The sequence below is a fragment of the Pteronotus mesoamericanus genome, unplaced genomic scaffold, assembly GCF_021234165.1.
Source record: "Pteronotus mesoamericanus isolate MK-2021 breed Mesoamerican mustached bat unplaced genomic scaffold, CSHL_Meso_final contig_44, whole genome shotgun sequence".
NCBI classification, from domain to species: domain Eukaryota; kingdom Metazoa; phylum Chordata; class Mammalia; order Chiroptera; family Mormoopidae; genus Pteronotus; species Pteronotus mesoamericanus.
The window spans coordinates 5,787,062-5,908,957 of NW_026555166.1; the positions used below are offsets into that span (position 1 = coordinate 5,787,062).

Consider the following 121,896-nt stretch of genomic DNA (forward strand, 5'->3'; position numbering starts at 1 on the left):
TGAAACCATATCAATGAACTTTATGCTCAGTTATATTAAAATCATTGGTATATCTTGCACTTTGAATGGACATTTTACTTATGCATGATATTGTAAAGTCATACGTGAGTAAAACACTGGAAAACAAAGTCATTTACTGTTTCATTGAGTTATACAGCTCTTCCAAAGGCAGAGGCTCTTAAATATTGGAAAGCTGCCAAACTCACAGTGGCCAATACCAGTTCTAATTTTCACCTGAAAGTTTAAATTTTATCATTGGCAACAATTACTGCTTATTGTTTTCCTTGAAGGAACAGTCTCCCTTCATTTTTAGGAAAATATCAAGACAAATATGCTACTTTGAATAACTATTGTTTGTCTGGTATCCCTTCAAGTAAAATAGTGCTTAGTAGGAGAAGAAGGAGGAGAAGGAGAAGAAAGGAAAAAACAGATGCTCAACATCTCATTTTATTAGGGAATTGAAAATTAAACAATAATGAGATACCTGTTAGAATGGTTGAAATCCAAAGCACTGATAACAACAAATGCTTGTGAGAATATGGAGCAACAGAACTCTCCATTGCTGGTGGGAATACAAAATGATACTGCCACTTTGGAAGATAGTTTGGCAGTTTCTTACAAAGCTAAACAGGCTCTTACCATATGATCCAGCAATTGTGCTCCTTGGCATACCCAAATTAGGTGAAAATTTATGCTTATACAAAACCTGCACAGAAATGTACAGCAGCATTAGTCATAATTGCCTGAATTTAGAAGCAAGCAAGATGTCCTTCAATAAGTGAATAGATAAACAAACTGTGACACAGCCATACAGTGGAATATTGAGTGATAAAATGAAATCAACTTGTAAGAAACATAAGTGATTCCATCTTAAAACTAACTCTCCATCTTAAAGCTAATCTGCCATCTTCACTCCCTCTTCCTTCCCCCAGGTGAGCTCTGAAATACAGAGCTCTCAGCTGATCACAGGACTCCCATTACTTCCCTCTCCAGGGTAAGGAGCCCTCAATGCTTCTGTTACCTCACCTCGGTGCCCAAACCTCTTAGCACCTGATCCCTTTGATTACCATGCAGCATTCTCACTGCTTTTAGAATCGGGGTGGAAGGTACAGGGATCCATTTGTCTTGTTGCTGCCCAAAACTGCTTTTTATATGTAAGTTCCCTATTAAACTCTCTAAACCAACAAACTGGACTTGTCTGCCTCATTTTTTGGCTTATCAGCCCCTTTTGCTTTGGGGGGCTGCTTTGCATACATGGCCCTTTCACAAAACAGTGCTATCAAGCCACTAAAAGACATGGAGGAAACTTAAATGCATATTGCTAAGTGAAAGAAATAAATCTGAAAAGACTACATACTATATGATCCAAAATATGTGCAATGCTGGAAAAGGCAAAACTATGGAGATAATAAAAAGATCAGTGGTTTCCAGGGATTGAGGAGAAGGAGGGAGGTCTGAATAGGTGGAGCACAGGGGATTTTTAGAAAAATGAAACTATTCTGTATGATAATGTAATGGTGTCATGGCACATCCATGTCCTTGTACTTTTGCCAAAACCCATAGACTGGCCCTGACCAGTGTGGCACAGTTGGTTGGAGCTTGTCCAGTAACCAAAGGGTTGCAGATTTGATTCCTGGTCAGAGCACATTCCTAGGTTGCAGGTTTGATCCCTACGCATATAATCCTCAGGTCAAGGCACATACAGGAGGCAATGAGTCAATGCTGCTCTCTCTCCTTTCTTCTCTTCCTCCCTCTCTCTATCTAAAAGCAGTGAAAAAAATGTCCTCAGGTAGGGATTAAAAAAAAAGACACACATAGAATGTGCAACACAAAAAGTGAACCTGAATGTAAACTATGGACTTTGTTAATATACCAATATTAGCTCATCAATTGTAAAAAATGTAAGATGTTAATAGAAACTGGGAAAGTATGAAGGGGTGTCTGGGAACTGTCTGCAATACTAAAAAAAACCGAAATAGTTAAAACAAAGGTTAGCTCAGCTTGTAGTTTAATTGCATAAATGTTTTTTCTTAGAACTGTTAGGCAACCACCATACTTGGATATGCAGAAGCACTGTGTGCATAGTTCCCATTTCTTCACAAAATAGTAAAAGGATGTATACTCTAGTGTTAGGAGTTAACAAAATTAATAATTTATACTGCTTCATTAAGGGTGTTCTTAATTGAAAATAGTGTTTTTAAAAATTATTTATTTTTAGAGAGAGGGAAAAGGAGGGAGAAAAACATCAATGTGGAAGAGAAACATCAATTGGTTGCCTCTTGCACACTCCCAACTGGGGATATGGCCCACAACCCAGGTTTGTTGCCCTGACCAGGAATCCAACCGGTGACCTTTTGGTTTGCAGAATGACGCCCAACCCACTGAATCACACAGGGTGAAAAAGTGGCGTTTTAAAAAATTGCAAATGCACAGCAGGGAGGAATACTATGACTGCTACTACAACTTGGTGCCACTGTCTCATTTTGCTAAATTGTTAAGTTTTACCCCCTATTCCTTTTGTATCATCAGTGCAACTGTCTGTACTGTTAAAAAGGCAAATAACGTCTCAGTATTGTTGTAGTTTTGTTTTTGAAGACTTTAGGGGTTCATGGGCCATGAGTTAAGGGCCACTATCCTAAAGGAAAATAATGGCAGGGGTAGGTGTAAAAGAAAGGATTATTGAGGACAAATGTGTTTGGCAGGTGGATTCCCTGGGCCAACATGTTCCTGCTGTTGAGGGTCTAGCCCACTTCTAGGTCATCCTAACAGACAAGTTGAGCGAAGTCTCTTTGGAAGGCATAGATCCATTTAGGTGATGATCTCTTAATCCACTGTCAAACCTCAGTCCAAATGAATTCAGAGTGGGTTGGGTAGTTTGGGCTAGCTCTTCTAGGACCACTCAAAATTAGATGGTTCCATTAAGTTCAGCATGTATGATCTGTGTGCCAAGAACTGGACAAATTACGTTGTGGCCTCTGTCCTAAAGGAGTTTCTCGGTGAGAAAACAATAATAAAAGAATATAGAAATAAAAGCATAATAATAGACTATAGAAAATCATAAGTATTCAATAAGTTCAAAGTGCCATGGGAACACTGAGAAAGAAATGAAAGAGCATGGAGAAATCAGTAGTTTTTTCAAAAAACTGAGCTTGGCTTTGAATGATGAGTACAATTTTGAGAGGAGAGAGGGAAATCAAAAGTTTCTAACAGTCTTTTGAAAAGTTCTTAATAGCCCTGGCCAATGTGGCTCAGTCGGTTGGAGTGCTGTCCCACAAACCAAGGGGTCACCTGTTTGGTTCCACGTCAAGGCAAACGCCTGGGTTGCAGGTTCAGGTTCTGTCTCCAGTCAAGCACATGTGAGAGGTGGCCAACTGATATTCTTTCTCACATCAGTGTTTCTCTCCTCCCTCCCTTTCTCTCTCTCTCAAATTAAAAATTAAGAAAAATGTTCACTTAAATAAATAAATAATCCTTAGTTTTGAGTGAACTGAGAGCATTCTAGGTAAGAAAAATACAGCTAATAAATGAATGCCTCGTATTCCATGATCTTAATTTTTTTGGTTCAAGGGGTTGATCTTCAGTTTATCCTTTCAGGACCAATATACAAACACCCATGACATTTAACATTAATTTATTCACAAAGTAGCCCAAAATTTAGGAAATTTCTTCATAGGTCTCTTCTAATAAAAAGTATCTTTGTCTTGGTGCAACCACTATGGAAAATAGTGTGGAGGTTCCTCAAAAAATTGAAAATGGAATTGCTTTATGACCCAGCGATTCCACTTCTGAGAATATATCCAAAGAAACCTGAAACACTAATTCGAAAGAATATATACATTCTTATTTTCATTGCAGCATGATTTACTATAGCCAAGATATGGAAGCAATCCAACCGCCCATCAATAGATGAGTCGAGCTTGGCCATGAAGCCAGAGCTGCCAGGCTGCCGGTGGAGGAGTGGCCCTGGACTCCCTGACTACAATTACCAGGACTGTGGACGGCTGCTCACCATGCCTGGCAAGGACCAACATTTCCAGGAACCAGCACTTCCAGGAACCCGAGGTTGGCTACTGTGGGAAATACTTCCTGCCTGGCTCCAACATTGTTTTCTGGGTGCTGGGAGCCCTATTCCTGGCCATTGGCCTCAGGGCATGGGGTGAGAAGGCATTCTCTCCAACATCTCAGTGCTGGCAGATCTGGGAGGCCTTGATCCTGATGAGGCATTCTGTAGTGGTTGGAGGCATCATGTCGGTGCTGGGTTTTGCTGGCTGCATCGAGCCCTCCAGGAGAACACCTTCCTGCTCAAGTGTTTCTCAGTGTTCCTTAGCCTCATCTTCTTCCTGGAAGTGGGGCAGGGATCCTGACCATCATCTTCAAGGGCTAGATACAAGAACAACTCAATCTTTTCATCAACAACAATATCAAGGCCTAGCAGGATGACATGGACCTCCAGAACTTCATTGACTTTGCTCAGGAATACTGGTCTTGCTGAGGAGCCCAAGGGCCCAATGACTAGAACCTCAATATCTATTTCAATTGCACTGAGTGAACCCCAGCCAAGAGTACTGCAGGGGGTGCCCTTTTCCTGCTGCATGAGGGACCCTGCGGAAGATGTTTTCAATATCCAGGGTGGTTATAATATCCAGCTCAAACTGGAGCTGGAGCAGCAGGGCTCTATTCACACTAAAGGTTAAATGGGCCAGTTTAAGTGACGGCAGGACAACCTGATCACCGTGGCCAGTGTCTGTGGGCATAGCCCTCCAGATCTTTGGCATCTGCCTGACCCAGGACCTTATGAGCATTGAAGGCCAACTGGTGAGGCCGCCACACTGGCCATGGCTACCTGCCTGGCCTACCTAGGGCTCCTCCACTGTGATTTGATGGACAAGGCTGCAAGGGGTGTTTCTCCTTGGACCTGAGCCCCATGTGGGGCTTCTGTATGGGTGTGCTGTGTTCCCACTGAGAAAGCCACATGGCTCTGCCTGGGCTGCCTGTCCTGGACCTGTGTGCATGGAGAGTGCATGTGTCCGTGTGCACGTGCACAGGGAGCCACTGTTCTGCTGTTGTTGCATGGTTGGCTCTCCAGGGGACTAGGAGTGGTGCAGGCTCAGACATGCCTTTCTGCATTGTGGTGTAGGGCAAGGGTTTGGGCCTGCTGTTGCCTGAGATATGGCCCCATACAGATTCAGAGCTCTCTTCTTTATTAGCTGTGACCTTGACCTTCCAGGAGCCCTCTTCAGCCTCAAAGTCTGAGACTCTAAAATGAACCTAATAATTTTCTCTCCCTTGTTTGCCTCTCAGAATCAACCATGATGATGGTTACAAACTACTCAAATAAACAAAACCTTCAGAACCCCCCCGCCCCCCCCAAAAAGATTTAAAAGCTGTGATACAAAGCTTTTTAATAGTGACAGCCTCATAGGAGGAGAGCAGGATGACAGCTAAGGGCCGGCGGTGGGGGGGGGGGGGCGTGCGGTAGGCGGTGGAGGGATTGAACAAAAAAGAAAAAGGACTCAGACATGGACAACAGTGTGGTGATTGGGGAGGATGGGGGTTTAAGGGGGCTAAACTGTAATGGAAAAATATATATAGTGTCCAGCAGAAGTAAGGCTTCCTTGAGTGTGGTTGGTAGGGTGTGAATGTCTTGCATGAGACGGACAGCAATTTGAACATTTCCCCTAAAACGTCATATGGAGTGCTTGAGTGTGATATTGATATGTTACAGAATTACATGCTTATGATTTTGTAATAAAAGATTTTCTAATAAAAAAGGGGCATTATTTGTGCTGGACTGTGTACACTAAAAAAAAATGCTGTTTCTGAAAAAAGAAAACAAAACTGTGGTACATATAAACAATGAAATACTACCCGGCCATAAAAGAGAATGAAATCTTACATTTTGTGACAACATGGATGAACCTAAGGAATATTACATTAAGTGAAACAAGTCAGACAGAGAAAGACAAATACCATTTGATTTCACTTACATGTGGAATCTAAAGAACAAAACAAACAACATAAAAACAGACTCATAAATACAGAAAACAGATTGAGGAAAGAGGGGTTGGGGAGCTAGGTGAAAAAGGTAAAGGGATTAAGAAGTACAATTGGTAGTTACAGAATAGTCACAGAGATATAAGTTACAGCATAGAAAATATAGTCAACAATATTGTAATAACTATGTGTGGGGCCAGGTGGGTACTTGAGACATCAGGGGATCACTCTGTTAAGTACATGACTTTCTAATGACTATGCTATACATATGAAACTAATACGGAATGATATTGAATGTACACTGTAATTTAAAAAATAAAAAAATATATTAAAAATGTTCTTTCTGTCTGCACTATGGATAAAGGAGCCCTCATTCAGATATCTCAATTCAATACCTCAAACACTTAATGAGTGCCTATTGTCAACATAAGAAATGTCCAAACCTGTAAGAATTTTTATGAATTTATTTGAGTCAAAATGACAACAATTGCCAGGAAGCAAAACCTCAACAGACTAAGAAAATGCTCTGGAAAATGGTAGTTTCACACCTTATTTTACAAATTACAATCAAAAGATTACGTGGGGTTACATGAAATCCATTGGTGATAGATTAGAGAAGCAGGAAAAAGCAAAGTGGAGGGGAACATTTGCTATTGGATAAAAAGTAAAATGATAGACTCATACTTCTTTCACATAGGTGAGTACAGAAGAGTTAACAGTCAACAATTAGGGTAGATGCAAAAAGACAATACATAGGCTCAATGAAGGTAAAGATTGCCTTTTGTGATGGAAGATTTTAGCCTAGGACAGGACTGCTTGCCATGACCTGCTTTTAGTTAATAAGTTTTCATTTCAGACTGTCCTTTGTGGTTACTTCAGGTCTCTGAGTTTGTAAGGCTGTCTCGCAAGCCTCCCTTGAGCTTATCAGGTTTCCTTTGAGGTCCCTTTTTGTCCACACTTCTATGTGCAGGGCGTATGTTATTTTCTACCCAAGTAAAGATTCAGCCCCTGCCTTCACAGAATTTAGAGTCTCGAAGGAGTCAAATGTGTATGCAGTTAATAGCAAAGCATAGCATATATTGTACAAAAGGTAAAATATAATGGAGATCAAAAGGAAGTTAACTTCAGTAGGGAAATCTGCAAGGTTTCAAGGAAACAATGTCTTAAATGTGGATAGATTTTCCATGGACAATGAGGAGTGAGTTAGGATATTTACTCATCACGAGAAAGGCTCACTTGAGCAAAGATATGAAAGGGAACGGTGTACTCAGGGAAGAGTGTGTGATTTGGTATGACTTGGGGGTGGGGAGGTAGTTTTAGGGGGATAAGCTTGGAAAAGCATATTGATAACAATCTTAGAATGCCAAGCTAGGGAATTTGGACTTTACCCTGGGGGCAGAGTGGAGTATTTTCAAATTTGTGTTTTGAGAAAATAACATGTGGAATGGATGGGAAAAGAAAGATCAGTTTGGCCCTGGCTGGGTGGCTCAGGTGGTTGGAATATCGGCCTGTGTACCAAAAGCCTGCAGTTTCAAGCCCTGGTCAGGTTGTGTGCAGGAGGCAACCGATTGACGTTTCTCTCTCACATCGATGTTTCTCTCTCTCTCTTGCTCACTCTCCCTTACTCTCTTTCTGAAATCAATAAACGTATCCTCAGCTGAGGATTTTTTTTTTTTAAAGAGTCACTTTGCAGTCGGATGGATTGTCCAAAGAGATAACACTGGCAGTACCCAGGAAGCAGAAGCTGGTGTGGAAAGAAGAGTGCAGATATGAGAGACATGACCAAGAAGGCATCTAGACTTAATGATATCCCATTGTGTGTGTAGGATAGCTTAGGGATTCCTAGCTTGGGAAACTGGTAGAATGGGAGTACTTACTACCCAAGAGGAGAAACATGGGGAAAAAACAAAGGAGTCAGTTCGGCTCCTACAGGTGTCTATGGACTGTCCATACACAGGGCATTGAAGAGGCAACAAAGGCAGTTGAGAGAGGTCAGGGCTGGGGATACAGATTGCGGATTGCCCATAAATGGCTGTTGAAACCATACAGGTATTGTTATGGGAGAAACTTGATCTATTAGTGCGAAAGCAGGGTTTATTGGTGATATGTTCTGATAGAAGAGAATGGGCCTTGTAGAGGTGGGGGAGACAGGCAAGAGTAAGGGTGGCAAGGGAAGGGGTGGCAAGGGCCCCAGGTCCTTTTTTCTGAGGATTTATACAGTTGGTGGGATGGGGGTGAAGAAGTTGCATATTGATTGACAGGTAAAGGTGGTGCCAGCTTACCTGGGGTGGGGACGGAACATGGCTACCCAAATTTAGGTATGTGTGGGGGCCTGTTAGCCCAAGTCCTTATCTTGCTCCAGACTCCATTTGTTCCTAGTGTTGTAAAGCAGATACGTGACAGGAGGCAGTTAATTAAGGTTGAGGCAGTTACCCAGAGTTATTTACAGGCTCTTTTTGTAAGCATTAGGGACTCCCTCTAAAAAAGATAGTGACCAGAGGTAGGCAATTAACCAAAGTTGTTTTATGGGCTTCTTTCTTTGTGGTTTGAAAGAATGCAGAAGGATCCCCCTCAGCCCACCGTGAGCATGTGGTTTTGGACTAAGAGCAGGAGCCTAGCTAGCACTGGAGGAAGCTGGGTAACAGATGGGAATCTGCCCAACTGAGCTACAGACTTCTATTTCCTTTCCTGAGAGATGGTACTTCTGACTGGCCTGGTTTGACAAGGGAGGGCAGGACTGTGTGTTTGTGGGTGTTTTCTTGTTTCTTTCTTTTGTTGTTGTTGTTGTTGTTGTTGTTCAGTTACAGTTGTCCCCATGTTTTTTTTTGTTCCTAAAAGAAGTAAGATTTAACAGCAGAATTCCACCATTATTTTAAACCTGTATAACTTTTGAATGAATGGTTCCTTTCCTTGTCACAAAACCCTGCCATTGGGAGTCACAGTTCTTACCAGCAGCGGGCAACACAACCCAGAGCAATGGAACCCAGTGGTTCTGTTTCATTGGCACTATTGACATTTTGGTCTGAATAATTCTTTGCTGTGTGTTGGAAAGGGGGTGTCCTTTCCCTTGCTGGAAGTTTAGCATTCTTGGCCCCTACCCACTAGAAGCCAGTAGCACACCTGCCCCCCACACCAATCCCAGTTGTGACAACTGAAAGTGTCTTTAGACGGTGTCAAGTGTGCCCTGGAGGGCAAAATCAACCCGAGAGAGAACTATTTCTCTAGGAGAGTGTGGACTCAGAAGAGAGGATGGCCAAGGGCTGCACTTTCAGGTTCTAAGAGCGATGTTAGAAAGGAAGAGAGCACATTGCGAGAGATGGGGACAACTATGGCACAGATGGGGTGGCCAGTAGTGTGACAGTTTACAAAGAGGGGTTTGGAGACAAAAGAGGCCTCGTCAGCGGTGAGAGCTCTTTCCCCCTTCAGGGAGCAATTCCAGTTGAGCCTCCTGAATGTGCCTTTCTTTGTTTTCTATCTTTTTCCCTGAGAGGAACAGGAGTAAACTGCCACTTGGAACCTAAATTAGAAGGCTGGGATATATGCCACCAGACCCCCAAAGTTTGCCTGGTTGTTTTGCAGGCTGTTCTATTCATTCATCTTCCCTTATTTTCTCATCCCATTTTCTCTATTAGTCTCCTTTTTCATTTGTCAAGTGCTTTCACAGAAATATAGAAATTACACGCATATCATTTAATCCCAATAATAACCCTGCAAAGCAGCTTTCATTTTTATTTCCATTTTGTAGATGAGGAAACTGAAGCTCCCAGAGGGAAGAGGCCTGCTGAAGACTACACAGCCAGGCAGTGGTAGAGCGGACACCCAAACCTTCTGATCACACCGAGACTGAGAACACTATCACGCCACCGTTGCTTCTTTGGCCACAACTCCTATCACGTAGCACCTTTTCCTGAAAGTTACTGACAGTCCATTTCTCCTGGGAGAGAGCTTTCCTTGACTGTAAGAGAGTCAATGACTTTTGTTTCTCTTCTTGTACCCTGCCCAGATTACCATTTCTGCTCATAGGGTATTATTGGGTGTCTTACTAAATGTCTCACCTCGTAAGGATATTAGCAAAGTGGTCTTTGTCATGACAAAGGGTAACATTGTAATATTAGCACAGGTAAGGCCAAGCCTATAGGCATTCTGCATGGTGGAGGTGACGGTGAACAGGTCACGGGCCCAACTGTGGCCACTTTGGAATCTTCCTGATGGTTGCTGGGTCTAGGCCAAGTGTCAGCTCTCTCAGGACACCAATGTATGTCCTAGGCTGGCAGTGGCATATCAGACCTCAGTGACTCCTCAACTAGTGCAACCCTGATTCCCATCCTGAGGATCCTCCTCTATTGCTTCCTGCTCCCCTCAGAAACCTACTCTGACCTTTTGTTTCTTGGTACTCCTTTTGTTCCCCTATCCACCACCTCACTTAGCATCTGGAACTCTTAATAGTAATCACTACAGTCACCATTTCCTGAGGGTTTTCTAAGTGCTAGGCACAGAAAATGAGGTCACTGAGGCCTAGAGACATTGTAAAAGTGTATCCAAGGTCGCATGAACATTAAAGTATAGATCAGCATATCAAAATAAATATAACTTGAGCCCTGGCTGGTGTGGCTCAGTGGATTGAGTGCTGGCCTGCAAACCAAAGTGTCGCTGGTTCAATTCTCAGTCAGGGCACGTGCCTGGGTTGAGGGCCAGGTTCCCAGTAGGGGGCACATGAGAGGCAACCACACATTGGTATTTCTCTCCCTCTCTTTCTCCTTCCCATCTCCTCTGTCTAAAAATAAAATAAGTAAAGTCTTTTAAAAATATATATATAATTTGAGCCACATTTGTAATTTAAAATTTTCATTAGCCAAATTAGAAGAGAATAAAAACAGATGACATTAATTTTATCAATATTTTTTATTTAAGTCAATATATCCAAAACATCAATTAACACGTCATCATTATACAAAATTACTAGTGGGATATTTATATTCTTTTTTCTTAAGTCTTTGAAATCCAGTGTGTATTTTTCTCTTAGATCACATCTCAGTTCTGACTAGCCACATTTCAAATGCTGCACGACCACATGTGGCCAGCGGCTACCTACCTTATTGGACAGTGCAAGTGCATGTCGATCAAGATTTTGGACCTACCTCCACTCGGGCACATTGTAGCTTTTCTACAAATGGCAATGAGGGGGACTGTCATATTCTCTGTGAAAGCAGGCTAGTATTGCTCATCAAAACTCAGGTCTGCAAAATGTAATAATCTTCTCTAACTGGGGATAAGATTTCATTATAAATTAGAATAAAGTGTCTCAAGATGCTACAGAGGCCCAAAAATTATTAGACTCCTTAAAAAGTATTTGTTAGAGTAGCTGACATTTCCCCTTGGAACTGTCACTTCTTCTGGGTTGGGACAGGAATGTTTCCCTCCTTCAGCCTGTCCCTGTTATTTGTTCTTCTGTCCTAATAAACACCATCCAGGAAGAGTGGATTTTCTGTGACCTGGAGTCAGGTTGGTGGAGAAATCCTTCTCCCTGGGCCCCCTCTCTCATCCATAGAGCAGTTCTCTCACCCTTTCTAACCTGGGCCTCCAACCCCAGCGATGGTGGCCCCTGAAGGATATGCAGGACTGTGGAACTCTGGAAGGAAAGGAGGGGTTGGTTCAGCACCATCTCCTGATTCGCACAGTGCACAGACCTTCCCTACAGGCACTGTCCCAGGCACATTGCAGGTGCTCTATTGTGCCCCTCACTCCACCCTCTGAGGTCAGCCTTAGCACCTGCAAAACCCAGAGAGGTGAAGAGGTTCATTCAGCGTCGTGCACTGAGTAACCCACAGCTTTCTGATACCTTAGCCCAGGAACACAGCATTCCAGACTTTGGGGAACGAGTGCTTTCTGCTCACCCACAGACATGGAAGCAAGGGTTGTCTAGGAGAAATGTTCATATCTGCTTTCTGCTTGCATGTAAACTGGGTCTGGCAGGGTGATTACAGTTGATTTAAGTCTCTAAAAATTGGGGTCAGACATTCAAACGTAAAAAAAAAGGAGCTGGCTGCGCTTTCTGTATCAGGGGACTAGCCTCAAGGCACCTGGGAGGGCTGCTTCCTCTTTCTTTTCTGATTCCTGACAACTGAGAAGACTGGGTGCTGGGGAGCCCTGTTGCTTTAAGCTTAAGCCTTGTTTTGGGAGGAGACTGTGAGGGCAGTGGAGGGTGCCGCCTACCTGGGGGAACCTGCGTGAGGTGTGGCTGGAACTGCTCGGAATGCGAAGTGGGAGGGGGCGGGCTGAAAGCTGGAGAAAGCAGGAAGTGAACCCAGGGCAGCTGGGAGGAAACAAACTAGGCGAGTTCTGCCGCTGACAGGCCTGAGCTGCTGAGACATGGTGAGCAAGCCGGGAATTAGGAAGGGGCTGATTTTAAGACAAGCCAGAAGGGGCCGGGGATCAGGAAAGGGGAGTAGGTGGCAAGTTAGAGGACCAGGCCAGCGCTGACTGTGACCTCTCTCTGACAACTGGCTGCACACAGCTCTGAGCTGTCCAAGCTGGTGTTCCTGCCCCTTCTTTACTCCCTTCCTCCCCTGACCTCTGTGCGGGCCTGGAACAGGGCCTCGGTGGGGGTGGGGAGTCCAAATTCCAGGCAAGGAGTTGCCTGAGGGGCCTTTGTCTCCTCCTCCACTCTGTGCCCCCCCCTCCCCTTCCACCCCAACCTGGTGTTGTGACATTCCTGGGCAGCGCCTCTGCTGTTCCCAGGGCAAATTCCAGCCCAGTGGTACGAGCTCTCCTCTCTGCCTCTCACTTTATCCCTATAGAGAAACTCAAGGAATTTGTCTCTCAGAGTGCAAGGAATTGGTCTCCTCTATAAACATGAGCAAGAGCTAAGGGTTTGTAAAAGAACCAGAAGTTGGTTATCTGTAATAATCTACTTTGGACCCACTCCCTGCCCTGTGTCTGGAGATTCAGAGGAGGGAGGAGTTTAATAAAGTTTTCCCTCCTTTTCAAAAACCTTATCATGAAGTCTGGGGACGAAGTATTAAGCAAGGAGTACTTGCCCTCCATTTCCCCCAATGCCCAGGCTGCTGTTTCTATTTAATATCTGCTTAACTGGTGATGGCTTGGTTCCTGCACATGGTGGTGTGTGGGAGGGTGGGGGAGAAGCAGAAGTTTGTGGCCCAACGGCTCTATCATGGGACTTGGGACTTGTGAGGGACTTGGAGATGGAGCGTGGCTGCCGGTGCTCAGGGTCACAGCAATTAGGCTGTCCAGGAGACTCGGCCCGGAGCGGCTCTCCGGCTGCCTTCTTGCAGAGAGGGAGGATTGGGCCAGGTGAGGATGTTCTCCTGGCTAACCAGACGGTTTTGATGAAGACCGTGTGGGATCTGGGAATTGGTAAATAGCGGTGGGGTTCTGCATTGTGAGATGTCAGCTTCGCATGTCTTCTCAAACCCTCTTTGAGGAGTGAGGAAGAAGTGGAGAGGAGTTCAGTGCTGTGCTTCTCTTTATTGTTAGAGGCCCTGAGAACCTAAAAAGAAGTTTGATTTAGTCTAGTATCAGAGGCTTAAAAACACGCTGTTTTTTTTTTTTTTTTTTTAATTACATTCTCTTTGTAAACAGTTCAAGCATTACAAAATGCTAAAGTCCATCTTAGGCCTTCCCCTACTCTGGCTTCTGAAGCTGAGTCTCAGTTCCTCTACAACTTGGCTTAATTAGCCCCTGTGTTGCTGCCCAGGAGGATGCCAGTGGAGGTGGAGAAAATGATCGAGTGCGGAACTTGCAGAGTGAGGTGGAGGGAGTCAAGAATATTATGACCCAGAATGTGGAGCGGATCCTGGCCCGAGGAGAAAACTTAGACCATCTTCGCAACAAGACAGAGGATCTGGAAGCCACAGTGAGATGGGGAGCCCACTGGGGACAAGGAGAAAGAGAGGAAGGGAGGGTCTTAGAGAATCTGGGGGTAGACGGTGTTGGGAGCAAAAGGGACGGGAGGGAAGTCTGCTTCTTCCCGTTGTGGGAATTGATGTAAGGTGAGTCCCCACTTCTGATGCTGTTCTACTCCACCGATTGGTACTCATCCAGGGAATGGGTCCAGCGACTGGGGTTGGTGGGTAGGGGCTGATACGTGGAGGCATTTTCTAGTCAGAGTAGTGAATCCAGGTCTTCTTAGTCTTTTCTCCTATGAAATTGATTTTCCCTTTGAAGGCTACCTCTGACAATCATTTGAACCTGGCCTCCCCAGAGCAAAATACTGGCTTTGGGAACTCTGCCTAGGGCCTTTGACCTTCTCCAGGAGTTAGAAGGCAGGGGATGACAAACTGGTAAAGTCTCTCTGAGTCATCTTTAAATAGAAGCTGGAAAGAGCAGTGTAATTCTTTGATGGAGTCCTCTGCTGGCTGAGGGCTAGGATAGCATCTCCCAAACATCTTGCTAGACCTCGTTCTTCTCTCTGTCTCCAGCCAGGTGCCAACGCCAGGTGCTCAGGAAGGGAGTAACTCTAACGTTCAGCAAAGGCTGGAGCCTAAAATTCCTTGTCCATGGGGAGACATTGGCTACAGCTTTTTGAGTCCTTTGTGTAATCTTGGGCATAGCTCCTTTGTCTCCCTGGGACTTAGTGCTTCTTTCCACAGCCTAACCTGGGGAGCGTGACCCAGTGAAACTTAGCTTCTGCAACTCCGGTTTGGAGAGAAAGCACTTTCCCTCACTTCCAACCACCATATTCCCCTGGCCCCTTCTCCAACTTCAGCAGGCCCCATGGGGCAAGGAATCACAGAAGCTGGGGATGTAGTATCCTGGACCCTGTCTCTCCAAAGGGTGGATTGTGCTGCCAGTGTCACACCCCTGGGTGTGAGCATGTGTAAAGATTCCTACAATGTGCATGACAGTACAGGGGTAAGAAGAGACGGGAGTGGGGAGGGGGGCCGGCAGGGGGCCAGGAGGAGCCCAGGATTTCTAAATTTGGCCCACCAGCTGGTTATGAAAGTATTATATTTGTCAAGGTAGGAGGATAGGACATTTTCTATTTAACAGTCTGTTACCTCAACTTATCACTTAAATATTTAGATGTATGGCACGTGGGTCAGTGTTTGTATTCTTGTTCCAGTGGGCGGAGGCACTGAGTCACTCTACCTTATTCCCTACAGTCTGAGCACTTCAAGACAACATCGCAGAAGGTGGCTCGGAAGTTCTGGTGGAAGAATGTGAAGATGATTGTCCTCATCTGTGTGGTTGTTATTATCATCATCCTCTTAATTGTGCTCTTTTCCTCTGGTGTCATCCCTAAGTAACTTAGGGAGCCCCTCCTACCCTGCCCTCCTCTTCTCGGCAACACTCCGTGGTAGGCATCACGAGGAGCCCTCTTTCCCATCAAACTCCACAGGGAATGCTCTCAGCCCACTGGCCCCTCATTCTGAGGCCCCTCTGCCACACTGTCTACCCCGGGAAGGACCTTGGTCCCCTACAAGGAGAGAGATAAGTGTGGCTGCATTTCATATGTCCTCAGAGTTGGTTGGAGAGACCCGGAGAGCCCAGCATATGGCTGGGACACTGATGGTGGCTGGTAGGCAATAAAGACCCTTCAGTATCCCTACATTTGCGAATATTTGTGAACATTTGTGAGGTGCTTTCTCCCTTTGCGTTTAGTCTTTGGCCCTTTTCTCCCTGAGGTCACCCTCTGGCTGAGGTTCTCCCATTTGTGTCTACCCCAAGTTGTTGGGGTAGAGAATGTATGTTTGAAAAAGAAAGATGGAACCTCCCTTTTTTTTCTCTATTCCTCCTTGTTCCACTCATTATCACAGGTCTCAAGAACAAAAATGTTCTGGGAGCCTTGGCACATGGAAAATTCAAAACCTTCACAGCATTTTAGGATGGTGTGCAAGACTCCTGAGTGTCGCCCTCGGGTCTTGCCATTTCACTGCACCACTTTTCTGCTGGAGGGCTAGCCGAGACGTGAGGCCTACCTGGGCTGAACATTCCGGAGTTTGGTTAAGGGCCTCCTGCCCCTTCCGTCGTTGCCATCTCTCTTCTGTGGCCCTGTTGTAGTCTAGGGTCGGGGTTAGAGGAAACTGAACTGCTTTTCCTTCCCTTGTGCTTCTACAAATTCTACTTGTCTTTTGTCTGCTCCTGCCCTTCTGGGACTTAGGTCTCAGTTGTTCTAAAGGGGTGAGCATCTCTCCCCTATGTCCTGTGGCTGAGCACAGTCAGTATCACAGGACAGGGCCTATGGCTTTCCTTCCCCTCCCTGGACAAAGGGACTCTGTCTTTGTGCCTTCTTCCTCCCTACCAGATTCCACCGTCATTGTCATTCTTTCCAGTGCCCAATCTGCCTTTGTTTGGGGAAAGGGTTCTTGCTATCTGTCCCTATTTCTCCCATTGTTTTCCAAAATCGAAAGAAAACTATTTTGGGGTGGGTGACATGGGCAGGGTTGAGAGAGAGGATTTGGGACTAGTACTGGCAATCAGGTTCTGGAATCCTGCACCAAAAACTGGGGAGCGGGGAGGAAAGCACAGAACAGACTCTCAGGTAGTCTTTGCCACAATGATGTCCACCCTCTGTCTCCTTGGTCCATACTGCTGGACTCCAGGGCGAAGGAACTGGGGCTAAACCTCTTCCTAGGAGCCCAGACTGTCCAGGATGGGGGTTGGGTTTGTGCTCATAGGGGATCAACCCCAGAGAGGGAAAACGTCAGCTCCCTCAAGAGGGGCCACATATTTTTCTCAAATTATAAGGGAAAGTTTATTTTAAAAGTTACACAGGTAGTAGAAGTGAGCCAGCTGGGCTGTAGGCTTAGGAAACAAGTTACAGAGGGGGAGAAAAAAAAGGGGGGCCCTTGGGAAAGTCAAAGGTAATGCGCCTGAGGGGAAGAAGAGCTGGAAGGGAAAGCCAAGAGGGGCCACATTTGAGATGTTGGGAATGGCACAGGGTGGGGGTGAACAGGTAGATAGGTGACTGTTGACTTCCCTGCAGCAATGAGGAGAGGATGAGGATGGGAAGATTCACTCAGGAGGGATGGAGGGGCAGTAAGCACAACAGCCTCACACATCCTCTGACTGAGGAGCAGGATCAGATAAGGGCAGGGCTGCACTTGCCCTCCTGGGAAATTCAGGAAAGCTAGAGCTGGCACCTTCTCCATGATTGGTCTGTTTTCTGTTTTAATTGAGGTGAAATTCACATAACATACCATTGACCATTTTAAAATGTACAATTCAGTGGCAGGTAGTGCATTCATAATGTTTATTGTGAATAAACTTTTATTAGTTTCAAAACTCTTGGGAGGTCTGTTTTTGGTTAAGGGTGAGATGCACTCACCAGGGTGGTGAAGACCCCGCCCCCCCCGCCCCCGCAATGTTTAAGGTGTCCCCAGGGCATAGCAGTGCCTGACAATGGTGCTCATACAGTTGCTTGATGAGTGAATGAATCATGCCTCCCCAAGTAAGCCCAATCTACTTGATTTTGGCTGTAGCCCCAGACCCCCCTGAGCCCTGCTCCCCCCCCCCCCCCCCCCCCGTGCCCATTTCATAGATTGGGCGCCCAAGGTGCAGCCAGCGTGTAGACCTGGTGCCAGGCTGCTCAGGCTTAGCCCGAGTGCAAGACGTTGGGGAGTCGTCGGAAACTGGGTGACAGCGCCTGGGAGGAGGCACCCTAGGGACCCTGGTCGTCTTAGCAGACTGCTTTCGATTTTGGACTTAGTATGGGCTGCTGGCGAAGGCGGGGCGCCCCCCTGTTCCCCCGCCCTTCCCCGCCCCTCTGCTTCCTCTCCAGCCCGGGTGTGGAGACCTCTCTGCCGGCCGGGCCGAGGTGCTGGAGCGGCCCGGCAGCAACTGCGGCGATGGTGAGGGCCCGGCGGGGTGAGGCGGCCTGAGGCGGCTGGGAGAGGGGCAGAGGGTGAGCAAAGTGGGTGCGAGACAGGATTCCGAGGGCAGGGGCTCTCCCCGAGACCGCAGGTCCACAGGCGAGGCACTGCTGCAAGAGCAGGGCTGGGACCAGAGCTTCCACTGCCCTCCAAGCTGGGGAAGGAAAGTGGTGTGAGCCCCATAGGCTGCCCCTGTCCCTTGCTGAGTGATCGGTACTTGGCTTGCACTTCCTTGAGCCTGGTGGTTTCACCATCGACCTCAGAGTCAGACTGATGGCCGCTTACCTGCTCTGTGATCCTGGGCAAGTCATGTAACCTCCCTGAGCCTCTTCCTCATCCGTGAAGTGGGGTCAGTAACACCTGCCTTGGCTGGGTGCATGCAAGGTTAAAGGAAATAGAACGGCAGAGACCTACCTGCCTGGCACACAGAACCTGCTCCGGAGAAGTGGTAGGTAACTTGATGACCTCCAGCCTTTCCTGGGGCTGTGAGGAGTCAGGCCTGGCCCCGCGGGTTGGAAACCTGAGCAGAGGAGGTGGCTGAAGATTGAGCCAGCCCACAGCAGGCGATTGGAAGGGAAAGGGAAAGACGTTTACTATCAAAGTTCCACTTAAGTTATTAAAGTGTGACACAGGCCTGACTCCCTCCTCACCCTTGTTTAGGGACACATTCCAGATGAGTCATCAGCCAGTCTGGCTGCAGATTGTGGCCTCTGCCCTCTTTTGCCCTCTCCAAGGCAAAGGTATCAGGAACAGGTGGTGCCAGTTGCTGTCCTCCCTCCCGTTGGGAAGATGGGCTGAGCAGGGAGCAGGCTTGGTGCTTTGAGATTCCACTGTGGAGAAGCTGGCAGAGGTGTGATGGAAGGGCCTGGCTATGGGTCACCATGCCCGGATGGCCTCATCTCCAGGGAACTGGAGGCAGGAAGAGGAAGCTGGACAGGAAGGTAGTGCTGAGCTCTAAGGTCATGCTAGGAAACAGCGTTGCTCTGAGAATGGGACAGAGTCCAGAACCCACTTCCCATTATGCAGGCCAAGGGATCAGGCAGGGGTAGGGGTGGACTTCCAGCTGGCACTTAGCATTTGGGGAGAAGAAACTCCTGAAATGAGGGCTGAGAGTAGGATAATTTATTGGGGGGAACTGGGAAACTCTGGGACTCTTACAGGTTGAGGCAAGTAGTAGGTCAGATCTTGGGAAGGGTACCTTGATCTCTCTCCCTGTCCCATCTCCTGTCTCCATTCCTCTGTTCTTTTACTCCGGCCCCTTTCTTTGCCCCCAGCTCTTTCCCTACCTTCTTCCCATCCCCCTTCCCTACTTGGTCCTTCTTCCTTTCCCTTCTCTTTTCCTCTTCTCTGATTTACTCAATCAAATATTTCTTGTGTTTCCTTTGTGCCAGACATGGTGATGGATATCAGCGATAGAGTAGGAACAGTGATGGGTAAGATGGAAATTGAATGGGTAATGACTTGAATGGGTAATGACTTGAATTCATTCATCCTGGTCCTCTCATGTACAGTCCAAAGAATTTGGGTTTTGGCCTCCTTCATATGCACACAAGTTGGGTTGGCAGCATCAAAAGGCCTGGTGACTTCAGCCAGCCAGCTAAAAGCATTTGGCCTCTCTTTGCCTGCATTCAGTTTAGCACAGGTATTAAGAATGTGATCCTTGCCATGGCCAGGTGGCCCAGTTGGTTGGAGTGTCATCCAATACACCAAAAGTTTGCAGGTTTGATCCCTGGTCAGGGTATGTGCCTAGGTTGTGAGTTTGATCCCTAGTAGGGGCTCATGCTGGGGGCAGCCAATCCATGTTTCTCTCTCACATCAATGTTTCTCTGTCTCTTGCCCTTCCTCTCTCTCTAAAATCAATAAACATATCCTTGGGTAGGGATTAAAAGAAAAAAAGAATATGCTTCTTAAAAAAGAAAAAAGAATGTGATCCTTGGAGTCTATGTTGGCTCAACTCCCAGGTCTTCTACTCTCTCGCTTTGTGAATTTGAGAGGGGTCTGAGCCTCAGTTTCTTATAAAACTGGGATAATAGTGATGTCCTCAATGGATTGTTATGAGGATTAAGTGAGATAAAGCTAACAGAAAGCTAGCAACGCTACTTACCTCAGAGTAGTGTCCACTGAGTGGTGACTGTTATTACCATCAAGATGTAAAGCCTTCTCAACAGCCTGTAGTGCCTGAGGGAAATAAACTAGATGCAGGTTCTCAAGGCCCATGTCAAGTTCTGTATTTAGATTAGAAACAATTAAGGGCACAAGTTTACCATAAGGAGGAGCTTGCTTGGCTATGTATTTTGTAAAAATATCTAAAAGGTTTTTCTGAGCACAAGTATTGTGCAGTTCTTGGGATCTGACTGTTAAAAAAAAAAAAGGCTGGCCCTGGCATGGCTCAGTGGAATGAGCGCAGGCCCACAAACTAAAAGGTCACCTGTTTGATTCCCATTCAGGGCACATGCCTGGGTTATAGGCCAGGTCCCCAGCTGGGGTTGTGTGAGAGGCAACTGATCAGTGTTTCTCTCCCTCTCTTTCTCCCTCCCATCCTTTCTCTCTAAAAGTAACTAAATAAAATTGTTTTTTAAAAAGCTAGGGAAAATTGGACTATTATTTATTGAGCATCTAGTATGTGTCAGGTATTGTGCTAAGCATTTTATTTATAATATGTTGCACGTCTTAGTTAACATGGTAGACATTATTGTCACCACTTTATAGATAAGGAAGTGGCAGGTCAGAAAGGTCATTCTCTCAGTCTTCAGTCACTCTGCTGGTGAGTGGCAGAGGCAGGATTTGAAGGAACTGAGGGCTGCAATGCAGAGAGCCCTGATCCTAGTCTCTGAGCTCAGCTAAGCACTGCCCTAGGAAGGAGCTGATATACCTGGTCGCTGTCCAGGTCTCTCTGACCACTATGACAGTTAGAATAAGGTTTCTTAGGCACTAACTTAGAGAGAGGGGAGACAGGAGAGATAGGACGGAGATTTTGAAAGCTTTTTTTTAGAGGAACCAAGGGCATTTGGCCTGGAAAAACCCGAGTGGACATTTGAGCATCGAAGGAGGGAAATTCTGTATAGAGGGTAACGTTCATTGTTTGTTTGTTTTTTTCCCCAGGGAAGTTATTGTATATTTAATATTTGTATATTTCATTGAAAAATATGCATATACAGAAAGGTATACAAAGCATTGATACAGAGGTTAATTATTTAAGATGCGCAGCTGTTAAAACAAATGCAAGGCGAGAACAGAACCTTGCCAGACACCCCCTGCCTGCCCCTTGCGATTCCAAACTACCTGCCCTCCCTCTGGGGGGAACTGCTATATTGATTTTTATGGTAATAATTTTTTTGCCTTTATTATTTCCCCACCTAAGTATAAATTGCTAAGCACTACAGCTCAGCTTTCTAGGTTTTTAAACTTTACATAAAGGGAGTTGTTCTTTGTATCAGTTTGTGCCTGGCCTCTTTTTGCCAAGTATTATTGATGCAATTTCAATATAGCTTTGGAAGTATATTTCTTTTTTTTTTCCACGTTGTCACATGTAGGTGCAGTTTGTTCATTTTTATCGTCCTATGGTGTCCATTGCATGTCTATCCCTACATTTCATGTAAATCTACCACCGTCTGCCTGCCAACTATACTGGTGCCCTCTCCCCCTGGCTCACAACCTCAAGCCCTTCAGGCCCCTGGCAGGGCTTGGAAGCGCCCCCTCCCCCACCCATCCTGTCTATATACTCTATGCTCCCCCCAGCCTGGTGGACATTTCACACCCTTGCTGATGGCATTTCTCGCCCTTTCTGGCTGGCTTCTGTGCTCTAAGTGTTCTCACTTCCCTCCATGACAGTCTACCACCAACAGAGAAAGTATCTGAAGCAACTCCACAGTGTCACCCTCGGCTCGGAAACCTACACTAGCTCTTGTTCTATCCCTCCCTCCAAGTGAGCTTCCTCTTCTTGACTTTTACTGCTTTCTCCGGCCCATCCTGCCCCTCCACCCTTACCTTCTGCCTCACTGTCCTAAGGGTGTCTCTGTCTCTACATACGCAGAATGCCCCAGCTCCACCCAGTCCTTCAAGGGCTCCCCCCACCCTGTCTGTGGAGGTTCTCAGGAAATGCCCCTCTGCAGGCAGCTCCAACACTCACTCATATATTTCTCAGTGTAACTCCTTACCCTTCTCTAATTGTGCCATATATGCCTCTTTCCTCAGCCTTTAGCTATCTTCTTAAGAACAGGTACAATTCATTCAGAAAATATTTTCCATGTGGCTTCTGTGTGCCAGGCACTAGGCCAAATTCAAGGTGGCAGCGGGCAGCTTGGCCTTGACTCTGATCGCTACCTCCTTCCCTATCCTGTATTCCTTTAGCAGAGTGGGGCCAAGGAGGGCCAGAAACTTGAGCCTGAGGTCTCTATGTTTCTTGGAGTGAGTGTGTTCTTTCGGGTCTGGACCCACCTTGAGTCCAGACAGGCCTGGCGTCCGGTGGGGGAAGGAGGCTGCAGATTGCAGTGGGAGGCATAGCCAGCTCTCCTAGAAAATGTGACCCAATGTCACCCCATGTTGGAGAGTAAGATAACAACAGCTGTAGCCTTCAGAGTAGAAAAAATAATATACACATCCATCCATAAGTATCTCTAATATTTAATGATTCTCACTTTTAAATCCTTGTCCATTCCCAAGTTTTTGCCTTGGATGATTTGAATGTTGGGAACGTTTGGGACTGTTTGAAAGTGAGAGGCTTTCCCCTGGCTGGTGTGGCTCAGTGGACTGAGTGCACCCCTGCAAACCAAAAGGTCGCTGGTTCGATTCTCAGTCAGGGCACATGCCTGGGTTACAGGCCAGGTCCCCAGTTGGGGCATGTGAGAGGCAACCAATTGATGCTTCTCTCACACATCAATGTTTCTCTCCCTGTCTTCCCTCTCTCTAAAAATAAATAAAACATTTTAAGAAAAAAGTGAGAGGCTCCAAATACTGGGAACTTGTTGAAAAATCTAGTTGTCATAATAGTGTGGATGATTGTTGACTCAGGAACAGGTAGAGACTGAGTACAACTTCCCCACTCTGTGATCCCTCCTTGTTCCTCATTCGCTACTTTTCCTGGCTTGTGCGCACACCTATCTGCCAGGGTTTGCTGTCTCCTCTTGAAGTAAATATTGCTTTTCTAGCTCGTGAACAAATATTGACCTGCTTGGGTTTCAGATGCTACCACTTAGAACTCCTGCTGGGATAGATAAATACACTTGGGTAACATCTCTTGAGAATCAGTTGCTTTTGGATAGCCTATAATGCAACTGACATACTGAGTTCTTTCAATGGTCAGCACTTGTGGTGGCCTCCCGGGGCCCTGATTCCAGACAGACAGAGGAAGGGCACTGGACCCTGCCCTCCCTCTGGGAGCTTGTGGCCCAGTGGGGAAGTAGGAATCATGAACTGGGAATGCCTGTAGCTTGCGTGCAAGGCACCTTCAAGGATCCTGAATGAAGATTCTTGCCTGAGTACGAGGTGGCCCTCTGTGACCACCAGATCCCTTCCTTTTCTGTGGTTTTAAGTGGAATTCAGTCAAGTGCCAAAGTGTCCCCTGCAGACAATGGGCAATGTGTTATGGCAGGAAAGGGAGCTTGGCCAATGATCTGTGGGGAGAAGATGAGAAGAGGGATGGACTGCAGGAGGTCTAGCCTGGGAGGAGGGAATTGCTGTGGTTTGTTAATCCTCTTGTATCCATCTCCCTGACCTGTCCCTGGACCTGCAGCTCTCCCCAGGACCTCCTGCCCTAGGTCTCTCTCAGTTGCATGTGTCCAAAGCCCAGTTCCTTTCTTGTGACCCATGCTTTTTTTTCCTCTCCCTGCCCTCTCAGCCTCCCCCAGCTTGCCCCCTGCACCTCCCTTCCCAGTCCTCTGAATGGAGCTGGGTACTTTTGTCAGATAGGGCCGCTGCCCAGGCTGGGAGATCCAAGGCTTGATCTCATCTCTGTGAGCTGGACACCAGTGAAGATCCTGGCTAGCTGGAAGGCTGGCGGTCAGAGGCCAGGGAGGCTGAGATTCCAGGCAGAAAGGGAGTCAGCTTCAAGCATTGATGTGGGAGCAGTTTAGGCCAGAAAACAGAACTGGCTTGACCAGTCAGAGGCCTGAGGAGGGTGATCTGATCTCAGTTTGTGTCTGTGGATTAGGTGGAAACTATGATGTGTGAAGGTCCTTTCTAGCTCAGTTGGGTAGATTCTTCTTTCTGGCCCATAGCCAAGAAGCTTGGTTCCCTCCTCTTTGCTAGGGGAAGCCACAGGGCAGGTGTGCATTTGTTAGAGGCCATCCTAGAGCAGGCGAGCAAAGTGTTTCCTTTGTGGGAGGGTGGGGTCCTGGGAAGGTCCCATCCTGGGGCACCTTAGAGGAAGCTGAGATGCTGGAAGCCAAGGCTGACCTAGAACCTGCCTTGATGGGCAAGAGGAGGGGCCTGTGAGACCAAGGTGAGCCATATACACTCAGGAGACTGGCCCCTTACTCCACACATATTGTATCCTTACATGAAAGACATTGTTTCCTCTATCATACATTACACACATGTGTGCATGAACACACACAGTGGGAGCAAGGAGACTTCTAGGTCTCAGGACCAGATGAGGGCCAGGTGGGGGCTTCATTCAGCCCTAACCTTGGGCTTGGTATCCAGGCAGGGAAAGAGTTGGAGCGGTGCCAGAAGCAGGCGGACGAGGTGACGGAAATCATGCTCAAGAACTTTGACAAGGTCCTGGAGCGCGATGGGAAACTGGCAGAACTGGAGCAGCGTTCAGACCAACTCCTGGACATGGTGTGAGGCCTGAGGGAGCAGGGAGGTGGGGAGGCTAGGAGGAGCCATCAGAAGGAGCTGTCAGAGGGAGCAGGGAGGTGGGGAGGCTAGGAGGAGCCATCAGACGGAGCTGTCAGAGGGAGCTCTTAGGCTGTGCTCAGGGTCTCCAGGCCTCGGGGGGACCTCAGGGCCAGTGTGGGGCCTGTGGGTTTCTTGAGGCACCCCCAGCCTACACATGCAATGGGTGGGCCTTGGTTTGAAGCTGTGTAGCTTCCTAAAGATTGAGGACTGACATTAACTGGGGGTGAACGCATAGGGCTGCAAGTCAAGGGCTACACCAGTGTCTGAGACCAGGCGTCAGGCTGGGAGGATCGCAGGGCAGGCTATGTGGGGAAAGGGAGCATACAGATGGAAAGGGTGCAGGAGGAGACTAGGTCTTGCTGGGGCAGGTTGGGAAGAGCTGGCTCTGGGGCTCTGTGGAACCACTAACTCCTATTCTGTGTCTGCGGGCATTCACAGAGCTCAGCTTTCAGCAAGACAACCAAGACCCTGGCCCAGAAGAAGCGCTGCGAGAACATCCGTTGGCGTATCTACCTGGGGCTAGTGGTGGGTGGTGGCCTGCTCATCATCCTGATTGTGTTGCTGGCCATCTTTCTCCCACAGAGAAGTCAGGGCAGCAGTGCCCCACAGGCCCAGGATGCAGGTGCTGCCTCGGGGCCTGGGGACTGACCCAGTTGGGCTTGAAGGAGAGACCAGACGGCTGCAGTGGCTGATTCTGGTCTCCAAAGAACCTCGGCATTTGCTCCTATCTGAGCCACCGCAATGAGCGCCTAAGGGCAGCTCCAAAGTGTGCACCTTCGCATCTCCTATCACGCCACACACTGGCCCTTGAGGGCAGCCTGCTGTACTGGCCATGCTAGGCTAGCCCCACTTGGAGCTCAGTAAACGCTGCTGCTTGGTTAAAAGCTGCTCTTTGGTTAACAGCTGGTTGCGTGTATGTGTATGTGTATTTTTGAAGGTCTCCAGGTTGGTTCATTTTGCTCCGCCTTTACCCCATGGGCTGCTTAGAAAGGCTACCAACCAAGGGACTTCATCCTTGGAAAGTGGCCCCTTCCTCTCACTTCCGTATTTGATCCAACCCTACACAGACAGGTGTAAAGACACAACTGCCCCCAAATGAGACCCTTCAATTATTGCCCTCTAGGCTTGTTTCCCTGAGAATGAAATCTCTTATTATCCTCATGTCCTGGGAGGCTCAGAGGACCAATGGGACTCCAGATGGGATGACAGAGGAAAGCACTTCAGAGATTTTTATATCATGAGGCTTTCACCTTTAGAAAGATTTTTTTTTTTTTGTCCTCTGAACATTCCCTCCTCCCTGATTTCTCTGCTTACGTTTTTCCTTAAACTTTACATCAAGATCAGATGAGGCAGGTGGCAGTGAAAACAAAAAGGGTCACTGTGGTGCTGTGATGCAATCACAAAGGATGACCTGGGGTTTACCCTGTAGGAGAGGATTTGGAAGCCCTGGCTGGGTAGCTCAGTTGGTTAGAGTGTCGTCCCGATACACCAAGGTTGGGGGTTTGATCTCTGGTCAGGGCACATACAAGAAGCAACCAATGAACACATCAACAAGTGGAACAACAAATTGATGTTTCTCTCTCTTTCCCCCTGCCTGTCTCTCTAAAATCAATAAATAAAAAAAGATAGCCCTGGCTGGTGTGGCTCAGTGGATTGAGCTCCGGCCTGCAAACTGGGAAGTCACCAGTTCGATTCCTGGGTTGCAGGTCAGGTCCCTGGTTGGGGGCATGTGAGAGGCAACTGATTGATGTATCTCTTGCATATCGATGTTTCTTTCCCTCTTTTTTCTCCCTCTCTCCCCCTCTCTCTGAAACGGAATAAATAAAATCTTTTTTAAAAAGATAAAAATAAAAAATACTTTAAAAGAAAATAGAGAATTCGAGCTTTCTAAAGTTCCAGGGCCACACAGGGCCAAGCAGGCAGTGCCTGCAAGGCCAAAGGAAAAAATCATTGGGTAAAGGCCACGAAAGAAAAAGCCCTACCAAAACCCCCAAACCGCGGAAACACAGTAGCACATGCCTTGAGCTACTCAACTGCATTTTCAACTCAAGTGTGGGTGGGAAGTTGAATTCAGGGTGAAGAATGGAAAAGAAGTTCCTTGTTGGGTAGAGAGAGGGCTGTTGATGGACAAACAAGAAAAACCCCAGGAGTTGTGTGGACCCCTTATGATTTCATGATTTCAGATTGATTTCATGAACTCATGACTTCAGAGGCAGAACAGTAAGAAGCTGGGAAAATTCTTTGCAAGTGGAATGGGGAAACTGAGACAGATAGCTGAACAAACTGAGCAATTTACAGCCAGAAAGTCACCAGGCTGGAAAGCCTCAGGTGCCTAGCAACGGGCAAAACTGGTGCCAGACCGCATCCCCGGGGTGGCCTTTCTTCCCTTGGCATATCACTGGCCATTCAATTTATACCTTCCTGACGTTTCCTTCCTAGAGAAAACATCTAGGCCTCAAGAGCATTTCAGCTCCAGGCACGGAAAAGCAGCAAAACCAGGCAGCAGGTCCGGATAAGTTTCGATGACTAATGATTCCTAGCCCAAATATTAGAGACTGTGGCCTTGAAAGGGCAAACCTGGAAAAGCTGATGAATATTCTGTTGAGGTCCTTCCCTAAGATCTCCCCTAAACTCCCAGCCTTGAAAACCCTCAAGGCAAAGGACCCAGCATACACTCTCCCTCCTGTTCCGTGCTTTTCCCTTCTCCCTCTTTCCCCTCACAGGTGTGCATCTCCTGAACTCGAAGGGACCCCACGAGACTTGCCACCAGGTGAGCAATGGGCAGCAGCAGCTCATCCCAAGCTAACCCCCTGATCCTGTTCCCAGGGCCCCCTTTTCCCTGACTCTCCAGTGAGCTAAAAGCAGCCCCGCCTTGGCTCGCTTCTTTCCCATAATGTCCTTAGGGAGCCAAAGCAGCCCTTTCTAGGCTCTCCTGTTGCATCTTCCATCCTGAGTCTTTCCTTGTTTCACTGTCCCCTTCTATAATAAATATACTCTCAAAAATCACCTGGACTTGTGAAATCTTTCCCGCACGAAGTCAAGAACCCATACATTAACGGGCTGGTCCCTGTCCTGTAACACTTCCACTGGGCTCACTATCGTCTTCCTTTCCCTGGGAAAGATGGAGAGCACCTGGCCCTCACTCAGATATCATGTGAATTTGGGCAAGCCACTTCTCTGACTTGGGTTTTACCTGTGTGAAAAGAGTAACGATACTTAGCGCCCAGCACAATCATGAGGATTATTTATACTGTGTAAAACATCCATCAGTGTAAAGGTTCTAGATGCCAAATAAGTAGTAACTATCATCCAAATCATTTAGTGCTGTAGTTCTCAACTCTGCCTCATGTTAGAGTCACATGTGAAACTTATAAAAATACCACACCCAGGAGTAGATCAGTTTAATCAGACTCTTTGAGGGTTAAGTATCAGACTTTTTTACCCTCCTGAAGCTGCAACCTCTCCTCTTCTCCAGGAGATTCATGGGTAGCCAGGGATGCAAACTACTTATCTAATTCAAGCCACTAGTTCTACAGGAGCTTGAGGAGAAGTTAAGCAATGGGCTTAAGATCACAGTGATAGTCATATGAGCTGGTAAGACCCCAGATTCCCCATCAGGGATCCCTCTATTAGTTGGGAGGTTTGCCACCCACCCTTTTACTTTCGAGCCTAAAATAAAAATGACCAGAAAGTTTTGGCTTTTTTTTGGGACGGGGGGGTGGTGCGGGGAGGAATCACGCACCAACTCCTGAACCGATTAGAACTCAGGGGGTGCATTAACGCTCTGTGGGTCTTGGACAGAGCAGCGGGAAGCGCCCTGAGTCCAGGCTCTCCCGCTGGGCTGTTAGACTCCTGAGCCCCTGCCCAACGCCTTCTGAGAGACCTTTAGCATCTGCATTGCCAAGGCACTCTGAACCACAGAGTTGACTGGGGACCCCTACAGCCCACTTAGCTTTTCAGGACACTGCGGGCGCGGTCCACACGTCGCTCCTACGTACCTATCTACCCTAGCCTCCGACTCAAAAGTGTTGTGATGAGTCCCAGTACCTGCCATTGGCGTTTACCTTTGGTCACCTGACTTATTCGAGCCAATGAGATATGGGAAAATAAATACTTCCGCTTTCTGTTCGTCTAATGAACCACTGTGTCCGCCTTTCTGGTGCTATGATTGGCTAGCTTCTCTCAGCTCGCCAGTTTATTGGCCAGTGCTGCGAAAACCTAGTCCGCGGGGTCCGAGGGCTGCTGTGTCAGACAGCCCGGCTGTTATGGCGTCCTACTTCGATGAACACGACTGCGAGCCCACAGACCCCGAACAGGAGGCCAGAACAAACATGCTGCTGGAGCTCGCGAGGTGAGTGGGCGAGGCTGGGAGAGGGGGGCCACGCAGCAGGTTTCTGGGTTCAGGCTGGCTGGAGAAAACAGATTATCTTTGGTAGCAGGTTCTGGGGAGGGCGGATGAATGATCTGGAGAGTGACTCTGGAGGCTAGATTTGAGGGACGTCGATAATTTCAGTCGTCCTTGGGCCTTCCGGGTAAAGGTATCCTGGGAAAGACTGGATGGAGTAGGGAAAGTCGGTGATGGGAGGACACCGGGCTCTAGGAGGAGAGCCATGGGGGCGGGGTAGGGGCCGTGTAGGTGTGAGTAGGTACATTGGTTAGGAATACCAAGCATGCCGACACTGCTACAAGGAATCTGGCTTTACCGGGTCATTCCTGGGTAGCCTGAGTAACTTCCCTGAGCCTGTTGACTCAAATGTAAAATGGGAATAAACAGCCTATGTGCTTGAGGTTGTCTGATAGCAGCTGTAAACCATTTCTCACCCTGCTTTTAACCTAGCGAGCACTACCGATTGGGGTAGCTATTATTACTACTAGCTGGACAGGGTATTTACCTATTGATGATGAGTGCATTGTAGAAGCAAAGGGGAAGTATAGTTTTCTTTGATTCTGACCTTGTGTCTTTCTTCCCAGGTCACTTTTCAATAGTATGGACTTTGAAGGCTTGGGATTGGTAGTAGATTGGGATCATCACCTGCCTCCACCTGCTGCCAAGTCTGTGGTTGAGAACCTCCCCAGGACAGTCATCAGGGGCTCTCAGTCTGGTGAGAACGCTATTCCTGCTTTTTGGGGGCAGGTTTGCCAGACCCCTCCCCCAACAATCCCTCCCAAGCCAGACTGTGGACTGGCCCTTCAGTTTTCCAGGCCCTGTTGGGGCAAGTATCCTTTAGGAGTGGGAGCTGGGAGGTGGGGCCTGTAGCAGCTGTCCTGATCAGCACTCCCTCCTAAAGAGCTCAAGTGCCCCGTGTGTCTTTTGGAATTTGAGGAGGAGGAGACTGCCATTGAGATGCCCTGCCATCACTTCTTCCATTCCAACTGCATTCTGCCCTGGCTAAAAAAGGTACTGCTTCCTTTCTCACAGCCCTCACCCTGCCCAGTTTTCAGGCCCCTTTCTGTTTATGGGGAATCAGGAGGAAGAAGGGTCACGGTGAGAAGTGGGAACAGGGGGTGAATATTAGCTTATAAAGACCAGGCCTGGGCTGGAACACTGCCCTGTTTTATCCAGACAAATTCCTGCCCCCTCTGCCGCCATGAGCTGCCCACTGATGATGACACTTATGAGGAGCACAGACGAGATAAGGTAGGAGCTGGTGGTGAGTGGAGGGGGTGGTAACGGGGCTCCCTCAGGCTGTTCTTGATGCTCTCATCTCCCACCTTAGCGAGCCTGGGTAGGTCTCGGGTCCCTGGCTCTGGCTGTGTCCCCTGTGACTTTGGTGAGGGGCATCACAAATGTCAAGGGCCTGAAAACAGAGCTAGTTCCATGATAGATGCCCCATGCCGTCACCTACAGGCCCTCAGATACGGCCCCGGCCTCTTTCCTTCAGGCTCGCAAGCAACAGCAGAAGCACCGACTGGAGAACCTGCACGGAGCCATGTACACATGAGGCAGCTGGGGCTGAGCAGCAGTCTTTCACATCTTCCTCTTGCACCTTGAATCCTCATTAAAGGTTGCTTTACCCATCCTGCGACTACATTGCTCACAGGCCTGGGAACGGATTCTATACCCTCCACTAGGGCCCTACTGTTATTGGGGAAATGGGGCCTGGACTGCAGAAGACACTAGGATACACATCCTTCCCTGCCAAGCCTGCTGGCCTGAACCTGGAGGCTAGGTCAAGAACCTGGTCACTGGACCAGCTAGGGCTTGGGCCTATGTGTTTGTGGCTGGAAAGCAAAAAATATGTTATGGTTTGGCATCCAGTAAACATGCATCCCTTTCCCCCTGTAATTTTTAGTCAACCTTGGAACCCCACTTTAAAGCTTCTCTTTACACAACCCTTCCCACCCCTCATTCTCTTATACTAAGGACTCAAACTTCAAGGCAAACTTTGAGTGGGGAAAGGAAGTGTGAAATGATCAGATCAGTCAGTTCTTTAGTCTGCTTAAAAGCCCATAAAGGGCTTCAAGCCCTTGAGGGGTATTTGGCTAGCACCTGTCATCCTTTGTTCCTGGCTGCCTCACTCTCAAAGAGTACTGGGCACTCTTCCTAGGGGCACAGGCTTCCTCCCATTTTTTCCTAGGGAAAGCTGACCTGAATTAGGCCCTCTGACTCCAGAACAGACTACAAACATGCAAATTAGAATTCTTTTAATAGATAGAGATATATATATAAAAAATACTAAAATACCCACATGGTTCTGCTGTGTTATTTGCCCTAAGAAAAGTAAGGGGCAGAGTAAAGAATCCCAGGGCCCAAAAGTGGGCCTTCCCATAGACTAAGGCGTGCCCTCCCCTCCCCCAGCACTTCTATCCTTCTTGCTGTTCCCAGCCCCCAATTCCTGCAGCAGGAAACCCCAGTGGTCTGGCCTCGGCACTGGGGAATAGAAGGCACCTGAAGGGTTGGCTGGGTGACTGAGGATATGTGTACCTTTAAACATAAAAACAGTGGGGAGCGGGTCACACACAGCTCAAGCAGCTGCCAGGGCCCGCTCCTTTATGGCACAGGTGGGTGTGGGATGGCCCCTCGTCCAGGAGCAGGGAAGCCTGTATCCCAACTGAATACTTTCTCAAAGTTGTTTTTGGTACAAAATAAACGCAAATAAGACATGGGTGGGGAGCAGTGGAGGCTGGGCCAGCCACCCTCCCCCGACCTCAGATCATGGCTATGCTCTCAGGGACGCAGTTGAGGTGAGTGGAGGTGCTAGTGCTCCCGGAGGACTTGCAGGCCCGGCCAGCAGGCTGCAGTGCAGCCACCAGTGTCTCTGTGGAGACTGTCCCAAACTCGTAGCAGAAGGTGCCGTAGAAAATGAGGATGTCGATGACAAACACCCACTCACACAGGGCCGCCCCGTGCTGCAGCTGAGAACTCTCGTGGATGAAGAAGACACCACCTGGAATGGGGCTAAGGAAAGGTCTGGTAGCATGTGTCGGGGACTGGCGACACACCTTCTGCCTTCCTGGATATGTAACTAGGTTGGGGCAAAGGACTAGGTCTGACATCTCAGGAGAGGGAGTGGAAGACCACACTGGGCCGTGCTGCCTGGAAGGTGTGCCATTCTCCCCCACTCTTCTTGGGTGAGGGAAGGGCTGGGCTAGAGGATGAGTTCCTGGCTGCCCTGTCTTGGAAGGATACTGAGGATCAGGACGACAAAGGCGATGGCTGCCAGCGCAATCCTCAGGTAGGCCATAGCCAGGTCCTGGGGGGCGGTGGCCCCATGGTAGGAGAGGACACAGTGCAGGCAGACAAACAGCAACCCGGCTGGGAGGGCCACACCAGCTCCGATGTAATGCAGAGACTTAGCATGATCCACCTAGGCCCAGAGAGAAGGGCCCATCAGTGAAGTTCGTGCTCCTCTGCCTCCTTCATACCTCTTTTCTCTCCCTCCTTTCTTTCCCAGGCTCTCCCTCCCTCACCCCCAACCCTGAGGGCCTGTCCCTGCATCTTTGGTGAACCCTCAGGAGACAGGGTCCCTGCAGACAGCCATGCCCTTTTAGGGGAAGTTCAAGAGGTGGGGAGGGGGGTCTACCTGAAAGTTTCCGACCACCACAAGGCCTGCAGCGTTGGTGCAGCCTGTGATGAGTGTTGTGGTGTTAATCCAGGAATGCCGACTCTGCTCCAGGAGCTGCCCGTACAGCAGGAGGCAGAGCAGGGCCACTGGGGAAGAAGAGCATGGGTGGAGCCAGCACTAGGGCCTCTGGCTGGCCCAACCCTGCCCAGAAGCCTGCTAGCTCTCACCCCTTCAGACAATTCTGAGAGCCACAAGGGAATAGACGGGTGGGTAGTGAACTGGGTTTCCTCAGGCTCCAGCCCACAGGACGGCTGTGTGGGAGTCAGCCTCTGGCCTTCAAGGAACAGGGAGAGAAGTGGCCCCTCTTGCTTTAGCCCTTGGTTGGGTGGGCTGTGTTGAGCAAGGGCTTCCTGGGGGAAGGGTGTGGAGGAATGGGCTGGACTGGGCTGGCTAGGGGGGCTAAGGGCACAACTCACCCATGAAAGCACCCACGTTGCCAATGAGGCTGAAGAGGCAACTCTCTGGGGGATATGTGCCGCACTTGCTGAGGGGAGGGGGGCAAGGACAGAGTGAGAGAGGGGCAGGAGCACCAGAGGGCCCCCTTTCTGGCCCATTTGCTTTCTTTGTGCTTGATTTAAGCCGCTGATTTGTGAGAAGGACCAGTGTCTCTCACAAACTGGTCCCAGGCTGGCATCCCTCCCCTCCAAATAAAGCAGTGCTCCTGTGACAGGTTAGGAAGCGCCCAGGATTGCGGGGCAGACCCCGAGACTCCTTGGACTCCCTCAGGCTGCTGAGGCCTGTAGCTGGTCTGGCTTCCCTTGAGCTAGAACTTGGGCTGGGCAATCAGAGGGCTTGAGCTTAAATCTAAGTATCTCTACTTACTAGCAGCGTGTGACCTAAATGGATTCAATAATTCAGTTTCAGTTTCCTTGCCTATAAAATGGTGAAAACAACAGCTGCCTCAGTGCTGAGAGAATTAAAGGACCTTATTCATGTAAAGCATTCAGCACAGTGCCTGGCACATAGTAACTGTCAAGTAGTACTGTTATTAAGTGCTCTTAATATAATTATTATTCCTGTGAGACCCTTTGGGACAGGCCTTTGCTTGATGAGGGGCTTGGCTGGGAGTCTATTGGTGTTTTGGGTCTCTGATCTGCCCAGTTTCCAGGCTTTACCTGATGAGGGGGACATCGTCCAGGGTGCAGCAGGTCTTGGGACCCCCTTGCTCAGTGGGGTCAGGAGAGCAGGACTCGTTGTAGGACCTGGAAGGCAGGACACAGTAGATTGAGGGAAACAGGTTCCCCTAACCACTCAGCCTTTACTTCAGAGACCACCCTCCCAGGCCTCCTCCCTTATGAGGGAGCAGGAGAGCCCACTTTCCAGGGCCTGCCTGAGACAGAAACCAAAGGGGAGAAGGGATAGTGGGGAGCAGGTAAGTGGGCATGAAGCCATGCCTGGGGAGAGGCAGGCGTGCCAATGTCAAAGAAGAGCAGTGAGGCCCAGAGTCTCTGTCTGGCTCGCAGTAGCCCTGACCCAAGAGGGAACAGAGATGAAGGGAGCTTCAGAGTGAAGCTGTCTGCAGAGTTCGCCATACCAGTTCTCCACAGGGCACACGTGGCGGTTCATCACGGCCATGGCATACCTGCGGGAGCAGAACTGTCACCCAGCGACCCTCCCGGCCAAGCCCAGCTTTCCCCCACTGACCACTGTCTTTTCCCTTCATTCTGGCCCCATTCAGCCTCATTGTCCTTGCCAGGGGTTCAAGTTGGGGTAGCCCCGAGGCCTGATGCCACACCAAAACCCACAGCAATGGCCACAGACGAGAGGATCTCTGGAAGTTACTCTGGCTAGAAGTAGGTCTTTTGGGACCACCTTGCTGGACAGAAGTGGTGCCAGCTTGTCCTAAGTGACTGACTGTGCCCAGGCACCAGGCCTGGCTTTGGAGACAGAGTGACCCTGGATATCACCCTGGAGCCTGCAACAGGACAAGGGACTTCGTGTGTGCCATCAAGCTCCTGCTGGGTCCTGTCTTTCCTCAGCCTGGGCCCATTTTGTTCCTTTGTTGTTTTCCCCCTCTCCCTCTTTACTTACACAGTCCATAGGCCAGTGATGGAGAATGCTGATAAGCTGACAGGAAGGAGGATCCAGGCGGTCATGAGGGAGGGGAGCCAGGGTGGTAGTGGTGTGGGAGGGATGGCGAGAGGTAGGTGGGGAGAAGGGGGCAGGACCAGCTACCTTAAGATACTTCGCCAAAACCATCAACTGCCCCTGCCTGGTGGGGAGAGAGAGGTCAAAGTCCAGTGTCCAGTGAGTGGCCAAAGCCCTTGAGGGGTTGGGGGTTAGGGCATCACCTGATTCGGGGCACCCACTGGGGCTCGGAGTGCCCACACTTTGGGCTCAGCACACACCAGAGTGTGGTCACCCTATGGCACCCACCAGGGCCGCCGCATCCCACCCAAAAGCCACCGGCTTGCTGAGGGACTCAGGCGGCGCCATAACATCTGGACAGGTAGTCGCTCTCCCTCGTCTGAGGTAGCCGGGCTGGGAGCCATGCTACAGTTAGGACGGTCTAGGAGCCAAGCCAAAGAAAGTCTAGAGCGGAGTCCAGGCCCGGTAGAGGGGCGTCCACACGCAGGCAACCACACTACAGCGCCCCGGGGAAGGGCAGGCTCAGGCGGGAAGCCCAGCCCAGCCCAACCCCGGCCCGCGTGGGCGCCTGGAGCCCGTGGTCGGCGAGTCTCCGGACCCGGGGAACGAGCCTTCTCCGGTGATCCCTCGGGGTCCTGGGAAGTAGGGGACCCTGAGAAGTAGGGGGCCCAGTACGCACCTCCCCAGAAAGCCCTGCGGCTGCCGCGCACTACTCAGCCCCTGCGTGGCGCCATCCCGGGCTGCGGCCCTCAGACAGGCCTTGCAGGTTTAAAGGGCCGGCGGCCACGCCCCGACCCTAGGCCGCGCTGCGCCGCGCCGCCCGCCGGGACCTGGAGTCCGCGCCCCGCGGGCCCCGCTCGGGACTACAAATCCCGAGCCCCCACGCAGAGTCTCGGTGCAACGACCGTGCTGCCCCGCCTCCGGGACCCGGGCACGAAAACCGTGGCGTGGGACTCCAGCGGCGGCTCTGACTCCGAGGGTCCGAAAGGATAGTCCTTGTTTCCTGTTCCTGCGTTGGAAGCTTCGGGAGGCGGGAAGCTGGGGGGAGTGCAACACCTTCCAGCTCCACCTGTGGTCGTCATCGTGCACGTGGCTGGAAGTAGCCTCCCTCCGCCGCTGGGCACATTCCGCTGCGGGGAAGGGCCGACCAGTGAGATTTCGGGTCATCTCCCTCACCGAGGCGTCCCGTGCCTGCCTCTATCCCAGACGAGGTGGTCCGCAGGGTAGCCTTAGCTCGCTCTTAAGTTCAAGAGTCCATGATTTGACTTATTCTTCCAAGAATGCAGCAAACTCTGGAGGATGCTATTTTCACTGGATACATTTTGAAGCGTACAAGTACACAGAGTACTACTCTCCACAAGTCAGTGTCCAAAATATGTTGTCCGACTGCTCAACATTTAACTTAAACATGGCAGCAGAGTCCAGTGCATATCCATTCTAAGTAGACACACATGGCCAGGTGTTGGCACTCAACAGAGGAAAGGTGGGGACCCGGAGCAATTTGGGAAAAGCAAGCAGGATATTGCGGAAATAAATTACCTACCAGCTTCACCTAAACCTACAGGGCAAAAGTGCCCTCCTGGTTCTTTTCCCAGTTAAAAGGGCAGAATACTTCCTTGGACATACCAGAAGGGTGCCTGGCACTCTAAAGGGAAGTTCAGCATCTGTTGGGAGCTTTTGTGAGACAACACTGGGACCAACAAATCATTATCCTAAGAGCATGGGCCCGGGCTGCCAGGAGGCAAGGAGCTGAAGTTCTACAGCATTGGTGAGGCAAAGGTAAAACTGCCCAGTACTGAGGGAAATGAAGCAGATAAGCTGGACAATGGTTTGAAAAAGGAGAAACCTTTTTGCAGATCCACTAGCAGTTAAAAATAGAGAGAGGAAATCTGTTGGGGAGACCTTTTCCAAATTGCATCAGGACAAGTAGTTAAAGCATGGCTGTACAGAGTGATTACAAGATGGCCAGGCTGAACGGACCAGCAGGGAGTAGAATTCAGTCCACCTGCTCCTGGTCGTACTTGGTGTCCCAGGACAAAGGGACCCTTTTTCCAGTTCACTGAGAGGCCCTATGTTCCTGTTCAGGTGTGTTTCCATTGGCACAGACCCTTTTCTCATCTGCCCAATGGTGCTATGAACCCTCACCATTTCCTATTTCATTAGTAGCTTTGCCATTATTAATCAACACTTACTGTTCCTTACTGATCTGGGTTTGCGTTCCTGTCCAACCTTTATCGTGGGGTTGGCCTGCGAGGACTATTCAGGTTCTAAACTGGCTGTTCTAACATAAAGTGGGTACACAAGCACTGTAGAGCTGTGACAAGGAGGGAGATTTGGGCTAATATGACAGTATGAGTAGTCCTTAAAATAGAATTATCCCCCAGGATAGAGCTCCCTGTGACGGAAAGGCTCTTCATGGGTAGTTGGTGAGGGGGGGGGAGTCATGCATCAGACAAGAAGTAGGACCAGATGTCTTTAAAATTCCCTTCCAGCTCTAAAGCCATGTGAGTCTAGATGTTACGCTCCCACCCAGCAGTTCTTAAAATAGGCTAAATAAAGCAAGAGATAAAATTTCAAATGCTGATTCTGTGGTGCTGAATGACGTTAGGGGCAGGCATTTAATCTTCACTTTCCTTACATACACAAGTGATTTCACAACTCTTGGCAAAAACAGTGCTGCAAAAATAATGTTTATTGGTTAAAAAGAATACTGTCTTTAAAAAATACCTTCCTTCCAGTATTTTCAAATAATTTGCATACTTTTTATTCATCCGCAAAGCAGAAACATTGAAATGAGAAAACAGACTATATGGCTTTTTATACACTTAAGATCACAACAACCAGTGCAACGTCTGCCATTCTGGAGGTTCTGAGAAGGCAGAGGAGCTATTCACTCAGGTTTTCACTTCTAGCATCACTCCAGTTAATGAGGAAATTTGGGGTGGGTGCCTATGGCTTCTTTTTTAAAAAAGATTTTACTTTTCAATTTTTAGAGTGGGGGACAGGAGAGAGAGGGAGCGAAACATCACTTGGTTGCCTCTTGTATGCACCCCAACCAGGGACTAAACCTATAACCCAGGCATGTGCCGGCCAGGAATCAAACCGGTGTCCTTTTGCTTTGTGGCATGATGCCCAACCAACTGAACCACACCAGTCAAGGCATTATGGCTTCTTGGCCATCTAATTCCACAGGGACAGGAATTCAAAGAGGGAGCTTAAAATGTTTAAAATGATTTTCAATATTCCACTGTGATTCTCCCAAAAGACTCAGAGGTAGGCTTCATTTATATTTGTGAACCAGTTGGGATCCACTACCCAACCATCTACAGGTCCCACCAAATGAACAGCAGGTTGAATACCCACTGCCCTAGGCTAAGCTCTAGTTGGCAGTGCCCCTCAGGATAGACCATGGAGGTGGAATGTCTCTTTCAGAGGCTCTTCCATGGAGAGGATTTGTTATTGCCCATGCTGGTCCTACTATCTGGCTAGGCTCCACCAGCTCCTACTCTCTGTCACTCAATACAAAAAGCTTTACATTCTTTTTTTTTTTGCTCTTCATTGGTCAGATTTCCATGCTTGCTAACTGGCTGGAATTCAAGCTTTAGGGTTTATTTTTACACAGCCCAAACCCCTGCAAACCCCAGCTTCCTTCCATATCACCCAGTGTGGCCCAGGAAACACAAAACCTTAAATCCAAGGATTATCCTCATTAAGAGAAGGAACACTTACATAAGATACCTATCAGGCTACCAGGCTTTTTTTTTTAATAGCCAAGAATGCATGTAATCAAGTGAGTGTTGAATCTGAAGCAGCCTGCTGGAAAGCTCCAGCTAGTCTAATGCTGTTGCCACTGCCCCACACAGCACTGGACAATCCCCTCTGGGACACATCTAGAGCCTGTGGGAAATGCTCTGAACATTTCCCTTGATGGCAAAGCACAGATTTTTGAAACAGCTGGAAGACGTCTGGAGGCAAGCCTGGTGAATAAACCGGACCCCAGACAATGGGTGGCAATAACCAATGAGCCTGTGCTAGAAAGCTGTCTAATGGCTGAAGGCCATCACCAGAGAAGCATTTCAGGCATGCCTGGAGTAGCCTTATCACCAATAATTCTTCTCTGAAAGACAACCTCAGTAAGTACCAGGCTTAGTGATTTATAGTCATACTGCATAAATTAGCTGAGAATTAGAATGCTTTCTTGAGTGGAAAATATTTTATATGCACTTGATAGGCAAAGTGCTTCAAGAAAAATTTTACATGCAAGCAGTTCCTATCAGTTTCTAACCTGAGTGTGTAAAGATTACACGACAAACACATAAAAACAATAGGTACACGCTTCCTTTCTCACAAAACAGGCATAGAGGCTAAAATTTTGGGTGCTATGCCCAACCTCTTCTTCTGGTTTTGTTTCTAAATTTCTATAATAAATCCAGGAAGTAGGCCATTCAGCTGTGAGAAGATGGACCCCAAAGGTATTTCCAGATTGGGAAGCTCAATAATTCCAATGAAATTCTATGTCCAAGTCAGAAGATCAGTTGAAGAGCTGGAAGACTAAAATAACTGGTTCTTTGAGCTGCAGGGAGATTGAGATGATGGCACAGCCTCCTTGACCCAGGAAGCTCTGGAGGGTAGTTAACATTGTAAGTCAGAAGGCACTTGGACTCCAGCTACATAAATAGAGGGCAGACTTTCTCCTTTAAAAGAACTGTGCTCAGGACTGACAAAGTTAAGGCCTTTAATCTTGGGCCAGCTTTTTGGGTCAGGAGCGCTATGGTCCCTTCACAATCAGGTCCGTCTAACTTAACCACCTCACTCACCTTCCCGGCATTCCTTTCACTGCAAGCTGTGGCTAGCTGTATTTGAATCATGTATTTTAAGAGTGCCCTCAGGTGTCCTTTAAGAGAAAAGCTGCTGAGATGGACCAGCTAGACTGATCTTGAGACCCTGATGTGGAGAAACCCCTGAGGCAGGGGGACTTTGGTTTCAGGAAGTCTCAGTGCTCATGGGCTCACGTAACCCTGAAATTTCAAGTCACTGAGGTTAGGCTAATGTGCTGGGAAACTGAAGTGGCTTCAACAGAATGGAAGCCTTGTGGATTTCTCAGACTTTAGCTTAACCCTGCATTAGGAAAAATGTTCACTTAGGGCAAAGCACTGATATTCCTGGGATCTTTATTCTAAGGATTTGTTGGGAAATTATATACTTTTGGGAGACAGGAAAAGAAAGAGAATGCAGCAGGGATGAGAGATGTTCATTTTACTTCCTTTGGGGCATTGTGCCTTTTTTGTATCTTTACAACTATGGTTCCAAACAGGCAATTATTGCTGCTGAATTTCTCTTTAACAGTTCAAGACTGTTAAATCACATATGGAGAGGCAGTTTCAAGAATGTTTTAATAATTCCCCTTTAGGGATGAGGTTGAAAGTTAGAATTCTATAGTCCTAACCAAGGCAAGTTTTGCTGTAAGAAAGTCTTCAAATTTAGTTTTGGCATCATCTTCTGAAGTCTCCTTATCTACACAGTGCAAAGCAATGCAGGCCTCACAGAAACTCGAAAAAGCCATGGAAGGAGAGGGAGACATGCTTGCAAGTCAGCCTCAAAAATGAACACCTCTCTCTGTATTAATATCAGGATTACTGGAAGAGCTTGTCAGAAAGATATACCCCCGCGGACCCCACACCTCCTAAGTCCTGAGCAGCTGGAGGCGCACAGTCACATTGCGAGGCAGGGTGGAACTGATGGACTCTGAGACAAAAGAATGAAGGAAAGAACAAAGAAACAGAGGTGAAGAACAAAAAGATCTAGAAAAGCATGAATGAAAGTGAGCAGAAGCACAGTAGAAAGGAATCATAAAATAACAAACATGGCTCATGGAGCTGGGTGGAGCAGCAGTAGTCAGGTGTCCCAGGGCGTATGAACTCAGCGAGAAAGTAGCACGTTGGCGTAAGGCTTCATAAACCTTGGCTCTCCTGAGAGTCTCTGCTCTTAGAACACCAAGCTAGCCAAACAAAATTCTCAAAAATCCCAAAGCAGGCTGGTCAAATGGGCTGAGATAGAAGAAAGACTGGCTACAAGGGAGCTGGTCAGGCACAGTTCCTGCAACATCCTTTTCTAGCAGCTCTGGGAGGTGTGTGTGTGTGTGTGCATGTCTCAAGATCAGCCCAGACTGGTCCTCGTATCCCCAAACTAGGGGTGAACTCCCTGGGCAGTGACTCCAGCCTGGAGGGAATGCCTTCAGCCTGGTCAGTGTCGGCTCTGGCGCTTTGCAATCTCCTCCTTGATGCGCAACTTGAGGGCCTCTCGCATGGGTGGATCCAGAGGCGTGTGTGCTGACACCTCCTCACTCACCCTTCCTGGATCATCGTCCTACGTGGGGGAAGAGTCAGGATGCTCAGGGCCTGGCCTCTTCTGGAAAGGCGACCTGCCCTGTCCCTAGACAATACTCTTAAAGAACTCCATTTGACTCATAACTTCTTGCCAGTGCCTGTCATTTCCCAGGTATCCCCTGCAACAGTGATTCTCAACTGATGGTCATGAGCCCTCCCTGTTGACCGCTGAGGATCACTGTGTGACGAAGTTGTGCTCAAAAGCATTGCCCAGCAGTTTATGCTCCCATATGGAGCAGACACTTCCCTCTGACCCCGATGAAAGCAGTGGCTTGGGGGCTGTCAGTGATTTCTACCAGTTCCTAGGACCTTCAGGCTGTAGCTGTTTCCACCAGGCGTACCTGATACACGATAACTGATGTGACCTCTCCGCTGTCCGCCTCATATTCTAAGCAGAAGAGCTGGTGGCCAGAAGGCTCTGGCTCCGAGCCTCCACTACTGCTGCTTTCACCGGACTCTTCACAGTCTGGGTTCCTTGGGTGGGTAGAGCCATCTGGAAGGATGAACCGGAGTGAGAGGGAAGAGGGGAAGGCTGCTGGAGGCCCTGACCACAGAGGTAAAAGCCCTAATCTTTTTATGAGTGTGTTTGTATGTGAAATGCGATGCCAGTCAGGAGTTTTATTTACCTTTGTATCCCCGCTCCAGGGCCAGCACAGTCCTGTCATACAGTAGGCACACAGTACATTTGTCTAGTGAATAGGGTTGGAAGGTGGTGGAAAGGCGGACAGAGCTCAGCCTGGGTTCAAATCTAGACTGTCATTTATTGGCTCTGAGATTTTGGACAAGCTACTTAACCTCTCTGTGCCTGCTTTCCTGGTTGTGAAACAGAAATGATAGTTCCTACCTTAGATGGCCCTATGATAACTATGACAATGTACAGAAGACCTAATAACACTTTAAGTAATGCTCCACAAATCTGACCTCATATATTAGGAACTGTGATCTTGAGGTCTCAGGGAAGCTGGGGAAAGAAGTCTTTTGCTGGTTTTAGGTTTCATTCCACAATTATGTCCTGGTTGCCTACATCTGCGCCCAGCTTTTTCTCTGTTAGGTAGTGGGAATACTAATATACAGTATGATGGGGCAAAGCGGCAGACAACTTCTTGCTGGCTCCCAAGTATGTCTTATAATAGCGATGTTTAACTGTGGGCCACGAGCCCTTCCTGTTCTCCAGGAAGAATCAGTGGTCGGAGTTTGGGGACCGTCTAGATGGAGGTCCTGGGAAGGGACTAGATGAACTGAGCCTTAGGAAATAAGTTTCTCCCACCCTTTTTTCTATCGAGAAGGGGAGTGTCCCGGGCCCGGAAGAGAGCGCGAGCTCGAAAGCTGGCAGGACAAGCGGCCTCACCTCGGTGTCGCGGCAGGTACACTTGCAGGTCTGGCTTGCGGGGCCTCGTGGGAGCGGGCGTGTGCCGCCTCCTCACCTTCTCCTTGGCCGCCTGCTTCACCTTCTTGTCGTAGTCGTCCCTGAGGGGAGCCGAGGGGGGGTCAGGGACAGCCAGCCTGGCCGAGCCGGGCCAGGCTGGGGCGGGAGCAGGGCGACGGGGTGGGACTGTACCGGGCGAGCTGATTCCGCCGGATGTGGTGCACGAAGCCGTGGCTCATGTCCAGCCGCCCGCCAGGCTTGCAGCAGAGACCTGGCCCTGGATTCGGTGCCGCTTCCATCTGGAGCGCTGCGCGCAAACCAGCCACAACCCCAACGGCCGCCCTCCCTCTGGAGAGCTCGGCACTGCTCCTCGCTCGCCTTCCGGCCTAGCGCCGCGATCTTCCGCCCGGAAGGGCCGCGGGGCCGAGCGGCACCACGCGCGGAGTTTCTAGCGTGGGTGGGTGGTGAACGCGCGTATATCTTCTGCGTGACATTACCTTTAGAAAGGAGGATTTAGGCTTACTGCTGATACGTCAGACGATTCAGCACCACTGAATCGACCTGACACCACTCAGCGTTCCCTGTGGAGCCTTCCCGTCCTTTCTCTAGGGTTAGGGTGCTGTGAAGCTTCGTCACCAGTTGCGTGACCGCGGCTGACTACTGAACCCCACTGTGCCTCAGTTTCCTCATTTGTAAGTGGGGACTGGAGAGCACCTCAAGAGAGCTTGTAAGGAAACGAGTGCTCTGGCAAGACCTGCAGAGCCCCCCCGGGCGTTGCGCCGGAGCTCTGCCGTCGTCCCGTTGTGGCCCCGGCCCCGGCCCCTGCCCCGCCCTGCCCTGCCCTGAGAGGACCCACGGCTTTTCAGGGGTCTGAGCATGTGCCATTTTCAGCTCTCCTTAAAAAAAAAAGAAAGAAAGAAAGGAAAAAAAAAAGACAAGATTAGGAATTCGTGATTAGAACAGGGACAAACCATGGTGCGCGCTCATACACAGCCGAACACAGCCGATCAATCTAATAGAATACGCGGCTGAGACGACAGGGATGAATCTCAAAAGAAATACGTCGGAGAGAAAAAGGCTGTGTCCAAAAGAACGCGCCATGTGCTTACGTGTATATGAAACAAGAAAATGCCAACTAACCTGTAGTGACAAAGCAGACAGTTTTGGGGCTGGTGGGTAGATTATCTTGATCGCGGTGTTGGTTTCAGTGTATACATCCATCCGGCAGTTTTGAGACAATTGCACACTTCAAACGTGTGGTTTATTGTCTGTAAAAACACCTCAGTAGAGCTGTATAAAAAAACTTCCGCGTCGTGAAAGTCACTGGCCCTAAAGCCTCAGCTTTATTAGCGTCACTCTAAGTCTCCTCTGTCTCACGTTTGCACTATCGTGTGATAACAAGACTAACCCTCTAAATGTGGAATTAGAGACTCAGGGTTGCTGCAGGCAGGGGATGATTTAGGGATGTCGCCTAGTTCTCCCGTGCAGGGGCGTCGGTCTTCGAAGCGCGGAGACGCCCCTAATTTTGGTTTGGAGGCACACTGTATCTTGAAGAAATCTGGGGCCCAACAGCAGCTTCTTTCATCCAGAAATTCGCAGCCAGTAAAAAGTTCCATCCACTTTAAACTAGAAATTTCGGGTAAGATGGCAGTAGGCCTCCAGATGATTCCCAGCTGCGCGCGCAGCCACAAAGAGGCCGCAAAAAGCGCAGTACTTCCCAGTTTCCTGTGGTGTGATTTGTCCCCATTGGCGACTCGTAGAGAACCTTGGACTGGATAACAGCGCTGCTTCTGATTGGCTGTTTGCACGCGCTTTAGCGTGCCTTGCCCCTGCGCAGGGCGACGCTGCCGGTAGTGGCGATGTCCGGCCGGTCCAAGCGGGAGTCTCGTGGTTCCAACCGCGGGAAGCGCGAATCCGAGTCACGGGTTAGCTCGGGTCGCGTCAAGCGTGAGCGAGATCGGGAGCGGGAGACCGATGCGCCGAACTCCCGGGGCAGCCCGGTGCGCGTGAAGCGGGAGATCGAGCCGGCGAGCGCGCGCGAGGCCCCGGCGCCAGTCGTGCCGGCGGTGCGGGTGAAGCGGGAGCGCGAGGCGGACGAAGATTCCGAACCTGAGCGGGAGGTGCGAGGTGCGCGGGGCTGGGCAGGGCTCGGGTCTACTCTTGAGTTCTTTTTTTCCTTCCAACTTCTCCTCCCCGGGGGTACTCCACACTTCACCGGTGTCGCTCCTCGACTCTTGACTGCATCTTAATGAGGATACTACAACTGAATAATAACCATTGTTACATTGTTTCTAACAACAAAAACAGCAGCCGCTTTCCTTTATCGAATGCCAAACGCAGGCCGGGAGTTGTGCTAGTTATTTTACAGCTGTCACCTTCAGTTTTTACAAAATATCTGAGAATTGAGTCTTGCTGTAATTTCTGGAATTAGACTATTCAGAGTTGAGAGCCCGAACCCTGGGCACCTGCATCTGTTACCCGGGGCCGTCGCAGCCAGATCTGGATTCTAATCTTGACTGTGACTGAATCATTGTAGTTTGGGAAAGCGGGTTTCATGTGTTTGCTCCTCTGTAAGTTGGTGGAACTGGTCCTGGAACTCATGACCTTTGAGAGTCTTTCTAACAACAGCCAGTGTCACCAGTCCTCCCCGCCCCACCCCCCTCCACTCCCGCCATGACTGCACTCATTCTGCTTCTGTAGTAATTTCCTACTTGACAGTATCTTACCAGTCATGAAATAGGTTTCTACCACTTCGGAAAACTTTACCTGTTTACCTCAATTACACCTTCTGCTTCTGTGAACTTGTAACTATTGATTTGATCATGTTCCTATATACTTGTTTTCTGATGAGTTATTAGGACCCTACTGAAGTAGCCGGTGGAGGATATTACTAGACTACATGCTAAGGGTAGGGTCTGGGGCGGGGGGAAGTATTTCTTATTCTTCAAGACTTGATAATTCCGCATCTGGTCCTGGTTATCTGTATATGATTATACTCTTGAAAAATTATTGCTATTAGAGAGAAAGAAACATAGGTTTTCAAAACTATTTATTTATTTATAGAGATGGGGAGGGAGAGAGAAAGAGAGGAAGAGGAACATCAACCTAAGAGAGAAACACCAATTAGTTGCCTGTTGTACATGCCCCAACCAGAGACTGAACCTGTAACCTAAGCATGTGCCCTGACTAGGGATCCGGCAACCATTTGCTTTGCAGGACGATGCCCAACCAACTGAACCACACGGGTCAGGGCAAGAAACATCGATTTTGTTGGTCTACTTATTTATACATTCATTGGTTGACTCTTGCATGTGCCCTGACCAGGACTGAACCTGCAGTCTTGGTGTATGGGATGCTCTAGCCAACTGAGTTACCTGACCAGGGCCTTATATGATTGATTATACTTTTATATTAATTCTTGAATTTCTTGTTTAGGGTCCTGTGTTTGACATATTTTTTTGCATTACATATTTCGTCCAGAATAGCACCTTGCTCATAGAAAGTGCTTAATGTTCTTTGAATAATCTAGTTAATAATTTCAGGGTATTCTTTAATTTTTTTAATTTAAATACTCTGTCAGCCTCAGGTTTTCCTTTCTTTGGAACAGAAATTGTTTCTTAGACATTTTGCATGGTTGTGGTAAATAGATTGTTTTCTCTGGGACACACTAAGATCCCGGTTGCCGTCACTATCTTCTCTTTTTTCTTTTCCTTTTATTATGAAATAGATGACAAATACTAAGATGGGCTGAATGTAATGCAGAAGTACGTTGTAAAGAAGAATGTGGATGTACACTGTTAAATCTACCACTTGTCAAGAATTTTGAAGGGTCTGAGATTTTATTTGGAAGCTACCAAGTTAGCCTGTTGCAGTTTCAGGGATGCTGGAGGAAGACATGGGACTGTTGGGCCTCAGACAGTTTATCACAGTAATGACAGTAGTCAGAATGGAGTCTTGGTGTCATTTCCCCAGTCAATTCCCACAGTGCAACATGAAAGAAACCCAGTGGGCCCAGTGGGTGGCCCTGCAGGAGGGAAACTATGAGTTTAGAGAGCCTGAATCTTTTACAATGGACTGTGAGATTGCCTCCCCTTTGTTGTGTAGGAAGATATTATCTTTGTCATCTGAAGTTGTTCACTATACAAACATCGTTGACAAGATAGTTTAGAGGCAGTTAGTGCCACTGGTCACAAAATGCGCAGAAATGTGAGAAGACCCTTGGAAAATTGTTTCCTAACACTATTCAGCTTAAGAAGTGGGATATAACTAGAACTGTAGAAGTTCCCCTAGGCCTCTTCCCAGTTGTATCTGCCTCCTTTGCTTAGGTAATCACTTCTGGATTTTTTCCTAATCATGTCTCCTTTTATTAGTTACAGTTTTACCTCATATATGCATCTGTAAGTAGTACTGTGTTTTATTTTGTATTTGATATAAGTGGAATCACACTGTATGTAGTCTTCCGATTTACCCTTTTTTTTGGCTAGCCATATTTTTGAGGTTCATCCAGATAGATGTTCATGGCTACACAGTGTTCCTTCCATTAATGATATATGAAAATATATTTCTCCATTTTATTTTTGGTAGATATTTGAGTTTCCCATCTGGGCTCTTTCAAACGTTGCTGCTATAAATGTTTTTTAGTCAAGCTCTCTTGGTATATGTGTGCAAAAATTTCTCTACAGTATATTAATAGAAGAGAGATTGCTGGGTCAAAAGGTCTGCATATTTTCAGCTGTACTACTCGCCAAGAAGTTGTAACAGTTTTCACTGCTACCAACAGTACATGAACATCCTCTTTGCTCCACTTATTAGCCAACACTTGGAATTTTCTGATTTTATTTTTTTCCTCTGGTAGGTGTGAAGTGGTATGTTACTATTCAAGGAGACTTGTATTTTCTTGATTATTGATGAGGTTGAGCATCTTTTTATATGTTTGTGGGCTGTATTCTTCATTTTCTATTGGGTTGTCTGTTTTTTTAATTCTTCACCAGATTTCTTTATGTAATCTGCAAATAAATCATTTGTTGGTTATATGTGTTTCAAATATATTGTCTCAGTTTGAGTCTTGTTCCATTGTTTCCAATGTTTACTGCCTATGGTGATTTTTCTTTTCAGCAAAGAATGGCCGCGTGGATTCTGAGGACCGGAGAAGCCGCCACTGCCCATACCTGGATACCATTAACAGGTCAGTAGAACACGGATACCTATATAGGAAGTTCTTTGGAATGCACATTAAACAACACATTAAAAAACTTGATCTCTGCCCTGGCTGGTGTGGCTTAGTGGATTGAGTGCTGGCCCATGAACCAAAGGGTTGCCAGTTTGATTCCCAGTCAGGGCATGTGCCTGGGTTGCAGGCCAGGCCCCCGGTAGGGGGCAGACAAGAGGCAACCACGCAATGATGTTGCTCCCTCTCTTTCTCCCTCCCTTCCCCTCTCTCTAAAAATAAATAAAACCTTTGAAAAAGTGTTATCCTTTTTAAAGTTTTCTGCCCAGAAAATTGTGCATCTTGCCCTGTTCATTAATCTTTGTTCTTCAGTTTAAAGAATCAGAGGGCATGTTGTTTTAGGGTGGGCATATCCATAAAGAGCTTTTAGCTCACTTTGACTTGTGTGATGAAATAATGGGATATATAGTGTAAATGACAATAGAAAATTTATTGAGTGCCACTATGTGCTAGGTACTACTCTAGGTGCCTGGGGTTTGGCAGAGAAAAAAAAAGACAAAAAATATGTCCTAATGCCGAGGTAGCTACCTCATCCTTGTACTCTTTTTTTTTTTTTTTCAGATTTCTGATGATGTCTTAGGATGTTTTTCAGTTTATACTCTAGAGACTGTCCATTGTTGTAGGTGACTATTCTCCATTTATGGCTGTTGAACATTTGAAATGTGGCTTAAGGAACTGCATTTTAAATTTAATTTTAATTATTTTAAATTTAAATGCCAATAGCTATGTGTGGCTAGTGTTTCCTTTAAGGGACTGTGCAGCTTTACCAAGACCATTACCAATTAATTAGAGTTAATGTTTGAGAGGAAATTCCTTTGCCAGCTATGGATTCTCAGTAGAAAGTTTTTTTATCCATTTCCTTCCCAGGGCTCATATACCATTACTTTGCCCTTGAACAGATAGATCTATTTTGTAGGTATTTCCCTAATACTCTTTAGGCTTCGCATTTATTTTTATAGGCAAAAATAAGTTTTTCTTTTATAAAAGCATTTCTTCACCCTTTTATGTCTTTCTACCACTTGTCTTTTAATTTGGAATTCTGCTGGGGTCCTGTTACTTTAGTCCTAGTATGGCTTTCCCTCCAGAGAAAGTGACTGCAATGGAATATTCTCAACTGGTTGTAAATAGTAAAAAGAAAGGGTCATTGGCATTGTGTGTCTGGTTGGGATACCTTGACACTGCTCTGGGGCTTGGTGGGTGGAGGTGCTACATTAAATGTCTAGGTAAGGAATAGTTAATGTTCCCCATGATTTCTATGTGGTTATTGAAGCATTCTCTGCAGGATGCTGTGTGACATTGTGGAACACAGCGCCAATGCTGCTTCACTTGGGTGCTGTCCTAGACAACCATCTCTATTAATGGCTTTTGTTTTGTTTTGGCTCTCCCAGGAGTGTGCTGGACTTTGACTTTGAGAAACTGTGTTCCATCTCCCTTTCGCATATCAACGCATATGCCTGTCTGGTGTGTGGCAAGTACTTTCAGGGTAAATAAATGTTTTTGCATGATAAGCTTACTAAGTTTTCAGCAATAGCCACAGGTCTGCTCCAGAGAGTACCCCCCGCCCCCCGCGCCCCCCCTCCCGCTCTGCCCCCAGGAAACTGAGCTGCTATTAGGAGTACTAATAATCCTTGTTTTTGATTCCAGGAAATTGGAATACTCTTAGAAAGTCAATAGGAGGTTCTCTGATTGCTCAGAACCTGAGTGCATATGAAAGGGGGAAAGAACTAGTTAGTGAAAGACTATGTAGGAGATCTCAAAGACTCTGGATTTTGAATCTCTGGTGTTTTCTATACTCATGTCTTTTTCTGAGAATTCTTTGGCTCTAAGGACTTTTTCATTCTGTTCTTTTCTGGCAATTTATTATGAGGGAGATCCCCCCCCAAAACCAGAATTTATTTATAAAAAATTATGTATTCTAACACATTTAAATTTCTGTCACCTTTATTTTCCATTTGATACAACACACCTATTGAGACATTTTTTCCCCTGCTCAAAACAGTTTTTGAACTATTTGATGCCTTTTAGTGCTTCTGCTGTTTTTTCTTTCACCTCGTCCACACTGGCAAAATGTTTCCCTTTGAGGACTTTTTTTAATCTGGGGAAACAAAAAAAAAAGTCTCTTGGAGTGAGATCAGGTGAATAGGGAGGGTGGGGCATGGGGGGGTCATGCTGTTTTTGGTCAAAAACTGCTGAACACTCAGCGTGTGGGCAGGTGCACTCATAAATCACCCATCATGAAATGGGCAAACATGTGGAAAGAGTTTTCAGAAAATTTCACTGTAGATGAATGTAACTCCTCACAACATCTGCTGGTGCACTGATACGGATGGGTCTCTAGAACTCTCACCTGGAAGGGGAAGACTGTATTACAAGGGGTCCGCCCTCCAGAAAATAATTCAGGTTTTTTTGGGTCCCCTGTCGTATTTCAATTCATTTAGAACAAACAAATGCTATGTACATAGTATGGTGGAGCATTTAAAAGAAATATAAACTATATTCCTTACTCTTACAAGGATCTTATAGTCAAGGTTAACACATAAACAATCAGCAAACTCAGTAAGACCATAAAGATTACTGCTAGAGTGTGTGGCATTGAATATAAATAAGGACAATAGGAGTAGAAATATACAGGGACAAAGATCATTGTTACCTGGAGTGTTTGTGTTGAATTCATGGAGGAAGTGGAGGTAGGACTTGAATTGGCAGAACCTGTAGGTTTTGAATGAGTTAAGGGACAGATATTTTAGAAAGGAGTGGCAACAATGAACAAAGATACTTAGGTGCAGGATTGTCCTGAATGTGGGCAGCTGGAAAATCAGGACTGAGTGATGATGGACTAGTACAGCATATGTGTATGTGCATATCTATTTATGTATGTGCATGTGTTGTGTGTAATATACACACAGATATTCCTAATTTCTGGTAATATATGAAATCAATTCATGTATATACATATACATGCACACACATTTTATATTTCATGTTCATACATAGGAAATTAGTTTCCTCATCCAATGTCTTATGCCATCTAGGGAATAAAGTGACAGTTGTGCTATCCTCTTGCTAACTCTTACGATGAGAGAAGTTCATGTGGGAGATTCATTTCATGGACGGCATAGTATTTTGTTTTTGCTGATGTTAACATGTTCCAGTACAAAATCACAAAAGGAAAAATCGAACTTGATCTGTGCCTTTCTGGAATATGCCCTTTTCTCTATAGCCTTTCATTCTTCCTTATAGGCCGGGGTTTGAAGTCTCATGCCTACATTCACAGTGTTCAGTTTAGCCACCATGTCTTCCTCAACCTCCACACCCTCAAGTTTTACTGCCTTCCAGACAACTATGAGATCATCGATTCCTCGCTGGAGGATATCACGGTGCGTGTCCCAGAGGGCTGGTTTGGACTCAGTTCTCCCAAGAACTATTCCAGGGATCCTGGGATCTACCTCACCCAGGGGGGAATCTCAGCCCCTTGGTCTTGAAGAGGCTTCTTTCCCTTTGGAAGGAACCGTGGAAACTGAGAAAGGAGGTCAGGATTCATTACTATGGCCTTTGGTCTGCAACCTAGCCATCATTTCTGCTTTTAATGCTGAGGGTTAGGACTGAAAAAATATGGCTAATTATGAATTGAAGTGAAGGCATTTTTACAAAATAAATTATCTTCCCACACTTAGAGTAAGGATGTGAATTGGGCCTGGCATAGGACAGTGGATCCTAAGCTACGTTCCTGCTCCTAGCTGCTTTTGACACGATGTGGCCAGAATGGCCATCCTTTCCCATTCTTGGTTCCTGTTTGTGACCTCTGCCAAGAGTCACTGTACTTATATGGAAAGCATGGAAAGTTCTGTTGGGCATTGACTAATGTTGGAACTTTTTAGTGTTATTTTCCTTTTCAGCAAATGGCTGCATATTCATTGTGCTGAAATCTCGGTGTTTAGAATGTTTGAAATACTATATTACTTATGCTACTTTTGTAACTTTTATGAGCACATTAATAGATGAAGTTAAACTGTATATGGACAGTATTTACAGGGGGAGAAACAAATAAATTGAGAGTTTCAAAGGGAGTTAGTAGCAGCCTCTGTCCAGCTTGTGACATGACACATGTAGCCCTGCGACTGGGAAGGGTCTGATCCTGCCCCTCCGACCCTAGGGAGTTACGAGGCCTCAGTCCTCCACACTGGAGTGCAGGCGCCCCTGCTCTGCCTTGGAGCCCTGTGCTGGCTCTGTGCGAAGTCTCACTTAAAACCCAGACTTCTGCTGCCTGTGGAGACTTGAGTGTCCTGCAGCTTCTCACAATGATGTATCATGAGGTTGGCTGGACTTGAGGTTAGAGGACAAACCTGAGATTCAGTGATTTTGGGTTAAACGCAGTGACCCTCTTCTAGATTACCTTAGACTTTATACCTGTTGTGGGGAGCTCTTCAAGTGTGTGGCGAGATGTTCATGACTAGAGGGTTTTTCATTTTTGGCAGAAATTGCTATTGCAAACATGTATTGTCAACTAGACAGCCCTAAAACAACTTAGAATTTTCTTTTGCGTTTCAGTATGTGTTGAAGCCCACGTTCACAAAGCAGCAGATTGCAAACTTGGACAAGCAAGCCAAATTGTCCCGGGCGTATGATGGTACCACTTACCTGCCAGGAATTGTGGGCCTGAATAACATAAAGGCCAACGACTATGCCAACGCTGTCCTTCAGGTAGGATCAAATAGGGAACAGTGGGGGAGAGGCATAGTGAGGGAACTCTATTGAGGTCACCCAAGAAATGACTGCCTCTGCTAGAGTGTAGTCAGATGGTCCCCAGACCCCAAGTCTTACTGAGGACTCTACTTGGGTGTTTGTTGTGCACCACGCGGAGCATTCCTATGTCTGCTCAAGGTGCTGCTGCCAAACGGTGAGTCCTTTTTCAGTCTGTGGGCTCAAGGTCTCTGGAGCAGCCAGGGAATGAGAGACAGAACCCATGTGTGGCCTGGCAATACCTGACAGGAAATACGCATGCGAGGTGGTGCAGACTCGTTGTGTCAGCTGTCAGATGTCCTGGTCCTGCCTGCATGCTTAAGCCTTGAAGAGGGAAGGGCAAAAAGCAAAAGTTGTCCTATTTATAATTAAGTTTTGTTATTTAAAATAGTACATGAAGGAGAAAAATAAAAATTAACATGAGTAAAATGTGCACATTTTAGGAAAATTAGAACATGGTGGTAAGCATAAGTAAGAAAATTAACAATAATCCTGCTTTACCAAAAAAATTGTAAACATGAACCCTGGCCGGGTTCAGCAGGTTGGGGCATTGTCCTATACACCACAAGGTTGCGGGTTTGATTCCTGGTCATGGTACATACCTAGGTTGTGGATTCAATCCTCCCCCGTCCGGTCATGTCACATACCTAGGTTGTAGTTTCGATCCCTAGTTGGGGCATGTTCGGGAGGCAGCCAGTCAATGTCTTTCTCTCTCCCCCTCCCACCCTCCTTCCTTCCCTTTCTCCGTACAGTCAATAAAAACATAACCTCAAGTGAGGATTTTAAAAAATAATAATAAAATAGAATGAAAAATTATAAATTTGAATACATATTGTGGGGGAAAAAAGGATGTAGAAAATATACAGTGAAAGCTTAATTTCTTCCTTAGTATTCTGTCCTGGGGAATTCATAGCATATAGACCTCCAAAACTTTTCTAAATATATATTTTTATATATACACATACATGTAGAATATATATTTTTAAAAATCTTTTTAATTGATTTGCGAGAAAGAGAAACATCGATTTGTTGCTCTTATGAATGCATTCCCTGGTTGATTCATGTATGTGCACTGACTGGGGATCGAACCCATAACCTTGGCATATTAGGATGATGCACCAACCAGCTGAGCCACCTGGCCAGGGACCACATGCATAATATTTTGTCATGTAGCAATATGATTTATTTTGGTATACCCCAGTTGATAGATAAAATTTAACTTGTCTCATTTTTTTTTTCTTTTACTAGGGTTACAGTAAATATCCTATTTCTAGTTTTACACTTTATGTGACAGTGTTGCATTTTGTTATATTTCTTTAACCTTCACTTCTTATATTAATGCATCTGGGACCTAGAGTCTGGGCTATAGAGTGTTTGTAGCAACTTGTAAACCCAACAGCAAAACAAGAATGTTCTTCATTTTGCATTGTCACTGTTACCACTGATTTTTTTTTTCCATTTTGACAGGTATCTCCTTTTTTTAACCAAGCCTTTTTTTTTAAATTCACTTCTGAAGTTGACAATACATTTTTTCATGAGTTGTTGGTTTTATGCAGTCAGTTTTCTATTGGTGGTTCATTTTACTGAGCTTTAATAACTATTAGCCCTTTCCTATCACATATGTTGCAGATATTTCTTTTTAGTTCTTGTTTGGCTTTTAAACTTTGTCGATGGTGTTCTTGCATAAAGAATTCAGTGTACAAATTAAAAAAGAAAATCTGTTAGTTTTTGGAGTCTGCCATTGGTCATGCCTGGAAAGATCCCATCCATAGGTAAACAGACTTCATTCAGACTCTTTCTTTTACACTCTTTCACAGCTTTGTGGAGATTGTTCCCAATGGACAGATAGGATTTGAACATGATCAGGGTGGTTAGCTTGATTTTGTGATGGGTTTTAGTTTTTATAGGAAGTTCTCTTTATCTGTAAAAATAAATAGATGAACAAACCCTCTGTGACGATGTTTCTATTAAAATAAGGTTTGAATGGCCAAAGTACTCCACGCGGAGACTGGATAATCTCTCACCAAGAGAGAATACCTACTATTTATTTTGTTGCTGAAGCCAGAGCATGGATAACTGAGAATTAGGATAAACTTTACCATTATCTTCTCCTTTTGAGAGCAACTTTCTCTTTTCAGTAATCACTTTCTAAGCAGGAAGACCTTGTTTCTTTAGCTGAGCTAAGCTTGTAGGGGCTTTCCTCATCGCCTCTAAGGTCCTGTGCTCTCTACATCCTAAGTTGTCTTACCCAACATCTCCTGGGTTTATTGTATTTAGCAGAACCCTCTGTCCTCCTCTCTAAATGGATTACTCTGCTGTAGAAAGTTGTGCTCCTAGTAAACCCAGTGCTGATGAGGATGCACGAACCTGTCAGGAAGGACCTGGGGCAAGACCACATTTAATTAGAGTCCGTTCTGTGGTCTTCCCCCTCCCCACCCCCAGTTTTGTAGCTCACACTAATGAGCATGTATTCCTTAATGAACTAACATGGCTGATGTGTATCTTTTTGCTTAATAAACTAAAACTTATTTTTATTCCTGTTGACCATTTATATTCATAACAGTACATTCATTTTTATATACAGTTGTGTGGTTTTATTACCACCTTTCTAGTTTTACACTTTATGTAACAGTGTTACATTTTGTTATATTTCTTTAACCTTCACTTCAAATTTTATTAACATGATTTTAATATTATTTTAATGTGTATTTAAGAGGTGGGGAACTTGTGGTCTCCAGATAGTTATCTCTGCCTCAGCCAAATGGATGATGAAGAACATTTGGGTTTCTAGCCTTTAATTCTTTATGAATCCAAACATAGTCATAGGCTTAATTAGAGTAAAAGGAAATTATTAAATAAGCTGGTTGGTGGATAGGGATTTAAATACTTTTTCAAAAAAACTTGTGTTATATTCATGTCAGCACAGTGTGCAGAATTGGACTTTGTGTGAAGTTCAATGTGAAAGATGTTGCATGCCAGCCCAGCGGGGTGCGGTCAGGGGGTGAAGGGATTCAGCAAAGAAAGAAAAAAGACTCAGGGACATGACAACAGTGTGGTGATTGCTGGGGGGAGGGGGTATAAGGGGACTACATGGTCATAGAAAAAAATACAATAAAAATTAAATAAATGAAAAAAGGTGTTGCTGTAATGTGAGCTCTAAATATGAGTGTTAACTTCTCACTTTTTAAGACTGTTGCAGGCACAGGTCTATTAGAACTTCAGTTGGAAGAGCTTGGCTCCCAGGGGCTTTGCAAAGGGGCTTTTGATTAATCAGAGTGTTTGACTCCAGGCCCTGTCTAATGTTCCTCCTCTTCGGAACTACTTCCTGGAAGAAGACAATTATAAGAACATCAAGCGCCCCCCAGGGGATATCATGTTCTTGCTGGTCCAGCGTTTTGGAGAGCTGATGAGAAAGCTCTGGAACCCTCGAAATTTCAAGGCACATGTCTCTCCCCATGAGATGCTTCAGGCTGTTGTACTTTGCAGCAAGAAGACTTTTCAGATCACCAAACAAGGTAATGAGCAAGTCATTCATATTTTTTGACTTTAAGGCAGCAAAACTAGTTTGATGAACAGATTTACTTCTATTTTGCATTGGACCTTATAGTAGCTAGAGTGAGTGTCCAGTGGGGAGCGTGATTAGGTTCCACACTCTGTTTTTATCAGCCTGCCCTGATCAGATTCCCAAGAGATTTTGGGTGGCTAGAAAGTCTGTCTAACTTGGTAAACTAACGTATATGGTTCAGGTGAAGACCATGTATCTGGGAAAAGATAACCAACCCTTATTAAGCATCTTCCACCTTTGCTACTCATTTTGTCATGTTGCAGAATAGAATACTCTGATGAACTATTTTGATTGGTTTTATTCCTCTAAACCTAGTTATTGCCACATGAGTAAAGTAGACACTTTGTAGCTCTTAATATCTGGGTCTCATGTAGTATCTTCCAACATCCATGTCAGTTATTTGCTGTTCATTCATGGCGCTAGTAGGTTTTAGAGCTGCAGGGATAAGAAACACAATTTTTCTTTTCCAGGAGCTCCCATGATAATGGAGAAGATAGTTATGTACAGTTGTGATTACAGGGTGTCAGGTGCTTGTGTGATAGAGGAAGCAAAGTTTGCTGTGTGGGAGGGACTCCATTGGAACATGTGGGAGATGGGCTGAGCATAGGAGTGGAAGAAAAGACACCTGAGTTTTAGGTAGGGGGAAGACAGGTCAGGCGCACTCCAGGTAGAGGGGGCACTGTGGACTGCAGATGCCTGGTCCAGACAGAAGACTGCAATTAGCTGGACCCTTGGATTTCAGGGGAAAATGAGAGCTGAGTGGAGATTGGGAGGGAGGGACAATACTATTGGGTTTATATGCCACTGTAAGGAGCTTGGATTATATGCTAACAATAATGGAGAGTCAGTGAAGGCTTTTAAGTAAAGTTATGACATCAGATATATTTAAAAACGTTATTCTGGTTGATGAGTGACTTAGAGGGGAAGTTCAATAATGGCTTTTGGTGAGTGATGAAATACCGGTTCAGAGTAGAGGTGATAATCAAAGGTCCTGGTTGGATCAGAGAGCCTTGGGAGAGAGTAAATATCAGAAAACTAAGAGCCTGACCTTGAGCATTTAATGGCCAGATAGAGGAGGATGCCCAGAGGTTGGATGGGATGGCGTGGCCCAAGAGGAAGGAGAATGCCGGGAACATTTAGTCAGGCCAACCAGTGTGTGGCTTGGGTTATCATACTGCCCCCTGGTTTTGACACGTCCCTCTCTTCCAGGGGATGGAGTTGACTTCTTGTCTTGGTTTTTGAATGCTTTGCACTCAGCTCTGGGAGGCACCAAGAAGAAAAAGAAGAGTAAGTCATACCATTTTGTAAAAGAGAGCTCTTCTTTATTTGCATCCTTTTAAGAACACTTTGTAGCTTCTCATCCTTTTCTAATTAACTATTTAATTTTTTTGTGTTGGATGGTATTTATGAACACATGGGCTAAATTTTGTTCCTGGATAGGCCCCTCTCTGTATTATTCTTTATTAGAATATGGTTATAGCCAATAGAATTTTTAACTTAATTAAAAAAATTTTTGATTTTAGAAGGGAAGGGAGGGAGAAAGAGAGAGAAACATCAATGTGAGACAGAAACATCGATTGGCTGTTTCCTGTACGCATCCTGACTGAGGACCAAATCTGCAACCCAGGGGCAGTATTGATGTTTCTTGATGTGGGTTTGTGGCCTGATGTTCCTTCTGTTTGGCCCAGTAACTCCAGCAAGTGTCTGCAGCCTGTGCGCTCCCTCTTGAGTTCTCAGATTTGTGTCCTTGAAGATTGTAGGATCATATTGTGCATTTCTTTGGTTCTGTTCTGACTTATTCTTTAGTTTATCATTTTCATTGCATGGTAATCATTGTCTCCCTTTGCAGGCAGCATGTGGTCATGGGAAGTTCCTTAAATGTGCAGTTGACCCTTGAACAACATGGGGGTTAGGGGTACTGATCCCTTGTGCAGTCGAAAATCTGCATATAATTTTTGACTCCCCCAAAACTTAACTAGTAATTGCCTGCTGTTGACTGGTAGCCTTACCAACAACATAAACAGTCGATTAACATGTAGTTTGTATGTTATATGTATTATATGCTATATTCTGAAAGTAAGCTAGAGGAAAGGAAACGTTATTTAGAAAATTGTAAGAGAAAACACACTTACAGTATGTATTTACTGAAAACCACGTTCGTGTAAGTGGACCCATGCAGTTCAAACCTGTTTTCAAGGTCAGCTGTATCTTGTTTTGCTTGTGAATTTTTTGTGTTTCATAAATTTCCATGCTCTGTAAATTGTTCATGCATTTCAAATACACTTAATTTTTCTCTTATGGGCCAGGCCCTGTGCTGGAGGGTCAGGAGCATTTTGTGGAGAAGACAGACATAAAATTATTTACACAAATAATTATAAAGGTAACATGGTGGTATACATTACAAAGGTACTTCTGTGTTTAGTGATAGCTTTGAGTTTTAGGCTAGATGTTGGTTTATTTCAGAAATTTAGAAGTATTATGGAAATACTTTCCAACCTGACAGAATTTGCATTTTGATTTCTGTTTTTACAGCTATTGTGACTGATGTTTTCCAGGGGTCCATGAGGATCTTCACTAAAAAGCTTCCTCATCCTGATCTGGTGAGTAGGTTGAACCTGAGTCTCAGACTGAGAGGACTAGGGTTGATGAAGAGATGCTTAGAGAACCACTATGGCCTCTTGCCCCAGGAAGAGGTTCTGCAAAACACCTGCCAGGCTCTATCTAGTTCCCTCAGGTTCCTAGCCCATTGGTGTGCTTAAGTTTGGGAGTTAGTGGTTGGATAGGGTCTGCTGGTTTAAGTGGTATGGCCATTGGGTGGTGGTGGTCTGTTTTTTCAGAAGCTCAGATAAGCTTTCTAGATCTAGCTTTTAAAGTAGTCTGGTATTTAAGTAAAATCTCTGAAGATGGAAGCCCATCCATTCTTGCATTAATCTAATCAGGTGGTGAAGCTGCCCAGTCTGTTGACTTCACTTCAATATAAAAGGAATCACAATATAAATGTAACAAAAACATTGTTTTTTTTCTGTCTGTGGTGGTCTCTTTTGCTGCTCACACTCCTCCTCTCCCTTTCTTTTTTTCTCTTCTTTCTTTTCTTTTCTTTTTTTTTCATTTTTAGCCAGCAGAAGAAAAAGAACAGCTGCTTCATAACGATGAGTATCAGGAGACAATGGTGGAGTCCACCTTTATGTACCTGACATTGGACCTTCCTACTGCACCCCTCTACAAAGATGAGAAGGAGCAGCTCATCATCCCCCAGGTTCCACTCTTCAACATCCTGGCCAAGTTTAACGGCATCACTGAGAAGGTAGCCCATTTGCACACCTACTGCCCTGCTGATACCTCTTTTTCTCTCTTGACTTTTCCCCCCCCACTTACTCATGCATTGGTTGCCTCTTTTTTATTTGTTTGTTTGTTTGTTTATTTTGCTGTAGTTGTCCCCTTGCCTTGCCCTCCTCTGTCTAGTCCATGCCCCCTTGACTTTTTAATTTTCTATTTATACTTAGAAATTGCCACATGTATGTAATGCAGTCTATTATAAAGTATATTGGTCTAGGTGAGCCTTTCAGACCCCATGCTGTTCCTGGCTGATTGAGTTACAACTCTTAACTTGAATTATACTACCCTTTCTTATATTTTCAAATGTCCCTTTAAACCTTCTGCCTTTGGTTGGTGTGGAGGAAGGAGGGGTATGTAGGACAGTAGAAACTCAAAAAAGTAAGAAAAATTCCCATCTTTTAAAAAAATATGATGTCAGTATTAGAGTGGAAAAAAACAACTAAAATATAAATAAATAAACAAATACTTTATTCTTACTATATCAAGTTAAAAGTTTCTTTTTATCTACTGAGCTGTTTCTTGGTTTAATTCCCTTCTTCTTCCTACATAGATTTAGTCCTTTATTAGTGAAGACTCTAAATACCAACAAAAAAACTAGTTAAGGTTTAAGAGGAACTTTATTGGAAGGCATTTCTTAGGGTCTTAGGAAGACTTGAACTGAGCAAGGCTTGGGAATGACAGAAACTAGAGTGATGGGTACTCAGCACTGGTGGCCTGTTGACTGTCCCTTACAAGGGCTGCCATTAGCCCGATCTCAGCGGCTCCACTCTGCAGCATCTGCCACCCTGCTCCAGGTTCTAGGAGGGAGTTGGAAGGCCTGCTTGGGTCAGGTGTTCTTTCTGGTCCAGGACCCTGTGAATAGGGATCTTTTCTTAAGAAGGGAGTATTGTGAGCTAGGCCATCACCCCAAGAAGTCTCTAGAACACACCTCCCCTGACCTCCATTACTGTTTCCATCCAATTTTCAGGAATTATTTAGCAAGTATAATAGGCAAAACAAGCACTGGGTGGCCATGTGCAGTTGCTTTTGCCCAGGTCTCAGGCACATGTATGTGCACGCATGTACAAGGTGACAATATCTAAAATGTCGTTTTATTTTTGGGAGGAGAAAGAGACCTTAGGGCTCATAGAGCTCAGTTCTTTCTTTTGTTGGCTTAAAGTGACAGACCTGGGAATTTAAACTCAGCTTTTCCTTCTGACATTTTCAACTATGTCACTTGATCCCTATTATCACTGTTCAAACTTTATATAAAGATTCCCATGGACCCTCAATATTGACTTAAACTTATTTTTACTATAATATTACTTAAATTAGTATAAACTTAAACATTGTATAAGGTCCTTATACCTGCAACTTTTAAGCAAGTATAAAATTATAGCAAACTTACAAGTTACATACAAACAAAACTGTGAAACCAATAAAAATCATTAACAGTGCTATTATAATGTGTTTGTTTAGCTAAAACCAAATTGTTCTTTGGTATGTGAAAGTGGTACTAATGTCCATGGTGGAATTGTCCCCATCACCCCATGCTTTCTCATGAACTCTTCAGAAATTTGTAGGCTGTGACATCATTTAAGTTTTTTTTTTAAATTGACTTCAGAGAGAGAGATGGCAGACACAGACATCGATTTGTTGTTCCACTTATTTATGCATTCATTGGTTGATTCTTATATGTGCCCTGACAGAGGATTGAACCTGCAACCTTGGTGTATTGGGACAGTGCTCCAACCAACTGAACTACCTGGCCAGGGCAGTTCTTCAGATTTTGAATTTTGATCTTTTCCCAGGCTAGTGATATGTTGGGCATTGGCAGCAGCCACAGCTTCCAGTCAGCCATGTGATCATGAGAGTAAACAACTGATGCTCTATAGTGTATTCATTGTGTTAAGAAGATTTTCTCTAACTGTAGGTTAATGTAAGTGTTCTGAGCACATTTAAGGTATGCTAGGCTAAGCAATGATCCTCGGTAGGTGTGTTAAGTGCATTTTTAGGTTACTATATATATTTTCAGCCTACCATGGGTTTATCCAGACGTAACCGTATCATGAGCTGAGGAGCATCTGTACGATCTAGAAACTAGTCCCTTGTCAGATGTATGACTTTGCAAATATTTTCTCCCATTCTGTGGATTGCATTTTCACCCTTTTGATAGTATCATTTGAAGCACAGAAGTTTTCAGTTTTGATGAAATGTGTCTATTTTTTCTTCTGTTGTGTGTGCTTTTGTTGTCAAATGAAGAATCCACTCTGGCTGGGTGGCTCAGTTGGTTGGAGCATCATTTTGTACAAAAAATAGTTAAGGGTTTGATTCCTGGTCAGGGCACATATCTGGGTTGCAGGTTTGATCCCCAGGCAGGGCACATACAGGAGGCAACAGATTGATGCTTCTCTCTCACATTGATGTTTCTCTCTTCCTGCGCTCCTCTCTCAAATCAATAAAAAGCATATCTTGGGTGAAGATTAAAAAAAACAAATAAAACAGAAAAGTAAGAATCTATTTCAAATCCCTGGTCATGAACATACCTCTATGTTTTCTTTTAAGACTTTTGTAATTTTAGCTTTTACATTTTGGTCCTTAATCCATTTTAAGTGAATTTCTGTATATAGTGTGAGATGCAGTGCCCAACTTCATTCTTTTGCATGTGGCTCTCTAGTTGGCCTAGCACTATTTGTTGAAAAGGCTGTTGTTGTTTTCTCACTGAGCTGTATTAGCATCCTTGTTGAAAAATTATTTGACCATAGACACATGGGATTATTTCTGGACTCTTCATTCTATCACATTGTTGTATATTTTGCTTTATAATTAGTTTTGAAATCAGGAAGTGTGAATCCTCCAACTTTGTTCTTTTTCAAAGAAGTCAGCTGGATTCTGACACAGTTTATGTTGACTCTCTCTGTAGATCATTTTGGGGATTATTGTCATCTTAATACTAAGTATTCTGAATTATGAGCATAGCATGTTTTTCTATTTATTTATACCTTTAAATTCTTTTAACAGTGTTTTATGATTTTCAGAGATAGGTTTAGAACTTCTTTTGTTAAATTTATTCCTAAGTATTCAAAAATTTTTATTTATTGATGAGAGAGAGAGAGAGAGAGAGAGAGAAAGAGAGAGGGGGTGGGGGAGCAGAGAGAGAAAGAGGTATCAATTTGTTGTTCCACTTATTTATGCATTCATGGCTTGATTCTTATGTGTTCCCTGACCCAATATCAAACCCATATACTTGACATATTGGGACAACATTCTACCCAAATGAGCTGCCTGGCCAGGACTATTTTTAAATATCTTATTCTTTTTTATGCTGTTGTCAGTGGAATTATTTTCTTAATTTTAGTTTTGGATTATTAATTGCATGTATGTAGAAATTCAGTTGATTTTTGCATATTGTTTTTTGTATCCTGCAACCTTGCTGAACTCAAATTCTAATAGCTCTGTAGTGGATTTCTTAGGATTTTCCATATGCAAGATTGTTACCTGCAAGTAGAGATAGATTTCCTTCTTTTTTTCCAGTTTGGATGCTTTTTTTTTTTTCCTCTCTCTCGCCTAATTGTTCTGGCTGGAACCTCTAGTACAATGTTGAATAGAAGTGGCAATTGCTGACATTTTTTGTGTTGTTCCTGATCTTACGGGAGAACATCCAGTCTTTTACTATTAAGTATAATGTTAGATACGGCTTCTTCATAGATGCCGTTTGTTAGATTGAGAATGTTACCTTTTATTTCTAGTTTGTTCAGTGTTTTTCTCATAATACTGGATTTTTTCAAATGCTTTTTTGTGTCTAATGAGATGATTGTATGGTTTACAGCTTTTACTTTTTATTCTATTCACATGGTATAGTGCATTGATTTTTGGATGTTAACCCACCTTTATATTTCTGGATAAATCCTGCTTGGTCATGGTGTATAATTCTTTTTATGTGTTAGATTTGGTATGCTAGTATTTTGTTGAAGATTTTTGTATCTGTATTCATAGAAATGTTGAGCTGTAGTTTTTTGGTGATATCTCTGACTGGTATTGGTATCAGGGTAATGCTGGCCTCATAAAATAAGTTCGGAAGTGTTCCCTCTTTCATATTTGGAAAAGTTTTTGAAGAATTGGTGTTCGTTATTCTTCAGATGTTTGGTAGAAATTACCAGTGAAGCCATCTGGGCCTGGGCCTGCCTTTGTGGATAGTTTTTTGATAACAAATTCAATCTCTTTATTTACAGGTTTATTCAGATTGTTTCTTAAGTTTTGGTAGTTTGTCTCTTTGTAGGAATTTGTTTTATCAAAGTTATCTAATGTATTGGTATACTATTGTTCCTAGTATTCCTTTATCATCATTATTATTTCTGTAAAGTCAATAGTGTCTTCCTTTTCATTTTTGATGCTGATAATTTGAGTATTTTCTTTTTTTCCTTGATCAATCTAGCTAAACGCTTACCTTTTTAAAGAACCAACTTTCGGTTTTATTGATTTCGGAAATATTGTTTTTCTAGCCTCTATTTCATTAACTTCTGCTCTAATATATTTTGTTTCCATTTTCTGCTTGCTTTTGGTTTAGTTTGCTTTTCTTTTGGTGTTTTAGGTGGAAGGTTATTGATTTGAGGTCTTTGTTCTTTTTCATTATAGGCATTTCAGCTTTAAATTGCATCTCATAACTGTTTTTTCTTTTTAAGATTTTATTTATTTATTCTTGTGAGAGGGGAAGGGAGGGAGAAAGAGTAGGAGAGAAACATCAATGTGTGGGAGAAGCATCTATCGCTTGCCTCTTGCAGTGCCCCCTGACCAGGGATTGGGCCTGCAACCCAGGCACAGGCTCTGACTGGGAATGAAACTGGCAACCTTTTGCCTTTGCAGTACTATGCCCAACCAGCTGAGCCACATTGGTCAGGGTACACCTAATAAGGTTTTATATGTGTGCCTTCATCTTTATTAATCTGAAATTATTTTCTAATTTCCCATTTGATATCTTTATTCATTAGTTATTTAGGAGTGGGTTGTTTAATTTTCTCATATTTGTGAGTTTTCCAAATTTCTTTCTGTTGCTGATTTCTAATTTCATTTTATTGTGGTCAGAGAACATACTTTGTATTATTTCTTTTACATTTATTGAGGTTTGTTTTATGGGCTAGTATATGGTCTATCCTGGAGAGTGTTCCACAGGTACTTGGGGTGAATGTACATTCTGCTGTAGCTGATGGAGTGTTTTATATGATGTCAGTCCAGAAGGTATCCAGCCATGTAATATGAAAAATAGAGACGTTTATTGAAGAAGATACAAGAAACATTGTACACAGAACAGTGATGCCTCAGTCCCCTTCAAAGTAGACACCTTGGGACTTCACACAATTCTCCCAATCGCTACCAGCTGCTCCATCATATCTTCCCGAATATCATCAATGGTCTGAAATCTCTTTCCCTTCAAAGGTGATTTTAGTTTTGGGAAAAGCCAGAAGTTGCCGGGTACCAAATCTAGGCTGCAGGGGGTCTGAGTCACCTGGGTAATTTGATGTTTTGCCAAAAAACTCTTCACCAGATAAGATGCATGAGTGGGCATTTTGTTGTGATGAAGCTGCCAGATACCATGGCCCATAGCTACAGTCTTCTAAATCATCCAAATAGTTTCTGTGGAGGAATGGTCAAACATAATGCAGAATTTAATGCAGATTCATCAATCCGCTTGCTCAGTCATTTTGAATGCGATGGCCACACAGTACATATGCTCACTCAAGGGTATCTGCTGCCCCCACTGACTAGTACAGTGAAGTTGTCATTGTTCACACATGCTCATTCTTGTCCACTCTCCTTGGCTGCCAGGTTACATCAGTGTTGCGCAAACCATTCTTGTTATGTTAACAATAGATGGACTTTGTTTGGATAGACCTTGTATATCTGTTAGGTTTTGTTGGTTCGGTTGTTTAAATATATTTCTTTCTTGATATTTTGTCTAGTTTACTACTAAAGATGGGGTATTAAAATGTCTGTTACTGTTGAATTTTCTGTTTTCGTCTAGTTTTTGTCAGTTTTTGCTTTATGTATTTGTTCTCCATGTCTGTTTGCATTGTATTTGTTTACTCATTTGTTTTGTGTGTGTGTTTTTTTTAAGATTCCACATATAAGTGAAATCATATGGTATTTGACTTTGTCTGACTTACGTACTTAACATAATATCCTCTAGGTTCATCTATATTGTTGAAAGTGTTAAGTTTTCATTTTTTTATTGCAGAATAATATTTAATCACATCTTCTTTATCCATTCATCTGTTGACAGACATGTAGGTTGCTTTCATATCTTGGCTATAGTAGTGCTGCAGTGAACATAGGGGTACATATACCTTTTTAAATTAGTGAAGTAGAATGCTGGGTCAATAGCAGCTCTATTTTTGATTTTCTGAGGTTTCACCATACTGTTTTCTATAGAGGCTGTACTAATTTACAGTTCTACCAACAGTATACAAGGGTTCTCTTTTTCTCCATATCCTCACCAGCACTTGTTATTTGTTGTTTATTGATGCTAGCCAATCTGACAGGTGTGTGATGATATCTCATTGTGGTTTTAATTTGCATTTCCCTGATGATTAGTGACATTGAGCATCTTTTCATATGTCTAGTGGCCATCTGTATGTCTTCTTTGGAGTAACGTCTATGTGGGCCCTCTGATCATTTATTTTTATTTATTTATTTATAAAAAGGTTTTATTTATTTATTTTTAGAGAGGAGAAGGGAGGGAGAAAGAGAGGGAGAGAAATATCAATGTGTGCTTGCATCTGATATGCCCCCTGCTGAGGACCTGGCCTGCAACCCAGGCATGTGCCCTACACTGGGAATCGAACTTGGTGACTCTTTGGTTTGCTTAATTTGCTGAGCCACACCAGCTAGGGCTGCTCATTTATTTTTAAAGATTTTATTTATTTAATTTTTAGAGAGAGGGGAAGGAAGGGAGAGAGGGAGATAAACATCGATGTGTGAGAGAAACATCGATCAGTTGCCTTTTATATACCCCCAGCCTAGGACCTGGCCCACAACCCAGGCATGTTCTCTGACTAGGGATCAAACCACTGACCTTTCAGTTTGCAGGATGATACCCAGTCCACTGAGCAACACCAGTCAGGGCCTCTGCTCATTTTTCAATTGGATGGATTTTTTGTTCTGGTATTGATAAAGGGTATGAGTTTCTTACATATTTTGGATATTAACCCCTTATAAGATGTATAATTGGCAAATGTGTTCTCCCATTCAGTAGGATGTCGTTTTGTTTTGTTGGTGGTTTCCTTCATGGTGAAAACTTTTTAGTTAGAAGGTTACCCAGTTTCACTTTTTGCCTGTATCTGTCCAGTTTTCCCAACACCACTTATTGAAGAGACTGTCTTTATCCCATTGTTTATCCTTGCTTCCTTTGCCATAGATTAATTGACCGTATAAGTGAGGATTTATTTCTGGGCTCTTCATTCTATTCTATTGGTATATATATCTTTTTTTATGCCAGTACCATCCTGTTTTGATTACTGTAGCTTTACATTATAGTTTGTTATCAGGAAGGGTGATACCTCCCATTTTGCTCTATCTCAGAATTTCCTTGGTGTCTTTTTGGTTCCATATAAATATTAGGATTAGTTGTGCTAATTCTGAAAAGAATGCTATTGGTATTTTAATATGGACTTGCATTGAATCTATATATTGCTTTAGGTATAAGGACATTTTAATAACATTAACTCTTCCAATCCATGAGCCAAGGTGTCTTCCATATACTTGTATCTTTTTCAGTTTCTTTTTTCAATGTGTTACAGTTTTCAGAGTACAGATCTTTTACTTCTTCAATTAAATTTATTCCTAGATAGTGTATGCTCTTTGATGCAACTGTAAATGGGATTATTATTATTTTTTTAAATTTTTCAGTTACAGTTGACATGTATTATATTAGGTATATACTCACTGAGTTAGGAGGGAGAGGAAGTAACAGGTCTTGGTTCAAATACCACAGACTCATTTTTCTTACTGAATTAGATTTTCTTTTAGTAACGTTTTAGAGAAAAATATTTTCTTTAGCCCTGGCCAGGTAGCTTAGTTGGTTAGAGCATTGTCCCAATAACTCCCAAGTTTGCAGGTTTGATCTCGAGGTGAGGGCACAAACAAAAATCAACCAATGAGTGGGAAGGGCAGTATAAGGGGACTAAATGGTAATGGGAAAAAAATACAGTAAAGATTAAATCCAAAAGAGAAAAGAAAGTGAAAAGACAAGCCACAAAGTGGTAGAAGATTTGTGCAATAAAGCCATTCAACAATATGTTGCAATTAAAATAGAGTGAGAATTCTTACAAATTAAAAGATATGCAATAGAAAAATGACCAAAAGACTTAAGCACTTTACAAAAGAGGGTATTTAAATGGTATTTAAAAGAGGGTATTAAATATGAGGGGGGACCCAAAAAAAAGAACCCAGAATTTATTTACAAAAAATTGTGTATTCTTACATGTTTAAACTTCAATGATCTTCAAAGTACTCTCCATTTGATACAATACACCTATTGAGATTCCCCCCCCCCCAAAAAAAAAAGGATCAGCTAATGAATGCATAAATATGTGGGACAACAAATCAATGTTTTTCTCTCTCTTTGCCTTCCTCTCTAAAATCAACAAATAAAAATTAAAAAAAAAAAAATTTTCTTTAGTATCTTCATTTGCTCTATGCCCTTATGACCATTTTCAGAGAATTTAAATGGTGGTGGTGGTGGTTTTTTTAAAATACTTTTCACCAGATTTATCGGTGAGTAGCTCTTTGGAGCTCCTCATGCTGTAAATGCTGAAAGTGAAACTCTTTCTTGATACTGTTTTTTTTTTTTAAAGACTTTATATATTTACTTTGGGAAGGGAGAAAGAGTGGGAGAGAAACATTGATCTGTTATCTCTTGCATGCCCCCCAAATGGGACCTGGCCCCCACCCCAGGCATTTGCCCTGACTGGGAATTAAACTGTAACCTTTCAGTCGGCAGGATGATGCCAACGTACTGAGCTACACCAGTCAGGGCTTGCTTGATACTTTAGAACCACTATCACCCAGGTGGTTTTGGATTATGTGTATTCTGAATTTTTTTTAATCCTAATTTTAAACTAAAATATTCTTCTGGGAAACTGGGGTCCCGGAAGGGATCTGTTGTTACCTCCAGAACTCACCCACTCCAGAGAGCAATGTTCTTGTTTGTGTTTCCTCTCTGGTTATTAATGTTTCACTCTTATCTCTTAAGTTTTTACTGTACTAAATTATATTATGTTAAGGAAAAATAAATTTATGTGCACCAGCTTGTAAGCCTCTTGAGCTGGGTAGATTGCCCTTCAGTACTTTCTCTTCAAACATGCTGAGTGAGTTCTCAGTAAGTGTTGCCTGACAGATTGCGCTTGACCCACGAGTCTTGGGAGCTTTGAGGGAGAAGAAATGTGGGCAGTGTGTTGACACCTCTGCTGGAATACCCTCGCTGATGAGGGTTCCTCCCTGTTTCAAAAGTACCTGTTTCATGGGTCCATGCATTAATGCTCAGGAAGTTCTTCCTTGAGAGAAAAAAAAGAAGAAAAAAAAAAAGTTCTTTCTTCTTTTGAATTAAGTGATTTTTATGGTTTTAATTCTTCTTGATTTAACAAGTTCTTTTTCACTTGACATTTTTGTTTTCCTTATAGAAATGGACCACCCATATTACTGTAGTTAGAGTTCAACAATATGATCATGTGCTGGCTGAAACATAGCCAACAGTTGAGGTAATTCATTTAGCTTTAGCCAGAGTCCTCTTCCTAAGCCTTGTACGAGGCTTCTGGAGTCAGGTGTCTTATGAATTCCAAGTGTAAGGCAAATTTACATGAAAAAACTCAAACCAAAACACAACTTATGCACCTGCTCTGTTACTCGAGCACTGATTTGATAATTTTCTTTCTATGTCTAGGAATATAAGACCTACAAGGAGAACTTTCTGAAGCGCTTCCAGCTCACCAAGCTGCCTCCATATCTAATTTTTTGTATTAAGAGATTCACTAAGAACAATTTCTTTGTGGAGAAGAATCCAACTATTGTCAACTTCCCTATTACGTGAGTATTGCCCTGCTTCACTTCCTCTTAGGGGGAGTGAGCCTGAATTTCTTTTCATATTTTTGTACCACTATTAATTTTGGACTGTTTAGTTGGAGACTGCAAGGAACAGAGCCTAGCCACACTGCGTAAGTTAAGAGTTTTTATTTGTAGGCTATAAATATTTCGGGCCTCAAAGATAGATGTTTACATGGAAGCTATCCCCCTTTTACCATCTTTCATGTTGCTTGCTGGGAATTGTAGTCTTTCATTGTAGGGATAAATAGCTGACAAAAAGTAGTATAGGACAGGTAGGATTCTGCCTAGCTTTGAAGATAATCTTGAGCAGTTCGTATGTTTGTGGGTCATCACATCTTCTTGCACACTGTAGGTAGGTAGTGGCAATGAGGGTGACTCCAGATTTGTATCTCATCTTGGGTTCCTTCTGTCTTATTTTTTCTCCAGAGGGTAAAGTCTGGAATGTGTCAAATTTCTTCCTGTTGATGAAGAAGTTGCAAATTTTGATGTACGGTCTTATTTTTAATTAACCATGCAGTTGTCTCTCTTTGAACATTGATGAATATTTTAATGCAAAATTGGGAGGTGTTATACCAGGTGAATTTCCTTTGCCACCTTCTAACGCAAAAAGCTCCTGTAAAGCCCTTTTTAGGGCAGGCAGTTGGCTTTTTGTTCTCAAGAGACATGGTGTTTCTCATGTTGAAGAAGGTATCTCTGAGAACTTGGAGAAACCTGGTAGCGGGGCTGGCAGGAAGGAATGTGGGTATCTGTGTGTTGGCCTTTAGCTAAGATAGCAGTTTCTTACTGGGAAGAATTTGGATGAATACGTGATAGAGCTAATGTGATATTTAGTTCAGGAGCGTTTATTAAAAACCTTCACAAAGTAGTATGGGAGCTGTAATGGACAAATGTTCATTTTCTTTTCTTTTTCCCTCCATTAATCATTTGCCCACACGGTACCAGGATTGCCAATTTTCTCCTTTGGGAATAGTTCCAGTTCTGAACTCCCTGTAGTGTTTAAGAGAGTAATATCTAAAATTAAAGAGGTCTGTTGCAACCAAGGAAGCAATGGGCAGCAGCAGCTTGTCCTGGGCTAACCTTAACTTGTCCCCAAGATCCTCTTTTCCCTGACTTCCCAGTGAGCTAAAGCAGCCCCGCCTAGACTCTGTCCTGTTATTTCTCCTATCCTAAGCCCTTCCTTGTTTCACTGTCCCTAGCTTTAATAAACATACTTCAAAATAAGAAATTAATTAAATTAAAGAGGTCTAAGTTCTGGGCTGTCCTAGCTGTGTGACCTTGGGCAGGTCATTTGCATATTCTGGATGTATTGTCTCTTGGAGAAAATGAGAGGTTTACTAGATGATCCTTAAGGGGTCCTTCCAGGTATAACATTTTATTACTTCTGGTTCCATGGTTACCAACAATCTGAGAACAGTGAGAGGGAGGGAGAGATAGAAACCCTCTGTGGTTAGAAATACAGGAGGAGTTCTTTTTCTCTTTCTCATATTTTCTTGTTCTTTCACTAGTATCTTGTTTGTACGACAATTAGAGCTAAATTTGGGTATGTGAAGGCTGACTTTCTGCTGCCTTGAGTGGGACCACAGAGGAGATTTGTTTGGAAGTCAGCCTATCAGGGTTTTATTTCAGAATTGGACTCTTGTGAATTTCCATAGTCACCAGTAGGAAGGAGTCACCTGGTAGGAGGGAACACCCTAGACTCCAGGGCAGCTTCAGAGAAAGAAAAACTATATATGGATAGCAGTTCCTGCTCAGTCACCACAGAAATTTCCTTGCTCCATCGGTTTCTTTTATTATGTTTATTTTGCTACCAGTTGCATTTGTATTTTTGGTAATTGTGACTTCAAATGATTTGTCCCTCAGAAAGCTTACTTTTGAGAAGTTGAGAAAAAAGTTATAGCTCACCTTTAAACAACATGGGTTTGAACTGTGTGAGTCCACTTTTATGTGGATTTTTTTCAGTAAGTACAGTTTGCCCTTTATATCTCCAGGTTTTGCATCTACAGTTCAAACAACCTTGGATTGAAAACAGTATTTTCAATCCACAAATGGGAATCCAAGGATGCAGAGGGCCAACTGTGTGCGTTGTTCCCTTCCATTTTATAGAAGGGGCTTGAACACTGCATTTTGGTACCTGCGGGAGGTCCTGGGACCAGTTCCCTGTAGATACTGAGAGACAACTGTAGTTAAGTTTGTGGGGAGTAAAAAAATATACATGGGTTTTTGACTGTGCAGGGGATCAGTGCACCTAACCTCCACACCATTCGAGGGTCAGCTGTACTTGACTAGTCAGCCTTTAGGAGAACATCAAATTGTGTGACTAATTCTGGAAACCTACTCTTAATTCTTTATGTACCGAAATTACTTTTAGAGTAATTTGGTTTTAGATGAACAAAATCCCCATTCTTGAAAAGGACCCATTTCATACCTAATTCTCTCATGTGTTCTATTCCTAACATGTCTTTTTACGAGAGTTTATCAGTCTTGCAATTAGGTGCCCTTCCTCATGTGGAGATAGGATTTTTGGAGCCCAGGTTTAAAGTTTTAACTTCCAGCTAATTAGGTGTTCTCTAAATTGGACTGTTCTGATTGGGAGATAAGTATGGTTTGCTTCTTTGGCTATTTTGTAGAACAAAATGGTATAACATACCTTCATTCCCTTTTGCCACTTAAACAGTTCTGGTTCAGCCATGAAAACTTGAGTATCAGTACTCCTGAAGATTTCTCAAGGACTCTTTCCAGTGAATTTGGACAACTGTCGTTAAAACAGAGGAGAAGAGAACCCAGAAAGTCAGCTCTTAGCAGCTGGCAGGCAGTTTGGCTGTCTAGAGCTCATATGGATTTCTTAGGACTCATATCTAAATTATAACATTGAATATGTATTGCAGTTTATATGGGGCCCTGTTGATCTGTAGAAATAAAGAGCTAACACTAACACATAGAAAGCTACATAATATACCTAATTAGAACAAAGTTGCATATTTGTTTATAATTATATGGTTTACATTGAAAAGGTTTTGTATTTTTGGACAAGTAATATATTTACAGTCTAAAATTCAAAGGGAGAGAGCTACCTAGAAGCCTTTGAAGTGACCGCTAGATGTAATAACCAATGTTAGCATGTCTTATGAATTCTTTTAGGGATGATATTGTGTTTCATGTTATGAGTATAGCACCTCAGACGGTTATAGACTGAAAACATGATATGGTCTCTCTTATTCTACTTTGTATTATTTAAATTCTTATAAATATTTGTAGGCTAAAGAAGGTATATTTTCCCTCTAAATTATGTAATTAACATATTCTCTTAATATTTACATTAACTGTCAATCTCCGTATTTAACTATTTGAAAGTTCTTAATAACTGTCCTAGTAAACACATTTATAATAGCACTGTACTTTGCAATAACTGGTATACATTTATATTCAACTGATGGGTGGAGTTCAACAAACAAAACACAAAAGGAGATTTTATTACAAGTACAGTAAGAATGTTATTTTATATTTGAAAGTGGGTGTTCAGATTTTAAAAATATGATGTTGCTAAGCCCTAGTTAATGGAACCTAGTCAGTAGTTTTCTTTTGGCAACTAGAACTGAGAAATTGGGAAACTGGGGTAGCCAGGGCGGGTCACATAAAGAAGAGATGCTGGGCTACACAAGAAGGAGGAAGAATAAAGCTGGTGTCAAAAGCAGGGAAGATGGCAAGTGGTTCTCTTAGATCCTGCTTCTTCTGTTCCTGGTTCCAGAAGCATCTCCTAGTCTGAAAATCTTGAGTAAATTTCCCTTTTGCACTTAAGTTACCTTGGGTTGGTTTCTATTACTTGTAACTATTCTGCTTGGCTAAAAGAAAGACAATCAAATAAAGAAGCAAGGTCCCAGAAAATCCAAGAATATAAGCTGGAATGCCTGTTTTGCCGTACTGAAGTTGTTAACTATGATAATGTGCGGTGGCAGCCCACATAATCATGTGGTCAGGTCTTCCATAGCCTGGGGCCAGAGACCTGGCATTGCTTGAAGCTGCACCTGATTCCCTGTTGTTTACTACAGCTGCACCTGATTCCCAGGCCAGGCAGAGGATGAGGCGATTATACCTGTTATCTCACTTAATCCTCACCATCTCATTGTAGAAGAGCCTTAAGTTACTTAACCTGCTTAAACTCACTCAAAGCTCCGAGGGGACAGAGCCCAGATTCTAGTTCAAGTCTGAATGACTCTAGACCCTACAGTACACTTTTGACTGCTTGCGATGCTTCTTAAATGTGCTTTTCCCATAGAGCCAGTCTTTCTAGTTTGACTCATTTTTATGGCAGATTGTGTGAATCTCCACAAACTTGGGCTTCCTTGGGTCTGCAAACCTACCTAGATCCAGGGTCCTAATATAGGCTCCAACAGATTTGGGGGCCATTTGCATAGGACAGTTTCCCTAACCTGGTAGTCTTTGATTTTCTGGCTCTATTTTTTTCATCACCAGAAATGTGGATCTGAGAGAGTACTTGTCTGAGGAAGTTCAAGCAGTACACAAGAACACCACCTATGACCTGATTGCCAACATTGTACATGACGGCAAGCCCTCCGAGGGCTCCTACCGGATCCACGTGCTTCATCATGTGAGTGGCAGAGTGGCAAAAACAGGTGTTGTTTCTTTGGCATCACAGAGGGCAGCTCCCTTCAGTTTGCCCTTTCTTCAGGCTGATGATGGGATTTGGCAAGTAATAAAGCTGTCAGTGGTGAGTTTAAGGCAGTGGTTCTCAATTTTGCGCATTGGACTCATCTGGGAGTTCTAAAATAAATCTGGTATTTGGGCACCACCTCAGGCCAATTACATTAGGGCCATGTAATTTGTGCCTGTGGGTTTTCAACCGTGGTAGAGGCCAGGGATGCTGCTAAATATTCTACAAGGCACGGGCAGCCCCCAGAGCAAAGACTTACCTGGCCTAAAATGTCAGTCAGGGTTAAGTGACAGCATTAGAGTATCTGGAGGTGGAAACCAGGTGTCACAGATGTTTTAAAGTTCCCCAGGAGAGTCCAGTGTGCAGCCAGACTAGAGCCTTACCCCGACAGTGGAGTCCTCAGACGAGCAGCGTTGACATCATGGGAACATCGTTAGAAATGTAGAACCTCAGGCCCACCCAAACCTATTGAATCAGAAGCTGCACTTTTTAAAAATATTTTATTTATTTAATTAAAAAATTATTTTAATTTTTATTTTTTTTAGAGAGAGCAGAAATGAGGGAGAAAGAGAGGGAGAGAAACATCGATCTGTTGCCTCTTGCATGCCCCCAACCAAGGACCTGGCCCACAAACCAGGCATGTGCCCTGACCGGGAATCGAGCTGGCAACCTTTTGGTTCGCAGGACAATGCCCAACCCTCTGAGCCACACTGGTCAGGGCTATTTATTTAATTTTAGAGAGAGGGGATGAAAGGGAGAAAGAGAGGGAGAGAAACATTGACATGAGAGAGAAACATCATATGCTCCTCAACCAGGACTGAACCCACAGCCTAGGTATGTGCCTTGGCTGGGAATTGAATGCACAGCCTTTTGGTGCACAGGATGATGCTCCAACTAACTGAGCCTCCCTGCCAGGGCAGGACACTATTTCTTGAGTATTTCTGTGTTCTAGGGGATAGAAGGTAGGAATGTTCATTTTTAGTTTTCAGTAGTTAACACTGTACCTCCTAGGTGAGTGTGTCCAGTCTGTCATTTCTGAGCAGCAAAGAGATGTCTTAGGTGAGAAGTAGAGGACCTTTTCTTTTTTCTCTGTTGTTCACCTAAATTCTTCTTAAAAGGTACAGAGTGTTTGGGCTCCATTATACTTAAAGGACTCTTTGTCAGGAATTGTGTTTGCCAAGGTCAGCACCAAAAGCTCTTTAAATTGAATGATGCCTAGCAGAGGTCAGGCACTCTTTTACCTAGGACTTTTGTGGGGTGATGGTCTCATGGCTATTCTGACTCTTCTTCTGACTGTGGTCCCTTCTTTATATATTCTTAGTTTTGGGGAGCAGACTAACCAGCCCTCAATATTTTTTGCAGGGGACAGGCAAATGGTATGAATTACAAGACCTCCAGGTAACTGACATCCTTCCCCAGATGATCACGCTGTCAGAGGCTTACATTCAGGTGGGTTGGCCACAGACTTGGTCAGTGCCAAATTGATGGGGTCAGTGAGAGAAACAGTGTATGCGAAGGCAGGAAGAGGGGTTGAATTAGAGCCTTGGTTAGGCTGGGTTCCTGTTTGGATACACTGAGTAAGATTATATGGCCTTGAGAGTCCAAGAGATTTTCAGAAGAGAAAAGCAGGGGAGTGTGGAAGTTTTATGAGTGAGTAGGGAGGTTATGTTTATGGCCAGGTCAGTTTTGCAGAGGTGTATGATCTGATTTCAAGAAGAAAGACCCTGGAATCATCAGAACATCAGTTAGACGTTGACTCTGAAGCTTTCCCCATTTCTCTAGTCAAATTTAGCCTCTTTGTGATCCTACAGCACTTTTCTACCTGTGTTTATTGGAGCACCAACTGTATTATTTTAACTGTCTTCTCTATTGGATTTGAGAGCTGGTGTGGAGCAGAGTATCTGTCATCTCTTTATAACTACCCTAGTACCTGGTGAAGAAGGAAGACTGAGACTACGAAAAAGCTATAGCTTTATGAAAAAGAGGGCAAACGCTTCTCATTCTAGAGTTAACTCCTAGCAAGTTTGTCTAAGGTTGCAGGTCTGACTATGAGTTCTTTTTTAGAAAGGGAGTTTGGAATAAGTAAGAAAGAGACAGGGATGGATGGATGGAAAAGTGAACATCGAATGAAAGGGAATTTTCTGAAAGATGAGTAATTTTCAGGGGACTTAACAAATGTGTAAGATGAGCCACAGGCTATCCATTGCCTAGGGTAGATTAGGTATTTTATGAATATTTGTAGATTGAATGTCAGCTCATAAATATCTATTGCGTTCATTTCTTACAGATTTGGAAGAGACGAGATGATGAAACCAACCAGCAAGGGGCTTGAAGGAGAGGTCAGGGCTTTGCTTCCAGGGGACTTCCGATGAATATGTAAATAAGGATACTGAAACTGTAACTGAACATAGGCTGACTGGCTCATTTCCGGGGCAGCCCAGTTTGTATGGGTTTTGATCATGCCAGGGCATCAGAGGGCCCACCCGCCTGGGATGGCTCTGCGCTGTCACCCAGCTGTTCTTTGATCAGTTTATTGTAGATTGATGTTCTTCCTATCTAGCTTCCCTCTAGCTCCAACAGGCCTGAACTCTTTTACAGATGTATGTAATTTATTTCTGAGTAGCTACATATCTGAAGGACAAGATAATTTTTTCTAAGCATCAGAGCCTCGGGAGTAGGAACATGAAGTCAGTAGCATCCTTTTCCCATCATAGCTAGATAGCTTTCCTGTGGTTCTCATCATTTCCTGATATTTTTTGGGAATGAATAAAATGTTTTCCTGTTTTTAAACCAGCATCTTGTTTTATATCTTTCCCTTAGGTGATTTTCGTTTAAGCCTTACAAACTGTCTGTCTTACAGTCTGTCATCTGGTGGACATCATGCTTGTGTCTTCCTGTCAGCCTGTGGGTGGTGTGTCAGTAACAAAATATCTGATTAAAAGTGATAAATTATCCTTGTACTTAATGAGAAGTCCGGAGGTGAGTGGTTTCAGCCTATAGTGCTGGGCTGTGTGAGGGAAGAGGGAAGGAAGGGCATCTGACTGCAGTGCAGTTCTGGGTGCAAAGCTGAGCCAGGCCAGCTGGGAGCCCAGAGCAGCGATTGCCTGTCAGAAGAATCAAGCAGAAGTGGCCTTTTTCAAGGCCAGCCACCGATTAGGAGCAGTCCAGAGAAGTGTGACCCTGGCCTGAGCACTGTGGCAGATCTGAAGATGCGGGAAGGCTGAAGGTAGAGCAGCTGGTGGCAGGCAGGCAGCTACAGCAAGTTCTCTTAGAGAGGGATGGGCGGTGTGCACTTCTGTGGCTGCCACCCTTCACTTCTGGGACACAATCTGTCCTTACTCGCCTCTCCGACAGCTTCAGTATTTCCTTTGCAGCCACATCTTCCTCTATCCAGCTATTAAACATTGAGGTTCTCAGGTTAGGCCCTCTCTTCTCCCTGTTTACTTTTTCTGTGGGCCATTTCAACTATGTCTGTGGCTTCACTTGTCGCTTTAGAGGAGATGACTCCAGTCTTAATCCCAGACTTTTTTAAATTGTCAAATTTAGAGCCAGCTCCCTACTTTATGTATTTTGGGTGTCTTAAAGTTGATTCAAATGCAGAATTGTTTAAAACTGAGCTTGTGAGTTTTCTCCTCATACTTGACTCCTTTCCAGTGGTTTCTATGTAGATGAAGGGTACCGCCATTCATCCAGTTACATAAGCTAAAAATTATTCTTCCCCCATCCTCACTTCCCTTGTCTAGTCCATTACCAAGTCCTTTTAATTTCACTTTGTGTTTCTTGAATTTTCCTACTTTGCATTCTCTGCCAATGTCTAGTCTAACTAATGTTAGCCTAGTCCAGGGCTGATCAGGAGAGAGAAACTATATAAATAATTTGATCAGGGGGAAATATAATTTCCAGAATTATTAACTATAATGGGATTGGCTAGTAATAAAGAATTCTAAAGAAGGTAGGAATAGCAGATATAAGAACAGCTACTTCTCCAGGGGCTGACATAGCGTGTCCAAGGCCAAGATCCAGACCTTGCTGAAACTTCCTCTTGGAACCTGCCAGGAACCTGTTAGGAAAAGCTGTTTATGGGGCAGCATCTCACTTTGCTACTAAACTGCCTGTGAAGTAGGGACATGCCCAGTGAAGCTGCTGGGTGCATGGTGCTGCTCTTGGCTAGCACTTTAGGAGCCTGGTGCGGGAGGGAGCTGCACATGCTGCTTTTGGGTGAGCACAATGGCACCTGGAAGCAAGTCCCTGTCTTCTGGCAGTGTGTCTCCAGGATCCACTCAGACAAAACTTCAGTGTCAGCTGAAGGAAAAATTTAAAGGTCCCATATCCACCTTCACAGCAGGCGAAAAAGGGTGAGTTTGGAGCTGAGAGTGCTGAATTGGTAACAGGCACAATCCACCTCTTTGATGACTCAGCTTCCATATGTACTCTTCACACGTGGAACTCCTGTGCAAAGAGAACAAAGAAAACTATTTCTGCCTAATAAAAGCAGCCAGCCTTCTTAAAAGTGAGCAAGTTTTCAAACTTTTCTAAAATGAAATACAGTCTCAAGAGTCATATATTCATTGATGGCTAAATTGTCTATTCCTCAAATCCAGTTGCAGCTCCACTGAATATTCTGTTACCTAAAGACTTAAGTTGTAAAGCTAACTTCCAATAAATTGTCTATAAAATAAAAATGGGAAGAAGAGAGAAAAATGGGTTACCATATACAAATTATATAGGTGTAACAAACACATGGAAAATAAGCAAAATTACTTACGGTCCTCATTTACATAACTGGTCACAACACTGTAACTGATAACTTCTTCCACTACCCCTTCCATGTTTACTCTGCCCTAAGCTTGAACCTCAGCTGAGGGGTCTTGACTTGGTAGCATGATCCAAATCGTAAATCCCTAATGGCCTGATTCCTTAATCATTCCTGCCTCTGCCCCCTTCTGGGGTTGCTGTAGTTTTTCCATTAACCTTCACTGTTGGACATAGTCCATCTTGCCTGCATGATATAGAACAAATCCAATTTCCCCTTGGTAATCAGGAGCAGTCGCTCTGTCTCTCTTAACTTTTACTCTTTTACCTCTGACTTCACATGCTCAGTACGATGTATATTGCTAATTGATAGTACTTATTCCACTGAAGTATTCCATTTTTCTGTGATTCTATGACTAATGACTATCTTCCATTAGACTCAGTTCCAAAAGGGCAGACAGGAACTCTGTTTTATGCCCAGTCCTAAGGAAATGCTTGGCACTTAGGAGTTAATCACTAATGTTCATTGAGAAAATGGCATCATGCTAAGCCTCTTCTCTGTATCCTTTTGCGCAAATGATTTTGTCTCTACACTCTCCCAAGATGTTGACAATTGATACTGTTGCCTGAAAGGCTGGGGACCACTGCTCAGAGCTCACTATCATGTCCTGTGTACAGTAGCTGAAGGTCCTTTGTGGGTGACATATGGCTTGCTTCTACGACTGCTGTCTGAGCCAGAGGCTTGGCTCACATGTCTTTAGAGCTATGATCCCAGCATCTGCTTCCTCTTTTGGGGACCTCAGGCTCTGGCCAGTCTGAACCACAGATGAGAAAGAAGTGAGATTCCTGATTTCTTAGCCAGAAGCCACAAAGGAAAAGATAAATAGGTGGAAAACATATCCTAACTTTAAAAGACATATTGTAGGGGAAAATTTGCAACCTATAGGACAGTGAATGAATGAATACACCTAGTATATTTTTACTGGTAGAACAATGAAAAGAACACTCCCATGGAAAATTGAGCAAAGCACTCACATAAGCATTTCACAAAAACATGAAATATAAATGGCCAGTCAGCATGTAAAAAATATTTACTTAGTAACGAAAGAAATGAAAATTCGTGGAGACATTTATTTGAACAATAAAAACAACAAAAAAAAAGAGCTAATAAAGTCTGTAGCACGTTACTAAAAAAGAAAAAAAATTAGAACAACCAATGAGGTCATTTTAATATTTTAGATTAGCAAATGTGTAAAAGACTGCTAATGCCCATGTTGGTGGGAGTGGAAAAGAGGCACTGGTTTGCTGCTGGGAGAGGAGTTGGTGTGTTGAATACAGAGGCGCAGTTTGGCAGTACAGCCTGCATGAAAAGTCAAGATGTTTGTAGATTTTTGTCCCCAAGTTTCACATCTTGGAATTGATCAGATACTGATAATTGATAATATTTATTTAAAAATGAAAGTTTGTATCAAGAAAAAAATATAAGCCAATTAACAGTGATGATAGATAACTATATTTATTGACCCAGAAATGTTATTTTTAAATGAACAAAGTTTACAAAGCAGTGTATATAGGACGTTCCTGTTTTTTTTAAAAAATTATATCTATTTTTGTGTATGTGCAGAGAAAACTTTGGAATGATATATAATGTTACAATGATTATGTTGTGGATTTTAAACCTCAGTCATTAACCAGGGCACGTAAATGTCACTTCTTATTTCTCTATAATTGAACTAGATAGTTTTGGCTATTAAGCCCCCAAACTTCTTATTTCCATTTGAAAATAACTCAGTCTTCTGTTGTTCAATAATACTCAGCCACTCTTGGGGAGCTACCCACTGAACCCCCCTCCTGTTTCCCTGGGAGTGACCCAGATTGCCGGATCCTGAGGACCAGTGTTGGTGACATGCTCTCCGTCGTCTCTGGGTCTCCACCGAAGCACCACGCATCTTGCCTGGTCCCCACCTTCCTGCGCCCGCGGGGGCAACACGTGTCAGACCTCTCTCCAAGTCCATGAAATCTGTGAGCGCTTCGTCCACAGTCACGGGTCTGCTGTGGGCCCACCATTTTGTTCATTTCTGACGGCCTCAGGGTGGTGATGTGAATGACCCCCTGTATCCCATCGGGGAGCTCTGTCACTCCGAGCCAGTCCTCAGGTCTGTCTGTCTATGCCCCTCTTTAAGGCTGTTCTCTGGACTCTTTCTAATGCCTTGGAGCCGAGCTTCTCTAAGGAACTCATGTTCTCGCACCACACCCTGGAAAGTGAAAAACAAGTCCCCTCTGCTCTTGGTCCCTAACTCCTCCTGGGGCTTTCTCCCTGCCTTCCTCTGGGGTGCAGGATGCTGGGCACGTCTCACGGACCCTCTGAACTGTGGCCACTCTCTGCCAAGGCCTCCTCCCATTAGCTAGTCAGCTGAGCTCCATCGGAGTGAAGCCTCTCCTTCCATTGTCAGGAGCTCTTTTCAACGCTTGCCTGTCTGATAATCTATTAATGCCTCCCCTCCTTCTCAGTTTGGCTCTTCATCTTCCCAACCAACCTTTTAAAAAAATTTAAGACACTCTTCTTCATGGGACTTTCGTCTTGCAATTGAAAGAATGACTTTCAAGACAACCGTCAGCTATAGATTTTCAAAAGTCTACTTAGAAGTTTAAATTCAGAGGCTGAGGATTTGTGTGTATCATCCTTTCCTCAAGAGCAGGTTGTCTAGAAAGCTCCCTCTTGGTGCTTGAATGGTAGAGGGGCGTGGAAAACAGCTTGAAAAGTACTCACTCTGCTCTAGTGCTCTTCTGGGATTGGTGGGATTGTGGGTGAGTCCCACTCTTGTTTGGTCTGCAGTTTATAAATTTCCTACAATAAATATGTTATTTCTTTTATAGTAAAAAAAATATAATGAAAGTTCTTTTTGTAAATTAAAGGACACTTCCAGGCATTTAGGTCTTTAATGCTAAAGGTTTACATACTCGTTTTTCTGTATGTTTTGAGTTTTTTGGACCCTAACGACCTCACCTCAGTGAGTGGACCCTGGGAGCCGGGAGGGTGAGAGGCGGGGGCCAGGCTGCAAGCAGTTGTAAGAGGGAAAGGTGATACAGGCATCTCCGTGTTCATCAAGGAGGGGAGTGAGGTAGGCCCCCGCTCAGCTACCTTCACGGCAAGGCTGTGGCTTTTGCAGCATCTTAAAGGTCAGTGTCTTTTTCTTTTTAGTACAAGAAAATAGGACTTTATCAGCATTGTTACAGGCGTTACATTACCATAGGGACTGATCCTTAGCATGCACAATACCAACTGAGCTTTGAGGAAATAAATCATAGCACAAATCAAACCAACGTGGAATTTCATATAGAAGTTGGAAGCTCACCTTACAAAAGCATTTTTAAAAAACCCGCCCAAAACCCTTTTTATATCTTAAGCAGCAGAACATTTAAAATATGAAGGTTTGCCCAGTCCCCTTCCTGCCAGTCCTTGATCATGCCAGAGAGTTCCTGATTTTAAAAAAAAAAAAAAAGCTTAAAAGATTTCATGTCTATCTTTTATGGCACTTTATGTTCTCATTTTTTATTCTAAATTTTGAATTTTATGAAAGTGTTAGCAAAATATTTATAAAAACTAGTGTCTTGCATACATGGAGATGGAGTGAGGCAGGGCTCAGCTCCTGTCCCGCTGTCCTCATGGAGCCAGGGGAGGACACTGTGGGGCCGTGGGAATTGCGCTGGCTCCCGTGGGGAGGGACGGCTGGTCTGGGCTGGAGCTCCTCCTCACAGGCTTCCTCCAGACGATGCTCAGTGGCCATGCCCCACCCAGGGAGGATGGAATTCGCTCTGGTTTTGGGCTGCAGTTACAGATAGGGCGGGCGAGACTGACACAGGAAGGAGGACACAAGTTACAGGCTTGTGGTCCACCAGCTTAATGTCCAGGGTTGGTTTTTTTTTTAAGATTTTATTTGTTTTTAGAGAGAGGGAGAGGGAGGAAGAAAGGGAGAGAAACATCAGTTGGTTGCCTCTCCCATACCCCCAACCTGGGACCTGGCCCTTAACCCAGGCATATGCGCTGACTGGGAGTTAAACCAGCGACCTTTCATTTTGTGGGACGATGCCCAAACCACGGAGCCACACCAGTCAGGGCCTTACAGTCCTTTTGAGAAAAGGTTGTGAATGTGGCAGTGAAGACCTCTCTTCAGGGGGGAGGGAGCCTGAGGAGGAGCCTTGTCATGTGGGCGCGCTCTGGAGTCCTGCAGATGGCCTCCCCAGTCCTTACTTGGCTCCCGCCTTTGGCATCGTATCCTGCGGACCTGTGGCCAGTTGACAGCAGAGTTGGGGCCAGAGCCCAGGCCTCTGCTGTGCCAACCCACTGCTCTTCCTGTTTCAACAGGGATGGTGGTCCCAGTTCTTCCTGGTTTGGGGAGGCCTGGGAGCTGGGGAAAGGCCGCTGCCCGTCTCCTGGGCAGTTCCCCAACCCCTAGGTCCCCCTGACTGTCATTAAACTGGTCCCTGTGCGGGGGGGTCCCTGTCTGAGTTGGGGCAGACATTTCCTCCCCATTTTCTCCTCACTGACTCCCACAGGGTCTTGTGATTCTAGGTTTTAGGAGCAGGGCTGGGCTCCCCCCTCAGATGGAAGAGGTAGACCCTGGGGTGTGAGCTCCAGGAGGGCAAGGGGCTGCCTGTTTTCTTCACAGCTCTAGCCCTTGCCGGTAGAATGTGGCCTGGCTACAGGACGCTCACTACGTTTTCAAAAAGTGAGTGAAGAAACGAATAAATGACCACTGTGTTAGGAGCTGGCTCTGAGCAGAATTGTAAAATGGACCAATTTTGCTCACAGGGGACTTCAAGTCCACTATTGTTGTGTCTGTCCCTCTCAGGGTCATTGCCCTGCCTGGAGGCCCCTGGGCACAGAGGCTGCATGTGACCTGCCCCTCCATCCTAAGGTGGTAGCTCTGACTTAGATGAGACAGTCAGAGGGAGGGAAAGGTGTATCGGAGGGAAGGTCAGATGATGGTGGAGTTTCTGTCAACATTTTGGGCAGCAAAGTCTGATTTCCCCTGAGTTTCAGGAAAGGTTGGCCTTGGTCTGAATGCATCAAATACTGAAGATCAGGGGAATACTGAAGACCCAGAGGGTGCGCTGTGGCCCGTGAGGAGGAGTGGGGAGCAGCCAGCCCCGGGGGCTGCCGCCTCCTGCTTGGGGAGCAGAGGGCCACCCTCCTGATGGGAGCAGGACCCACCCCTCTCCCTCCCCGCAGCAGGGTCCGGACTCACCTGGCACAGCTCTGCGTTCTCGTCAGAAGCGGGGCCCCTGGACACACTGGAGAGGACTGAATGTGGCTGCACACTCCCCCAGGGCCTGCCACAGGGACGGCGTGAGGGCCTTAGGCCCCACACCCCGCTCCCTGTTCCCAGCTCTGAGGGGATGGGAGGCTTCTTCTGAAGGGGCAGCTCTCCACCTGGCGGGTGCTCTTGGCGTGACCTCCTAGGCCTCCCGGCCACTCCCAGGCCACGGGGACTTCATGACTTAGGGCCAGAAGTGCAATGCTCACCCCAAGACACCCACTCTCACTGACGCCACCAAACACACGGCCCCATGAACAACCTGATCCCATAATGCAAGTCAGACTGCACTCCTTTAAGCTGCCTCCTCCCTGCTCAGACTCCTCCTTTTTCATTCTTTTGTGGCTTTCTCTTGACCCCTCTGAGCCTGCCTTTTCCATATTAAAACAGGAGAGGTGGCTGCCCTGGGCCCAGGGAGTAGGGTCTCTGTGGATCATGGACCAGAGAAGGTTGGGGGGTTCTGGGAGCTGAAGAAAGTCAAAGTCGTGGGACTGTCGGGGAGGGGAGGGCATACCTGGCAGGTGGTGCGGGCGTCCCAGCCCCTGGACATCAGGCTCTGCAGCTGCACTGAGTGTCGTTCCGCAAACTGCTCACACTGAGGAAGGAGAAAGACACCGTGTGGGTGCACCCGGGCCCATTGCAGGACGCTCCTGCCTTGCCGCCCTGGCTTCTCCGTTGATCGTGGGTTGCTCCAGGGTTCCCTCTGAGCCGGTGTGTGCCCAGATATCAGCCCCCCGAAGCAGCTGGCATGGGCTGGAGTGTAGGTTTCTGTTGGGAAACCCAGGCACCACCATTCCCTCCCCCTAAGTTTCAGTTCTAGAAGAAATCTTAAAGCTCATCTGGTCTTTGAGACGTGAGGTGGGCCGTGGGGGCATTGGCCAGGAGAGCACCATGCAGAAAGCTGCCTCCTGGGATCTGTCTTACTTTATGAAGGGAGTTGACTGTCATCCACTCGGTACTGGGACTCTAGGACCTCTCCTTTTGCTAATGGGTTTGTCCCCAGTGAGTCACACTGGGAGGAGGGAGGGGGCTGCGGCAGGACCGGACGTTGGAGAGAAGGCCGGGCCCTCTCCTGCTCCAGTTGGCCCTGGTGTTACTCATCTCCTGAAAGAGAACTGACCCCACACCTCATCCACGAGGGACTCCTGCTGGTCCTCTGAGCCCACGCCTTCGACCAGAGGCCACTTCTGACCGTAGCGGGCTCTGCCCTATTACAGTCCCATCATTGCTTGGCCCACGTCCTCTCTGAGCCCATGGCAGGGGTCTGGCCCACTCTGTGCATCTCTGGTTGGGAAGCCTTTCCTGGCTCAACCCTGTACTGCGGGCAGGCACTGGGTCCCCAGTTCCCATTGCCTGCCCTGTACCTTTTGCCTGTCCTTCTGGAAGCCGAGGCAAGCCTGGCTTATCGCCTGTGGCAAGGCCTGCTCACTGCTGTTCCCTGCCTGGGTGGCCACAGACACGCAGAGCTGGCACTTGGAGTCTTGCAGTATCCATTCTCCTGGCAGAGACTGCAGAGTAGAGAGGCCTAGACAGGAGACAGCCAAGTTCGCCCTGCAGAGGTGTTTAGTTCCTGTCCTCTCTGGTACAGGGAGACCAGAGAGGGAGGGGTCATGCAGGGCGGGGGGGGGGGGGGGGGGATGAGAGCGGGCAATGGCAGGGCCGGGGCAGCGTGCTCACCTGGGCCAGCGCCATTCTCCATGGAGCACTGCAGGATAAGGCCGCAGACCAGCTGGGGCAGCATGCGGCTCAGTAGCACGTCCAACAGGATGACAGTGTAGCGCTCGGCCAGGCACTGGCAGATGCCGCCTGCTACCAGGGGCACCACATGGCACACCTGTGCCACAACTGGAGCCAGTGCACCCTGGGGTGGGGCCAAGAGAGGGTAGGAACCTTCCCTTGTAAGATGTATTTTGTGCCAGCACCAGCTGGGCACTTTGTAGACATTCCCTTGTTCCCTTCTGAGAATTATACTGTTTACAGATAAGGACACCAAGCCTCGTAGAGTCCAGGAGACTTGCCCTGAGTCAATAAATGAACATAGGAGCCAGGCTGTGGACCCAGCTCTGACTAAAGACTGAAATTGCCGAGTGTCACGGCTAGCCCAGAGATGTGGGCATGGCACGGTCACACAGCAGCCTGGAGGGGAGATGGAACCACATCTGTGTCTTTTCCCTCCTGACCCACAGGATGGTTAGTCGGGGGCTTCCGGAGCCAGCATGTCCCATGTTCTAGGAGCTCCAGGGAAAGCTGGGAGTTCCCCACCCATCTCAATTTCAAACACAAGATCTGAGCTGAAGGCAGGGTGGGAGGCCACAAGAAGGCGGGCTCATGCCATCACTCCTTCGTTCACTCAAGCCATGCATGTAAAGGACGTGCATGCGACAAGCTGGCCTTGGCCCTCCTCCTGCTTGCAGCCCCTGCTAGGAGTAGGCACAGGGCAGTGCATGGGTGTGGTACCTTTCAAATGAGTACGTTTCACAAAATGTACCCACCTGCTTGCTTGGGAACCCACCCTTGGCCTCCAGACGATCCCATGCTGTCAAAGGCGGCCCATCCACTTGTGCACTGGGCTGCCCTGCCCCCTCCTTCACTAGTGATTCACCCTGGATTATCCTCTCCCTCCTTCCCCATTAGGTCTCCTGTCTGCCCATGGGTTGGTCTCATTGGCTTGTGAACATGCTAACGCCGCTTCTGACACGCTTGAAAGAGTTGTCCATGCTGGCTGCACCTTTTCTTTCCCTCCATTCTCCCTGGAGCTCACTCTGTTTGGGCTTCTGTCCCCATCACTCCTCCAAAACAGCTCTCAAAGTCACAACCTCTTTTGCCGATCCTCTGGTCATGTCTGGTCTTGATCTCCCAGCAGCTTTTAGTCCAGGTTACCACTTCTTCCTCCTCCAAATGCCTTCTTTTGGCTTCCATGACATGCCATGGTGTCCCCTCATGTCACTGACTGTCCTTTCTCACGCTATTTTGCTGGCATTTGCCTTTGCTTGACTGAGCCCCCTCTCCACTCTGTCCACACCATGTCCCTGGATGATCCCACTCATTCCCTCGGATTTAAATCTTGTCCTTAGCCAATGGCTCTCAGAGTTTTGCCTCTGACCTGACTTTTGCCTAAGGCTTGGGTATTCGGCTGCTTGTTTGACGTATCCTCTTATATGTTACACAGGCATCTCAAAATTAACAATGGTAGGAAAGAACTCTTTTTTTTTTTTTTTGCCTAAGCCTGTTCCTTCTCAAGTGTGTCTATCACAGTAGATGGCATTACTAAAGACCTGGTTCCTCAAGCCCAAGTCATGATCAAGTCCTCATTTGTCCTCACTCCCCAAGTTTTATCCATTACCAATCCTGTTGAGCTGACCTCCCAAACATATCCTCAGTCTGCCCTCCTGGTTCCATCTTCTCTCATTTAGATTTCTGCAGTAACCTAAATACTCTCCTTGCTTTCATTCTTGCTTCTCATCTGCCCAATGCATTCTTCAAAAAGCGGGAGAGCGGTCTTTCTAAAGTGTAAATCAGACCGTGCCATTCCCTATTTGAAACCTTTCACTAGCTGTAAGTTGCATTCTGAGTAAAATCCAGTGTTTAACTCAGCCTAGATCTTCCTACGTGGCCTGACTGTACCTAACCGCCTGCTCCCTTCTCTGATTGCCCTCCCCTGCCCCGCCTGCTAGAGCTGCACTGGCTTTCCTCAAGCTTGCCAAGCTTGTTCTTGATTGAGGCCCTTTGTCCACAGGGCCTTGTTGACCTCTGGGTCTCAGTTTAATGGCCACCTCCTGAGAGGCTCTCCCTGACCAGCCACCTAACCCCCACTCTCACGTTGCGGTCCATCACTTCACTTCTTAAATATTTTTGGCCAGGTTGAGCTGCCCTGGTTGCCCTTGGCCCTGGTAACCCTCTCTCTGGCTACACCCACCCACCCAACCGTCCACTCACAGCCAGAACACTGCAGCAGACCTGGATTTCTCAAAAGGCTGTCCTAGCTCCCTGAGTCCTGCAGCCGTGAGAGGTCACCAGGCCCTGATGATGGGTCTCTAAGAGAGTGGCCTGGCACTCAGTGTAAATTGCAATAAAGAAAGCCAAGTCTGGCCCTGCCCAGGTGGCTCACTGGTTGGAGCATCATCCCAAGCACGAAAAGGTTACAGGTTTGATTCCTAGTCAGAGCACGCATGGGAGGAAACCAATCAATGTTTCTCACATGGATATTTCCCTCTCTTTTTCTCTCTCTCTGTCTCTCTCTCCACCCCATTCCTCTCTCTCTAAAATCAGTGAAAACATGTCCTTGCGTGAGGGTGAAAAAAGCCCATTTTGGAGGTGACCAGGTTGTTGCTTTTCACAGGCTCCTTTCCTAGGATGGTCCTGTTGTCACAGCTCCCAGCCATGGAGGACTGAAGGAGGGTGGCAGTGGGCCCAGACCCTCCTAGAAGGACCTACCCCAGCTGCCAACATAGGTTTGGCTATTGGCCCGAGCAGGGACTTCCTCAGCCCAGAGCCTTGATCCCAGAGCCTTCTGCTCAGAGTCTGATTTTTGCCACCTACTCTCTCACCAGCCTGCATCCTAAATGTGCAAGCCGGCCCCAACCCCTGCCTGTCCACAGTTGCCCGCCCTGTCTGAGACCTTGCTGTAGAAATGCTGAAATGAAAGCAACCTGTTAGGGATTAGCAACCTGGTAAGGCTTTGTGGAGAGTTGTGGCCAGGGACATAGCTTGGGACCTGCTCAGGAGCTTGCCCAAAGAACAGAGAACGGCTCTCCTCATCTGTTTTAATTCTCTGCTCTGAACCTATTGCTTTCTGAAAACATCTCCACCACAGTGCACACTTGGGAGAGCAGGGGCCCCGTCTGCTGCTGGGAGCTGTTAGTGAGCAGCCGGCCTGCCGGTCTGGGCGGGGCTGGTGGGCAGAGCGTCCCCTCACTCGGGCCCCATTTCAGGACAGGACAGCCCTGGGCAATGGTCCCTACAGGTCTGGAAGATTCCAGGTCGGGCACAGGTAGGGAGGGGAGTCCATCTGTGGAAGTTCTCCTTTTAAAAAATTAAAGCATTGTTCTACAGAGACCACTGGAGATTCTTCTCCATCAGTTGCTGAGCTGCTGGAGGGCAAGACTGGGTCTCATCCATTTTTGTGCTTTGACACCGGCATACTACCAGCCTGGCATAGAGTGGGAGCCTAACACTAGCTGAATGAACTCTGGGCCTGGCACCTGCTGGGCCTGAGCCTCAGCTCCAGGGTCCCTGGAGTGGGGGCAATGCACAAATGGCTCTCCCGCTCCCTTCTGGCAGCCAGCTGGCCCCTGCCGGAGGTGTGAGGGGGGTGTATGAGGACAGGTGGTGGGGGTAGAGCCGTGGGTGGCCTCACCTTGGGAATCACAGCTTGGATCCGACTGAGCAGAGTCCTGCAGAGCCAGCAGATGGGGAGGGGGATGGGGAACTGCTGGTCAGAGAAGTCCTGGGGGAGAGAATGGCAGGCGGAAGTCGAGTGGGGCACCAGGAGAAGGCATCCTCCAGGATCCTCTTCTGCCCTTCCCACCTCAGGCCCTGCCTAGAGCCGCTCATTTCCCTTCCGGTTCTGCCCCCACCCAGGGCCTAAGTGCTCATGGGCCCTGGCTGTGTCCTAGCTCTCTGGCTCCCGGCCAGGGTGGGGCCCCCCCTGGGGCCCCCCCTCACCTGTGTCTGAGGCCCAGGCCGCTCCTGGAGGGCCCTGGGCAGCACGGGGAGGACCAGCCTGTGCAGCAGAGGGTCCGGCAGCTCCGGCTCCAGCCCTGGCTCCAGCCCTGGCTCCAGCCCTGGCTCCGGTCGCCCAGGTTTACACAAGCCCAGGTGCTCGCAGATAGCCTTTGGGTTCTAGGGAACAATGCAGAGTGAGGGGGTGATGAGAGTGGGGGGAACCCCATTCCTGCTCAGGCTGGCTCAAGGACTCAGGGACTAGGTCCACTGTCTTTGGGCCTGGAACAGCGGGGGCAGGCTGGGTGGGGCTGTGGTTTAGAAGAACTCTGTGGTGGAGGTGGAGAGACGATGAGGCAGACATGGGGCCATGTGGGAACTTTGGGGCAGGTGCCTGGGAGTGTGTGTGAATGAGCGTGAGCGTGTGTGTTTGTGAAAAAGAATGAGTGTATGTGTGTGAGAGTGTATGTGAGTTTTGTGTGGGGCTGAGTGCGCACATGAATGTGTGACTGGGCGTATGTTTATGCCAAAGGTGTGAGGGGGGCGTGGTGTTTGCAGGCCCCCCCGGTGCAGTGGAGCAGTGGGACTGTGAGCTGGGCGCCTGGCTGAGAGGCGCTGCATTTCCCAGAATGGCTGTGGGCAGGGCCTGTGCGTCCGGTGGGCTGGGCTGCTGTGTGTGCGGGGACTCTGGGTCTGCGTGGGCACCGGGAGTTGTGTGCTCAGGCAGGTCGGCGGGCCCTCACTATCTGGCTTTGTAAGTAGTCGATGACCAGCGGGAAGTAGACGTCGAGTACGTGGTGGCAACGGGGCACCAGCAGCTTCAAGGGGAGGACGTCGCACTCATTCTCCAGAAACTTCCGCACTGTGTCCTGGGAAGCAGGCGGGAGCCAGCAAGGGTGGAGAGGGGACAGTCAGCCTGGCCTCCCAGAGGTCAGCCTCTGCTCTAGTCCCTGCACACAGGGTCACTACCTGGCAGACTGGCCACTCTTCCTAAGGCACTGGAGTTCAGAGAGTGCCAAGGAGTTAAATAGGTGGGCACAGGTAGGACCCCTGTACCCTCAGGGCCAGCCGTCTCTGGCTGTGCTGCTGAGCTTACCCCCAGAGCCCTCCCCTGGCCAGCAGGTGCTTGGAGGCCCCAGGCAACCTCAGGGCTCACCCTTGGCCTGGAAATGGCCCCTTTAAGGGGCTAACCCCTTCTTCCTGCTCTGTCCCTCACCTCTTGGCCCCCAAGCTTCATCTGGGGTCTGGGCCTCTTTACCTGGAAAATGGCCTCCTTGGTCATTTTGGTGAGGATGTTGATGATGTCGTTGCATTCCTGGCACAGGTCATCCTGGGGAGGGACACCCCAAAATGGGGGACGTGAGTGGAGGGCATGCTCCCAGCTCAAGGAGGTGAGGCTCTTTCAGGCAGAGGATGGCAAGGCACTCCAAAGCACAGGCAGCTGCCCGGCCTCACCTTCTATCCCGCCCCATCTCATCCCCTCAGGGGTCTCCAATCCCCCCAACCCACCCAGAGCCTACCCGGCACCCTCCCTCTCAGACCTTCGTCCCAGAGTGTCGTTGGTGATACTCACGGCGCCCGCATGTCCCCAGACCTCCTGTAGGCAGTGCCCCAGAGCTCTGCACTGCAATGCTTGCTCCAGGCTTTGGCACCAAAACTCAGGGCCCTGGGCACAGGCCTGGGATGAGGTGGTCCCTACGGCTTCTGTTTGGGGCCAGAGCAACCTTGGGATCCAAGCCACAGCGGGCGCCCTGACCTCACCCATCCTCCAAACCCACTTTCATGGGTAACGCATGGCCGCTGAACGTGCTGGAGTCAGACGGCTGCTCTAGTGCCCATCAGCCGTGCGCCACTGGAAAGGCCCTGGGGCCTCTCTGAGCCTCCTCTTCCTTAAGATGAGGATAATGTACAGACTAGGGAAATGCCTGGCACACAGCCAGAGCTCAGTCAGTGGTGGGAATGGCCTTGATGCCCCTCAACACCTGGCCCCAGGTGGGAGAGCGGTGAGGAGGGGCTGAGGAGACTCACCAGAACCTAAGCCACAGAGTGTGGGTGGCAGCAGCAGCCACAGCAGCAGGTATGACTTGGCCATGACACCTCCACAGCATGGACCCTCGGCTTGAGGAGGAGACACTTATAGCTGCAGTTGAGGATGCAGGGGCAGGGCTGTGTGGGAACAGTGGTGACCTCAGTGTTTGCCTTTGTCCTGGAGAGCCCTTCAGGCGCTTTGATTGCACCTTTTTCCAGCAGTGTCTCACTCCTGCTTGCCCCACCCCGCCTTCCCTCCCTCCTCACCTGATGCCTGTTCCTGCCCCCGTGCCCCCTGCCCTAACTCCCATGAGCCTTGACACCTGGTTCCCTCTGACCAGGGGGCTTTTGAGCCTCCACATCTGGTCCCATCTCATTGAGCTATGGGACAGAAACTGAGGCAAGGCCAGGGCAGCCAGGGCGAGCCCCTCCCATCTCTACCCCAAGCCTCTTGGGCTTCTTCTGGTCTTGAGCAATGCTCTTAAGAGCTTCCTGCCCGGCTCTTGACTCAGGGCAAGCACCGGAGGGGCAAACTGGGGACCTTCCTAGGCCACATACGCCCACTTCATCCTTACCTTTCTCCCAGAAAACTCCTTTGTTTCTATGGACTCATGGTTGGCCTTAGTTGGGAGAGTGTTTACATGCAACAAAGAGGAAGCTAAATGCCAGAGAAACTAAATGCGAGGATGTAAGGGGATGCCGCCATGTCCGCAGGGTAGGGGCTGGGGCACAGCTGGTGGTTCAGGAGAAAGAAATCGTCCTCTGCAGCTGCAGAGGCTCTCAGGCCAGGCCCCACCGGGCAGGGCGCACTGGAGGAAAAGCACACCATCTGATATGGGGGCAGGCGCTGTTGCCAGCGGAGGGAGGGCAGCATGAGCTCGCTGCCACCATGGGTGGGCAGTTTACCTGATGGCTAAGGAGCCCTCGAGACTCTAGGAAGTGCTTTAATACTCACGGTGCAGTCAGGGCAGAAATTATTACGATGATGAAAATAGTTGGACGCAGGGTGGTCAAGTGACAGCCTCAAGGTCACACAGGGATTCATTCGTGTTGGCCTCAAGTTTCTGTGGGCCTCAATCCCTTGTCAGCACGACAAGCACAGTGGACATCATGAGAATCGACCAAGGGTGCGTGTAAATGTGTGAGCAAAGATTGGGAACCCAAAGATACAGGCTCGAGAAGATGGGACTGGAATGTGCTTGTAGTTTCGTGTTAAACAAATTGTATCTGGTGCGGATACAATCGGGCCTGGCAGAGCAGGAGAGTGGAGATGGGGCGGGTGGCTGCCTGCAGTGCTGTATTGATCAAGGCCATGAACCTGTCATAACAAAGAGCCCTGGAGTCCACTGGCTTTCCACAGTACACACTTATTTCTTACCCACGTCACAGTGCAGAGCTCTGGTCCACACAGTCATTCAAGGCCCCAGGAGCACCCCTCCTCTGGCCGTGCTCTCCCCCAGGGCCTAACGCCCTCCCCGGAGCACCTGGCTGGCAGGGCAGAGAGGAAGAAGGGTAGCTGGTGAGGGAGGTTTGGGGGCCAGGCCTGGGAGTTGTGTCATTCATTTCTGCTGTCAGCTCATTGGCCAGCACTCGGTCACATGTTCCCACCAAACCCTGGGGAAGGCTGGCAGACGTGATGTTCCTGTGTCCCTGGGGTGGGGAAGAAGTTCTGAAGATGGATAGTGTTGCTGCCTATACAACATTGTGAATGTATTTTATGCCACTGAACTGTACACTTAGAAATTGGTTAAAATGGTAAATTTTGTTATACATATTTTATCAACAATTTTTAAAAATTGGGTGAGGGTGTGTGGGAGAGAGAGGAGGAAGGTTGGGGGTGGAGGGAAGTTTTGTTTTTCTTTCTTTTAAAAAAGATTTTACTTATTTATTTATTTTTTAGAGAGAGGGAATTGAGGGAGAAAGAGAGGAGAGCAACATGACATGTGAGAGAGACATCTATTGGTTGCCTCTCGCACACCCCCAGCCGGGGACCTGGCCCACAACCCAGGCATGTGCCCTGCCTGGGAGTCCAACCAGCAACCCTTTGGTGTGCAGGCCGACGCTCAGGCCGCTGAGCCACACCAGCCGGGGCTGCTTTTCTTTTTGATTGTGAGAAATGTGAGGTTCTGACGCATGGGACTTGAGAGAACTAGGGGCTACAGAAGAGGATCAGCGAAGTGTTGTTACAGGTTATACATTAAAACCTTTTTATGTCCTTTGAGAGGTGCAAGTGAAGAGCAGAATTCCTTTTCATTCTTTTTGTGGTTTTGGGGCTGCACTTCTGTGGCGTTGCTCTGGGACTGAGTCATCAGGACCTGACTTGCCTCCCTCTCCCACAGGGGAAGGCCTGGGCTTCAAATCTACATGCAGAATAGGCTCTGTGAGTCCGCAGCAAGTGACATGTGGCTTCAGAGTCAGGGATGTTCTCTCTCAACATCCGTCGGTGTCCCTTCCCTCAGGGCGCTGACTGAAGCTTATTTGTTTGTCCTCCCCATTGGGAATGCCCTCCTCTCTGTCTCTAACTGGACACGTTCCACAGGAAGGAAATGTGCCTGTCTTATTTATTGATGATTCTCATGACCTAGCATAGTGCAAGTAGCATGGTGGCTACTTGGCCAACTGACTACCCCTTTCTTTTTCTCTGTTGCTAATAGAATTCAAATTTTGTTCTGGTTCTGGGTGTTTTGGAGGGCTGATTTTTTGCTCCAGCTCCAGGCATGCATGATGAGTAGGCCACGTCATTTCCCTTTGCCACTAGTTACTTTTGGGTGAGCATGCGTTCAAGTTCTAGTTAACCAGCAGGTGTGGGTGCACTTCTGGGAAATGCTTCCTTCCTGGTCAAAAGAGACAAGAGGGGAGGAATGCCTTTGTCCCTTTGGACATACCTATGCAAAGTTGAGATGTTGGAACACTAGCAGCCATTCTGTCTCAAGGAGGGAGAAACAAGAGAAGCACAGAGAAGCAACTCAGAGCCCTGACCGGGCTGAGCTGCTGATTTAATGACTCCTGAATCCTTTCATCCTGTTTATACATTTTCTTATCAGATATGCTGTTGAGGGCTGCACAAATCATCTTAACAAAATACAGAAGGAAAGAAAGCTAGAAAGAAGGAATAATCCTGGCTGGTGTGGCTCAGTGGATTGAATGCCAGCGTGAGGATCAAGGGGTTGCTGGTTTGATTCCCACTCAGGGCACATACCTGGGTTGCGGGTCAGTTCCCTAGTAGAGGGCCCATGGGAGGCAACCACGCATTGATATTTCTCTCCCTCTCTCTCTCTCTCCCTACTCCTCACTCTAAAGATAAATAAATAAAATCTTAAAATGACTTCCGGCCAAGGTGGATGTGTAGGTAGATACACTTTGCCTCCTTGCACAACCAAAAGAAGGACAACAACAAATTTAAAAACAAAAAATAACTAGAACTGCCAGAAAATCGAACTGTATGGAAGTCCAACAACCAAGGAGCTAAAGAAGAAATATTCATTCAGAGCAATAGGAGGGGCAGAGATGGGCAGCCAAGGTGGAGAGGATGCATGACAAGGCAGCAGCTGGCAGACTGGACGGTCCCACATTAGTGTGTGGATAAACTAAGAGGAACAGCTTGGAAACGAGACAGACCGTGCAGTCCAGGGTTCCAGTGCGGGGAAAGGAAGCCTCAAAACCTCTGGAGGTAAAAACTTGTGGAGGTTGCGGTGGCAGGAGAAACTCCCAGCCTCACAGGAGAGTTCATTGGAGAGACCCCCGGGGTTGTAGAACACACACAAACCCGCCCACCCAGAATCAGCACTGGAAGGGCCTAATTTGCTCATGGGTAGCGGGGGAAGTGACTAAAAGCCAGCAAGAGCTGAACAAGCTACATTGTTCCCTCTCAGACCCCTCCTCCACATACAGCGTCACAACACAATGACCTGGGTTGCCCCACCCTGGTGAATACCTAAGGCTCCGCCCCTTCCAAAATAACAGGCACTCTGAGACAAAGAAATATGGCCCAAATGAAAGAACAGATCAAAGCTCCAAAAATACAACTAAACAATGTATAGATAGCCAACCTATCAGGTGCACAGTTCAAAACACTGGTAATCTGGATGCTCACAGAATTGGTTGAATGTGGTCACAAAATGGAAGGAAAAGTGAAGGCTATGCAAAGTGAAATAAAGAAAAATATGCAGGGAACCAACAGTAAAGGGAAGACAATGGGGACTCATCAACGACTGGGAGCAGAAGGAAGAAATAAACATTCAACCAGAACAGAATGAAGAAACAAGAATTCAAAAAAATGAGAGGCTTAGGAACCTCTGGGAAATGTTCCAACATCTGAATCATAAGCGTGCCAGAAGCAGAAGAAGAAGAGCAATAAATTGAAAACTTTTTTGAAAAAATAATGAAGGAAAACTTCCTGAATCTGGCAAAGGAAATGGACTTCCAGGAGATCCAGGAAGCTCAGAGGGTCCCAAAGAAGTCAGACCTAAGGAAGCACACACTGAGGCACATCATAATTATATTACCCAAGACTAAAGATAAGGAGAGAAACTTAAAAGCAGCAAGAGAAAAGGAGACAGTTACCTACAAAGGAGTTCTCATAAGACTGATTTCTCAAAACCCCCCCACCCCAAAACAACAAACAAACTGATTTCTCAAAAAAAAACAAAACAAAACAAAAAAAACCCCCCAAAAAAACCAACAAACCCTTGAAGGCAAGAAGGGCTAGAAAGAAGTATTCAGAATGATGGAAGACAAGGACCTACATCCAAGATTACTCTACCCAGCAAAGCTATCATTTAGAATGGAAGGGCAGATAAAGTGCTTCCCAGATAAGGTCAAGTTAAAAGAGTTCGTCATCACCAAGCCCTTATTATATGAAATGTTAAAGGGACTTATCTAAGAAAAAGAAGATCAAAAACTATGAGTAGTAAAACAGAGGGGAGGGGAGGGGGAATAATGGGAGAAAAGGTAGAGGGAAAAAGCAGCATACATAGTAGGTACAAAGAAGGCAAGGGGAGGTTAAGAATAGTACAGGAAATGGAGAAGCCAAAGAACTTATATATTTGACCCATGCACGTGAATTAAGGGGGAGGGAATGCTGGCGAGAGGGGCAGCATAGGGTGGAGGAGAATAAAGGGGAGAAAAAAATGGGACAACTGTAATAACATAATCAATAAAATATATATACAAATAAAATTTAAAAAATAAAATCTTAAAAAAGAAGAAATAAAGAAGGAAATAAAAAAGGAAGAAATAGAAAAAAAGAGGGAGGGAGGGAGGGAGGGGGAGAAGGAATGAAGGAAGGAAAGAAGGAGAAAAGGGAGGGAGAAAGGAAGGAAGAAGGAAGTAAGTCCATTCTTTCCATCCTTTACATGCAGATTAAGTTCCATGTCCTCCAAGGAGGTCTCCCAGGCTCTCCCCACCTGGAGCCCATCTCCCCTGCCTCCTGCTGCCACCGACAATCTGTCCTCATGACCACTTTCAGCACTGCCAAGCTCATCTGTCCATTTGACGAGGAGACTACTACTAGAGCCTCAGCCATGACCCTTCCCTGGGGCCCACACACATTTGATTCTGCCCAGGGTCCTGGGATGGTGACCTGTGGTGTAGAAGCACAGGGGCCTTGGAAACTCTCGGGAGAACCCTCTACCTAAGGGATGAGGGAGTCTGCCAGACTTGTCCTTCAACAAGGCCCTGGTTACCAGAAGAGAGGTGGGGTGGGGGGCTGGGAAACAGCTTTTTAGAAAAATCCTCACTTGAAGATATGTTTATTGATTTGAGAGAGGAAGAGGGGGTGGAGGGAGAGAAGGAGAGAAAGAGAGAGGCAGAACATCAATGTGGAGAGATATATCTATCAAGTTGCCTCCTGTAAGCCCCACATGGGGATTGAACCTGCAACATTTTGGTGTATGGGGCAATGCTCCAACCAACCGAGCCACAGGGCGGGAATCTAAGCTCTTTTTGTCATTGGTCATCCACCAGTCCAGCCTCCCCCTCTCAACCAAGACCTGGGATCTGGGAAAGGAGAGAGTAGAGAGAGAGGTGTCCCAATAATACCTTTGTGAGCATCTGGGATACAAGGATGTCATGAATAGCATAACCCAAGAAAAGTATTGATAAGAAAAGGCATTTCTGTCGTTGACAACAGAATGTGCCCAGAGATGGCCAGAAATACTTGGGAGTGAAGGAGACTTTTAAGGGATGATTCTGACAATAGCTGGAAGGGACCCTGGAAGTTCAAGTTATTACTGCGGCATTTTTAAGCATAAAGAGATAACACTTCCATGTATTTGTTTATTTTTTATTCATGCATTCAATTAAAAATACGTAATTAACAATAGGTCATGTACTATTGTAGGCACTAAAGATACAAGAGTGAACAAACCTGACAATATTCTTGCCTGCAGGGAGCTTCCCTCCTTGAGGGTGCTGTTTAGGGAGGCGTCTGTCTCTGTCACTGAACTTTGGGCCTTGGGGGCAGGGAGCTCACCTAATTCATACCTGTGGCTCTCACAGGACCCTTGAGAGAGCTTTGTCCATAGTGGATGTGCAAACACACTTCCTGAATCAGGTGGTCTTGATGGATTAATTCTACTCAGGATATTAATAGTTTAACATGTGAACATCTTCCAAAATGGCACTTTCATGTTTTATCCAGAAACAAGAACTTTCTGAGAGTAAAGGATGAGCTAAAGTCAACTTGTAAGCTTCCCTAAGCTAGTAAAAAAAAAAATTTTGACTTTGGGCAACATTTTTATTATTTTTATGTTAATTATTTTATTTCTGATTGCAAAAATACTTGTTACCACATATTTTAATGCTATAAGTAAAAGAGAACTTGATGCAAACTGACTTACACATTAAGGAAGTTTTTGATTCATGAAAATGAAAAGTCCAGAAATAGATCAAGTAGTTGTGTGTAGAGCTTGGCCCATAGGCTCATATCATGCCACCAGGATCTGGCTTCTCTCTGTGCCTATTCTCTGCTTTCCAGTGTGTCCTCCTGCAGCTCTTTGTACTCCCCTCTCAGAGTGAAATGGGTACAGCTGTTCCAGATGTCACACTGTCCAGGCAGAGTGGGATCCTCTGGTAGCTCTGAGGATAGTCAGAGAAAGCCTTTCTTCCATGAAGCCACTGCAAACATCTCGCATCTCATTGGCTCAGAATGGGGTACCCACCCATCCCTGAGCCCATCACCCTGACAGGGCAGTGGGACATGTTGATTGGCTGACAATAGACAGGGTTCATTAACAGGTGGCTGAAATGAGGAGGGGCAATGCCCTCAAAGTCTTGGTACTGACATAGAGGGAAGGGGGTGGATACCGGGAGAAGACATTGCTAACTGTCATTGTGAGAAATCCATGCACAAAAGTGGGCAATGGTGAAAGGGAAAGTCCCCTGTAATCCTAATTCCAGAGAGGGCCTTTGGTAAATTCTGGCTGCATTCTCTTTCAGGATTTTTCCAATGCATATGTCAACACATATGTTACATGTGTAGCAGGCTGAACGCCTCATCCCCCACTCTATCTCCAAGATGTCCCATTCTAATCCCAGAATCGTGGACTATGCTGAACTATCACTCCTGTGATTAAGTTATTTATATGGTATAGTTGACATTAAGATGGAGAAAGATTATCCACTTGGGCCTAACATAATAACATGAACCCTAAAAACAGAGAACTCCCAACTGGAAGCAAAAGGGGAAGTAAGAGGGATTGAGAGTGCCATTGCTGGCTTTGAGTTTGGAGGTGGCCAGGAGCCAAGGAATGCAGGAAGCTTCTAGAAGCTGAAAATGGTCCTGGCTGACAGCCTGTAAGGAAACAAGATCTTATTCCTAAAACTACATTGAACAGAATTCTGCCAACACCCTGCATGAGTTTGGAAGTAGATCCTTCTCAGGGCTCCAGATAAGATCCCAGGTTGGCCCGCTCAGACTTTAAAATTTTTTTTCTTTTCATTGATTCCACAGAGAGGGAAAGGGAGGGAAAAAGAGAGGGAGAAAAACGTTAATGTGAGAGAGAAATATCGATTGGTTGCCTCTCACACATGCCCTGACTGGGGACTGAACTCGCAACCCAGGCATATGCCCTGACCGGGAATTGAACTGGTGACCTTTTGGTTTGTGGGACAATGCCAACCAACTGAGTCACACTGGTCAGGGCACCACCCAGATTTTTAACCTACAGAATTGTGAGATAAAAAATGGGTGTTGTTTTAAGCTGCTGTTTTTTTTGTTTGGTTTTTGTTTTTGTTTTTTGTTATTTGTTATGCAGCAATAGAAAACTAATAAAATATGGAATCTTTATTTGATTAAAAAAGGGTTATCCTATGCCCAATATTCTGCAATTCTTAACTTTTTTCCCCACTTGATTTGTCTTGAACATCTTTTTAAGTTAGAACATAGCTTTAACTCCTTTTTATGCTTACATAACATTTCATTTTCTGAGCTATACCATACTTTACTTAACCATTCCCTATTGATGGATTATTTTCAGGTGTTCAGTATTAGGAATAATAACTCAGAGACGGTCTTTTATATGTATGTTTGTGGACTTCCCTCAGCATTTTTAGATGGGCTAACTCCAAGAATAGCTGAAAGGGCCAGTGTATTAAATTTCAGTGAACACCACTAACAGCTCTCTAAAAGTCTTCTGTTGACCTTTCTTCCCATGAAGGAGATGGTGCCTTTCTCCTCTCTGAAACTGTGAATCTTTTTAAGTGTAAAATGAATGTAACAACATTCTCTATAGGAACCATTTTAAGTATACACTTCAGTGGTATTGAACACAATCACATTGTTGTGCAACTATCACTACCATCCATTTCTAGAACTTGTTCATCTTCCAAAACTGAAATTCTGCACCCATTAAGCCATAAATAATTCCTATTTACCGTAGCCTCTGACAGTTAGCATTCTACTTCTCGCCTCTATGACTTAGACTACTATTCTAGGTACCTCACATGAATGGAATCACACAGTGTTTGTCTTCTGGCGCTGGCTTACTTCGCCGAGCACCATATCCTCAAAATGGACAAAAAAAGGTTTGTCCATTTTATAACATGTCTGGATTTTCTCCCTTTTTGAGACTGAATAATATTCTACTGTGTGTGTGTGTCTGGGCTCAAGGAGAAAAAGTCCAGAGAGGTCTCTCATAGGCTTCTGGGTCTCCTTTCAGTAGGAAGAGGTGCTTCAGGCCTCTTCTCTCAGTCTCCCCAGGCAGGAAGACTCTTCAGGTAGAGTCCCAAAGGGGACTAGGGTGGCTATACCTGGAACCTGTGCAAAGTATTAAGGGAAACTGTGGAGCTTGAGTGAGGCGCGATAGTAAGGAGCTCAGAAAATTCCTTGGCAAGTGGAATGGGGAAATAGACAGTTAGCTGAACATACTGGCCAAGCAATTTACAGCTAGGTACAGAAGGTCACTTCCCTAGAGACAGTGTCTCGGCTTCAGCTGTACTTCAGCTCCAGGCCCTGAAAAGCAGCACAATTTAACTAAGGGGGGGCTTGGCCAGAGCCAGCTGCCGTGGCCCCTGCCCTGGCTCCGACCAGCCAGTGGAGACCGGGACCCTGAAAGGGCGCGCCTAGAGAGCTGAGGGACGCTCTTTTTATTTTTAATTTTTAAAATCCTCACCCAAGGAAATTTTTTCATTGCTTTTAGAGAGAGAGGGAAGGGAGAGAGAAACGCCAATGTGGGAGAGAAGCATCGATTGGTGGCCTCCTGCATGTGCCCGGACTGGGGATTAGAGATCGAACCTGCAACCTAGGTACGTGCCCTGCCTGGGAATCAAACCCGCAACCTTTCAGTTACGGGACGAAGCTCCAACCAATGGAGCCACACCAGCCAGGGCAGCTGATTAATATTCTTAGATCATTTCCTAAGATCTCCCCTAAACTCCCAGCCTTTAAAAGCCTCAAGACAAAGGACCCAGTGCATGCTCTTCCTCCTGGAAGACCTCCTCCCCTTCCCCCACAGGTGCTCATATCCTATATGCTAAGGGGTCCCATGAAACTTGCAACCAGGGGATCAATGGGCAGTCTCAGCCTGTCCCAGGCTGACCCCCTCAACCTGTCCCCAAGGCCCCCTTTTCTCTGACTCTCCAGTGAGCTGACAGCAGCCCCGCCTTGGCTCCCTTCTTTCCCACAATGCTTCTTAGGAGCCAAAGCAGCCCTGCCTAGGCTCCCACCTGTTGCTCCTTCCACCCTAAGCCCTTCCTTGTTTCACTGTCCCCTGCTTTAATAAACATCCTCTCAAAATCACCTGGACTTGGATTGTGAAATCTTTCCTGCGTGAAGTCAAGAACCCACACACTACCAGCGGGCCCCAGGCCTTACGGGTGACAGGAGGAAGGCCTCCCCTTGAGGAAGGAGGGGCTCAGAGGAAGCAGACACTCAGGCAGCCAGAGGAGCAGACACTCAGGCAGCCAGAGGAGCAGACACTCAGGCAGCAGGGAGCCTTGTTGTTGAAACTACCTCAGGGCAGGGGAAGGAGTGATGGTAGCTTCGCCAAAGGGAAGAGAAATTGATTCTTATTGGAACCATGCCAGCTACCATTCCTACAGGGACAAGTGGCTTTCCTGGGGAGACTGGTCACGTCATGGTATCTGATGGAGTTTTGGCTCTGTGGGCAGTGATGTGACAAGCACAGGGTGGTAGGTGAGTCAAAGACAGGAAGCTGGCTGCCTTGCTGAGAAGAGAGAACAAATACCTTCCTTGACCAGGAAGCTCAATCTCAAGAAACTCTGGTTATAAAACCCAAAAACTTAGTGGCATAGGATCACAGATGTTTGTTTTCTGCCCAAACTCATGTGCATGGTGGGTGACCAGAGGTTCTGCTCGTCACAGTCACCTGGGGTGCAGGCTGACACACAGCTGCCATCTTGAACATTGTTGCTCAACATGCCAGGGGAAAAGAGAATTCTGGATGTTTCCTACTGGCTGGCGAATGTTCCAGAGGGAAAGGGACACACTTTACTTCTGCTCAGATGTGTCTTCCAGGCCAGGCACAGCCTACCCACATACAAGGCGGCAAGGACATGCAGTTCTGCCACTGACCAGAAGGGAGAGGCCAGGAGCGAGCTGCAGGAGCAGTGGTGCTGAGCCCTGGGAACCCCACACCTCCTTCCTTGGTGGCTTTAATTTGCTAAGTGTGAGCACCGCAAGGGTTGGTCTCTTTGCACCCCAGGTCCCACACACCCCAGGTCCCATGCACCTAAAAGTGTTTATGTGCTCTGTTGAAGAAGGTGCCCCCTCATCACAGACCAATTCAAAAAAAAAAACCAGCCTCCTGTTTCTTCTTGCAGCACCAAATACCTGGGCTTTACAGCATCTTAACTACTGTCTCTTACTATTCACACTCCCTTGTGTAACTGTTGCCCACTGGAATGTAAGCTCCACGAAGACAGACCCTATGTTTCATTGTACCCACCTTCCTATCCTAGTGCCTCTCAGAGCACCTGGCATACGGTGGGCATTCAGTTAATATTTGCTGAATAAATGGACGTGGTCTGAGGCTGGGTGGTGGGGCAGGGTGTGCCTTGCTGACTGGTTGGGGGTATTATCCGGGAGGCGATCTGAGCAACTGCTGGGAGGGACCTCCTCCTGGAGGAAAAGGAGACCAGCTCCGAGCTTGAGCCTGCCGCACAGCTCCAGCATTTTGGGCTGCCCAAGTGTGGGACAGTTCTAAAGACAGCCAGGCGTGTCCCCAGCCCGGGTCCCAGGGACTCTTGACCAAGTCTCAGAGACAGATGCCTGTGAGTAAACACTTAGATTCTTTAGCCAAAGCACTGGGACATGTTGGTTCACATGGCTGAGCAAATTGAGAAGCCAGTGTGGCACGAGGGCTTCTTCTCATTTGAGGATAGAACCCTCAGTGCTTAGGGTTTCAGGGCGCCAGGGGACAGACACAGTCGTCGCAGACAGAGCCACATCCAAAAAGACCTGGTGGTGGCACAGAGGGAACAGCACCCATCAGCACACTGCAGCTGGCCTGGCTTACAGGTGAATGATCATAGGCGCAGTTGGAGGGCAATTTGTAAGAGGTATGAAGTTCTGCAATGGCTCAGAAGGCATGGGACAATAAAATATGGTGAAATGTACCATATTTTAGGAGTAAAGTAGGAAAGGTACCAAATTCAGGAGTAAACCATCCTGAATTTACTCACATGTTGGTGTTCCTGGGGGAACTTGGGTTACTAATGAAAAAAAATGTAAATACAAGTAAAAGGCTGACAGAAAGCATACCAAGTGGTTAATAATGCCTATTTTTTGGTAGAATTATGTGTGATCATTACACATGGCCTCTGGTCTTAAAAATGGGCCTGAAAAATAATGAAACAAAACAAAGGAAAACTTCCCTCCCTCCTCAAATATTCTAGCAAACAAGAATCTATTAGAAAACAATTCAAGTTGATATAGATTCTGCCCTGTTTTGGTTGTGTGGAGAAGCACGGTTCATGTGAATTAACAGTACTAAGGGAGAAGCAGGAATCCCCAAACATGGGGGGGTCAGCCTGGGGAATAAGATTCTGGAAGGGTGAGAGCAATGCCCCCAGTCCTGTTACATGAGGTAGCACTGGCCGTGGCAAGGGTCCGTTACCTGGAAACCCAGCAACAAAAGGCAACGTCCAAGCGAGGCCTCAGGTCATCTGAGATGGAGCCGGTAGGTGTGAGGTGGGGGAGGAGGCAAGAAGAGGGCTTAGATGGGACAGGAGGAACGCTGTTTTGAAAGCCTCTGGATCCAAGATCTTGTCAACCCTAGAAGACAGAGATGGAAGATGCCATGACTTTGGAGCTTCTCCAAAGAGGGGACCATTTAAGGGTGGTGCTAAGATGGGAGAGTTTTGAGAAGATATGCGAGAGAGAGCAAAAGATGGTTAAGAGAAAAGGTAATGAATAAGAATTAACTTCTGAGAGCAGAGGCCTGGGCCAGGGCTGGGCCCCTTTTGTGGTCTGGAACCTTGAGAAACCAGTCATGGGCAGAGATGTGCTAACCCTCTGAAAAAAAGCTGACCTCTCCTTTGTGTCACACTCTGTGGCTGAGTTGGGTATTGGCCTGTGGTCAGAAGCACATCCTCAGGCCTGATCAGCAAGGAGAGGTTAGAGTCAGTCCCCACCATCCGATCTGGCCTTAGATGGCCATAGTGGTGCATTCAGGAGCTTCTGTCTAAGACACAAAATAGGTGTGTCTGTCATTTCTCGACCACCAGTCAAGCTTCCTGGGTTATCAGGCTGACTGAGCACTGGAATGTGTGAACTGTCTGTAACATCTGTTTTAGAAGGTATTCAGGAAGGTGTGTCCAAAATGGTGAGAGGAAACTATACCATGTGAGGCTCCTTCTAGTCCTTTCATCCATTTATTCCATCCGTCCGGTGGATTTCCTTCCTTCATTCCTTCCTTGCAGACCAAACCATTCATCCATCCAAAAGGACCCAAAGAGGTTCACTTTTCTGACAGCTGTAATGGTTTCACAGTTGTACACGTGTGTCAAAGCTCATCAAATTGTACACTTTAGATGTATGCAGGTGAATGTACTTCAATTATATTTCAAGAAAATTGGAAAAATCCAAAAAATTGGAAGGTATTTAGTGTGTATCAACAGGTGAAAACTGATAACAAACATCTATCAACTGGAGAATGAATTAATTCTGAAATTTTCACACAACAAAATAATGCTCAGCAATAGAAAAGAACAAACTCTTCATACACACAACAATAAGAATGAATTTCACACACATTAATGATGATCCAAAAATGCCAGACACAGGAGAATGAATCCCTTCTCTATGATTCTATTTATATACATTTTGAAAGCAGAGGAAATGGAACTATAGTGTTGAAGAGTGTGTGCTTCGAGGGTAAAACTATAGAGAAAACCAAGGATGTGATGGTCCATCAGGTCAGGTCAGTATTGCCTTAGAGGGGAAGAGAGGAGAGACGGAAAGGGCTTCTGGGGCGCTCACAGGTTTCCTGACCGGGGTGATTACTACATGCGTGTTTGCTCTACAATGAACCGTGGAGCTTCCATTTTGTTTTGTACACATTTCTGCATATGTTTTACATTTTATAAGTAAGAACGGAGCAGACTTTGCCAGGCGGCTCGGTCAGTTGGAGTGCAGGCCCGGACCCCAAGAGGCATGGGTTTGATCCCCAGTCAGGGCGCACATCTAGGTTATGGATTCAGTCCTTGGTTGGGTTGTGTACAGGAGAAAACCAATCAATGAATCTCTCTCTCTTCTTTCCTCTCTCTGTCAAAATTCAATAAACCTATCCTCGATTAAAAAGAAAAAAAAATGGAACAATGGATATGTACTATGCTTATATGGAAAAATGATAAAAATTTGTAACAGTAGTTCCCTCTGAGGAGGGAGACTCTGATATAGTGGGAAAACAAGGGCTTATAGTTGTTTTCCTTATACTTTTCATAACTGAAAAAATTAAACTTTTTAAATGCTGTTCAAAAATTTAAATCACAAACACATGGATGATGAAGCAAGAAAGGGGCTTTCCAGCTGCAGGTGCTGACAGGGGATCCATGCAGAGAAGAAAGGACAGGAAGGACGGCGTGTGTATATGTGTCAGTACGTGTGTGAGGACAGGGAGCTAGGAAGAGGAGGCAGAGGGGACTTCGGGGAAATGCAAAGCATCGGAAAGACTTGATCCGCTGGCTCTGAAGATGGAGAGGGCAATGAGCCAACTTTAGCCAAATGAAAGAAACTTTTGTTGCTGGAAGTGCTCCTGCCCCTAAACCTCACATTTCCATGACCTTATTTGCCTGCAAAACCAGAAGAGGACAGAGATGGCCTTGGGGTCAGCCTCCCACATCCCATGTGAGTGCATCGAATTGTAGAACCTGGTTTCACATCCAGTCCAGTGTGCAGTGACTTCTGGGAAGTGTGAGTGGAACTGCCCAGCTTCTCCAGCCAGAAAGAAGGAAAAACGGAGGGTGAGAGAGTCACCTGAAGGTTTTTTTCTTCATCTTGCTTTTCTCTCCAACACACATTTTGCATGGTAAACTGCTGCTGAGAGTTCGTGTGTGTGTGTGTGTGTGTGTGTGTTAATTTGGTAAAAATGTTTAAGTTTGTATCTTCAAGCTGGCAGTGGATCTCAGTTACATAACTTTGCATCCATTTTACTTTTGTGTTAATAACAAATTAACGTGTGTAATATATAATGTTCCCAAACAGGTATAAACTCTTTTTTTGAATTTTGTATTTATTTATTAAATATATAATCTTTATTATATTTTTTCCATTATCATTCAGTCCCCTTATAGGAATTATTTTTAAAAGAAAACATTATTTAATTAATAAAATCATAGTCCCAAAAGATATATTATGAAAATGTATGACATTTAGTGGGGGTGAGGGAAAATACTGCTCTGAGTCATCATTCTGTCCCATTTTAAAAAATTATGATTCTTATTGTACTTGTAAGTTTTGATTAGTTTTCATGTGAAAACTAAATTGTTAAAACATTAGCAAATTATTATTGATATAGGCTTTTCTGTGTGCTCAAGATTATGAATTTAAGGGAACAAAGCAGCATTTCCAGTTGACAAAAGGAACCACAAGCAATGGGATGACTCAAATGAAGCCTGTGGCAATTAAACCGATCAACTGCAGCAACGGGAGAACTATCGACAAAGCGCAACCAGGGAAGGCTCATCTCAAAATACACTGCAGGCTGTACATTAAGTAGCAAGATGATTATTTAAAGTAGTACAAATGGTAACCAGGTACCAAGAAAACAGATTAACGAGCTTGGGCAAGAGTATTTTTTTAGAGTTCACATTATAACTGCAGTGGGATAAAAAGGGAAAATATAGGATAGTCTCATTCGTATGTGCAGTTTTTCTAATAACCTGTACCAAACCTTCTGACCAGAGGTTATAAAAGTCATAAATAAAATTGTCCTTATGGAAATGACAGCCATTTGCCCTGAGTGCTGATGTAGAAGGGACATCCATAAAAGAACACATATTCTGTGCCTTCAGGTTGGGTATCCCAAAATATAAACAAAGACTGAAATCCAAATTATAATTACTGTAAAGAAATAAAAATATATTTTTGATACCCAAATGAAAACTTGGTGATTTCAGAGAAATTCAGGTAATAATCCATAGGAGCTATCAAAAAACTGGGTGTGCAAAAAGCCCTAACTAAAGGAAATACAATAATTTGAGGAAATAGGCACATGAAGTATTTAGCAAACCTAATGCCTAATAATAGTACAAAATGTCTGAAATAAGACATAATGGCAATGTTTACCAAAAATAAAACATCTACGAAGGCTAGTGAAATGCAAGATATTCATACAGTTTTTACTGGTGTTTTTTCTTCTTATTTCAAGTATGAGGATATTTATTTATTTATTTTTTAAAGAGTTTATTTATTTTTATGTTTATTCTATTACAGTTGTCTCAATTTCCCCCCCTTTGCCCTCCCCCACCCATCAAATCTCGACCCCCCCTCCCACAGTCAGTTCCCACTCTGCTGTCCATGTCCATGGGTCATTCATACAGGTTCTTTGTCTAGTCCCTTCTCCTTCTTTCCACCATTGTCCTCCTTCCCCATCCCCTCTGGTCACTTTCAGTCTGCTCAATGTTTCCGTGCCTGTGGTTTATTTTGTTTGTTAGTTTATTTTGTTGAATAGTTTCCACTTATAGGTGAAATCATACGGTATTTGTCTTTCACCAACTGGCTTATTTCACTTAGCATAATATTCTCCAGTTCCATCCATGTTGTCTCAAAAGGTTGAAGTTCCTTCCTTCCTTTTTTCTTTTTTTAATGCAGATTGATTTTATTTATTTTTTTAAATGTCAAGATCCATTATAAAATATTAAAAAATTTAAATCCATTATAAAGTCTCAGCAATCATGACACCTGCACAGAAATAATCAAGTAGATCAATGAAATAAAATGAACATTCTAGAAATAAACATATATATTTTTCTAACAATATATGAATAAATTCATATTTTAAATCGATGGGAAAAGTAAGGCTTATTCAACATATAAGGTGCATGGATGACTATTACTTGAAAAAAAACAAATACAGGGCCCTATTTCACATATTATACAACAAATATCCAGGTGAATTAAAAATCAATATGTAAAATTGAAGGAGCTTTAGGAGAAAATATAAAATAATATTTTTCTCACCCTGAAGTAAAATGTTCAATCCCAGAAGCTATAAAATATTGACAATATGACTATGTTAAACACTTAAGACTATACAGTAATGTTCATGTAAAAAAAGTTAAAGGACAAGTAATAGAATAGGAAAGTATTTGCAACACATCTATAAAAGGGTTAATAGTTGTTTTTTTTAGGGAAAGAATTCTACAAACATTTAATAAAAAAAATGGACAAAGAATATCAAAAATCATTTAAAGCTTTTTAAAAAATAATAGAAATAGGCAAGAAATATACAAAAACAGGTTTAGTTTCATCAAATAATAAAGTAACAATTAACACATCATTGTCACGACCAGATTAATAAGTATTAAAAATATTGGTAACATCAAGTATTGATAACTGTGAAAGGAACTGGGTATTCATAGACTCTTTTTCTTCATCTTCTTAAAGTAGTCCCTTTAGCATATTTTGCAATGAATAAAGATATTTAATATTTTCAAGAAGAGCAGACCTACCATGGAGGGGCTGGTTTGCTTCATGTCACAGGAATGCACAGAGCAATTTCCTAAAGAAAAAGCAGTTCCTTTTTAGTGAAATTTCAAGCAGCCTGCTGAAACATATCGGGATAATACTGTGCTTTCCTGTATTTTCATCCTCTGCTTTCTCCACTGGGTTATTCTTAGCTGACGAATCTCCTATTTTATTTCAGTTTTAGTGCCTTCAATCATCTTACTTTTGACTCTTTGCACTTCATTTAGTTGTACCAACCTGCCTTGCGGATAAGCTGCGAGTCATGCGCACAAGTGCGGGACGGGGAGCGGATCCCTCCCTCGCTTTGCACTTCTCTGTATTCGGGGTGGGGTGTCGGTGCTGGCCAGGGTGGGAGCCCAGGCGCGCGGGAGGGCACCAGCTCCCCAGTACGCCTGGGAGCACTGCATCCTCGCCCTTCAAAGTTCTTCCTTAATTTTTTTAGAGAGATAGGAAAGGTGAGCTCTGACCAGAGTGGCTCAGTTGGCTGGGCATCCTCCTGCAAAGCAAAAGACCACAGGTTTGATTCCTGGCCAGGGCACATGCCTGAACTTGCAATTCTGTCCCCAGTCGGGGTGTGCGTGTTTCTCTCTCTCCCACAGCGATGTTTTCCCTTCACACTCTCTTTTCCCCTCTCTTGAAAAATAAGTAAATAAAATCTTTTTAAAAATGACTTGGAAAAACAGAAAGCTCTGTTCATGGTTGGAAAACTGATGAAATTTTTCCATCTTAATTTTTAGTCTTAACAAAATTTAAAATGAGGATTACAGTGTTATACTTTATTTATCAAAATAATTTCTGTCATATTTTCTTTAGTATTTAATATATAAAGTATACTTTGTGTATACTTTTGGTATATAATATTTTACAGTATACAAAGTATCTGAAGTATAATTTTAAACTAACATATCATCAAGGGAAAAGCTGAGAAAGAAAGCTGCAGTAGTCAAACAATGAGGTATTACTAAACACTGGATATTCAGGTGGATGAGACGGAATAGATATTTTAGAATTTTATCTCATTACGTGTAACTTAACATATAATAAAATAATCATTTCAAATCAGTAGAGAGGAGGAGAGGAAAATATTATACTCAACAGTTTTAGAAGAAGCAAACAGCATTTCGAAAAGAAGAAATTTTCATCACTTTATACCTACTAAAATAAATTCTAGAGGACTACAGTGTTACATTAAAAAATATATATATAACCACAAAAATGAGAAAAAATTAATTCTTTCTAGATAAAATGGGTAATGACAACTTTCAAAACTGAAAAAAGATCATAAGGAAAGAGACATTTTTGACCACAGGACACGAAAAATTTCTACGCATAAGAACAAATTTACTAAAGTCTAAAAGTCAACCAAGAAGTGACAAAATATTTGGAGCAAATATATCATACCATTAATATATTTATTACATAAAGAATGCTTACAAATTGAAAAGAAGGTAGAATTCAATGGGTAATGAGCAAGGGACACAAAAAAACAATTTCCTCCAAGTAAATTTAACAGTTAAAAAATACAGAAAAATATTAAATTTAATTTGTGTTGTAAGTGGGAATAAAAAATTGTTGTCATTTTTCATAGCAAAAACTCATTACATTTGCAGATTAAAGACTGATAATATTTAATGCTGTTGAGAGTGCAGGGACTTGTACTGATGGTGTAAACTGATAGAATCCTTTCGGAAAGTATTTGATAATGTTCATTAGGAACCATAAAATTGTAACTTAAGAAATTTTTAGATAATCTTTTTCTGAAGATATGATTTACATGTAGTAAATTGTATAGTTATTTTTTCTTTTTCCCATTTTTTATTGTTGTTCAATTACAGCTGTCCCCATTTCCCCCCCATTAATCTCTCCTGCCCTGCCCATCCCACCTCCCACCTCCCACATTCAGTCCTACCCCCATTGTCTTTGTGAAATGTATGGTTCTTAAGTGTGCAGTTCGATGAGTTGTTTTTTTTTTTTTAGTTTAATGAGTTTTTATAGATGCATACACCCATGCAATTCATATTCCAGTCAAGAGGCGGAACACATCATCACCTCAGGAAGTCCCTTTGTGCACTTCCCCAAGTACCCCCACATTCTCCTCTCATGTCCTACAATTTTTCCGCTGTTGCTTCACCATAGATGGATTTTTCCTGTTCTGGAATTTTGTACACATAGGATTACATAGAATGTAGTCTCTTGTGTCTGACTTCCTTTTGCTCAGTGTTTGGGATTCATCTATTTTGTTACACGTGTCAGTAGTTCATTCCTTTTTATTGCCAAGTAGTATTTATTGTATACCTTAGTTTGTTTATTCATTTATCTGTTGATGGGCATATGGGTTATTTCTAATTTTTGACTCTTAGGGGAAAGTTTTTGTAACATTCTCTTTCTTTGAATTTTTATGGTGGTAAAATATCTATAACATAAAATTTGCTATTTTAAGCACTTTAAATGTACATTTTGTTGGCATTAATTACATTTAAAGTGTTGTGCAACCATCAGCACTATCTATTTCCAGAAAATTTTTCATCATCCCAAACAGAAACTCTTCCATTTCTCCTCCCCCCAGCCCCTGGTAACCTCTAATCTACTTTCTGTCACTATCAGTTTGTCTATTCTAGATATTCCATGTAAGTGGTATCATACACTATTTCACTTAGCAGAATGCTTTCAAGGTTCATCCACGTTGCACATGTATCAGAGCTTTGTTCTCTTCTATGGATTGGTAACTTTGCATTGTGTGTCTATACCACATTTTGTTTATCCATTTACTTGTTGATGGACACTTGGGTTTATACTTTCACCTGTTGTGAATTATGCTGTTATGAACACTGATGTACAAATAAGTATTTGAATCTCTGTTTGTAATTCTTTTGAGTATATTTCTAGGAGTGTAATTGCTGGACCATATGTCTATAAACAAACTTGTATGGTCTTTGTAAGTGCATATATTTTCATCCAGGATGGGTAAAAATGTAGAGGTGGAATTGCTGTATCATACTTAATTCCATGAAAAACTGTCAATCCAAGTTTCAAAGTGATTGTGCCATTTTATACTCACACCAACATTTAAAATACCAGTTGCTCCACATCCTTATCAACATTTGATGGTGTTTGTCTCTTTTCTCCCTCTATGTGCCAAGTGTCCAATGTGATTTTTAACATCCCACAATAACCTCGCACAATAAGCATTATTTCTTTTTAAAAATTGAGATTTGATTGACATACAACATTATATTAGTTTCAGATATACAACATAATGATTTGCTATTTGTACCTATTGTGAAACAATTACCACAGTAAGTCATTAACGTTTATCAATATGCATAATTACATATTTTTTCCTATGATGTACTCTCTTAGCAATTGTCAAATATACAATACAGTATTATTAACTGTAGTCACCATACTGTACATTACATCCCTATGACTTATTTATTTATAACTGGAAGCTTTGTATCTTTTGACCACCTCCACGCATCCCCCACCCCCACAACCCGTTTTTTGTTTCATGAGCATTTTTTAGGTTCCACATGTGAGATCTTGTCTTTTTTCCCCTTAAGATTTTAAACATTTATTTATTTATTTATTTATTTATAGAGAAGGGAGGGAGAAAAAGAGGGAGAGAAGCATCAATGTGTAGTTGCCTCTTGTGTGCTCCGAACTGGGGACCTGACTTGCAACCCAGGCATGTGCTCTGACTGGGAATTGAACTGGTGACCCTTTGGTTCACAGGATGGCGCTCAATCCACTGAGCCACAATACCAGGGCTGGTCTTTTTAATTGTATTAATTTTGATGCCATTATCTTGTAGTTTTAATATAGAATTACCTCATAGGATATTGAGCACTTTTTCAAAGGCTTATTGGTTATTCTTATCTTCCTTTGTGAACTAACTGTTCAAATGGCGTTCTCATTTGAAAAATTGTATTGCTTTATTATTATTATTGAAGCAATAGTTGCTACAATAAAGACATCACAAATGGACCTACATTTATATAGTCAGCTGCTTTCTGACTGAGGTGCCAAAGCAATTCAATGGGAAAAGGAAAATATTTTCACAAATTGACCTGAAACAATGGAACTTCAACCCTGTTCACTTGAGGTGACTCATAGACCTAAATGTAAAAATTAAAACTATAAAACCCCTAGAAGAAAACATGAGGATATCTTCATGACCTTGGAGAAAGCAAAGAGTTCTTGAAGAAGATACAGAAAACAATAACTTTCAGACAGGAATTCCTGGGGTCCTGGGCTTGGCTTGCCTGGGCTTGACTGAATGTCCAGTCCATGGAGCCCATGAGTAGGAAGACGGTAGTTCTTGCCCAGATGCCCTTCGCATGGGACCTCCGAGGCCTGGGTGGAGCCTTGTGACTAACAATGGGGACTGTGTCTTATACACCTCAACACCCCAGGCAAGGACTTAAAAGAATATCTGGTCTCACCAAATACCCCACAAAAAAGAAGACATGAGTCACCTTCCGGGGCCTTTTCCCCTTAGTTAGGGTGGTTTTCTCACATTAGACTAAGGTGTCCACAAGTGCTCAGAGCAGAGGAGACCTGCTGAGCGGAGGCAGGCATTACTCGAGGCATATGGGGGTAGCAGCTCCGCACTGGAAACCTGGAGATAGGGACGGTATAGAGCTGGGGAAAAACTTGGGGTCTGGAGTCTGATAGGCCTGGGTTCACATCCTTGGATCTTTCCTTTTGGAGCTAGGTGTCCTTGGGCAATTCACTAGACCTCTCTGAGTCCTGGTTCCCTTCTATGAGTGAACCGAGTTTGACATCCATCGACCATTCAGTCTGAGGGCTGTTGTAGGGCGGTGGGGAGATACTGACAGCAGAGGCAGCCCTGTCCTCAAGCAATACCTCAGACTCCGCTTTCCACAAACAAGCTCCTTTTCTCAACTTTCCTGCTTCACAACCAGCGTCTCAGCCCCGCAGGTCCCAGATATTGTCCAACTGCTTGCTTCTCTCTTCTATTTCCTGTATCCAATTAGCTACAAAGTCCTATAAATTCTTCTATTAAAATGCCTTTTAGCAAGAAGTCCTCCTCTAGCTGGTACTACCATTGCCGACCTGATTCCTATTCCTTGTCATTCTTCCTGGCAGAATTCCAATTTTAGTTAATGTGGCAACAAAAGTCCAGCAAAGCGCTTCCTTTCCTAGAGCCCTTCCCCTCAGCAGCTGGGGAAGCTACTGAGATGTACCAGTGATATGTAAGCTTTAGTTTCTAGGCAAGATTTGCTTTTCTTATACTGGTAGCACCCCTTCCTGCTTCACTCTATTTTTCTACTTGAGATGAAGCCCTGAGGTATGGAGGAGCCTCAGGAGGCTCCTTGAGATCACAAGGCATCCAGTCTGAAGAAGCTGTTCCTGTCACTCACCTAGACTATTGCATGAGCCATCAGAGGGCTTTCCCAGCCCTTCTCTGCAAGTGGAAGCACTAAAGGGGACACTGGAGTCCCCGAATCACATGACTCTAGTTGTGGTCCATCCCTAACGTACAGCATTAAGCAACCAGGGGAAACAATGGAGAAAATCTAAATTTATGGACATGAAAAGATGTTCCTGATATTTTGTTAAATTTAAAAAGCTGTTTAGAAATAATTTTTATCACATATAGTTATACATATGCTTATTTAGACATATATGTATTTAAAAGTGTAAATGGATATTCCTGTAAATGTATAACAGAGTTATTTATGTCTGTTTGGTGAGCTTATAAGTGGTTTAATTTATTTTTTTCTTACTTATCTAATGAAATTTTTTTTCAATAAAAAATAAAAATAAGAGACAAAAAGTGCTTAAAATGCTCATATTCAATGCTCCTTAGTTTGGTATTCAGTGGCTTCCACAATGGGCAGAAATAAACATGGTGTGTTTATGTGGATGTAATTGTGTGTGTTTGAGAGTGTGTGTGAATTAGTATGTGAGTATATGTAAGTGCATGAGTGTCTGGGAGTGTGTGTGTGTCTGAGTGTCCATGAGTATGTGTGAGTTTGTAAATTTGTGTCTGAGAATATGTGTGTGTCTGAGTGAGTGTGTGAGAATTTGTGAGTGCTTTGGAGAGTGTGTGACTGTGAGTTAGTGTGACTACATATAAGCAAGTGATGTGAGTGAATACGTGAGCGTGTGTGGTCAGTGTGTAAGTGCGTCTGCCTCCTTGGGTTTGGGGCGAACAGCCAGAAAGGATTCAGGGGGCCCCCACCATTCTTGGTTCCATCACGGGGTACAGCAAGCTTGCCTTCTTCAACTCACGACTCTGCCCTCGTTTAGCAGGAAAGGGGGTGAGAATGAGGACCCCCCGCCTGTTTCTGGGGAGGGGCCTGATTGTCTTTTTTGTTTATTTGTTTCTATGACAGCTGCTGCTCAGGCTCCAGTGGCTGCTAGGCCAGTAACCCTCCTGGTCATACAAGCCTGAGGAGGTGATCAGATCAGCTATTGTCCCTCAACCTTTAAAGAAACTCTTTTGCCAAAAGGTTTTGTGGCTAAGATGTTTGGGAAGGGCAGAGAATTCACCTGTGAGGATCGGTAACACACACTGGCAAGTTAAAGGTTCTGAGAAGTCCCATGGAAGTAAGCCTGATAAACCTTGCTAGACCGCATTTCCCCCTGAGGACAGGACCCCCTCTCCACTCCCCAGTAGCACCTTTTGGCCTCCCTCAGAACCAGTTTTCACAGAAGCTGCTGTGGGACACAGTGAGTCATGAAAGCAGCCTGCGTCTGCCTAGCACATGGCAGGCTGCAAAGCTGACTCATGCACCAACATGCCACCTCGAAGCCCTGTGAGCAGGCAGCACTGAGCTCATTTTACAGATCCAAGAGGTGGAGCATCTTGCTCAAGCTGCTCCAGGTTTTAAGAAGCCTGCTTGCCTTGGGACTCCATTCTCTACCCTGCTCACAGAAGCTAGTGGAGAGCAGGGCCCCGAATGGGCTCAGGAAAGATGTAATATTTTAGACAAGAAGGTTGTGCTGAAGCTAAGGACTCACCCATGACAGGACTCCTGGGGAGGTAGATGGGGTCGAATAATAGCGATGATGCTGAAGGGGCCTGGGATGGGAGATGCTGAAGGGAAGGTTCCAACTGATCTTGTCTCAGCAGCCAGAAGCGAGAGACCCCAAAGGAGGTAGAAGCTGAGTTCTAGTGCCCCCACCCCCTCAGCTCAGAGAGCTCCAGGGTGTGTGTGTGTGTGTGTGTGTGTGTGTGTGTGTGTGTGTGTGTGTCTGGGGGAGGGGGGATGATAGGAAGCACAGAACCTCTGAGGTACCACTCCTTCCCACTCCTCCCCCCCAAATTGGTTGTGGTGTTTGTGGGAAACCCTGTGACATGGGGAGGTGGCTTACCAGAGGGAAAGGATGTGGCAAGGTCAGATAGTCAGGTTCTCGGCCTCCATAAAACAGGGTGTGGGGGATATGTTGGCAGCTGCCCCACCATGGCCTCCTGGGCTCTCCTGCTCCTTGCCTCGGTGCTCCTGGGCTCCTCAGGTAAGGACAGTCCCCTCAGTGAAGATCCTGACAGTCCCCCCAGTCTCTCAGCGGCTTTCTCATCACAGAGGCCTTTCCTGCGGAGCCAGGTACAGCCGCAGGCTCACAGTGACCTGGCTGACAGGGAGAGACAGCCAGTGGGGAGGAAGTGAGCCCTGGCTGGGGCTCTCGTCCCAACTCTGCTGGTCCTGTTGTGTGGCCTGGGTCCCCGCTTTTCCTCCCTGGGCTCTGCCTCTTCATCCATGTTACGAAGGCCACTGGCCCTCATCAGAGGGTCTGACGTTGCTCCTGGCCCACACCGGCTAGGGTTATGCCAGGGCTTGTGAGGGAACGGAGACCTCTCGCTGCTTGTTCCTGGCTCCGCACGGCCCCTTCTCTCCCAGGCCCTGGAGCTGTGGTGAGCTCCGAGAGCTCAGCTGAGGGTAAGGTCCCTGCAGGAAGGGAAGATGGGTGGGAACATTTTTTGGAAGGAAAGAGAAAAATAAACACAATCTCGTGAAAGGAGATGAGGAAAGTTAGATCAACCCCCAAATCTCTGTGTGTGTGTGTGTGTGTGTGTGTGTGTGTGTGTGTGTGTGAGGAGTGAGGGGAGATGTGTGAGTAGGGGAGAGAGGAGCAGTCTTTTCCTTCTGGCTTTTTGGAAGGAACTTGGGAGCACTTTTTTTGTTTGTTTGTTTTGTTTTGTTTGTTTTTGCTGAGAGTGGGTCAGAGCAAGCTCCAGGGCAGCGTGGGAAGAGGGCCTTCCGGGCTCCTCACAAAGCCCCACTCTCCTCCTGGGCCCTGGGCCCCTCCTGGGCTCCCCACCGGCCAGGAGAATGGACTTCTCCCTCTTGTTCCACCCATGGAGGAATCCTGATGCTGTTTCTTCCCCAGATCTGGCCTTTTCTAGCCTGACCCCTGAGTGCTACGACCTGGAGACGGCCAACCCATGTGATGGAGAGCAGCTGCACCAGGGCCTGGCCCTGGAGGACCCCCAGGTACACAGGTTCCTACTCACCTCCCACAGACTCTCTCCTCCCTGGACGGTGCTGGGGCAAGGGCTGGACGTGTCTAATGAACAGGGGAGGGGCAGGAGGGGCTGTGAGCTGAAGACATTGCTTTTGCTCACACCCATGCATTGTGGGCAAGGTGCTACATTAGTCTAGCTGGGCCCTCCCCAAGAGGGTCCTCTGGGGCTTGATGGGGGAACAGAAGAGGGGTCTGTGTCGGGCTAGGAGAGGTGTTGTGGGTGTCCGGCAAGTTCCGGGGTCTCAGCCCCTCTAAGACTAGCACGTGGGTGGGCAGGGGCCAGGCAACTTGGTTCAGGCCCTTAAGCACAGAAAGATCATAGGTGATTTCCCTGCCCTTGGAGTGTCTGAGAGACCACCTTTCCTGACAGGGTAAGCTGCTGACCACAAGAGAGGAGCAGGGCATCACTTGTTGGCTCTGCAAGAAGATAATCAAGCGCCTGCGGAGAATTGTGGGAGAGCAGCCAAATGAGGTGAGGCTTGTGGAGCCTTTGGCCTGCTGGTCAGTGGAGTGGGTGGCCTGGGCGTCCAACATGGCGCCCCGGAGGTGGACACTGGGTGAGGAGGGCACTGGGTGAGGGCCAATCCCCAGATAGTCCAGGGCTTCTCAGCAGAGAATCTGTGGGCCCCCTTGTGTAGCTGTGGATGGACTTCAGGGAAACCTGGGAAATCATGATGCTCTGGGAGTGTGAACATGGAAGGAAGAGTTTGCATGGTTTTATGCAATTCTCAGAGCAGAGTTTTGAGAGGCTGGTACAGGGGACCTGAGTCAGTACTGCAACTGTCTGCATGGCCTGACAAGCCATTAATGTGTTCTGAGCCTCAGTTTTCTCGTATGTGGAGCTGGATGGGTGATAATTCCCACCTGGCAAGTTGCCTAAGCCTTTTAAGGGAGTGGAGGGGAGGATGTGCTCCACTCTACTTTGAGCCTTGAACAAATGCCTAACAAATGAACGTGTCATGACGGAGAATCATTGTTTCACTCTCCCTCCTTTTTCACTCCCCCTACCCGCTTAGCATCTTGGCACTGAAAGGCCCACCCTCAGGCCTGGGTACTAAGATTTATCTTTCTCCACTGGGATGGCAGTAAAGAATAGTTTAAAATCAAATGTGCCAAGGCTCCAAGCTCTGATGCCCTCCTAACCTTCTCCCCACCCCGCCGTAGGTGGAAAACCAGCCAGGTCTTGCACCCAGGATGCTGCATGGGCAGAGCCTTTAATGTGGGTCTGGCAGCTGTGGGCAGTTGTATAGGGAGCTGAGACTCTGGCAGAGCCTAATGTCCTTCTCTCCAGGACATTGGCCAGGCTTTGGCCAGGGCCTTGGGGACTGGGAGTGGGGGCTGGGTCCTGCCTCTCTAGTTTTTGCTCCCATGGCCACGTGACACCAGCACCCTGCACACAGCCCTCCCGTTGCCAGAGCTGCGGGTGCTGCAGGGTGGAAGAGCTGGCTAGGCCTCACTGGATTCCCATATCCTACCATGATGCTGCCACTGCAGGACACCGTCGCCCAGGCTGTGTCCCGGGTGTGCGACAAGCTGAAGCTGCTGAAAGGTGTCTGCAGGAGGACCATGAATAAATTTCTTGGACGCATCGCCCAGGACGTCACGGCTGGCAAAACCCCCCATGACGTTTGTGTGGACATTCTTATATGCAAGTCTTGAGCAGGTGAGTGCAGAGATGACCGCAGGGACTCATTCCTGGAGGGTCCCAGACAGTCTCCCCAGGCATGTGTGACATGGTTTAAAAACAGAAAAATACATAGAAAACTTAATAAGCAGCTCATATGTGTCCCTCCATCCTTCCTTGTCATGACACATCATTTCTTTCACTTCCAACGTGAGAAAGTGTGGAGAAGTTGGGTAGGTGGGCTTTAACCAGAAATGTTTGAGAAACACTCATTAAGAGCTTTGAGAAATATCCATAAGGTCTTGGGGTTTTTTTTTTACCACAGGCCATCCTGGAATAAAATCATGTCTTCATTTCTCCTCAGCTGTATGACCCTGGGCAAGTAAATTTACCTCTCTGAGCTCTAGTTTCCTCATCTGTGAAAAGAGGATAATAATTCTTATTACTGAGGTTGGGATGAGGGTGAATGAGATCATCATGTTTCAAGAGCTTGACACCAAGGAAACGCTCTTGGACTGAGATATTCGAGACACATGAGAGCCCTGATCAAACTCCAATCCCCAGCCTAGCACACATCCTTGGAAACAGGAACCAAGGCTACATCCTTCCCCATGACCCTGAGGGCCTGAGAGCTGGGCTTGGGAATCCTTCTGGGCAGGGAGGGCTCTGCCAGCCTCTTTCTCCAGCGCTTCCCAGACTCTGCCCAGATAGACCAGGCCATGGCTGCTGGAGATGGGCTCTGGAAGGGGGCCGCGATTGGCTCTGGCAGCTTCTCCAGCCTTCACTGATGCTTCGGGACTTGATGCTGGCAGATCCAGGGGCTGCCCCTTAGTGTGTGGTCCCCATTATTTCCTGTCGTTGTAGCCTGTGGCTTTTATCTTCAAGCCTCACAACCCACGCAGGCTCCTGACTGGCTTCTGGGACGTGACTTTGCTGTGTCAAGCAGAGAACACACCAGAGTCCCTGTTTCCCCCAAGATCCCACACATCCCACAGCTGGCTCTTCTCTCCGTTCTAGGTCCCTTGTGAGCCTCTGGGGCCTCTGGCTGCACCCTGAGGAGAAAGCACAAGAACTCCAGCCCTGGCAGCTGCTCCCTCCTTCCTAAATCCAGAGCCAGCCTCCAGCTTCTCTCGTCTTCCTCCTCCATTGCCTTCCCTGCTCTCAGAAAATAAAATGTTGTGCAAGGTTTTAGCGCAGCTTCTTTTCCTTTGGTGGATTTGAGGGGAGTGGGGCTCGAAGGCCCGCTTGGATGACACACGCATTCATTCGGTAAAGTTGCTCTATGGTCCCCACCCGGTTTCACGTGACCGGGATTTATTTAGTGGTGAACAAGGCCACCTCAGCAGTTCTTACCCATATAGTTATGAGATACTGACTGAGCACACGCTAGAGCTACATGCTACTGCAGAAGTTGGGGTCCACAGCAAGTATACCCCCAGGAGATTTCCAAACAGCCCGGGGGGGGGGCAGCAGGGTCACAGGTAGAGCTCTTTTGGTCATGAGAACAGAAACCCGTTGTCCTTTTGCTTCTCTTGGCAACCAGCCTTCTATTGCTGTTTGGGTGAGTGTATCATTTAAGATTTTGTTTCAAGCAACAGAATTCTTAGTTCACTCTGGCTTAAATAAAAATGGTAATTTATTGATTCAAAGACTTAACCAGTTCATAGACAGCTTCCGGCACAGAATGATCCAGAAATTGTGGTGTCACCAGAGCTCCAGTCTTGCTTCTCTTCTCTGCCATCCCCTCATGTCTTCCCGCCTCCATGTCGTGATACTGTCCTTCCTTCTTGGTAGCAGAAATGGCTGCATCAGGACAGGACTTTGCATCTACACAGTATGTCATCTGTAGCTTCTTTTTCAGGAGCTACCTTGGAAGAGATAAGAAGCTTCTTTCTCAGAAACCCCATCAGAGTTCTCAGGCCTCATCAGCCCTCATGGTTAGATGCCCACCTGAACCAATCCCTGTCCCCAGAGGCGTGGCGTGCACTGATGGGCATGAGACAAGTCAAGGCAGGCCCCTGGGGCGGAGGTGGGACCCAGGCGGCCCTAATCATTTAGCTGGGAGTGGACATGAAAACTGGGAAGAGTTTGTTACCGGAGGAGGGGAAATAGTCCCAGGCACCAAAAGAGCAATGGTGTGTCACTCGGGCTTCAGTTAAAAAAAAATTGAAAGGGACTCCCATTGGTGGAA

The 121,896-nt window shown here is 45.8% G+C and overlaps 8 protein-coding genes and 2 pseudogenes across 13 annotated transcripts; 6 read left to right on the forward strand and 4 right to left on the reverse strand.

The window, feature by feature from the left end:
• The first annotated feature begins 3,923 nt into the window (after window positions 1-3,923).
• LOC129073992 (tetraspanin-17-like) lies at window positions 3,924-4,860 on the forward strand (annotated as a pseudogene).
• Window positions 4,861-12,232: 7,372 nt separating this feature from the next.
• On the forward strand, window positions 12,233-15,556 carry VAMP8 (vesicle associated membrane protein 8). The gene is made up of 3 exons (XM_054577649.1): window positions 12,233-12,366; window positions 13,709-13,867; window positions 15,117-15,556. The coding sequence occupies exons 1-3, from the start codon at window positions 12,364-12,366 to the stop codon at window positions 15,258-15,260; spliced, it is 306 nt and encodes a 101-aa protein (XP_054433624.1). The 5' UTR covers window positions 12,233-12,363; the 3' UTR covers window positions 15,261-15,556.
• A 2,167-nt stretch (window positions 15,557-17,723) lies between these two features.
• Window positions 17,724-26,477, forward strand: VAMP5 (vesicle associated membrane protein 5). Of its 2 annotated transcripts, none has more exons than XM_054577648.1 (3): window positions 17,724-17,820; window positions 24,468-24,605; window positions 25,104-26,477. In XM_054577648.1, the coding sequence occupies exons 2-3, from the start codon at window positions 24,522-24,524 to the stop codon at window positions 25,311-25,313; spliced, it is 294 nt and encodes a 97-aa protein (XP_054433623.1). In that variant the 5' UTR covers window positions 17,724-17,820; window positions 24,468-24,521; the 3' UTR covers window positions 25,314-26,477. The 2 variants fall into 2 exon arrangements, with proteins under 2 accessions (XP_054433623.1, XP_054433622.1); XM_054577647.1 differs by having other exon boundaries at window positions 17,724-17,804.
• A 2,414-nt stretch (window positions 26,478-28,891) lies between these two features.
• Window positions 28,892-30,684, forward strand: RNF181 (ring finger protein 181). Its single transcript, XM_054577651.1, has 5 exons — window positions 28,892-29,016; window positions 29,637-29,767; window positions 29,954-30,063; window positions 30,229-30,303; window positions 30,548-30,684. Exons 1-5 carry the CDS (start codon window positions 28,931-28,933, stop codon window positions 30,605-30,607), a joined length of 462 nt encoding a protein of 153 aa, XP_054433626.1. The 5' UTR covers window positions 28,892-28,930; the 3' UTR covers window positions 30,608-30,684.
• Window positions 30,685-31,735: 1,051 nt separating this feature from the next.
• On the reverse strand, window positions 31,736-35,701 carry TMEM150A (transmembrane protein 150A). The gene is made up of 8 exons (XM_054577650.1): window positions 35,499-35,701; window positions 34,763-34,943; window positions 34,266-34,313; window positions 33,847-33,933; window positions 33,148-33,215; window positions 32,690-32,817; window positions 32,296-32,473; window positions 31,736-32,053 (listed from the first exon to the last, which is right to left on the reverse strand). Exons 2-8 carry the CDS (start codon window positions 34,825-34,827, stop codon window positions 31,815-31,817), a joined length of 813 nt encoding a protein of 270 aa, XP_054433625.1. The 5' UTR covers window positions 34,828-34,943; window positions 35,499-35,701; the 3' UTR covers window positions 31,736-31,814.
• Window positions 35,702-39,762: 4,061 nt separating this feature from the next.
• On the reverse strand, window positions 39,763-44,230 carry CUNH2orf68 (chromosome unknown C2orf68 homolog). The gene is made up of 5 exons (XM_054577654.1): window positions 43,712-44,230; window positions 42,764-43,068; window positions 42,554-42,672; window positions 41,547-41,698; window positions 39,763-41,185 (listed from the first exon to the last, which is right to left on the reverse strand). Exons 2-5 carry the CDS (start codon window positions 42,868-42,870, stop codon window positions 41,063-41,065), a joined length of 501 nt encoding a protein of 166 aa, XP_054433629.1. The 5' UTR covers window positions 42,871-43,068; window positions 43,712-44,230; the 3' UTR covers window positions 39,763-41,062.
• On the forward strand, window positions 41,611-76,947 carry USP39 (ubiquitin specific peptidase 39). 2 transcript variants are annotated; one of them, XM_054577653.1, is made up of 13 exons: window positions 41,611-41,761; window positions 47,687-47,756; window positions 49,187-49,281; window positions 51,039-51,175; window positions 52,347-52,499; window positions 55,828-56,053; window positions 57,313-57,390; window positions 58,636-58,703; window positions 59,219-59,407; window positions 69,353-69,495; window positions 73,984-74,119; window positions 75,545-75,631; window positions 76,470-76,947. In XM_054577653.1, exons 1-13 carry the CDS (start codon window positions 41,707-41,709, stop codon window positions 76,512-76,514), a joined length of 1,482 nt encoding a protein of 493 aa, XP_054433628.1. In that variant the 5' UTR covers window positions 41,611-41,706; the 3' UTR covers window positions 76,515-76,947. The 2 variants fall into 2 exon arrangements, with proteins under 2 accessions (XP_054433628.1, XP_054433627.1); XM_054577652.1 differs by lacking the exon at window positions 41,611-41,761 and adding an exon at window positions 44,398-44,698.
• Window positions 76,948-82,612: 5,665 nt separating this feature from the next.
• On the reverse strand, window positions 82,613-92,037 carry SFTPB (surfactant protein B). 4 transcript variants are annotated; one of them, XM_054577658.1, is made up of 11 exons: window positions 91,942-92,037; window positions 91,487-91,617; window positions 91,172-91,243; window positions 90,657-90,782; window positions 89,917-90,093; window positions 89,609-89,698; window positions 85,930-86,113; window positions 85,617-85,777; window positions 84,767-84,847; window positions 84,184-84,268; window positions 82,613-82,761 (listed from the first exon to the last, which is right to left on the reverse strand). In XM_054577658.1, exons 1-10 carry the CDS (start codon window positions 92,003-92,005, stop codon window positions 84,206-84,208), a joined length of 1,149 nt encoding a protein of 382 aa, XP_054433633.1. In that variant the 5' UTR covers window positions 92,006-92,037; the 3' UTR covers window positions 82,613-82,761; window positions 84,184-84,205. The 4 variants fall into 4 exon arrangements, with proteins under 4 accessions (XP_054433633.1, XP_054433631.1, XP_054433632.1 ...); XM_054577656.1 differs by having other exon boundaries at window positions 82,651-82,788; XM_054577657.1 differs by having other exon boundaries at window positions 82,698-82,834.
• Window positions 92,038-107,394: 15,357 nt separating this feature from the next.
• Window positions 107,395-108,275, reverse strand: LOC129073937 (probable G-protein coupled receptor 160; annotated as a pseudogene).
• Window positions 108,276-116,990: 8,715 nt separating this feature from the next.
• On the forward strand, window positions 116,991-120,858 carry GNLY (granulysin). Its single transcript, XM_054577627.1, has 5 exons — window positions 116,991-117,073; window positions 117,947-118,050; window positions 118,452-118,553; window positions 119,576-119,744; window positions 120,723-120,858. The coding sequence occupies exons 1-4, from the start codon at window positions 117,022-117,024 to the stop codon at window positions 119,738-119,740; spliced, it is 423 nt and encodes a 140-aa protein (XP_054433602.1). The 5' UTR covers window positions 116,991-117,021; the 3' UTR covers window positions 119,741-119,744; window positions 120,723-120,858.
• Window positions 120,859-121,896: the final 1,038 nt, after the last annotated feature.

What these genes read in the sequence shown, in the direction of transcription:
- GNLY (XM_054577627.1), top strand. Translation starts at nt 117,022, where the DNA reads ATGGCCTCCTGGGCTCTCCTGCTCCTTGCCTCGGTGCTCCTGGGCTCC. An exon ending in TGGCCCTGGAGGACCCCCAG is followed by an intron (nt 118,051 to 118,451) that starts GTACACAGGTTC and finishes CTTTCCTGACAG; the next exon opens with GGTAAGCTGCTGACCACAAG. An exon ending in TGGGAGAGCAGCCAAATGAG is followed by an intron (nt 118,554 to 119,575) that starts GTGAGGCTTGTG and finishes CTGCCACTGCAG; the next exon opens with GACACCGTCGCCCAGGCTGT.
- USP39 (XM_054577652.1), top strand. Translation starts at nt 44,431, where the DNA reads ATGTCCGGCCGGTCCAAGCGGGAGTCTCGTGGTTCCAACCGCGGGAAG. An exon ending in TACCTGGATACCATTAACAG is followed by an intron (nt 47,757 to 49,186) that starts GTCAGTAGAACA and finishes TGGCTCTCCCAG; the next exon opens with GAGTGTGCTGGACTTTGACT. An exon ending in CCTCGCTGGAGGATATCACG is followed by an intron (nt 51,176 to 52,346) that starts GTGCGTGTCCCA and finishes TTTGCGTTTCAG; the next exon opens with TATGTGTTGAAGCCCACGTT.
- VAMP8 (XM_054577649.1), top strand. An exon ending in CAGAGGATCTGGAAGCCACA is followed by an intron (nt 13,868 to 15,116) that starts GTGAGATGGGGA and finishes TATTCCCTACAG; the next exon opens with TCTGAGCACTTCAAGACAAC.
- CUNH2orf68 (XM_054577654.1), bottom strand. Translation starts at nt 42,870, where the DNA reads ATGGAAGCGGCACCGAATCCAGGGCCAGGTCTCTGCTGCAAGCCTGGC. An exon ending in GTACCTGCCGCGACACCGAG is followed by an intron (nt 41,699 to 42,553) that starts GTGAGGCCGCTT and finishes TCATCCTTCCAG; the next exon opens with ATGGCTCTACCCACCCAAGG. An exon ending in CATCAGTTATCGTGTATCAG is followed by an intron (nt 41,186 to 41,546) that starts GTACGCCTGGTG and finishes TCCCCCACGTAG; the next exon opens with GACGATGATCCAGGAAGGGT.
- VAMP5 (XM_054577647.1), top strand. An exon ending in CAGACCAACTCCTGGACATG is followed by an intron (nt 24,606 to 25,103) that starts GTGTGAGGCCTG and finishes GGGCATTCACAG; the next exon opens with AGCTCAGCTTTCAGCAAGAC.
- RNF181 (XM_054577651.1), top strand. Translation starts at nt 28,931, where the DNA reads ATGGCGTCCTACTTCGATGAACACGACTGCGAGCCCACAGACCCCGAA. An exon ending in TTCTGCCCTGGCTAAAAAAG is followed by an intron (nt 30,064 to 30,228) that starts GTACTGCTTCCT and finishes TGTTTTATCCAG; the next exon opens with ACAAATTCCTGCCCCCTCTG. An exon ending in AGGAGCACAGACGAGATAAG is followed by an intron (nt 30,304 to 30,547) that starts GTAGGAGCTGGT and finishes TCTTTCCTTCAG; the next exon opens with GCTCGCAAGCAACAGCAGAA.
- TMEM150A (XM_054577650.1), bottom strand. Translation starts at nt 34,827, where the DNA reads ATGACCGCCTGGATCCTCCTTCCTGTCAGCTTATCAGCATTCTCCATC. An exon ending in TGGTGGTCGGAAACTTTCAG is followed by an intron (nt 32,474 to 32,689) that starts GTAGACCCCCCT and finishes CTCTGGGCCTAG; the next exon opens with GTGGATCATGCTAAGTCTCT. An exon ending in CTTTGTCGTCCTGATCCTCA is followed by an intron (nt 32,054 to 32,295) that starts GTATCCTTCCAA and finishes GCCCCATTCCAG; the next exon opens with GTGGTGTCTTCTTCATCCAC.
- SFTPB (XM_054577658.1), bottom strand. Translation starts at nt 92,005, where the DNA reads ATGGCCAAGTCATACCTGCTGCTGTGGCTGCTGCTGCCACCCACACTC. An exon ending in ACTACTTACAAAGCCAGATA is followed by an intron (nt 90,094 to 90,656) that starts GTGAGGGCCCGC and finishes ATTGTTCCCTAG; the next exon opens with AACCCAAAGGCTATCTGCGA. An exon ending in ACGCCCGCACCACCTGCCAG is followed by an intron (nt 84,269 to 84,766) that starts GTATGCCCTCCC and finishes TCCCTGTGGCAG; the next exon opens with GCCCTGGGGGAGTGTGCAGC.